Consider the following 144,179-nt stretch of genomic DNA (forward strand, 5'->3'; position numbering starts at 1 on the left):
CATTGTGGATCTGAGGAGGGAGAAAACAGCAGCTGTGACCCCTGTTTCCATACAGGGGGTCCCAGTGGACACTGTTGAGGAGTACAAGTACCTGGGGGTGTACTTTAATAACAAGTTGGACTGGTCTAGAAATGCAGAGGCTGTCTACAAAAAAGGCCAAAGCCGACTCTTTTGCCTCAGGAGGCTGAGGTCCTTTAACATCTGCCGGACGATGCTGAGGATGTTTTACGAGTCTGTTGTAGCCAGTGCAATCTTCTTCGCTGTCACATGCTGGGGCAGTGGGATGAGGGTTGCAGACACCAACAGACTTGAAAGACTGATTAGGAGGGCCGGTGATGTTGTGGGGGAGGAACTGGACACCCTGACGACCGTGGCAGAGAGGAGGATGCTGTCCAGGTTTCAGTCCATCTTGGACAATGTCTCACACCCTCTCTATGACACACTGGCCCTGCAGAGGAGCACCTTCAGCAGGAGATTCCTCTCACCCAGATGCACCACAGAGCGCCACAGGAAATCTTTCCTGCCTGTGGCCATTAAAATTTACAACGCCTCCCTTAGAATGTCAGACACCGTCCCTCTCTGTAATCTCTGACCTCAAACAAGGACTATAATTCTTGCACCTTTTGCACAATACTGTACAATTCTTTTTGTACAGTGCTGTCTTTTGTGTATGTATGTATGTATGTATGTATGTATGTATGTATGTATGTATGTATATATATATATATATATATATATATGTGTATATGTATGTATATGTGTATGTGTATGTATGTATGTATGTATATGTGTGTATATGTGTATATGTATATGTATATATATATATATATGTATGTGTATATATGGTGTTGTATATATATTTATATTGTCCTTAAATTTTTTATTTGTATATTTTGTTTTTCTTAGGTTGTATCTTTTATCTTTTGTGTATGTATGTGTATTTATGTTGTATGTATGTGTATGTGTATATGTATGTATGTATATATATATATATATATATGTGTATATATGTATGTATGTATGTATGTATGTATGTATGTATATATGTATATGTATATATATATATATGTGTGTGTGTATGTATATGTATATGTATATATATGGATATGGATATATATGTTATATTTTATATTTTATTCTTAATATTTATTTATTTATTTATTTGTGTATGTATATCTGGAGTTCGTGACAAATATAATTTCCCTCTGGGATTATTAAAGTATTTATCTATCTATCTATCTATCTATCTATCTATCTATCTATCTATCTGCTCAAGTCCTGCCTCCCCGTTCTCTGCCCTTACCTCACTAAGCTCTTCAACTCCTCACTGTCACATGGAACTGCCACCTCTGCCTTCAAATCTGCTGCTGTCACCCCCACCCTCAAGAAACCTGGTCTCGACCCCTCCTCCCTCAGTAACTACCGCCCAATCTCCAACCTCTCTTTCCTCTCCAAAACCCTTGAACGCATCGTCACCACACAACTCCAATCCCATCTCCACGCCAATAACCTTTTTGAATCCCTCCAATCTGGCTTCCGCCCCCTCCACAGCACAGAAACCGCTCTCCTCAAAGTCCTCAATGACCTCATCTCTGCCGACTCTGGTTCCCTCAACTTCCTCATCCTCCTTGACCTGAGTGCAGCCTTCGATACTGTAAACCACACCATCCTGCTCACCAGACTCAGCAACCTCGGAATCGAAGGAACTGCACTTAGCTGGCTTCACTCCTACCTCTCCGACAGATCTCACTTCATCTCCCTCCACAACCACACATCTGCCACAGCCACCGTCACACAAGGTGTTCCCCAAGGTTCTGTACTTGGCCCCCTCCTCTTCATCATCTACCTCCTCCCCCTTGGTCAATTACTCCGCCATTTCTCCATGGACTTCCATTGCTACGCCGACGACACCCAGATTTACCTCAGCACCAAATCCCCCCACAACCCCCCCCTCTCCCACATTGAAACCTGCCTGTCTTCACTCACTCTCTGGATGCAAAATAACTTCCTGAAACTTAACAGCAACAAAACTGAACTCCTCCTCATTGGCTCCAAATCCACCCTCAGTAAACTCGCAAACCCCCCCACACTCACTATCGACGGCACCTTGGTCTCCCCCTCCCCCAAGGCCCGCAACCTTGGCGTAATCTTTGATTCCACCCTCTCCCTTGAACCCCACATCCGCCACACTGTCAAAACCTCCTTCTATCACCTCCGTAATATTGCAAAGATCAGATCCTCCCTCACACCTCACGCTGCAGAAAGACTCATCCATGCCTTCATCTCCTCCCGCCTTGATTATTGCAATTCACTCCTCGCCGGCATCTCCACCACCTCCATCAACAGACTCCAACTGGTCCAGAATGCAGCAGCCCGTCTCCTCACTCATACTAAAGCGTGGCACCACATCACCCCAGTCCTCAAGAATCTCCACTGGCTCCCCATCTCACATCGGATCCACTACAAACTCCTGGTCCTCACCTACAAAGCTCTCCACCATATGGCCCCCCCATATCTCTCTGATCTTCTCTCCCTCTACCAACCCCCCCGGGCCCTCAGATCCTCCTCAGCTGGTCTCCTCTCCACCCACACATCAAAACGCCACAGCCTAGGTGACAGAGCCTTCTCCAGGACATCTCCCAGGCTCTGGAACTCCCTCCCCCAACATATTCGTGACTCTGAGTCCCTCGCCATCTTCCAGTCCCGCCTCAAGACTCATCTCTTCTCCTCTGCCTACCCCTAGATCACTCACTATCTCTAGCCCCATCAATTTTTTATTTATTTTTTTCTCTTGTTTATCTATTTTTGTGCCCCTATGTAAAGCGCTTTGAGTACGTGAAAAGCGCTATATAAATTGAATCTATTATTATTATTATTATGGTCCTTAGATTATTATTATTTATTTTATTGTGTTATTGCCCTTCGTGTTTTGTTGTAGCACTTTGAGATTATTTTTATGAAAAGTGATTTACAAATAAAATGTATTATTATTATTATTGTAGTAGGCTATATTTGAATGCCCTTTCACATATATGAAACCACCACCACACACCATGGTTGGTTTGACGTAGCAGCTAACTTAATCATCCAAGAGAATCTGGTGTTTTGGTGTTGAATAAAGATCTATCAGCACTATATTTTAATAATCTGTTGTGACTAAATTGACATTCAGTAGGCCCTGCTTGCACTTGTATGTTTAAAATCAATATTATCTATACAATATAGCCATTTGCAATTATACCTGGATGCATATCTTAAATACATTGAATGGATTAAATACTCAATTAATTGCTGCTACTACTCTATTACCTAGAGACCCTTCAGCCCACAACTTTTGAGTTACTTGAACTTTACCCACCATGTACTGCCTACAGACTGGAATTCATATTTATATTAACTGTTGTGTCCATATATATATATATATATATATATATATATATATGTGTGTGTGTGTGTCATTAAGCTCTTAAGGTGCGGCCACACCAGACGCGTATCTCGCGTACCTCGCGTATAAAATCGCCATTTTTTCCATAGGGAACCATTGGTTTACGCGCGTAAGAGACGCGTACATGCGTATAAGCAACATTTTACTCGTGTTAGGGGCGTATGAGGCGCGTATATATACGCGCGTACATGTACGCGCGTATATGTACGCGCGTATATGTACGCGAGGAGTTCAAAAAATTGAACTTTTTACGCTCATACGCGCCACAATAGCCAATCAGCGTTGAGCTTGACCCGACGTCACTGGCAGAGAGTAGTGAGCTTGGACAGAAGCATACGGCCGACATCTTTCTTTATTCTGTGTGGAAATAGTAACATAGTTACGCCATTAAATGCTTTTATGGAAACATTTTTAGCGAGAAATGTGCATTTTACTTTCATAATGTTCGCTCGGTGAATGTGAAGGATGTTTGGTTTGATAGTTATGACGAAGAGGGAACGCTCCGTTCACTTGCATGGACAGAGTCTCTGGTTACTAAGCAACCTCAACGTCTTGGCGGACTATATATCTGCTGATCAACACTACGAATGCTGGAAACACACCAGACACACCATGTGAAGTTATTTAACCCGATTATTGTTATTTATATCCGAGATTATTTAATTTAACCCGATCTAAACTCTATCACCCAAACACGGCGGCGTTTGGGTTTCCTACCTAGGACTCCAGCGCAGCCATGTCCATGGCAGCCACGGCCGGCAACTTTCTTTATTCTGGGTGGAAATAGTAACATAGTTACGCCATTAAATGCGTTTATGGAAACATTTATAGCGAGAAATGTGCATTTTACTTTCATAATGTTCGCTCGGTGAATGTGAAGGATGTTTGGTTTGATAGTTATGACGAAGAGTGAACGCTCCGTTCACTTGCATGGACAGAGTCTCTGATTGCTAAGCAACCTCAACGTCTTGGCGGACTATTTCTCTGCTGATCAACACTACGAATGCTGGAAACACACCAGACACACCATGTGAAGTTATTTAACCCGATTATTGTTATTTATATCCGAGATTATTTAATCTAACCCGATCCAAGCTCTATCATCCACCCAAACACGGCGGCGTTTGGGTTTCCTTCCTCGGACTCCTAAATCCAGCGCAGCCACAGGCTGGGGGGGGGAAGTTTTGGGCGGTCTCATCTACGCGCGTATGCGTACGCGCGTATCTGACCATTTTTTACACAAAATGGTCAAGCAACATTTTAGCTGCGTTACGCACTGTGGTATCCGGGAATGAAGAATGCGCCGGGATTCAGTGAAACACGTGGCAACGGATGGTTTAAGCCGACTTTCGGCGTTTATTTCAATAAGCAAAGAGGATAAGGGTGCGCTTGGGTCTCCGTGAGCCTCAAGCCTCTGCAGTCCATGCGTCTCTCTGCCTCTCCCGTCCATGCTTGTCTCTGCCTCTCTTGTAGTGGCTCCGGGCCTTTCTCCTCCCCGCCGCCAGGTGTCCCCCATCCCGCTGATTGGGGGGAAGGACCCGGTGCTCTCCGTCGCCGGCTGGTGGGTGGGGGTGGTACACCCCGTCCTTCACGGTTCCGCGGGCCCGTTCAGGCCGAGGCTTCAGGGGCGGGATGCCACACTCCCCCCCCGTTTGCTCAAGCCCCTGGTCTCCGGGGAACCCGCCCAGACAGGCATCCCGACGTGACAGGGCGTCGGCGTTGGCATGCTCCCGGCCCGGTCGGTGGTCCACCCGGAACCGGAAATCCTGGAGAGCCAGGAACCACCGTGTTACCCGGGCGTTTGTGTTCTTGGCCCCCGCCATCCACTTCAGGGGGGCGTGGTCGGTGACCAAGGTGAACTCCCTAGTAGCGCAACTTCTCCAGGCACCATTTAATGGCCAGGGCCTCCTTCTCTACGGTGGAGTAATCGCGCTCGTTGGGGAGGAGCTTCCGGCTGACGTAGGTTATCGGGTGCTCCTCTCCGGCCCGGACCTGGGACAAGACCCCCCCAAGTCCCACCTCCGAGGCGTCTGTGTGAACAATCACAGGGAGGTTAAAGTCAGGTGTGATTAGTACCGGTTCTGAGCACAGAGCCTCCCGGAGCGTCTTGAACGCCCGGTCCGCCGCCTCTGACCAGGTAACCCGGTCTGGTAAGGCCTTACGGGTTAGGTCGTTCATGGGGCTGGCCAGCGTGGCGTACCCGGGAATGAAGCGCTGATAGTAGCCCACCAGCCCCAAGAACGCCTTTACCTGCTTCTTAGTCCTGGGTTGCGGCCAGGCCCGTATGGCGGCTACCTTGCCTTCCTGCGGCCGCACTGTCCCTCTCCCGACCCGGTACCCCAGGTACGTCGTCTCCTCTCTCCCGAGGCGACATTTGGCCGGGTTAGCGGTGAGGCCCGCCCTCCGCAGCTCTCCCAGCACGGCCCTTAGCTGGCGGACGTGGATATCCCAGCTGGGCTGTAGATGATGATGTCATCGATGTATGCCGCCGCGTAATCCTGGTGGGGCCTCAGGAGCTGGTCCATCATCCGCTGGAATGTGGCTGGGGCGCCGTGTACCCCGAAGGGGAGGACGGTGTACTGGTACAGTCCCCCCGGGGTGGAGAACGCCGTCTTTTCCCGGGCCGCCCGGGTCAACGGCACCTGCCAGTACCCCTTGGTCAGGTCCAGGGTCGACAGGTACCGTGCCGGACCCAGGCGCTCGATAAGTTCGTCTACCCGGGGCATGGGGTAGGCGTCGAACTCCGATGCCTCGTTCAGCCGCCTGAAGTCATTACAGAACCTAAAGGTTCCATCCGGCTTGGGCACCAGGACCACCGGGCTGCACCAGGCGCTGCGTGACTCCTCTATCACGCCGAGCTGCAGCATTCGGCGCACCTCGGCCCGTATGGCCTCCCTCCGGGCCTCTGGGATCCTGTAGGGCGGAACCCTTACCCTTATGCCTGGTGCCGTCCGGATGTCGTGGTGGGTGGCGGCAGTCCTCCCCGGCAGGTCGGAGAACACGTCCCGATGCTGGAGGACGATCTCGTCCAGGTCGTGTCTCTGGGCCGGGCTGAGGTCCTCCCCCACCGGGACCTCCGGGATCTCCTGCCGGGCCGCCAGGGACAAGGGAGCGGGGTCGGCGGGTGTCGGCTCCCCCCCCCTCCACTGCTTCAGGAGATTGATATGATATAGCTGCGTCGGCTTCCGCCTCCCTGGCTGGCGGACCCGGTAGTTCACCTCGCCCACGCGTTCCACCACCTCGTAGGGTCCCTGCCACTTTGCCAGGAACCGGCACTCCGCCGTGGGGACCAGGACCAGGACCAGTTCCCCTGGCTGAAAGGTCCTCAGCTGGGCTCCTCGATTATAGACCCTCGCCTGGGCCTGCTGCGCTTGCTGGAGGTGCCTCCGGACGATGGGCCACACCCGGGCCATGCGGTCACGCACCTGCTCCACGTGGTCCACGGTGGTGCGGTGGGGGGACGGCTGGCTCTCCCAGGCCTCCTTGGCGATGTCCAGGATCCCGCGGGGCCTCCGCCCGTACAGCAGCTCGAAGGGGGAGAACCCGGTGGACGCCTGGGGGACCTCCCGTACCGCGAACAGTACGTGGGGTAGTAGTTGGTCCCAATTCTTCCCGTCGGCCTGCATGGTCTTCTTAAGCATCTGCTTAAGGGTCTTGTTGAACCGCTCGACCAGGCCGTCCGTCTGGGGGTGGTACACCGAGGTCCGGAGCTGCTTCACCTGCAGGAGCCTGAGGACCTCCTTCATCACCCGTGACATGAAGCACGACCCCTGATCGGTGAGCACCTCCTTTGCTATCCCCACCCGGCTGAAGAGGAGCATAAGTTCACGGGCGACCGCCTTGGTGGTGGCGGCGCGCAGGGGAAGGGCCTCGGGGTACCGGGTGGCGTAGTCAACTAGCACCAGGATATAGCGGTGGCCCCGGCTGGTCTTGGGAAGGGGGCCCACGATGTCTAAGGCCAAACGCTCGAAGGGGGTCTCGATGATGGGCATGGGAATGAGGGGGTGTCTAGCGATGGCCCGGGGGGCTACCCGCTGGCACTCGGGGCATCCCTGGCAGTGGCGCTCAACATCCCGCTTAACCCCCGGCCAATAGAACCTGGCTAGGACCCGCTCCCGGGTCTTGTCCATGCCCAGGTGGGCCCCCAGGAGGTGGGTGTGGGCCATAAAAAGCACTTTACTGACGTAGGAACGGGGCACCACTAGCTGTTCCCTCACTCCCCCCTCCCCGGAGGCTACTCGATACAACAGACCCCCCCTGGTGCTGAAGTGCGGGTGTGGTGTGTGACTCACCGAGTCTCGGGCCTGCCCGTCATGAACCAGGACGTGGCTCCAGGCGTGCTTGAGGGCCTCATCCTGGAGCTGTGCGGTGGCGAACTGGCCGGGTCGGGACGAGCCTTCCCCCCCCTCTGGTAAGAAGTCCGAGAACTCAGTAAGGGGGGAGCTCTCCGGGTCTTCCGGTGGGTCTGGTTGCTCGGAGGCTGTGAGGGTCTCCGGGGTGTCGGGGGTAGGTTCCGGTGTCTCGCTCCGGACGGGTCCTCTCGCCGTGCGCGCCGGGGTCCCCGGTGGGGAAGGTCCGTTCCCCTCCGATCCCTCGTCCTCCGCCGTCAGCTCCCCCGGGGACGATGGGCGCCGGGTGGCCCGGTAGGCCTGCCGAACCCCCCGCGCCCCTCTGCGGGGAGGGCCTCTCCAGCTCCGTAGCTCCCGCGTCGGGTCCCACAGCCGGTGGAAAATCGGGCAGTCCCTTCCGATTAACACGGGGACCGGTAGGTGGGGGACAATCCCCGCCCGGATCGTGAATACCCCATGGGTGGTGCGGACTACCACGTGGCATGTGGGGTATGTCCGGGTGTCCCCGTGGACGCAGGCCACCTCCATCGGATCCCCGGCCTTCCCGCCCGCCAGGTCGGGGCGAAGGAGGGTAACCGCACTGCCGGTGTCCAAGAGGGCCTGCGTGTCCTGGTTCATTACCCGCGCCGGGATGGTCGGACTCCCAGATGTTCCCTGCGTCCAGCAGGTCGCCAACATGCACGTGTGGTCCGCCCCCGGGTCCGCGTACGCTGACGGCATCGACACATCCCGTCCCCTCGGGCAGTAGCGAGCGATGTGGCCGTACTGGCCGCACCCGAAGCAGCGCCGCACCTCCCGGTTCTCCGGTACTCCGCTCAGTGGGGTGACGCCGGGAGCCGGGTTGCCGCTGGGGGGTCCCCTCGGGGCTTGGCCGGTCACGGCGCGCCGTGGGGCTGGGGCGGACCCGGCGTTCAGGAGCTGGGCCACCTGCCAGTTCTCCAGCTGGAGGACCAGGTTGTCCACGGTGGCAGGGTGATGGTGGGCCAGCACGCGGCGGGCGTCCGGCGGGAGTCGCCGCAGGGTGTGGTCAATGATCACCCGGTCGATCGGGCTGGGGCCCTCTCCCGCTGTCAGCCACCGCTTCACCAGCCGGCTGTGCTGGGCGATCTGGGTGCGCACAGCTCCCTGCGCGTCAAACCGCCAATCCTGCGCGCGTTGTGCGCGCGCCGCGAGGTTGTGGCCGTAGTAGGCCAGTATGGCCTGTTTGAGCGCCGGGTACTGGCGGGCGACGTCCGCCGGCAGGTCCTGGCTCGCCTGCTGGGCGGGTCCGGTGAGGAACGGCGCCACAATGTGCGCCCACTGCTCCTCTGGCCAGCCTTCCCTCTGTGCGGTCCGCTCGAAGACCTCGAGGTAAGCCTCCACGTCGTCTTCCGGTCCCAGCTTCGTGAGGCGGCTGGTCGGGGCGGCGGTCGGCGCATCACGGACGGCGTGCTGAGTCAGCCGCAGAACAGCTTCGCGGAGCAGGGCGAGGCTCTCGGTGGTCTCCCGCTGGTGTTGCTGGGCAGCCAGCGCCGCGGCTCCGTCCGGGTTCTGCATGGTGGGGTAGTAGTAGTGGGAACGCTCAAGATGCCTGCATTCTCCACCATATGTGGTATCCGGGAATGAAGAATGCGCCGGGATTCAGTGAAACACGTGGCAACGGATGGTTTAAGCCGACTTTCGGCGTTTATTTCAATAAGCAAAGAGGATAAGGGTGCGCTTGGGTCTCCGTGAGCCTCAAGCCTCTGCAGTCCATGCGTCTCTCTGCCTCTCCCGTCCATGCTTGTCTCTGCCTCTCTTGTAGTGGCTCCGGGCCTTTCTCCTCCCCGCCGCCAGGTGTCCCCCATCCCGCTGATTGGGGGGAAGGACCCGGTGCTCTCCGTCGCCGGCTGGTGGGTGGGGGTGGTACACCCCGTCCTTCACGGTTCCGCGGGCCCGTTCAGGCCGAGGCTTCAGGGGCGGGATGCCACAGCACGTACATGGTACGCGAGGTACGCGCTTGGTGTGTTCGCACCTTTAGGCTACTCACCGCTATGTCACTACCAGATTGACACACACTGCTTTCATCCTTTCATCCACCAAAGTGGACATGCCACAGGGAAGAAATATTATCAGATAACAAGTACTGTTCCTTTTTCAGATAGTCAACAAACCACTTTTGATCTGAATGACAATAATTCTATGGCTAGTTTTTTGTAGTCTATTAACTCTAATACCTGTTAATATTCTTTGACAACGGCAATATAATTATTTGCACTATCAACTCCATAATCTTAGTATTTCAAGCATTCAACCGTTTTTAAATAGCAGTCAATTACCTAGTTGTACTTACGTCACACAAACCAGCACCGCAAATTTTCGGTCACTCCAGAGTTGACGTCTTTCTTTATAGGTTCATGGCAGTGTTCCAATACCCGTACTGTCCGTACTTACTAGCCACATTTTAGATTCCAATTCAGATCTGGCGAAAATAAGTATACTTCAAGATCCCGGATGTCGTACTCAAAACGGGCTAATCGTGAAGTGTGGATCGAAGGACACTTTCCGTACTCAACGGCAGCCATCTTAGCTACGTAGGGGAAGAGTCGGAGCCAGGCTGAGCCAAAGTCGGCGCATTTTCCACATAGCCTGCATCAATAGAGTCATTTTTTAGTTTTTATAGTTTTTTATAGCTGCTAGGCGTAAAGAGTTCACCTTTCAAAGCGGGATGTTTATTGCGGGGGAGGAGCCACGGCGGCAGTCGTGATCGTAATTTCCGGTTAGTGCACCACGGAGTACTCGATTTGGAACAGCACTCACATCTGAAAAATTAACGTAGTAGATAGTACGGATAGTATACTTCCTTTAAGTATACTCATGGAAGTACAGGTATTGGAACACGGCAGCCTTAACAGCATAGCCTATTTGTATAATAAGGGAAATAATTACTTTTCCAAAGCCAAAACTTACCTTATTTTTCAAGTTTTACAAAGAAGAAATCTAAAAATCATTGTACAAGATACACATTTGTGTGTGTGTGTGTGTGTGTGTGTGTGTGTGTGTGTGTGTGTGTGTGTGTGTGTGTGTGTGTGTGTGTGTGTGTGTGTGTGTGTGTGTATAGAGAGAGAGAGAGAGAGAGAGAGAGAGAGAGAGAGAGAGAGAGAGAGAGAGAGAGAGAGAGAGAGAGAGAGAGAGAGAGAGAGAGCAACAACAACGTTACGACCTCGAGTGTGATATTGCTTTTATACAACAGTTATACTATTAAAATGTACTGTAAGCGTCTTAGAGTACCATATTAAGCGCTATATAAATTGTATTTATTATTATTATTATTACTGTTAACAATAATAATTGCTCATGCGCACGAACGTTAATCTATTGAGCGTGTTCCAGAGTACGATAGTCCGACTTTTTGCGTGCTACACAGAACGAAATGTAAACCAATGCTTTCTGAATGGGAGTGTTGTCAGACAATGAAGGTGCTCCACAAAACGGTACGAGAGGGAGAGAAAGAGAGAGAGGGAGGGACAGAGAGAGAGAGAGAGAGCGCGCTGATATAGAGCAACAACGTTATGACCTCGAGTGTGATATTGCTTTTATACAACAGTTATACAATTAAAATGTACTGTAAGCGTCTTAGAGTACCATATTAAGCGCTATATAAATTGTATTTATTATTATTATTATTACTGTTTACAATAATAATTGCTCATGCGCACGAACGTTAATCTATTGAAGCGTGTTCCAGAGTACGATAGTCCGACTTTTTGCGTGCTACACAGAACGAAATGTAAACCAATGCTTTCTGAATGTGAGTGTTGTCAGACAATGAAGGTGCTCCACAAAACGGTACGAGAGGGAGAGAAAGAGAGAGAGGGAGGGACAGAGAGAGAGAGAGAGCGCGCTGATATAGAGCAACAACGTTATGACCTCGAGTGTGATATTGCTTTTATACAACAGTTATACTATTAAAATGTACTGTAAGCGTAAGAGTACCATATTAAGCGCTATATACATTTTATTTATTATTATTATTATTACTGTTAACAATAATAATTGACAATAGATTGTGATTTGTTTTTTATTTTTCGGGGGGGGATGCCTGAGGACAGTAGGGGTGTACACTAGACATAAATAGGATGCAAACTCAGGAGAAGGAAATTGTTTTAAATAACCCTGCCTCGTTAAATCAATGAGCTTGGTGTTTTGCTTTAAAAAATAGGTTATAGAAGAGGTCTAAACTGCAGAAAATAAAAACATCCAAGCTGCCTTTTAAGGATACCTTGGAATATCTGTCTATTTTTTAACCATCGGACCCTAGTTTACCAAAAAAACAAGACAATTGACTGCAATAATCCAAAATCCCATGGAAAACCCCGTTGTCTTTTTTTTCCCAGGGAATCCGGGGCGACGCTCACTTCCGGGTTGGCCAACATACGTCATCCCTCCACCACGCAACTGTAAAAACACATGTTCAAGTTGAATGAGAATAATAATAATACTTCTGCCATAGTATTTATTTAAGGGGGGGGGGGGGGGGGGGGCATACAAGTCTTTTGGTAATTTGTAGTGTTGATCAGCAGAGAAATAAATTGTCCGCAAAGACGGTGACGTCGCTTAGCAACGGAAGACGCTGGGGTAGACAAGTCACCGGACTACTACCCATGCAAGTGAACGGAGCGTTCCACGGCATTGAGAAGACCCGTGTAATAAAGCCCTATAATATTTCTGTTTATGGCATAGATTTCTCCTCAGATTAGGCCAATAAACCAATGATAATATAAAAATAAAAACGCTCGATAAAAGGACCGGCCCGAGGATAGTGGTGGGAAATATCGACCCGACCCGGCCCGCGTCGGGCTCGGGCTCGGGCAGAGAATCTAAATACTGACTGGAACTACTTAGCAGGTGTCTGTAGGCCTATATCAGGAGTTAATGCACGCCCTGCAGCCAATCAGAATCAGAGTATTCCCCCAGACCGTGGTCTAAACAATATTATTCACGAGTTATAAACAACCCCCTACACATTAATATTAATGATAACCCTGTGGAAATTGCCATAAGTGAGAGATACAATTTCGCACATTGAGCACACAGTTGTGTGACTCGTTTATTTAGTAAGAGAGAAACAGGAAATCAAAACGCGAAAGGTAAACAAATCCCGCATGGGCTCTGACGTCATGAGACGCTCGTAATCCTTAAAAGGGACAGCGATCCCTGAACCACCAAGATAGTAAACGACATGCCTAACACAATTGAAAGAACAACACATAACAAAATACTGTAGGTGAATTATGTTACACTCACTACAACCCATTAAATACGGTATGATTTCTAGATGTCATGGCAGCGTCCGCTTGCGACACTGGACTTGCGAGGCATCGACGCGGACTTTCATTCACATAGCCAAAAACAAGAGAATAGATGGCTAGATAAAATAAACATCACTACATACAATTCTTAAAAGAACAGATGAAGCAGCTACCCTTTTTTCCTTCGCGGTTTGCCTACAGAGCAGCGCACCTGCATTTAATATATCCATGAATTGTCACAATTTCTCAGAATCAAAGGTGAAAGTAGAAACGGGCGGCCAAAAGCTGTCATATTGTTAGTTATCACAGACAATTTTAAGTAGAAACGGGTGGCCAAAAGCTGTCATTTGTTAGTTATCACAGACAATTTTCAACAATGAATGATCTGTACGGAGCTCCTTAAGGGACATTAGGGAGAACGCTCCCGGACGGAACCTTAGTTTGGAAGTCGTTCTTAGTTTCACGACAAATACTTCCAATTGAAATACAACATTTAGAAAATACGTGTCCCTGATCACGTTTCAATAGATTAAATAACGTGACAGTGTCACGTATTTTTTCGTGAGACCAGTGTGCATGGATTGAATTGCGTGTGTCTCACGCCGAATGCATGAGACTTGAGAGACCTGTACTTACGTGACACAAACCAGCACCGCAAACGTTCTCACCCGCTTGAGATGACGTCTTTCTTTATAGGTTCATGGGTCTGATGCGCCGATTTCCCATGCTGATATTTCCGGAGATTCTCGGGCATCTTCGACAATTTGGCTATAGATTGTCTCATTACACGCTAAATAATAGAATTATAGCCTAATTATATATATAGCCTATATATATATATAGGCAATATATATAATTAGGCAATATATATATATAGCATTTGTGGTTTTGGCATAAACATAACTAGGGTTCACTGTACTATCTGCGCACACCCTTTCTGAAGCCTCTCTCTCGCTTTCTCTCTCTCTCTGTCCCTCCCTCTCTCTCTTTCTCTCCCTCTCGTCCCGTTTTGTGGAGCACCTTCATTGTCTGACAACACTCCCATTCAGAAAGCATTGGTTTACATTTCGTTCTGTGTAGCACGCAAAAAGTCGGACTATCGTACTCTGGAACACGCTTCAATAGATTAACGTTCGTGCGCATGAGCACGCAATCGCGTGATACTGGGTTGGTCGCACACACGCATTTGTGTATGTCACCATGGGTAAATCTTTCACATGCACTGTAGGCCTACGAAATGCACAACCATTCTCAGCACTCCATTTTAGGAACTATCAATGTTGTACATTGTAACAACAAGCCTGCGTGAAGTTTTAACTTGTCTCTCATGATGTTAGTGCTGCTTGTGTTATTTAACAGTCGTCATGAGCAAGAGGAAGCAAGAGGGTTGCAGAGACATTCGGCAATGTTTTGCCTCGTCTCAGAAAATAAGCAAAGTAAGTAAAGAGGGGTGAGAAAATGATAAGTGTTAACCTATCAGTTGTACCATTACAGTACAGTAGAGTTAATAGACTACAAAAAACTAGCCATAGAATTATTGTCATTCAGATCAAAAGTGGTTTGTTGACTATCTGAAAAAGGAACAGTACTTGTTATCTGATAATATTTCTTCCCTGTGGCATGTCCACTTTGGTGGATGAAAGGATGAAAGCAGTGTGTGTCAATCTGGTAGTGACATAGAGGTGAGTAGCCTAAAGGTGCGAACACACCAAGCGCGTACCTCGCGTACCATGTACGCGCGTAACGCAGCTAAAATGTTGCTTGACCATTTTGCGTCAAAAATGGTCAGATACGCGCGTACGCATACGCGCGTAGATGAGACCACCCAAAACTCCCCCCCCCTCAGCCTGTGGCTGCGCTGGATTTAGGAGTCCGAGGAAGGAAACCCAAACGCCGCCGTGTTTGGGTGGATGATAGAGCTTGGATCGGGTTAGATTAAATAATCTCGGATATAAATAACAATAATCGGGTTAAATAACTTCACATGGTGTGTCTGGTGTGTTTCCAGCATTCGTAGTGTTGATCAGCAGAGAAATAGTCCGCCAAGACGTTGAGGTTGCTTAGCAATCAGAGACTCTTTCCATGCAAGTGAACGGAGCGTTCACTCTTCTTCATAACTATCAAACCAAACATCCTTCACATTCACCGAGCGAACATTATGAAAGTAAAATGCACATTTCTCGCTAAAAATGTTTCCATAAAAGCATTTAATGGCGTAACTATGTTACTATTTCCACACAGAATAAAGAAAGATGTCGGCCGTATGCTTCTGTCCAAGCTCACTACTCTCTGCCAGTGACGTCGGGTCAAGCTCAACGCTGATTGGCTATTGCGGCGCGTATGAGCGTAAAAAGTTAAATTTTTTGAACACCTCGCGTACGCGCGTATATGTACGCACGTATATGTACGCGCGTATATGTACGCGCGTATATGTACACGCGTATATGTACGCGTGAATATATACGCGCCTCATACGCCCCTAACGCGAGTAAAATGTCTCTTATACGCATGTAACACGTGTACGCGTCTCATGCATGTAACGCGTAAACCAATGGTTCCCTATGGAAAAAATGGCGATTTTATACGCGAGGTACGCGAGATACGCGTCTGGTGTGGCCGCACCTTTAGAGAGGAGTTCTGCAAACTAATAGAGCCTTGGCTTTTCCTATGTTCAATGCAATTTGTAAGTTACTTTGGATAAAAGTGTCTGCAAAATGATTGTCAAAGAGCAAATTTTAATGGTTTAAACCGAATTGTGACATTAGAGCAGAATCCTGTTGGCAGTGGCACTGATGTCTATAGTGTGTTTCAATAGTCTACTGGTAAATAGTTTGCTGATATCTGTGATATTATTCCTTCCATGTTTCCTCTGTTGTGTTCAGAGTAGAGCTAGTGAGCCAGCGGGAGAGACAGAAAGTTTGGAGGATGAGAGTTTGTCAATCTAGTGGTGGCATAGAGGTGAGTCGCCTAAGAGAGGAGTAAATATGAAAGGTTAAGACCGAATCATGACATTCAAGCAGAATCCTCTTAACACGCATGTATATAGTGTAGGGTTGTCAAAAAAATGTATACTCAGATACTAATCGATCAAAATTAGAAAAAATAATATCGGATTAGATACTTATGTGCAACAATATCGATACTAAAATCGCTATCTTCATCTCTTTTTTTTCTCGCCTCCTTCAGTTGACACACAACTCTACACAGCAGCGTTGCAGTTGCTAATATAGCAATATAATCATTATTAAGTCAAGTTTCAAGTATAATGTATGTATTCATAGATTAATCCATAACTAATCAGAAAACATTTAGGTTATGTCCTTGACATGTCTAATTCTTTAACAGTGCATCATTCAATACGGCTAATGGTTTCACCATGAGATTAGCTCAGTGCGCTCTCTCTTGAAACTCATCTATGTACTTATTAAACAAGTGGATGAAAATATCAGAAAATCTATGTTTTCTGAGGGGTAACAAAATTTTGGGGTGACTTCTATTTAGGTCCATGAGATAGATGCACCTGGGTGGGTTTTACTCAACATTGGCAAATGTGATGGTTATGCAATAAAAAATGTAATGGAAGTAAGAACTGGCTGGATTTTGTGTCCTTGTTGTGGTGGTGCAGGTGTTTGTTTGTGTGTGTTTTTTAAAAAAGACAAAACATCAATGAATGTAATGTGGAAAAAAAAAAGGACTGGATTGGTTGAAATATTGAGGAGCACAAAATGTTAGATTTAATTTAAAAAGTAAAGGAAAACAGAGCTCTGAAGTATACGTATGTGTGTCAACCTTTTCCTAATTTCAAGTCTTCCACACTCCCAGGCTGCTTGGTCACATCCAGTATTAAAGTGTTTTAAACATCCATCCCTAAAAAGGTCTTCAAAATTAGGTGCAAGGTATTGAGATTTTGCTCTCAGAGTGCACCAGATTAATGCATGTTCAAAATCTTTGCCTGGGGGGGGGGGGCCGGACCTCGCCCCCAGGCATTTGTCCCCCCCAATGTTGAAACCATGGCTACACCTCTGGCTTGAGCCTTGGCCAGTTCAAGTCTTCTCTTCCATGAATTAGAGAGGGCACTCACCACCTTCTTGCAGACGCCAACTGCTCGTTCCACTTGGGGTAGTTTCACACTTCGCTCTGTGTAAATTTAGGAGAAGATAAAAATATAGATTTATATATTACACTTTACAGGACAGGTAACACTTATTATATTTTCGATCAATTTTTATTGATAAATTATATTTTATTGTTAATTTATTTTATAGAGGTGCCCCATGGGGTTGGGAAAAATCATGACTGGATTGTTTTCAAAGTCAGGGGGAGCATTCTGGATTTTAAGCTTTTAAACTGGCTTTTAAATGCTCAGAAACTCAATTGCAGACATATTTTGTCATGTATGGCTGATACTAAAAAAAAATCTTATTCTTACTGAAATATATTTTTACATTGTTTTAGACACTCACCAATGGCTAGATGAAGACGGTGACCAAAACATTGTAAGCGTGTCCAGTCATTCAGCCGAAGTGCAAGGATGTTGTTTGTGGCGTTATCCGTGGTGACACAGACTAGGTGATCCTCACGCAGTCCCCACGACTCAAGAGCTTCCCTGAGATCTCTGGCTATAATTTCTCCCGTGTGGTCATCTGGGAAATAGCTTGCCTGTAAACACCGACTGCAGAGTGTCCAGTCTCAAATAAAGTGTATCGTCAGGCTAATATAGGGATGTGTTGTTCGGCTCGACCACATATCTGTTGTTACAGCATAGTGCAATACCTTGTGGATTTCCTCCTCTACTTTGGCCCGACACTCTTGATATAAATGAGGCAACTGGATTCGAGTGAAGTATTTTCGGCTTTGCATTGTGTACCTTGGGTCGAGTGATCGCACCAACTCACGAAACCCCTGTTTCTCGACCGTGTAAATTGGGGCCATGTCTTTACAGGTGTAAATTGCAATGGCAGCCGTTATCTCCTTCCATCGCCGTGAATCTTTGTCATATGGTGTGCCGCGGGCAAAAGCTTCTTGCAAGGTCTGGGGTTTGTTTTGAGCACTCGACGACTGTGCTTTTATGGATTTCATCCGTAGACTGTCTCCGTACTGTTTTTCGTGATTCTTATGTAGGTGATAAAATAGATTGGTGGTGTTTGAGTCTGGTGAGGGGACCAGTTTGCGGCATACTTTACAGCAGGGGTTTTCAAAGTGGTAGAGAGTGAGCCCCCCCTCAGAGAACAAAATTCAGCTGAGCCCCCCCCCCCCAAGAAGAAATGTTCTAAAGACCTGTGTTTTGAAAGCTATCTTAATTATTTTACACATTTTAAACATCTCTGATCATAATTTTAAAACATTTGAAACATATTTTTTAAACATATTTTTTAAACATTTTAAACATATTTCTGAAACATTATAACATCTTTGTGCGTTTTTAAACACATTAAACACAATTTAACAACTTTATCTAAGCATGTTTTAGCTTAACCTTTTTTTAAATACATTTGAACATCCTAATCTGTGTAAACTGCCAGTTTACACAGATTCATTCAGGGTCCCCGACTCTGAATTTTCAGAGTCGTATCAGATCTGCTTTTTCAGTCCAGAGATTCGACTATTCGGCGGGGTTTGTTTACCGGCGTTGCTATGGTGACCTACATTATATAGACCAATTTTCACCTTACGTCAGAACGACGTCACACAGGTTCAATCGCGCATGACGGTGGCAAAAGACAAACAGAAAAATGTCGTGTTGTGCCGTGGGATGCCAGAATCGTAATTATGTAAACAGTGACCTGAAGTTTTACAGAATACCAGCAGATAACAACTCGTTTAATGCAAACCGCAGACGTCGTTGGTTACAAGCTATCAGAAGATCCGATTGGAACAAAGACCTTATTAAAAATGCCAGACTTTGCAGTTCACACTTCATATCAGGTAAGTTAACCTAAGAACTTCACTCAATCAGACACATCACTCGGTTTGGCTTACAACAACAAAATAATGGTAAAGTAGTACGCTTATCTAACGCTAGAACACAGAATAATGTAGTTTTAGTCGTTTTAGCTAACTTACCTTAAATTGTGTTACGTTGTCTTGACGACTAGCTAGTCTCGTATGCTTGGCAAACTCAGGCTAAATTTACCTGTTACACTATCGTACTGTCAATAACTAGAATATTGTTTTTTGGACAGGAGAGGTCTCCATGGACTTCAATAGTCCCGACTTTGTACCTTCTGTCTTTTCCTTCGCAACCCAGTGTGAAATAGACAAAGGAGATACAAAACTTGAGAGGTAAATATTGTCACTTTAGCCTTATTTAGTTGCTAACTGGAATCACATTGCATGCATCAAAATGCAGAGAATGTATGGCAAGTAAGGTCAGATAGTTTTTAGATAATTTGTCAGACCAGATTTTTGTAATGTCTACATTGTCTTGTGAAGCCCTGTTAAGCTATGCTATGTAATTTACACTTGACTTGGTTTTGGTACCTGATAACCTCCTATGATCTACCAAGCAACTAAACTGTTTTGGACTGACTGTTTGACCTCATCTCTGTGTATCAGATTTAAGAGGAAAAGAAAAAGGGAAGAAACCATCCACAGACCACCAGATGATGTACAGCGGTCCAAAGAAGCTAGTGATGAGGCTTCTGGAGCTTGCCTGTCCTCAGATGACTGCAGAATGGAGCCTGGTGCTGATCAATGCACTGGTAAGAGCTTATAATACCTTAACTAATGTAGGGCAGTCATTATTAGGATCAGGTTTTGTTTATATATTGTTTAATACAGCATAACTGTGTTGTTAATGACATTGATCATTATTCTGTTTAGCACATGCTGTTTGAAAACATCCTTAAAAAATATTGAGAAAAGCTCAACTTAAACAAGTGACAGTGCTTATTTTATTAAGTCTTAAGTCTATTAATATCTATTTCAGAAGCCACAGTCCCAAAGGTTCTCCATGATGATCTGAAACACAAGTACAGCCAACTTTCTACAGAGTGTGTCAACCTGCGTTTGGAGATCGACAAACTGAAAACTGAGAATGAGGAACTAAAGGCAACACTCATGAATACACAATTTTCCTTTAGCTCTATCAAGAGTAAAGCAGTGCAGGTTCTGTTTTTCACAGGGCTGACCAGTGTCTTATTTGAGTGGTTGAGTCACAAACTTAAAGACAGTGTAGAGGTTGTGCGTGGCTCTATGAACCTGAAGGATCATCTATTGATCGTCCTAATGAAACTTAGACTAGGGCTCTGCAACAAGGATATTGCTTTCAGATTTAATGTCACAGAAAGTGACATTTCAAACATTTTGAGAAGTTGGCTCCCTGTTATGTCTGCGACTTTAAAGCCTCTCATAAAGTGGCCAAGCAAGCATGCAGTATTAAAGAATATGCCAAAATGTTTTAAACCTAAATATAAACATTGCAGGTGCATTATTGACTGTACAGAAATTTTTATCAATAGACCCACAAATTTAACCTCCAGAGCCCAGACGTACTCGAATTATAAAAGCCACAACACTATTAAATATTTGATTGGCATGTCACCTTCAGGAGCCATTTCTTTTCTGTCGGCAGGTTGGGGTGGGCGAGTTTCAGACAAACAAATTACAGCTGAGTCTGGATTTTATGACCTTCTAGAGCATAATGATGAGATACTAGCAGATCGGGGTTTTACCATCAGAGATGAGCTTGCCACACGTGGTGCCACACTTAGGATCCCTCACTTTACCAAAGGTAAAAAGCAGCTCTCTGCTCAAGAAGTGGACATATCAAGGCGTTTGTCTAATGTGAGAATACACATTGAACGAATAATAGGTAGATGGAAAAATTTTAAAATTCTGACAACTATTATTCCACTCACACAGGTTGACCTGTTAGACGATATAGTGATTGTTTGTGGAGCACTAACAAACCTTTGTAAATGTATAGTCCCAAGATAGCTTAATTTAGATTTATTCTGTAAGTAACTGTTTATTGTCATCAACACAATTAATTGCACATTCAAGTGTTAAAATGTAAAATATTAGTACTGTATTAAATCATTTGCTTCGAAGAACATTTCATTCATCATTTTTGCACTGTTCACAACACCAATCCACAACCTTTCTTCTTACTCTAGCACATGTGTAGTGGAAATGGTTCTTGCACTTTGCACAGTCAATCATCATTCCAAAGTCTGGCCTTTGACAGTGTGAGCAGACTCTAGGTGACTGCATCAGTGGATCCATGCTGCGTGTTAACAGCTCAGGCAAAATACTCTGTTTGAAGAACTTTTCAGCTTTAGGCAGGACTGCTTGTAGCATTTCTTCATCTCTGGTGATGCGGTTGATAGCAACAACTTGCTTTGTCCAAACCACAAAGTCGCAGTACTGGGTGTTGCATACAAACATGTGTAGCTGAACTTGATGGTAGTATTCATGATTCTTCTTTAATTGTAGTGCTTTGTCTAAGCAGAACTGTGTGTCCTCGCTACTCCCTGTAAGACCATCACGGTATTTGTATGGACACTTAATCTCTAGGGTTGCTTTCCCACAGCAGGTACAGTTTGCTATTCCATCCGGCGATGCCCCAAGATGTGGTTTGTCTGGCCGCACAACAAGACCGCAAAGCTCCACTTCAAAGTTGGAATGTTGTGCTTTCATTATTTCTGTGTATTGTCTTCTGGCTGTGTCCTCCATATCTCTTCCCCAAAGTACTGCTGGCACATGGGACAAGTCTTGTTTATTGTAGTGCATTACCTGTTTTACAAGGTTTAGTTTAGCTGTTTCGGTTACTACAGTGTATACACGATGTAGGGTTGTGCTTGTTATCCTTCCATTTCTGTGTGTGTGCCAGGCCTGAGACTGTGCCTGATTTTTAGTTGTAAGCTCAAGGTTTACACACTGCTCATTAGTTAACCCCTTCCTCAGTTTTTCAAAAGTCTCTTCACTCCTCTCTTGTAGTTGATTTTTGCAGAGGCATCTCAGATTGGCATCATACAGAGCGACTAGTGGCTCTGGGAGGTCTTCGGCCTCTGTGTCAGATTCTGTTGCGGAATCTGTGTCACTGAGTTCCATGGTAGTGAGTACAGCTGCGTTAGGTGCCAGTAGTTTCAATTCCGCAATGTCTTCATCTGTCAGTTCTGAATACACAAAATAAATATTAGATAACTTATTTTCATACATCTGCCATTAATAGTTACATGACCCTGATTATAACGTATGTATTTACATTAATTATAAAATATAATGAATACCTTATTGCTATATGTACATGACCTGATCTTGCCTACATTCAGATTGTGCCTACCGTTTACATTATTCTGTCCACGCTTTACTCTGACTGGCTTCAGTTGGGTGTCTGTCCTTTTAGCCTTTCTGAAGCAGATCTCGCTTAGTCTGGCTGGTTTCACCTCTCTCTTGGATGTGTGGATCCACATATTTGTCCCTGAAGTACAACACCTCTCCGTCTTTCCCATCCTGACCCACACCTCAACTTTGAACATTAGTGCAGCTGCATGGCTGCAGCATGACCCTAACCTGAACAAAACATTTTTTGTACGTTAGGCTTTACATATACGTAAGGGCAGGCTAACAACGGTTTTAGCTATGATTTCCAGCAAATAAGCAGTTACATTTTGTTACAGTGTTACAGCTAGGCTACAGTGTTACAGTTACAGATTAAATTGCTGACACTGACAATTGGGTAAATAATGAACATTTACAATAGTAAACTTATGTTGGTTTACATACCCAGCCATACGGGTGCAGTTCGCAGTAAGAATACAGTTGTTGGTCTTGTTGACGATAACCCAGGCCTTGTACAATTCTGTCTTCTTTCCCTGTCTTTGGCCAGGCAGAACCTCCGTCTTCATCACAACGAAGTTTTGAACATTGTAATCATGCCATAGTATGTCTTGGACATGACCACACAGAACAAAATTGTAAGCATCCAGAGACTTGTACGCTTTTAGCTTCTCCCGGGTATATACACTTGGAGTTTCGATTAGGTCAGGGGTTTTCAAAGTGTGAGAGAGTGAGCCCCCCCTCAGAGAAAAAAATTCAGCTGAGCCCCCCCCCCCCCAATTTTTTTTTCTAAATACCTGTGTTTTGAAAGCTATTTTAAATATTTTACGCATTTCAAACATCTCCGATCATAATTTTAAAACATTTGGAACATATTTTTGAAACATTTGAAACAAATTTTTTAACATATTTTTTAAACATATTTCTGAAACATTACATATTTTTGCGTTTTAAACAACAAAATGTAACAACTTTATCTAAGCATGTTTTAGCTTAACCTTTTTTAAATACATTTGAACATCTTAATCTGTGTAAACTGCCAGTTTACAGATTCATTCAGGGTCCCCGATTCTGAATTTTCTGAGTCGAATCAGATCTGCCTTTTCAGTCCAGAGATTCGACCATTCGGCGGGGTTTGTTTACCGGCGTTGCTATGGTGACCTCAATTATTATAACCAACTGAAAACGACGCCGGTTTGAAACTAAAACTGTGATTCTGAAAAAAGTATAAATGCTATCAAAATTCCGTTTAGATAGTATTGAAGATACAAGTGTGTAGTTTTGTTTAATGGTTTGAACGATGGTAAACGGTTAAAAAGGAATGAGTTACGATGTCTAGAAGTAGGTGTATCAGAATGGGCTGACGTCTTCAATGAAAACAGCTGAAAACGAAGCAGTATGAAACTAAAACTGTGATTCTGGAGACATTTTAAATGATATCGAAATTCTGTTTCGATATTATTGAAGATACAAGTGTGTAGATTTGTTAAATGGTTTGCACGAAGATAAACGGTGGAAAATTGATTTAGTTATGTTACTTCTACAGTTGAAGTACGACTGATGATTTGAATCATCGTCTTTCAGGGTTTTCTTCGGGTTTATTTTTTTCTCACGTCGCGCCCCCCCTGAAGAACTCTGGCGCCCCACAGTTTGAAAACCACTGGATTAGGTAATTATAAATCTCTGGCCACTGGATGCTAGGCCATTTCGTTTCATCATTTAACCATTGACAAGGTGCTATTGCAAACGGATCTGGAAGACGTATCCCACTGCCCACTAACGTCAATTTGGCTAAATAACAGTGTTTATCACTCGGTGACAGGCTATTGAAATATGTCGAAAACATTTTACTAATCAGATCTAATCATTATTAACTATAATATTTTAAAAATCTATCTAGGCTACTTGTATTATTATCCGAGTGGTCCTTTTGCCGTTATAAATAACTACCCTTTCGCTGTTTTCTGCCACCACCCTGCGCGCGCATCCGAATGTTTACAAATAAAAAATTGGTCTATAAGCAACTGAAAACGATGCCGGTTTGAAACTAAAACTGTGATTCTGAAAAAAGTATAAATGCTATCAAAATTCCGTTTGGATAGTATTGAAAATACAAGTGTGTAGATTTGTTCAATGGTTTGAACGATGGTAAACGGTTGAAAAATGAATGAGTTACGATGTCTAGAAGTAGGTGTATCAGAATGGGCTGACGTCTTCAATGAAAACAGCTGAAAACAAAGCGTAATGAAACTAAAACTGTGATTCTGAAGACATTTTAAATGATATCGAAATTCTGTTTAGATATTATTGAAGATACAAGTGTGTAGATTTGTTAAATGGTTTGCACGAAGATAAACGGTTGAAAATTGATTTAGTTAGGTTACTTCTACAGTTGAAGTACGATTGATGATTTGAATCATCGATTTTCAGGTTTTTTCGGGTTTATATTTTTCTCACATCGCGCCCCCCCCCTGAAGAACCCTGGCGCGCCCCACAGTTTGAAAACCACTGCTTTACAGAATACGTTTTTTTGGTCCGTGTCCGACTTTTCAAAACCAAACCACGTCCATGCGATTGAAGTAGCCCCTCTTTTAGGTACGAGCTCACTTCTTGGCTGGTCGTCAGAGTCCTTCTCCTGTTCAGACGTTTCACGTTCACTCTCCTCCATGTTTGTTCGTGTTGCATTCATGTGCCGTGTGGAACGTAAAGCGTCGTCCAAATGCCGAAAAATATTAGCGTAGAGAGTGTGATTTGCGACAAGACGATATAAACGATGGAGCATAATATGAAACGACATTTTTATATCTTCACACGATGTATATCGTCATATCGCACAGCCCTAAACATACTACCGTATTGGTCCGAACATAAGACAGCCTTTTTTCCCCTCGAAATAGGTCCGAAAAAGTCGGGTCGTCTTATATTCGGGGTCTGGTCATGGACGGGTCGAGTATTCAGAGCGCAGTTTCTCTTCTTCGCCTCTCCATTTAAATGTCAATACACATTCGCGGCCGCAGGTGGTGCCAGGAATTGGTTCCGGGAAGAAGTAGTCCAGCGTCCTTAACAACCAGACCGTTACCGGTGTTTAAAGACAGGCATTTAGAGACAAGTGGCTCAAAAGTGTGTCAGGTCAATCAACAACAGCGGAGGAGCTATGATGCCAATTTTTTAATAATGGTCGTTAATAAGGCAGAGTCAACTAACAACTGCCAAGCTGCCAAGAAGTTCGGGTTCACGGAGTGTAACGTAAGAAGATGGCTAGCACCAAAACAACGTCTCAAAGATGACAACAGTCAGCGCAAATCCTACCGTGGTCCTCAAAGTGGTCGTTTCATTGAGGTTGACCGGAGAGTTTTTGAATACGTCAGAGAAAACGCGCTCTGGGAGGAGCCGGTGGAAGCGGAGCAGCTGGGAAGCGATGACAGCGGGGCAGAGGACGTGTGTGAGAGATAGAGAGTCATCGGAGGAGAAGTTTGGCGAATTTTAGTTACGTTTAGTTAAATATGTGGCCTGTATTTTCTCTGTTATTTAAAATGTTCACAATGTTGCTTGATTATTGCTTGACATTCATTTTGAATCATACTGTACATATTTTGCCTTGAAAGTGCCGTGGCCTTTACTGGCATTATTATTATTGTCATTAATATAACAAGTGTTCAATTCACTGTGTTTTTAATATTGTTATTTTCAAATAAAATGAAGTTCTTTGTTCTGCAAATCTTTTTTTATAAATGTGTGTTGAAAAACGGGGGGTCGTCTTATAATCAGGGTCGTCTTATATTCGGACCAATACGGTACATTTAATAGAGAAACAGGCAATCTGTCCATTTTATTTGAGCAAGTACAGAGAAGGGTTACTATCTGAGCATATGCGTTTATCGAGTTAAGACGATGAGGTGGTGCACATGATAACGAGAGAACATGGGTTGTGTGTATACTTGTTTCGATAGACTAGCCGAATGCGTGGCATTGAATTGTGTGAAGACAATGTTGTGTGTATATGCTAATTTCCTTGTCCCTGAGCGAAGATTTGGGGGCCCACCGATACTTCTATGGACTATTCACACTTCAATTATCAGGGTTTTGAATAATGTTTTTGCACTTTGGACTTTGGCGGCATCAAGTGGCCCTGCATGTGTTATTTAAGTATTTTCTGTTCCCTTGCTTTGCCAATTAGCCCTGTCACCTGTGTCTTGTTGCTCCGGTCACATGACCAATCAAGCCATGTATTTAAGCCCTGCTTTTGCCTATGTTCAGTGCTTAGTCTGTGATGTGCCACGTTCGTACTCTGACCGAAGCTAAAGTCTTGAATTGGAAATTATTATTGATCCCCTGTGTTTTGACCGCTTGCCTGCCCTCTGGATTACCCACTTGGATTTGCCCCTTTGGTATGTGTCACGCAGCGTCCTGCTACGCGGTCCACTACCTCCACCTAGTGGCCACTTGGCGCCGGTGGTTCTTCTCCTTCCACACCTGTGTGCTGTCAGCTCATCACCAGTTCCTTCTTCAGTCGGAGATCTCCTGCCAGTCGGCGCCAGTTCGTCGTTACTCCTGCACAGTCAGTATCGGTCCAACTAGTATTCTCGAGCTTTCCTACAGTCTGTCCCCGTGGTAACACTCTCCTTCCTTTCTCAGTACTCTCCGGTCGCCGAACACCTGCTTGCCTGACTACCCGCCTGCCTACGCCCTGCTTGCCCGTTATCGAACCCCTGCCTGTCGGACTCTCCTCCCGGTTCCTGATCCCCCGCCTGTTCTGACGCTCCTCCTGGTTCACGACTCTCCGCCTGTTCCGACGCTCCTTCTGGTTCCTGACTCCCCGCCTGTCTGACGCTTCTACATTCCAATAAACCCCGTTCCCTTTACCTTGTCTCTGCCTGTGTCTGCGCTTGGGTCTCCACGTTCCGTACCCCCTAACAGTACGAACTGGCCTAAACAAGGACCCAGCGGACGCAGAGTCACTCCGCCAGAGGATCTCCCATCAAGGAACTCTCCTGGGTCAGCACGAACAAACCCTGCAGGAGATTACCTCCAACCTTCGTGAGCTGGCCGTGGCTGTACAGTCACTGCACGCCGTCTCGCCGGATCCATCCGTCGCTGTTCCGGGTCCATTGGCTTCGTCCCGGGAGCCGTACATTCCTGCTCCAGAACGCTATGAGGGGGACCTGGGATCCTGCCGGTCCTTCCTTCTCCAGTGTTCGTTGGTCTTCGAACTACAGCCTCTGACCTACCCCACCGACGGGTCACGGATCGCCTACCTCATCGGTTCCCGGCGAGGCGCTCGCTTGGGCTACTGCCGTGTGGGAACGTGGTTCCGCGGTTTGTAGAGACTATTCCGCCTTTACCGCGGAGATGCGGATGGTTTTCGATCACCCGGGTCCGGGGAAGGGAGGCGTCTCAGCGCCTTCTACATCTCCGTCAGGGATCCCGCAGCGTCGCCTCCTTCGCTGTGGAGTTCCGCACCCTGGCGGCTGAGAGCGGCTGGAACGGGGAGGCCCTGCAGGGGGTTTTCCTAAACGCTCTATCCGATGACATCAAGGACCAGCTTACTTCCCGGGAGGAATCCACGGATCTGGACGAGCTGATCGCCCTCTCTATTCGGCTCGACAATCGGTTGAGCGAACGCCGCAGGGAGAGAGGTTCACGCCGCACGCAACACCTCGGCCTTCCGCTTCGTTCTCCGCTCCACCTCGCCGCGAGCGGGGACATTCCCCGAGCCTATGCAGATCGGACGCACGAATCTCTCCCCCCGCGGAGAGGGAACGCCGTATGCGCTCGGTTCCTGCCTCTACTGTGGTCTTTCGGGCCACCTCCGGTCTGGCTGTCCCTCGCTTTCGGGAAAAGATTGGGCTTGGCAGTAAGCCGAGGGATCCTGGCGAGCCGCTCCCGTAACCCCTCGGTCTCCCGTCCCCTCCTGGAGGCTGTCCTCCTGTGGCAGGATCAGGTCCTCCCGCTCTCTATCCTCCTGGACTCTGGGGCCGACGAGAGTTTCATTGATCGGGAGTTGGTCCTGCGATGGAAGATCGACACGGTTCCGCTGGATTCTCCCATCGAGACCCAGGCACTAGACGGGAGGACACTCACGCGGGTGGAGCACCGTACCGTTCCGGTAGACCTACTCGTTTCCGGGAATCACCACGAGTCCATTTCCTTTATGGTGATTACCAGCCCCTTCTCCCCGGTCGTTTTGGGTTACCCCTGGCTGAAGACTCACAACCCCGGATCGATTGGGGAACCGGTCGCGTGATGTCCTGGAGTACCCACTGCCTGTCCCAGTGTTTACGGTCCGCTAAGTCACCTCGAGCACCAGAGCTCGAGCCAGCCCCCACGCCTCCTAACCTATTCCCTGTTCCGGAGGAATACCACGACCTCGGGGAGGTGTTTAGCAAGTCCCACGCCTTGTCCCTGCCCCCCCACCGCCCTTATGACTGCTCCATCGACCTCCTTTCGGGGCTCCCCTCCCAGGGAGTCGTCTGTTCAATCTCTCTCGGCCCGAGCGTGAGTCGATGGAGAAGTACATTGGGGAATCTCTTTCTGCTGGGATCATCCGCCCATCCTCTTCACCGGTTGGAGCAGGGTTCTTCTTTGTGGGGAAGAAGGATGGCACACTTCGTCCCTGCATCGACTACCGGGGGTTGAATAACATCACGGTGAAGAACAAGTATCCCTTGCCCCTCATTAGTTCCGCCTTCGTCCCCCTCCACGGGGCCATGGTCTTCACTAAACTAGATCTTCGCAACGCTTACCATTTGGTTCGCATCCGGGAGGGAGATGAATGGAAGACCGCGTTCAACACTCCTTTGGGTCACTTTGAGTACCTGGTCATGCCCTTCGGTCTTTCCAACGCCCCCGCTGTTTTTCAGTCCCTAGTCAACGATGTCCTCCGGGACATGCTGAACCACTCCGTGTTCGTGTACATAGACGACATCTTGATCTTCTCGAGATCTGTGGAGGAGCACCGGGTCCACGTCCGGCAGGTCCTACAGCGACTGCTGGAGAACCGTCTATATGTCAAGGCGGAGAAGTGCGTCTTCCACGTGCCATCCGTCGCCTTCCTGGGATATATAATCGGTCAGGGCCGAATCAGCATGGACCCCTCCAAGGGTCTCTGCGGTGGCCGAGTGGCCCTCCCCCCCCAACCCCGCAAGAGATTGCAGCAGTTCTTGGGATTCGCCAACTTTTATCGTCGGTTCATACGAGGCTATAGTCAAGTCGCGGCACCACTCACTCTGACCCCGAGAACATCCTGCCCCCCGCTTGCTTGATCGCTACTCTTACCTGGGAGATTGAGTCCGCGGTGCGCCGGGCACAGAGTCAGCAGCCAGACCCCGGTACCCGGTCCTCCGAATCGCTTGTTCGTTCCAGACGCCGTACGGTCCAGGGTTCTGCTCTGGGCTCACTCCTCCAGGCTTACCTGTCACCCAGGAATCACCCGCACACTGGACTTCATACGCCGGCGTTTTTGGTGGTCGTCCATGGATGCGGACGTCCGCGCGTTCATTGCAGCATGCGCAACCTGCGCCCGGAATAAGACGTCTACTCGTTCCCGCTCCGGTCTGCTGCGACCTCTACCCATTCCTAGTCGACCGTGGTCTCACATCGCCCTGGACTTCGTCACCGGTCTGCCCACGTCCGAGGGTAACACCACCATCCTCACCGTGATAGACCGCTTCTCCAAGGGCGCACACTTCATCGCGCTCCCCAAGCTCCCCTCTTCAAGGGAGACCGCGGACCTCCTGGTCCAATGCCTTCACGGCATTCCGGTGGACATCGTCTCGGACAGGGGTCCTCAGTTCACCTCTCAGGTGTGGCGCGCGTTTTGCGCTGCGCTAGGGGCCACACCCAGCCTTTCCTCCGGATTCCACCCCCAGTCCAACGGACAGTCAGAGCGGGTCAACCAGGAGATGGAGGCAGCTCTCTGCTGTATCTCTCACGCCAACCCCTCATCCTGGAACTCTCAGCTCCCCTGGGTCGAGTACGCCCACAACACGCTGGTCAACGCGTCCTCCGGTTTATCCCCGTTCATGGCCTCGCTTGGTTATCAACCAACCCTGTTCCCCGAGCTGGAGGAGGAGATTTCAGTCCCGTCTGTCCAGGCCCACATGCGCTGGTGCCGGCGTACTTGGAAGCGTACACGCGCTGCGCTGGTCCGCGCATCCTCCCGCTCCCAACTACAGGCCAATAGGCGCCGCTACCTGCACCCCTGTACGTCCCCGGCCAGAGGGTTTGGCTTCGGGCGAAGGATCTTCCCTTGAAGGGAATCTCTCCTAAAATCTCCCCCCGGTTCATTGGACCTTTTGAGATTGAGGCTATCATCAACCCCTGTGCCGTTCGTCTCCGGCTTCCCCCATCCCTCCGTATACATCCGACCTTCCATGTGTCCCAGGTCAAGCCCGTCTCCTCCAGCCCGTTGTCTCCTCCTGCCCCGCCCCCACCTCCACCCTGGGTTATTGACAACCATCCGGCGTGGACGGTCCGTCGCCTCCTGGAGGTTCGGCGCCGCGGGCGGGGGCATCAGTACCTCGTCGACTAGGAGGGGTACGGTCCCGAGGAGCGCTCTTGGGTTCCCCGGAAGAATATCCTGGATGCATCCGTAGAGGGGGGGGTACTGTGACGCAGCGTCCTGCTACGCGGTCCACTACCTCCACCTAGTGGCCACTTGGCGCCGGTGGTTCTTCTCCTTCCACCCCTGTGTGCTGTCAGCTCATCACCAGTTCCTTCTTCAGTCGGAGATCTCCTGCCAGTTCGTCGTTACTCCTGCACAGTCAGTATCGGTCCAACTAGTATTCTCGAGCTTTCCTACAGTCTGTCCCCGTGGTAACACTCTCCTTCCTTTCTCAGTACTCCCCGGTTGCCGAACACCTGCTTGCCTGACTACCCGCCTGCCTACGCCCTGCTTGCCCGTTATCGAACCCGTGCCTGTCGGACTCTCCTCCCGGTTCCTGATCCCCCGCCTGTTCTGACGCTCCTCCTGGTTCCTGATCCCTCGCCTGTTCTGACGCTCCTCCTGGTTCCCGACGCTCCTTCTGGTTCCTGACTCCCCGCCTGTCTGACACTTCTACATTCCAATAAACCCCGTTCCCTTTACCTCGTCTCTGCTTGTGTCTGCGCTTGGGTCTCCACGTTCCGTACCCCCTAACAGTACCCCCTAACAGACTTTGTCTTTTGATGAGAATCTACCTGTTTTTGAGTTTTCCTTTTGCCTTCTCTGTTGGACTTTTTGCCCTTTTTGGATCTTGCCCTCGTTTTGGAATTTGTGATCTTCTGTGTTTTTGCCCAAAGACTTTGTTGTAATAAACAACCTTTCAGTTAAACCCTCTCTGCACTTGAGTCTATACCCTTCCCTTTTTGTTAACTGGGTTCAGAGTAGAACTGTGGATTCGCAAATCCGGGCTCGATCCCCAATTCTGACATCAATACTGATGGACTTGGACACTTGAGTCGTGTATTTTTTGCCATTGCTGTTAATGGGATGAGAACTGAGATCCTAAAGAGAGATCGTACAGCACGCGCACGCACACACACACACACACACGCACACGCAGCAGCAGCAGGGCAATACATTGATCTTTCAGATTCTTCAGTTCAATTCATTTTACATTTCTGCAATTTTAACAATGCCTTGTGCTTATCATTCAGTTGTCCCTTTATTTGTTTACAACCATTTACATTTCTTAAATGGTGTGAATGTTTACATTGTTTACTCCATTTAGACTTTTGTTCAAATCCCTTCACTTGATTTAAGCCATTTAACGTTTCTTTATGTCTTAATCTATGTGGCTTTATTAAAAAAATATTTTCAACCTCACTTTGCACAACGGCACTCACCGCATTTTCTGCAGGAAATGCATTTTCTAGTTGTTAATTAATAGCCTTACTGCATTAAAGCGTTACTTAAAACACTGTCGACCGGTCCCACCAGTCTCACGGCACTGTCCAAAATCCATACTGTAGCGCAAATTCACACCAGTGTATTTTCTATACAGTTTATACGTACACCCCTAACCTGAACAACCAAAACTGTTCCATTCTTGGAAAAACTGAACCTGAATCATCAAAAACACTGACTTTTACTCTGATTCGGATGCATTTCCCATGCAAAAACACTGTCAACCAATTTGAATACAGACGTCGCAAAACCTCTACAACATCCAGCTCTCCAACAAGAAGTTGACAACGAAGACCTTACGGATGGCACAAGCATGTGTTACAGATATACGAATGAAGCTTGGCTCTTTCTTCTGCAACACATTTATTTCCTGTTGGAAATATAAACAGTTTACATTAGAGATGCGCTCTCTTTAGCGTAGCATACATTCATTAGCGATACTTCGTGTACTGTCCCACTTCGGCACTATATTCGGCCCATATAATCTAATCTAATACGTCTCCAAAACACATGCTCTCAATAACAATACCCTATATAATACACAGTAATCTTATACACTTGCAATAGACCTGCTACTCTTAGCACAATACTCAGTATCTCTTCTACAGTTACTAGTCTAATTAACCATGCTGGGCATCTAAATACATGTTCCCTTTACTATTACAGGGCCCACAGGTAAGTATTAGCATGTACCCTCAGCTATGAAAATACTGTCTGTTTTAAGTGTAGAATTACCTCTTTAAACATACTGCAAGTAAAGGTAAACATAAATGCATAAACTCAAATTACCTAGAACATTAAAATAACATTACTCCAGACTGAATCACTGTATAACCTGGTCTTATTACTCTGATTAATCACTATTTATCATTATTTCCTTCTTGTTGTTAAACCTTTATGAACTACACCTATGCACAGCCCTTAGCCTAATATAACTCTTCTTTAACCCACAGTCAGCACCTGTTTTATTCTAACAATACTATCAAACACACCAAAACAAAAGCACAATAGACCCTATTACACTCTTATCCAAACACCGAACTGTCCCTTTAACTGTCGTGACCGGGAGGAAATACGGCTATTAGCCTTAGCATTAGCATGCTAGTGGGGATTAGCTCGGTCCGGTTCATCAAAAACCATGGCTTATTCCGTCTCCCGACACATTCACTCGGTTCATCATGCATCAAACAGTCTGTCATCACTCCCGGCCCCCACCCACACATAGCCACAAACAGTTATTACACTAACCATAACCCCACCCAGGATGTGACTAGCTTATTTATTTAGCCGGCGGCATCGTCGTCGGTGTTTAAGATCGCTACCGGCGGCAGCGATCTTAAACACCGGCTCGTCCAAATACAAAATCATGAACACCCTTAGCCAAGGTCAACTTCAATGTTCCCCATTAATTAGGGCTGCAGTTATCTAATATTTTAGTAATCGATTATTCTACCGATTATTCCATCGATTAATCGAGTAATCGGATAAAACATACATTGCTTAATTGAAAAGTAATTATAAATAAACATGAGAAAAGAACACATGTCAATTAATAATGAACAAGTAGCAAACCATATTTTCTACCAAAAGTACCAATTTAGTTACTTTCCCATTGTTTATTAGTCTGTACTTGTACCATGAGAAATAACAATGTTGACAGATAAGTTAAGTGCATTTATGTGCCATACATTCTTGGGTTTAAGTAAGCATTTACTTCACTTTCACTGCAGCATGGAAGTCGTGCTGCTGCGGTACGCCAGCTCGTCTTGCAGTGGACACACACCACGGTCTTCTCATTAATGTTTAACGTGTTAATGATCCCAAACCTTGGACATTCGCTGTCACTTTCTCCTGCCCGTTTGGCTCTCCTCACTATTTTCGCTCATGTCTTCCATTTAGCAAGTGCTAATGTTAGCCCCTAAACAAGTCAAAACATGCCGCGTTTGTTTGTTCTGTGGGTGGCGTATGCGCCGGTTGTGTCACACTAAAAATGGTCCGTGCGTAAAACTGTGACCTCAGCTGTAAAATTAAATAAACGATGACTCGAGGCAAGAAAATTCATCTATCCTTTTTTGTAATCGAATTATTTGAATCAATCGATGAATCGTTTCAGCTCTACTATTAATGTAACAGGGCAAATTCTACGCTCTACTAAACATTTCGCTAGTGTGTATTACACCATACCTGTTGGAAATATAAACAGTTTACATTAGAGATGCGCTCTCTTTAGCGTAGCATACATTCATTAGCGATACTTTGTGTACTGTCCTACTTCGGCGCTACAGTGGTGTCAGTCACCGATGCCCAGCCACCTGTAAGGCCTAGAGCGCCCTCTGCTGGTGAATACGAGTTCGTCCAGCCAATAATGTAACCCTTTCCAAATACCTTGTGATAATACAGAACCTATGTTTAGCTTGTTGGCTTTGGCATAAATATTGAAGGGGGGGGGGGGGGGGGGGGAATAATCCTATGTATTTTAATACACAGTGCCACACTCTCCCCCACTAAATTAAATGTCACCTGACATTTCTGTGAGCCTTAAGGCATTATCAATATCACACCTCACATACCCAAGGCCTCCAAAAGGTACTAGCAAGTGTAACCTGAGTCTCTGTCACCTTACAGCTTTGCACTAGGGACGGCTGGCCTAATCGTCTAAGCCTCTGGGGTTGTTGTCTTGCCCTCTGTACCTCCCCATTGTTCAGGGCTGGAGACTCTGCCCCTGACTGAACATGCTCAGACCTTTCAGGACTCGGGTCAGATCTCTGAGATTGTAGTGGCAAATCCTCTTCGCTCTGTAGGGGCAAATCCTCTTCGCTCTGTAGTGGCACATCCTCTTCTTGGTGCTGAGGCTGGAAGGGCTCTGCCAGAGGATCCAGGTGCCTTCGACGCCTCCCTCTGCCGGGTATGAGATGCCAGTGGAGGTTTGCTAGTGTAGTCGTCGTCGTCGGTGGTGTTATCTGGCTCGGCTGCTGCGGTGGTTGATGCCTTGGTTGTGTCCCTTTCTTTGCAGGTCTCTGGGAGTCTTTCTTGGGCTGTAGAGTCGTTGCTGATGGCTGGTCAATAGGTAGGTAGTCGCAGGGCAGCAGCAGGTTTCTGTGGACGACTCTGTCCCGTCCTTTCCCATTTTCTGGGCTGATCTGGTAGACTGGGCTGTCATCCGCTTTCCTCTCTTTGACCTTGTATACTTGGTCCTCCCAGTAGGACTGAATCTTGCCAGGCCCGCCTCTGGGGGTTAGGTTTGGAGGAGAACTCTGTCGCCTGGCTAAAGGTCTCTTCCCTGCACTTTCCTGTCATAGTGGGTCTTTCCACAAACTGCTCCCTTGTCAGCTGTTTTGGCGGCAATCTGGTATGCATCTTGCATAGTCATCGTACGTATTACACCATACCTGTTGGAAATATAAACAGTTTACATTAGAGATGCGCTCTCTTTAGCGTAGCATACATTCATTAGCGATACTTTGTGTACTGTCCTACTTCGGCGCTACAGTGGTGTCAGTCACCGATGCCCAGCCACCTGTAAGGCCTAGAGCGCCCTCTGCTGGTGAATACGAGTTCGTCCAGCCAATAATGTAACCCTTTCCAAATACCTTGTGATAATACAGAACCTATGTTTAGCTTGTTGGCTTTGGCATAAATATTGAAGGGGGGGGGGGGGGGGGGAATAATCCTATGTCTTTTAAAACACAGTGCCACACTCTCCCCCACTAAATTAAATGTCACCTGACATTTCTGTGAGCCTTAAGGCATTATCAATATCACACCTCACATACCCAAGGCCTCCAAAAGGTACTAGCAAGTGTAACCTGAGTCTCTGTCACCTTACAGCTTTGCACTAGGGACGGCTGGCCTAATCGATCATAACTCAGTACCACAGGCCGCTGTCTAAGCCTCTGGGGTTGTTGTCTTGCCCTCTGTACCTCCCCATTGTTCAGGGCTGGAGACTCTGCCCCTGACTGAACATGCTCAGACCTTTCAGGACTCGGGTCAGATCTCTGAGATTGTAGTGGCAAATCCTCTTCGCTCTGTAGGGGCAAATCCTCTTCGCTCTGTAGTGGCACATCCTCTTCTTGGTGCTGAGGCTGGAAGGGCTCTGCCAGAGGATCCAGGTGCCTTCGACGCCTCCCTCTGCCAGGTATGAGATGCCAGTGGAGGTTGCTAGTGTAGTCGTCGTCGTCGGTGGTGTTATCTGGCTCCGGCTGCTGCGGTGGTTGATGCCTTGGTTGTGTCCCTTTCTTTGCAGGTCTCTGGGAGTCTTTCTTGGGCTGTAGAGTCGTTGCTGATGGCTGGTCAACAGGTAGGTAGTCGCAGGGCAGCAGCAGGTTTCTGTGGACGACTCTGTCCCGTCCTTTCCCATTTTCTGGGCTGATCTGGTAGACTGGGCTGTCATCCGCTTTCCTCTCTTTGACCTTGTATACTTGGTCCTCCCAGTAGGACTGAATCTTGCCAGGCCCGCCTCTGGGGGTTAGGTTTTGGAGGAGAACTCTGTCGCCTGGCTAAAGGTCTCTTCCCTGCACTTTCCTGTCATAGTGGGTCTTTCCACAAACTGCTCCCTTGTCAGCTGTTTTGGCGGCAATCTGGTATGCATCTTGCATAGTCATCGTACGTCTCATGGGCCTCATCTTGTTTAAGATTGAACAGCAGATCGATGGGCAGGCGAGGAGAGCGTCCAAAGATAAGGTGGTAAGGTGCGTAGCCTGTTGCCTCGCTCTTTGTGCAGTTGTACGCGTGGACCACTTTAGCCAGAGACTCCTTCCAATCTTCCTTCTCCTTCCTCCAGGGTGCGCAGCATTGACAACAGGGTATGGTTGAATCTCTCCACCTGTCCATTACCCTGTGGGTGGTAAGTTGTCGTGTGTGAGCTCTGGATGCCAGAGAGTTCTTTCAGCCTTGCCATCAATCTGTTGTCAAACTCTTTTCTCATGTCGTGATGTAATCTGCTTGGGAAGCCGAACTTGAGTGCGTAGTCATTGAAGATCTTGTCAGCAACAGTTTTAGCAGTTTTATTCTTTGTGGCGTAGGCTTGGGCAAACCTTGTAAAATGATCCATGACCCACTAATATATACTCGTAGCCGTGTTTGCATTTCTCCAGGTGAAGGATGTCAATGGAGACGAGCTGGAATGGATAGGTGGTCTGGATCGATGTCATAGGTGCACGCATCTGCTTACTTGGCTTCTTCTTTTTGAGACATTCATACACTTTCGTAACGAAATGTTTCACATCCTTGCTCATTTGAGGCCAGTAGAACCTTTCTCGAATGAGGTCAAGTGTCCATTCGAACCCTAGGTGACCCATGTCCTGATGTAGCTCTTTGAAAACCAGCGGGTGATAAGCCTTTGGGATCAGCAGCTGTTCTCGGCGGGAGGTTCTGCGGCGCAGGACACCATTTTGGTCTACGTAGATCTTTAGCCACTGTTTTAGCAGCATGGCTACAGCAGGGGGCTCTTCTTTCATTTCTATTTGGCCTGTTTTTCTGTGACTTGAACCAGAGGACTCTTGACAGGATCTCATCCTCTTCCTGAGCTTTGGTCTGGAGTGAGAGGTTCGCTGGTTTCACTGTCTTTCACCGAGCTTAGGGCACTGACACGGACCACCTGACTTCCCCGGCAAGGGTCTATCCTTTCGACTGTTAAGCTTTCCATAGCTGCACTTATTGCCTCTTGACCCGACTCTGCAGTACAGCTGTGAATGTAGTCCTCAAAGTCCAAGGGCATCCGCGACAGCACATCAGCATCTGAGTGGTTCTTGCCGGGACGATAGCGTATGGTGAAGTTATAGTCGGCCAGCTCTGCCACCCATCTGTATCCGGTGGTGTTAAGTTTGGCGGAAGTGAGTACATAGGTCAACGGGTTGTTGTCTGTGTACACCACAAATGATGTAGCATGGAACAGGTAATCGCGGAAACGTTCACAGATGGCCCACTTCAACGCCAAGAACACTAGTTTCCCGGAGTGCAGATGATACCTCTTTTCTGATGGACTTAAGGTGCGGGAGCCATACGCTATCACTCTCATCCTCCCTTCCTGTCGCTGATACAACACAGCCCCCAGGCTAGGGATGGACATTCGATTAAGTTGTCTTAGTCGATCGTCGGGAGAATTAACGATCAATTTGTCGATTAATCGTTAATATTTTACATTAAAATTAAAAATATATATATACATTCAAAATGAAATGAAAATACAAATGCAGCGTGTTTTCCTCATTGGGATCTTTATTATTAGATGAACAACTCAGTTAAACCAGATCCGTTCAATAGTTATGCGCTACTCTACTCTAAGCAACAGAGCATGCAGCTCGAAGCCGGTGCTCATAAACATAACTTAAAATAAACACAACCCTAGTTTCTTCCCAAAATAATAACGATAATAATATAAAAAAAACAATCATGTTATAACTTAACCAACCTACAGATTTTTGTTCAAAAAGATGAGCATGTTGACATGCTCTGGGGTCAGACGCGACCGCAGCCTGGTGACCGTCAGTCCAGCCTGTATTGGTGCGCTTGATGGAATGTGACCTTTCTTTTTCTCCAGGGCTTTCTTGTGTTTTTGGGCTGGTGGGTCTGGGGTGTGATTTTTAGGGTTTGGGACAGTAGGGACAGTAAGCAGGTTGTACAGTGGGTGGGCGATGCGGGTCTGTATTAGGAGAGAAAACCCGAGCATTTAGCGTCTATCCCCAACCGTGGCAGGTTTTTTTTTCCTTTAAGGCCCTCACCGGAGCCAACTCTGCGGGGTCCATGGTTTAACCCTGTCCTGTTACAACCTTGCCGAGAAACTTTACCCTGGCCTTGAACATTTCGCATTTCTTTGGGGTCAGCTTTACACCATGTTCTTTATAGCGCTGGAGGACAAGGCGAACATGCTCTAGGTGATCTTCGAAGCCGCTGCTGTGCACTAGGTTGTCGTCCAGGTAAGGGAGACATATTGTGTCTCTGAGGCCAGCCAAACAGTGCTCCATGCTCCTCTGGCATTCTGCTGGTGCAGAGCTTAGACCAAAGGGTATGCAAACCCATTCTTAGGGCCCCCAGGGTGTGATGAAGGCTGTCAAGGGGCGGCTTGCCTCATCCAGGTAGCCCTGGTGGTAGGCTTTACCCTGGTCCAAGACTGAGAACTATGAACTCCCGCCCAGGGCATCCAGCATGTCTTGAATCCTTGGTGTTGGATGGCGGTCTGGGACTGACTTGCGGTTGAGTTCTCTGAAGTCGCAACAGAGGCGCAGACTGCCGTCTTTCTTGCGGACACAGACCACTGGCGACGAATAAGGGGATTGTGATGGTATGATCCACCCTTTGTTCAACAGGTCCTGCAGGTACTCTTTTACTTCATTGTGAAGAGGCTTTGGGACAGACATGTACGTCTTTCGTACTGGATGGGTGTCGTTGAGGGTAATATGCATCTTGAGGGTTGGTATGGAGCCTACATCATCACTGTCGAATGCAAATGCCTCACATTCCTCTCTCAACACTCTCCTTACCGCTTCCTGTTGCCCCACTGGGAGTTGTTGGAGGTCCACAGGTGGGTCCCAGGCTGTTGGTCTCTTGACTTGCTTGTTGTCAGGCTTTGGTGTGTTGCTTGCCTTGCTGGACTTGAACTCTGTGTTGTCTTTACTTTCAGGTGTTGACTTGCTTTCTTCGGTCTGAACGGTTGCTTCATACACTGTCTTGACTGACTCCAGGTGTCCTACAACATTATGACGGTCCAGGTAGATGGTGTGGTCAGTGGTGTTGGTCACTGGTATGGGTATGTAGGGCACTTTGCGTTCTGGGATCCGCACGAGGACCTCGCTGTAAGCCACGCCTTCTGGTGGAGGGTTGAGTAAGTCAGGTGAAAAGAGCTTGTTTTGGCCCCTTGCTTGTGAACTCAGATGTGCCCGTATGTAGACCGTAGTGACTTGATTAGCGTGTAAAGGCACCATTTTTCCCCCTGTACGAGCCATACCAGTTTCTGGACCTGATCCACTTTTCTGCATCAGTCTGACCACATTATGAGCGATTCTCACTGTTATGGCGAAGGCTTTACTCACTTTGTGGGCCAGATACTTTCTTCCACCTTGAGTCTTCCCTTCGTTCCTGTTGATAATGGCCTCGATCACATTGTAGCCTATGATTGGGTCACTGGCAACAGCTGAGTCACTGGACACCAATATTGGCACCTGTAAGTCACTTGACATTGTGGGGTCACTGTCTAGTCGGAATCTTACTTCAATCCAGCCAATGTAGGGAATGGGCGTGTCATTGGCAGCAAGCACAGTCAAGCGTCTCATCCCCTAACAGCTCTCATAGAGGTCTAATGACCGCGTGGGGAAGGTGGTTTAGTCGCCAGGGCTCATTTACTATGCTGTACTGGGCCCCTGAGTCCCACAGTACTTAGACTGGGAGATTGTCCATGAAACAGTTCACCATGCATCGGTTTCCCACCAGGCTTACTAATAGTGACTGTTGTTGGGGGGGTTGATAGTGGACTTCACTTACTGCTGATGAGGCATCTACTGCTTTTCCTCTGGGGGCTGTCATCGGAATGGTTGTGGGGCTGCATGGTTGGTGTTTGTTCGGGAACGTGTTCTGTGTACGCGGCATCCACGAGAGAAGTGTCCCTCCTGCCCACATTTGAAGCAGTGTGGACAGTTTTTATCCATCTCCTCTTCCCGGCACTTTCTGCAGCCTCTCGCTCTCTGCATTGGTCCAAGGGGGCGGGGACTTGTCTCCATCACAGCCTGAAACATTTGTTTAATTTCTGCCCGAAGCTCCTCCACAATCTGCTGTGTATTGGTGTGTTCAGCCTTACTCTTTTTCCCCTTGAGTGTTTTCATCGCCACTGCTGAGTTTGAGTCCTTTGGTTTAATAGAGCTCTGAGCAGGTGTGTGGTCTGCCAGAAATCAACTTGGAGCTCCTGCACTCTAGGAGTTTTAACAGCAATGGACCTTTTCCTCTTCTCTTGTCTCTCACTTTCAACTTTTGCTGCTTCGTTTACTCTCTCCATCAGCTCTTCATCTGTGGTGCTCAAATCGCTGAGGTAGGGCAGGAGTTGTTTTACAGAGTCACTTAGCAGTCCAGTTTCGATTGAGCGGAGGAACTTTCACTGAATGGTGGCTCTGCCATACTGTTCATCGGTGTCGTCATTAGCTGCTTGCCATAACAGTTTCTCTTTCAGCTCAATTGCACGGAACACAAAAGTTCACTTGGTCTCTTGGGAGATGTTAAGGAGCTGGTGGTAGAGTTCGGTGGAGCTGTCTACTTTATAGTGGCCCTTTTAGAATGGTTAGAAGTGCACCGAGGGTCAGCCCACGCTTAATCTCCAACATGTCTCTCAAGGGCAGCCCTGGACTGACAGCTCTGATTACTGTTTCCACGATTTCAGTCTCTGTGTGTCCTTTTTCTATCCCCATCTCCATCTGGCGGACTAAGCTGGAGTAGGATAATTTTTCGTTCTGCCCGCTCTCTCCAACTTGCCCACAGATTTTAAATTCTCTTCGTAACATTACCTCAGGCAGTGTGTAACCGGGCTCTGGTCGATTTTTGAGTGGATAATCTGTGGTCCTTAGAACAGGAGTGCGTGGCAGGAAGTATTTCTCCTCAAGTCCTCTCTTTGGAGCTGTCTCCCCTGATGGTTGCTATTTGCTTGGCTGAATACCTTCTTTGTTTTGTCTCTCGATGAATTTTAGGTCAGGGACGAACTGACTGACTTCATCCTCCTCTCGCTTTTCCTCAATCTCATCCAACACACTCTCTGCCATTTTGATGAGTGCCCTTCGTGGCTTGCTGCGAGGCTCTCCACTGTCCAGGCCGTCACATTTCAGATACTTGCAGGCTTCCCTGAGAGACTCTTACTCCAGCTGCCATAAGACTGTACTCACTCTGTCACGCAGGAGCTGGCTGGCATCCATCTTCCTGAAGTTTGATGAAGGCTCGACTCTTTGGGAAGAAGGGGGTTGATAGTGATGGTCACTCTCTCGCCTCTTCTCCTGGCTAGCTCGCCAAATATGTTACAGATATACGAATGAAGCTTGGCTCTTTCTTCTGCGACACATTTATTTCCTGTTGGAAATATAAACAGTTTACATTAGAGATGCGCTCTCTTTAGCGTAGCATACATTCATTAGCGATACTTCGTGTACTGTCCCACTTCGGCGCCGCAGGCCCATATAATATAATCTAATACATCTCCAAAACACATGCTCTCAATAACAATACCCTATATAATACAAAGTAATCTTATACACTTGCAATAGACCTGCTACTCTTAGCACAATACTCAGTATCTCTTCTACAGTTACTAGTCTAACTAACCATGCTGGGCACCTGAATACATGTTCACTTTACTATTACAGGGCCCACAGGTAAGTATTAGCATGTACCCTCAGCTATGAAAATACTGTCTCTCTTAAGTGTAGAATTACCTCTTTAAACATACTGTAAGTAAAGGTAAACATAAATGCATAAACTCAAATTACCTAGAACAGGGGTTTTCAAAGTGTGAGAGAGTGAGCCCCCCCTCAGAGAAAAAATTCAGCTGAGCCCCCCCCCCAATTTTTATTTCTAAATACCTGTGTTTTGAAAGCTATTTTAATTATTTTACACATTTCAAACATCTCCGATCATAATTTTAAAACATTTGGAACATATTTTTGAAACATTTGAAACAAATTTTTGAAACATTTGAAACAAATTTTTGAAACATTACAACATCTTTTTGCGTTTTTAAACAACACAATTTAACAACTTTATCTGAGCATGTTTTAGCTGAACCTTTTTTAAATACATTTGAACATCTTAATCTGTGTAAACTGCCAGTTTACAGATTCATTCAGGGTCCCAGACTCTGAATTTTCTGAGTCGAATCAGATCTGCCTTTTCAGTCCAGAGATTCGACTATTCGGCGGGGTTTGTTTACCGGCGTTGCTATGGTGACCTCAATTATTATAAGCAACTGAAAACGACGCCAGTTTGAAACTAAAACTGTGATTCTGAAAAAAGTATAAATGCTATCAAAATTCCGTTTAGATAGTATTGAAGATACAAGTGTGTAGATTTGTTTAATGGTTTGAACGATGGTAAACGGTTGAAAAAGGAATGAGTTACGATGTCTAGAAGTAGGTGTATCAGAATGGGCTGACGTCTTCAATGAAAACAGCTGAAAACGAAGCGGTATGAAACTAAAACTGTGATTCTGAAGACATTTTAAATGATATCAAAATTCTGTTTAGATATTATTGAAGATACAAGTGTGCAGATTTGTTAAATGGTTTGCACGAAGATAAACGGTTGAAAATTGATTTAGTTATGTTACTTCTACAGTTGAAGTACGACTGATGATTTGAATCATCGTCTTTCAGGGTTTTTTTTCGGGTTAATTTTTTTCTCACGTCGCGCCCCCCCTGAAGAACTCTGGCGCCCCCCAGGGGGGGCGCGCCCCACAGTGAAAACCACTGACCTAGAACATTAAAATAACATTACTCCAGACTGAATCACTGTATAACCTGGTCTTATTACTCTGATTAATCACTAGTTATCATTATTGTCTTCTTGTTGTTAAACCTTTATGAACTACACCTATGCACAGCCTTAGTCTAATATAACTCTTCTTTAACCCACAGTCAGCACCTGTTTTATTCTAACAATACTCTCAAACACACCAAAACAAAAGCATTTCAACACAGACCCTATTACACTCTTATCCAAACACCGAACTGTCGTGACCGGGAGGAAATACCCAACGGCTATTAGCCTTAGCATTAGCATGCCAGCGGGGATTAGCTCGGCCCCCGTTCATCAATAACCATGGCTTATTCTGTCTCCCGACACATTCACTCGGTTCATCATGCATCAAACAGTCTGTCATCACTCCCGGCCCCCACCCACACATAGCCACAAACAGTTATTACACTAACCATAACCCCACACAGGATGTGACTAGCTTATTTATTTAGCCGCGTCATCGCTACCGGCGCCCGCGATCTTAAACACCGGCTCGTCCACATACAGAATCATCAACAACCTTAGCCAAGGTCAACTTCAATGTTCCCTATTAGTGTCACAGGGCAAAGTCTACGTTCTACTAAACATTTTGCTAGTGTGTATTACAACATAACTGTTGGAAATATAACAGTATAACAGTTTATATTAGAGATGCGCTCTCTTTAGCGTAGCATACATTCATTAGCGATACTTCGTGTACTTTCCTACTTCGGCGCTGCAGTGGTGTCAGTCACCGATGCCCAGCCACCTGTAAGGCCTAGAGCGCCCTCTGCTGGTGAATACGAGTTTGTCCAGCCAATAATGTAACCCTTTCAAAATACCTTGTGATAAGACAGAACCTGTGTTTAGCTTGTTGACTTTGGCATAAATATTGAAGGGGGGGGGGGGGGGGGAAATAATCCTATGTCTTTTAATACACAGTGCCACACATGCGATTTGTTCACTCTGATGCATTTCCAATGCAAAAACCCTGACAACTAATTGGAATACAGACGCTGCAAACCCTCTCCATCCAGCTCTCCCAGAAGCAGTTGACAACAACGGAGACCCTACAGATAACGCAAGCCTGTTCACTCACTCCAAATGAAACGGTAAGGGACCTCACATCAGACAAAGCATCTTTGCACTTTTTGTTTTTTGAAATGCATCTGATGCGTTTGCACAAATAGGAAGTAGGCTAATTGAATTTGATCTTACAATTGCACAACATTGTATGGGTTATTGTTGGTGGCGTCATGGTTGTAGCTCTTTTACAAACTACAAGCAGTCGCAGTTGAAAGAACTTTTAAAAGATAACTGACTGGGTATAAAAAACTGCAGCTTACTGATGTTTCATGAATGGTCTTAGTGAGTTAATGTTCCTTTTTATGGAGTTTCTACTGAATTTGCCTGTTAAGAGTAACCTTTGTCCTTAAGAATTCAATACACATCAACACAAAATAACCTTGTTGTCCTGGAGATGTTAAAGGGATGTTTTGAACAGGCATGCCAGTTTCAAGGCCCTCGGTCAAGAGTGTGAGACACTGCTTCAGAGACTGAAAGGGAAAGTTACACCAGTAACCAGTTACACCAAATATGTCAAACCACTTGGGGTCTTGACCACAATACACATGATCATGTCTTTTTTCTCTCTCTTACAACAGGCTTTTTACAATGTATAATGTACTGCACAACTAAATTGCCCAAACGAGTTTCAGCTTTGGTGAGGGACAATAACCTTGAAATGACGGGTACATGAATTGATCCTGGCAAAAATATCAAAATAATAATAATAATAATAAATGAAATTTATATAGCGCTTAATATGGTACTCTAAGACGCTTATGGCACCCAGGCAAAATTTACAAATAAGGTAAAACAACATGAAAATTGACGTTCCAGTTTCTGGGGAGGCTCGTGCGCCAGGTTCAGGAGCAGTTGACTGCTTGAGCAGTACACTGCTCCTGAACCAGGCGCACGAGCCTCCCCAGGGAAGATGCTCATCTTCCGTTAATGTAGTTGGCAACTACGGTCGTACTGATATTTACAGTAATAAGCTAATAATTATTTCTTATTACATAGAACTCTTGGTAAGTAAACTAACACGAAATAGCGATCACGTTTGACTGTCAAACAGGCAATATCAAAGTCAGTTAGCAACTGTAGTTAGACCATATTCGTTCATAGATGACTATAACTAGTTACATTAACCAACGTTCAGCTAAAGCCAAATTGCTTATGCCTACCGCTATTCCAGGATTAGTTATTATGGTTAGCACAGCTGTGTATATTTACGTTCACATTTATGAAGTCTATGTTTATATTAGGCTACTTAAAGGTTGGGTATGGAATTCGCTTTTTTGGCCATTTTTGCAAGATTACTTGAAATCCTTATCATAACCCACTTACAGCCACTGAGTTAGAAGTACTGACATGAAAATTAAACAAGTCAATCATCTGTTGAACGGGCAGGGCTCGAAAAACTCCAGCCAAGGATTTCCAGAGCCACCGAGTTGCATTGGATAGTAAGTACGTCAATAAAACGGTCGTACTGCAGTCCCCCTCCCCCGCGCCCCGCGCGCGACCCCTTCGTGCACGTACTCAAACCTCGTGACCCAGAGCAAGCTTCTGTTTGTTGTTATCCTGCGCGGTAGCTACTGGAGCTAGCTAACTAGCAAATGACTCGCTCTCGCGCATCTGTGTTCGCTCGTGCATGATTGCGCGTCCATGTACTTGGAATGGGTGGAGTCAGAGTCAGCGTTGAAGGAGAGGGGGTAGGACCATTTGAGTTGTGTGTTTTCAAAATCTGCTGGCATTTCGCAAATCCCATACCCAACCTTTAAGTTCATATTTGGGTAACATTAAGAAAAAACATTGCTCATGTGGCCAACTTAAAATGTCAAATTGCCAAAGAATAGCAGCTTAATGTCCGTTATATCAGAGAGATCTATTGCGCTCGAGAAATCGTTTGATTTCAAAGTATCAAAGTTCATGACAGGTTCTAGAAGGACATTGATAAAATATGAACAACTTTTTGTTTCCAAAATTGTTCGTATGTTGTACTACAATAATTAATGGTAATTCTATACCAATAATACTATGAATGTGATCCATTATATTATTTTGAGTCCCATTTCCCAAGAAATAACGTTATCATGGTGACGCGCTGCGTCCCTGACTAGCAGCTAAATCCCCGCAAAACTGTCCCTGGGAAATCCAAATCATTAAAAGGATCGATTTCCTACGGGAAATCGACCCGTGGACCTGTCGGTCCATCTACATATTGTACCATAATACTATTCAATTAAAAAAATCGTATATGCATAGCCATTACAGTCCCAAAGGGCTTAACAGGTCAAATATTTATGACCCCCTTGACCAAAGCCCCGACAAGGGCAAGAAAAAAAACTAATATATTAAGTAACGCGCTCACACTAACTAGACTTCATTTTTACTGTGTGCTGAATCATTTTACATTTACATTTAGGGCATTTAGCAGACGCTTTTATCCAAAGCGACTTACAATAAGTACATTTGTCATAAGAAGTGCATCAATATATCGCTGTCGGTACAGAAAGGATGTTCATAGAACCAAGTGCAAGTACAACAATCGCTAGGATAACCATTTCCCCGTGTTACAGCCATGATAGCAGCTACTGCAGTTGCTACACAGTTAAGTACTATAATACAATACAATACAGCATAATACAATACAGTGTACAATGGTGGCCAGAAGGGGGAGGGTGGCTATGCAGTGTCGAGGTGGACTCTGAACAGGTGAATCCCACGTGTTGTAATATTATTTCATGAAAGAAGGGACAGCACTCTGTTGCATTCAAAACTTTTAATCACCAACAACAGACGTTTCCCTTTTTCAGCGTAGAATGGCCGTGAAGAAGCCATTACACGCTGAAGGGCGCGCGGCCCGAAACGTCCTACAAGTTTTGAGAGCAACCGAGTGTGTTGAAGATTAATCGAGATATAAAACACTTAGACTAATTCAAGAGAGAGAGAGTAAAATAAAACGAGGGGTCCGGAGCAAGAATTGACAAACAACGATAACAGCCGAGTAGGTCTTAAGAGTCACTGCCCGAACATCGGTTCTAGCTCCTCCTTTATACACGCATACATACAAGAATTTCTTTGTCCCAATGGGGGTTTCCGCCCACGTCAATCTTCATCAATCATCAGTCTCAGAATATTATCAACAAAAGTGATTTTGGACACCAGTCTGAGGCCAGCATGCATTAACTCTGTAGTCAAAATAATCATAGGGCTGAAGGCTTAGGTCAACCTGCTCATGTGTCCCACCATCTGTTCTGAATCCAGGCTCTGTAGGTATCATGTGTCTTTCCACTATTAGATATACAGACCTCATAATAATCATGGTTTACCATAGAATATACTCCTTAATTTCTACCACACATCCCCCCTTTTTTGTAAGATAAGATCACAACAAAAACATAACAGTCGTTTAGGCTATATTTTGCACTACATTTGATCATCATTAAAAACCTTTAACAATGTTCAGGAATCTCAACCTGTATAATTCTCAGGATTTTAAACCTGTTTAAGGCAAAAAGATCTATCAAATGTTTAACTAGAACATAGTATTTTCAGCATGCATTGAAAATTAGCATTTCAGAATATATGACATAAAAATATGAAACTCAAAATGATATTTCATAAAATAAGTAAACAATATAAATTAAAAACTAAGATTATCAACAAGCTTGCATAGATTTGAATAGCTCTGATTATCGTCATGTACCGGTATACCATATAACGTGGGGGGTTTGGGCATCGTAGTTGCTGCCGTTCGCAGCCACCATGCCCTGGAACCCATTAGTCCAATGTCCATTTGTTTTCACTGTCTGCAATGGTTGTGTTTCACAAGGAGAGGTCTGATTCTCACATTCCGGTCTCCTCTCTAGTTTCACTCCAATCTATCTCCCCATAGAGCATCCTCTCCCAGTCACCCGACTCCTCTATGCCAGTCACCATGAGGGCCATCTCCTTAGAAAGCCTGGATGCTATTACGGATCTGACTATGGGAATGCAGCAGCAGAAGATCAGACCCATTATTGTTAGTACTATTAGGAGCACTGCACCTATCTTTGCGAACATCATTCCCCACATACCAAACCTTGTTTCAAGCCATCCAAACATTCCCTGATCATGGCCTGCATTATCCTTTAACTCCTTTCTTAAACGTTTTAGATTCTTCATCGTAAGTGTGAATGATCCATCTGGGGCAGTATTATTTGGAATGAAAGTACAACACATTTCACCTATATGAGCACAAACTCCCTCCTTTTCTGCTAAAAGCCAATCTAAGGCCTGTCTGTTCTGCCAAGCCACAGCTTTAAGAAGTATATATTCTCTCATATTTAATTTATACTTTTTGTTATAGCCCCATGTATTCCTGACGTTACTGTTAAACACCATTTCATTGGATTTAATTGGATATTTACTTCACACCGATTTTTCCTATGCACATGTTCATAATTCTGGCGGAAGGTTAATGCACATAACGGTTGGTTATCCGACATAACAGTAAACACAAATTCATTAACTCGGTTCTGCGGTGGTATCTGAGCATATAAGACAATTTTCCCTTTCTTGTTGACTATTCCTGAGTGAGCTGGGGCCGGGTTGTCCTGTGTTTTTCTCTGGCTTCCTTCAGTACCAGCCCCTAATTCCTGGCCCTTCCAGGTTTGTGTTGTCTCCGTGGTTTCACCCTTCCTCGGGGTCTGTGCTTGTGCCAGCGAAATCTGGCACAACCCGTAAAGGATCAGAAACAGGCTCCCCATTTTCAGCAACATCATGTTGCTGAATCTCTTGGCTCGACTGGATCTGGTCCTGGGGCAGCTGGTCAGCCCCAGGTGTGTCTGCGTCTGGCTCCTCCTCCTCACACTCATCCCTGGCTTTAGGTTGAGCGGCTTTTGTGCAGTGGTTGAGATGATACCACATGGCACTTCCTTCCACTTGGATGGCTGTTGGTGTTGCGTTGGTGACTTTGTATGGTCCTTCTCTCCTGGGCCCGTTCCACTTTCTCCTGAACACCCTGAGATACACTTGGTCACCTGGCTCCACCCCCCTTGGTGGCTCCTTCTCCAACTCTGGAACTCTGTCTTTCTCTTGTTGAAAAATAAGCCTGTGTATGCCAGTTAGTTGTCCCATATAACGTCTTAATTCAGTTTCCAATTGTTCTAATGGAGGTCCTTTATGAGGCCCTCGAATGACAGGTGAAGGCATGGGTCGACCCGTAAGCATTTCATGCAGGGTTAGATGCATCGTTCTGTTAGTTTTCATGCGATAACTCATTGGTGTCAGTCGTAGTGCATTAGTCCTTTAATTTAGTACTCTAATTTAATTTTGTTAATCTTTGTCTTAAGCGTCCCATTCCTCTCTCCACCATACCTTGTGGTTTGAGGAATGTAGACACGGACTAGTCTTTATTTGACATGCAGATGTTAAATCACTTGTTTGAGTGTTTTCTGAATAAACGCTGCCCTAACACCTGAGCTAATTTGTGACGGAGTTCCAAACCTTGGCATGACTTCTCTAGTCAGAAACTTGATTACCGTAGCCGCACTTTGGTCTTCTGATGGGACTGCTTCTACCCATCTGTTGAACACTGTTTCTTCAAATATGTCACACTCATTTAGCTGGATGTCAATCATTGTTTGCAAGTATGGTGAAGAAAAACCTTGTTTTCAAAAAAATTCCTAATTCTCCTCAATACCTCCCCCCTTGCGCAATGGTCAAAACCATGTGCATTAAACGATAAGCAAATCTAAGAACGCCATTGGTGCAACCAACGTCGAAACGTCTAACCTTAAGCATCAGCAAACTGAAACCAATCTTTTGGGAAGGGAAATCGAAACCAGTATGTCCAAATCCAAAGCCCAATATGGGTGGGTTTACCATCAGCCGCCTGAAACCACGCTGTTCCAAAGTCATGCACTAAACCGAAAAAAAAACAAACGTACATGCGTTAGTGGGCTTCTATACCACAAAGGTAAAATAAAATAAAATAAAACGCGACATGCCCCGTTCCAAGACCACTTCTGCTGCCATAGCTGACATATCTGACTCCTGTTCCCCCTCCACCTTTCATCAGCCGGCTTTTCCTATGATGGTTGCAGTCCGTCACTCCATGATCAAGTGAGCCAGTGCTCACAGTGACTCTGCCAAGTAATCGTGACTGTGCCTGCTTTAGGTTGTCCCGGGCTTCAAGGTGGGATCTTACCCGTCGTTGGCTAACCAGCCTTCCATACTGGCTTATTGCAGGATGCCGTACCTGGGATACGATCAATCCCCACCTATATGGTGGTATAGATCGCAAAGTGGAGGGATGGAGACAGAGTCTCCAGCCGCATCTGCCTTATGCAGCCATGTGTGTGCGTAATGAATACACATCAGGGCGACTATAAAACAAAAGATAATTTATCAGAGTTAAAATTATTAAAGTGTTGCAACAGCATTAGTGGCATTTTAAGGTAAACCCACTACTTCCGAATCCAATTTGACAACATAGCATGTATGACTCCTTCCCAGCAGATGTGGCGTCAATCCACCTATTGTCCTTAACTAGGGAGATGTGAAAGAAAACAAAAATCACAATATTAAAACTTGCATTTTCAATATTGGGCGACTCACTTCTGTCTTAACCGTTACTCAAAATCACAATTCTCTTCATAATCCTACCCGCCTTTCACTATCTATTTAAATTGGACGACCTAATTAAACCTTTTATTCTACCTATTGATTGCATTTAGTGTTTTCCACATTTTGATTCACTACTATACCAAACCCAAACCATCTATGTTGATCTTAACTAATTTATTCAACACTGAATTGATACATTGTTTCTATTTACTAATTAACCATATTGTTTTATCTGAAGCATGCTTTCAGTATCCCCTTGTGTATTCCATCACTCTGAGTAGGGGAGGGTTCTCCCCTACCTCGGCCGTCCTGACACACACACACGAGAACAGGCTCACACACACATCCTTTCTTATTCTATTTTACTTATTTATTTGAAATGACATTTGTCATTGTGGATAACCTGAATTAGAAATTTGGATAACGTTTTATCATACTTATTTGGTCTAATTTTTAAGTATTGCCGATTGTTTTCTAAATTATAAGATCACTTTTAATAAATTGTCTATTACTTATCATAATCTCGAAGGAAATATTTTATTTGTGTTGTTATCTTGGCACCTAGACCTCGTCAGGTCCAAGCACCAAAATAACATCCACCTATCCACGCAGAGTCCATGGATTGGGTCCGCTCCTCTTTTGATGAGTCACTTTACCCTGGCGCCATTGAACCCATTGACTCCTGTGGAGTGCAGACAATTTTTAATGCTAATTGCTCATGTTTTGGAGTCTAGATAATTATTCCTAAATCCTGTGATCACCATGTAACTTACTCAGGGACACATCAACACTCTAGCTAGGAGGAGATGGAGATCGAACTAGCAACCTTTCGGTTACAAGACACCCTCTACTTCCTGAGCTAAATCGACCCCCAGCCTCCTCTCTGCTGATTTATTACCTCTGCGTCGGTCCGCGTCCGCCCTTTTTGCTTTCTTTACATTCCTCTCCCTTCTCCAAACACCTTCTCCCTCTGATCCAACCCGTTGTCTCACCAGTGCTCTGTGTACCAAGATGTAATGATCTATACCACATGGTGTTCCGACGCGATGCAGAGTCTCCAAGAGCCACAGAATCACCAATCCCAGTGGTGGTTCTATGTTTTCTCTAAAACAGTGGACTGTGTTGCAGTGCTCAAGGATTTTTAGGGGTCCAAGCCAACAGGTTGGATCCCTATTGTTTTTGTAAAGATTTTTAGGGGTCCAAGCCAACAGGTTGGATCCCTATTGTTTTTGTAAGGATTTTTTTTATTAGGGGTCCAAGCCAACAGGTTGGATCCCTATTGTTTTTGTAATTAGGGGTCCAAGCCAACAGGTTGGATCCCTATTGTTTTTGTAAGGATTTTTCTTATTATTATTCTTACCCCCCTAAAAGTGGGCCCACACCCCAAACCGTAAAAGGTGCCGACACGCGAATTGCATGACTAGATCCAGATCTCTTCGGACTACGCAGACGACCAAATCCAGACACGCCGGCCACTAGGTGGCGCTATACCAAGGAATACGCGTTTGGGGCTATAACTCCCACACCGAACCACCCAGAGTCCAATAACTTGTACACACAGATGCACTGGAGTCTGCTGCATCTTTTGGCCTAGGCCACGCCCATTTGCGTCTATGAATATTTTTCGCAAAATCGCGAAAACTGCAAAACTGTTTTTTCGCTACTCCTCCCACATTTCTTTACCAATCAACACCAAACTTTGCACACGGCATCTTCAGACGCACATGCAAAGAAATTATAGACAGTTTTTTGATCCGACCTTCGACGACGAAACGGTAGAGTTTTGAATATTTGTTTATTAGCTAAATTAGACGTGGAAAATTAAAAATCCAAAAAAATCCAAAATTAGACATCGGATCGAGTCCAAAATCTACACACATGTTTATGCTAACCTAAATGTTGTTGGATAAAAATTTCGGAAAATTTCGCCATTAGGGGGCGCAATAAACGAGGAAATTGTATATCTTCTACAAAATTTCGCCGCGAAAACGCTACACTGACTTCTCGCTACTCCTACCACAGTCAAATACTTTGTATCCACAGGTTCAGGGTAGCGTTTTAAACACATGCTTTGCGTTGTGCCGGCGAAACGCACATTTCTTGTCGCGTTGTGCCGGCGAAATGCACACTTCTTGGACCCCTGCATAACTGCTTGCAGTTCTAGTGATTTTTCTTTTTAGGGGTCCAAGCCAACAGGTTGGATCCCTATTGTTTTTGTAAGGATTTTTAGGGGTCCAAGCCAACAGGTTGGATCCCTATTGTTTTTGTAAGGATTATTCCTATTATTATTATTCCAGCAATAAAAGTGTGCCCACAGCCCAAACCGTAAATGGTGCCGACACGCCAATTGCATGACTAGATCCAGGTCCGTGAGGTGACGGCAGACGACAAAATCCAGACATGCCGGCCACTAGGTGGCGCTATACCAAGGAATACGCGTTTGGGGCTATAACTCCCACACCGAACCTCACAGAGTCCAAAAACTTGTACCCACAGATGCACTGGAGTCTGTTGCATCTTTTGGCCTAGGCCACGCCCATTTGCGTCCATGAATATTTTTCGCTAAATCGCGAAAACCGCAAAACTGTTTTTTCCCTACTCCTCCCACATTTCTTGACCAATCAACACAAAACTTTGCACACGACATCTTCAGACGCACACGCAAATAATCCATGGAACACATTTTTGATCCGACCTTCGACGACGAAACGGTAGCGTTTTGAATATTGGTTTATTAGCTAAATTAGACGTGGTATATCAAAAATCCAAAGAAATCCAAAATTAGACATCGGAACGAGTCCAAATTGTACACACATGTTGGTGCTAACCTTTATGTCGTACGATAAAAAATTCGGAAAATTTCGCCATTAGGGGGCGCAATAAACGAGGAAATTGTATATCTTCTACAAAATTTCGCCGTGAAAACGCTACACTGACTTCTCGCTACTCCTACCACAGTCAAATCCTTTGTATCCACAGGTTCAGGGTAGCGTTTTGAACACATGCTTCGCGTTGTGCCGGCGAAACGCACATTTCTTGTCGCGTTGTGCCGGCGAAATGCACACTTCTTGGACCCCTGCATAACTGCTTGCAGTTCTAGTTTTTAGGGGTCCAAGCCAACAGGTTGGATCCCTATTGTTTTTGTAAGGATTTTTTTTATTATTATTATTATTATTATTCCCCCCTAGAAGTGGGTCCACAGCCCAAACCGTAAATGGTGCCGACACGCCAATTGCATGACTAGATCCAGGGCCCTGAGTTCTAAGCAGACGACCAAATCCAGACACGCCGGCCACTAGGTGGCGCTATACCAAGGAAAGACGCGTTTGGGGCTATAACTCCCACACCGAACCTCCCACATTCAAAACCTTGTACACACAGATTCACTGGAGTCTGCTGCATCTTTTGGTATAGGCCACGCCCATTTGCGTCTGTGAATATTTTTCGCTAAATCGCGAAAACCGCAAAACTGTTTTTTCGCTACTCCTCGCACATTTCTTGACCAATCAACACCAAACTTTGCACACGGCATCTTCAGACGCACACGCAAAGAAATCATATACAGCTTTTTGATCCGACCTTCGACGACGAAACGGTAGAGTTTTGAATATTCTTTTATTAGCTAAATTAGACGTGGAAAATTAAAAAACCAAAAAATTCCAAAATTAGACATCGGATCGAGTCCAAATTTTAGACACATGTTGGTGCTAACCTTATTGACCTTCGATAAAAAATTCGGAAAATTTCGCCATTAGGGGGCGCAATAAACGAGGAAATTGTATATCTTCTACAAAAATTTCGCCGCGAAAACGCTACACTGACTTCTCGCTACTCCACAGGTTCAGGGTAGCGTTTTGAACACATGCTTCACGTTTTTCCGGCGAAATGCACATTTCTTGTCGCGTTGTGCCGGCGAAATGCACACTTCTTGGACCCCTGCATAACTGCTTGCAGTTCTAGTTAGGGGTCCAAGCCAACAGGTTGGATCCCTATTGTTTTTGTAAGGATTTTTTTTATTATTAGGGGTCCAAGCCAACAGGTTGGATCCCTATTGTTTTTGTAAGGATTATTATTATTATTATTATTATTTCGTACGCCTTAGAAGTGGTACCACAGCCCAAACCGTAAATGGTGCACACGCGCCAATTGCATGACTAGATCCAGAATCGGCACCGCTACTCAGATAACAAAATCCAGACACGCCGGTCCCTAGGTGGCGCTATACCAAGGAATACGCGTTTGGGGCTATAACTTCCACACCGAACCTCCCAGAGTCCAAAAACTTGTACACACAGACGCACTGGAGTCTGCTGCATCTTTTGGCCTAGGCCACGCCCATTTGCGTCTATGAATATTTTTCGCTAAATTGCGAAAACCGCAAAACTGTTTTTTCGCTACTCCTCCCACATTTCTCGCCCGATCAACACCAAACTTTGCACACGACATCTTCAGACGCACACGCAAAGAAATCCTAGACACTTTTTTGATCCGACCTTCGACGACGAAACGGTAGCGTTTTGAATATTGGTTTATTAGCTAAATTAGACGTGGAATATCAAAAATCCAAAGAAATCCAAAATTAGACATCAGATCGAGTCCAAATTTTACACACATGTTGGTGCTAACCTTAATGTCGTTCGATAAAAATCTCGGAAAATTTCGCCATTAGGGGGCGCAATAAACGAGGAAATTGTATATCTTCTACAAAATTTCGCCGCGAAAAGGCTAAACTGACATCTCGCTACTCCTACCACAGTCAAATCCTTTGTATCCACAGGTTCAGGGTAGCGTTTTGAACACATGCTTCGCGTTGTGCCGGCGAAACGCACATTTCTTGTCGCGTTGTGCCGGCGAAATGCACACTTCTTGGACCCCTGCATAACTGCTTGCAGTTCTAGTTAGGGGTCCAAGCCAACAGGTTGGATCCCTATTGTTTTTGTAAGGATTTTTTTTATTATTAGGGGTCCAAGCCAACAGGTTGGATCCCTATTGTTTTTGTAAGGATTTTTCTTTTTATTATTATTTTTATACTTACCCCCCTAAAAGTGGTACCACAGCCCAAACCGTAAATGCTGCACACACGCCAATTACATGACTAGATCCAGATCTCTTCGGACTACGCAGACGACAAAATCCAGACATGCCGGCCACTAGGTGGCGCTATACCAAGGAATACGCGTTTGGGGCTATAACTCCCACACCGAACCTCCCACAGTCCAAAGACTTGTACACACAGATGCACTGGAGTCTGCTGCATCTTTTGGCCTAGGCCACGCCCATTTGCGTCTATGAATATTTTTCGCTAAATCGCGAAAACCGCAAAACTGTTTTTTCGCTACTCCTCGCACATTTCTTGACCAATCAACACCAAACTTTGCACACGGCATCTTCAGACGCACACGCAAAGAAATCATATACAGTTTTTTGATCCGACCTTCGACGACGAAACGGTAGAGTTTTGAATATTATTTTATTAGCTAAATTAGACGTGGAAAATTAAAAAAACAAAAAATTCCAAAATTAGACATCGGATCGAGTCCAAATTTTAGATACATGTTGGTGCTAACCTTAATGACCTTGGATAAAAAATTCGGAAAATTTCGCCATTAGGGGGCGCAATAAACGAGGAAATTGTATATCTTCTACAAAAATTTCGCCGCGAAAACGCTACACTGACTTCTCGCTACTCCACAGGTTCAGGGTAGCGTTTTGAACACATGCTTCGCGTTTTTCCGGCGAAATGCACATTTCTTGTCGCGTTGTGCCGGCGAAATGCACACTTCTTGGACCCCTGCATAACTGCTTGCAGTTCTAGTTATTATACTACCTCCCCGTGAAAGTGGAACCACAGCCCAAACCGTAAATGGTGCACACGCGCCAATTGCATGGCTAGATCCAGAATCGGCACCGCTACTCAGATAACAAAATCCAGACACGCCGGCCACTAGGTGGCGCTATACCAAGGAAAGACGCGTTTGGGGCTATAACTCCCACACCGAACCTCCCACATTCAAAACCTCGTACACACAGATTCACTGGAGTCTGCTGCATCTTTCGGCATAGGCCACGCCCATTTGCGTCTATAATTTTTTTTCGCAAAATCGCGAAAACCGCAAAACTGTTTTTTCGCTACTCCTCCCACATTTCTTGACCAATCGACACAAAACTTTGCACACGACATCTTCAGACGCACACGCAAAGGAATCATATACAGTTTTTTGATCCGACCTTCGACGACGAAACGATAGCATTTTGAATATTGGTATATTAGCTAAATTAGACGTGGAAAATCAAAAATACAAAAAAATCCAAAATTAGACATCGGATCGAGTCCAAATTCTACACACATGTTGGTGCTAACCTTAATGACGTTCGATAAAAATTTCGGAAAATTCCGCAATTAGGGGGCGCAATAAACGAGGAAATTGTATATCTTCTACAAAATTTCGCCGCAAAAACGCTACACTGACTTCTCGCTACTCCTACCACAGTCAAATCCTTTGTATCCACAGGTTCAGGGTAGCGTTTTCAACACATGCTTCGCGATGTGCCGGCGAAAAGCACATTTCTTGTCGCGTTGTGCCGGCGAAATGCACACTTCTTGGACCCCTGCATAACTGCTTGCAGTTCTAGTTAGGGGTCCAAGCCAACAGGTTGGATCCCTATTGTTTTTGTAAGGATTTTTTTTATTTTTATTATTTGTACCTCCCTAAAAGTGGTACCACAGCCCAAACCGTAAATGGTGCCGACACGCCAATTGCATGACTAGATCCAGATCTCTTCGGACTACGCAGACGACCAAATCCAGACATGCCGGCCACTAGGTGGCGCTATACCAAGGAATACGCGTTTGGGGCTATAACTCCCACACCGAACCTCCCAGAGTCCAACAACTAGTACACACAGATGCACTGGAGTCTGCTGCATCTTTTGGCCTAGGCCACGCCCATTTGCGTCTATGAATATTTTTCGCAAAATCGCGAAAACCGCAAAACTGTTTTTTCGCTACTCCTCCCACATTTCTTTACCAATTGACACAAAACTTTGCACACGGCATCTTCAGACGCACACGCAAAGAAATCATCAACAATTTTTTGATCCGACCTTCGACGACGAAACGGTAGCGTTTGGAATATTGGTATATTAGCTAAATTAGACGTGGAAAATCAAAAATACCAAAAAATCCAAAAGTAGACATCGGATCGAGTCTTAATTCTACACACATGTTGGTGCTAACCTTAATGTCGTTCGATAAAAAATTCGGAAAATTTCGCCATTAGGGGGCGCAATAAACGAGGAAATTGTATATCTTCTACAAAATCTAGCCGCGAAAACGCTACACTGACTTCTCGCTACTCCTACCACAGTCAAATCCTTTGTATCCACAGGTTCAGGGTAGCGTTTTGAACACATGCTTCGCGTTGTGCCGGCGAAATGCACATTTCTTGTCGCGTTGTGCCGGCGAAATGCACACTTCTTGGACCCCTGCATAACTGCTTGCAGTTCTAGTTAGGGGTCCAAGCCAACAGGTTGGATCCCTATTGTTTTTGTAAGGATTATTATTATTATTATTTCGTACGCCTTAGAAGTGGTACCACAGCCCAAACCGTAAATGGTGCACACGCGCCAATTGCATGACTAGATCCAGAATCGGCACCGCTACTCAGATAACAAAATCCAGACACGCCGGTCCCTAGGTGGCGCTATACCAAGGAGAAACACGTTTGGGGCTATAACTCCCACACCGAACCTCCCAGAGTCCAAAAACTTGTACACACAGATGCACTGGAGTCTGCTGCATCTTTTGGCCTAGGCCACGCCCATTTGCGTCTATGAATATTTTTCGCTAAATCGCGAAAACCGCAAAACTGTTTTTTCCCTACTCCTCCCACATTTCTTGACCAATCAACACCAAACTTTGCACACGACATCTTCAGACGCACACGCAAAGGAATCATCAACAGTTTTTTGATCCGACCTTCGACGACGAAACGGTAGCGTTTTGAATATTGGTATATTAGCTAAATTAGACGTGGAAAATTAAAAATCCAAAGAAATTCAAAATTAGACATCGGCTCGAGTCCAAATTCTACACACATGTTGGTGCTAACCTTAATGACGTTCGAGAAAAATTTCGGACAATTTCGCCGTTAGGGGGCGCAATAAACGAGGAAATTGTATATCTTCTACAAAATTTCGCCGCGAAAACGCTACACTGACTTCTCGCTACTCCAACCACAGTCAAATCCTTTGTATCCACAGGTTCAGGGTAGCGTTTTGAACACATGCTTCGCGTTGTGCCGGCGAAACGCACATTTCTTGTCGGGTTGTGCCGGCGAAATGCACACTTCTTGGACCCCTGCATAACTGCTTGCAGTTCTAGTTATTATACTTCCCGCGCTAAAAGTGGGTCCACAGCCCAAACCGTAAATGGTGCCGACACGCCAATTGCATGACTAGATCCAGGTCCGGCACCGCTACTCAGATAACAAAATCCAGACACGCCGGCCACTAGGTGGCGCTATACCAAGGGAAAATGCGTTTGGGGCTATAACTCCCACACCGAACCTCCCACATTCAAAACCTCGTACACACAGATTCACTGGAGTCTGCTGCATCTTTTGGCATAGGCCACGCCCATTTGCGTCCATGAATATTTTTCGCTAAATCGCGAAAACCGCAAAACTGTTTTTTCGCTACTCCTCGCACATTTCTTGACCAATCAACACCAAACTTTGCACACGGCATCTTCAGACGCACACGCAAAGAAATCATATACAGTTTTTTGATCCGACCTTCGACGACGAAACGGTAGAGTTTTGAATATTCTTTTATTAGCTAAATTAGACGTGGAAAATTAAAAAAACAAAAAATTCCAAAATTAGACATCGGATCGAGTCCAAATTTTAGACACATGTTGGTGCTAACCTTAATGACCTTCGATAAAAATTTCGGAAAATTTCGCCATTAGGGGGCGCAATAAACGAGGAAATTGTATATCTTCTACAAAAATTTCGCCGCGAAAACGCTACACTGACTTCTCGCTACTCCACAGGTTCAGGGTAGCGTTTTGAACACATGCTTCGCGTTTTTCCGGCGAAATGCACATTTCTTGTCGCGTTGTGCCGGCGAAATGCACACTTCTTGGACCCCTGCATAACTGCTTGCAGTTCTAGTTAGGGGTCCAAGCCAACAGGTTGGATCCCTATTGTTTTTGTAAGGATTTTTCTTCCTATTATTATTATTATTAGGGGTCCAAGCCAACAGGTTGGATCCCTATTGTTTTTGTAAGGATTTTTTTTATTTTTATTATTTGTACCTCCCTAAAAGTGGTACCACAGCCCAAACCGTAAATGGTGCCGACACGCCTTAGGGGTCCAAGCCAACAGGTTGGATCCCTATTGTTTTTGTAAGGATTTTTTTTATTTTTATTATTTGTACCTCCCTAAAAGTGGTACCACAGCCCAAACCGTAAATGGTGCCGACACGCCAATTGCATGACTAGATCCAGATCTCTTCGGACTACGCAGACGACCAAATCCAGACATGCCGGCCACTAGGTGGCGCTATACCAAGGAATACGCGTTTGGGGCTATAACTCCCACACCGAACCTCCCAGAGTCCAACAACTAGTACAAACAGATGCACTGGAGTCTGCTGCATCTTTTGGCCTAGGCCACGCCCATTTGCGTCCATGAATATTTTTCGCAAAATCGCGAAAACCGCAAAACTGTTTTTTCGCTACTCCTCCCACATTTCTTTACCAATTGACACAAAACTTTGCACACGGCATCTTCAGACGCACACGCAAAGAAATCATCAACAATTTTTTGATCCGACCTTCGACGACGAAACGGGAGCGTTTGGAATATTGGTATATTAGCTAAATTAGACGTGGAAAATCAAAAATACCAAAAAATCCAAAAGTAGACATCGGATCGAGTCTTAATTCTACACACATGTTGGTGCTAACCTTAATGTCGTTCGATAAAAAAATCGGAAAATTTCGCCATTAGGGGGCGCAATAAACGAGGAAATTGTATATCTTCTACAAAATCTAGCCGCGAAAACGCTACACTGACTTCTCGCTACTCCTACCACAGTCAAATCCTTTGTATCCACAGGTTCAGGGTAGCGTTTTGAACACATGCTTCGCGTTGTGCCGGCGAAATGCACATTTCTTGTCGCGTTGTGCCGGCGAAATGCACACTTCTTGGACCCCTGCATAACTGCTTGCAGTTCTAGTTTTTATACTTACCCCCCTAAAAGTGGTACCACAGCCCAAACCGTAAATGGTGCACACACGCCAATTAAATGACTAGATCCAGATCTCTTCGGACTACGCAGACGACAAAATCCAGACATGCCGGCCACTAGGTGGCGCTATACCAAGGAATACGCGTTTGGGGCTATAACTCCCACACCGAACCTCCCACAGTCCAAAAACTTGTACACACAGATGCACTGGAGTCTGCTGCATCTTTTGGCCTAGGCCACGCCCATTTGCGTCTATGAATATTTTTCGCTAAATCGCGAAAACCGCAAAACTGTTTTTTCGCTACTCCTCGCACATTTCTTGACCAATCAACACCAAACTTTGCACACGGCATCTTCAGACGCACACGCAAAGAAATCATATACAGTTTTTTGATCCGACCTTCGACGACGAAACGGTAGAGTTTTGAATATTCTTTTATTAGCTAAATTAGACGTGGAAAATTAAAAAAACAAAAAATTCCAAAATTAGACATCGGATCGAGTCCAAATTTTAGACACATGTTGGTGCTAACCTTAATGACCTTAGATAAAAATTTCGGAAAATTTCGCCATTAGGGGGCGCAATAAACGAGGAAATTGTATATCTTCTACAAAAATTTCGCCGCGAAAACGCTACACTGACTTCTCGCTACTCCACAGGTTCAGGGTAGCGTTTTGAACACATGCTTCGCGTTTTTCCGGCGAAATGCACATTTCTTGTCGCGTTGTGCCGGCGAAATGCACACTTCTTGGACCCCTGCATAACTGCTTGCAGTTCTAGTTAGGGGTCCAAGCCAACAGGTTGGATCCCTATTGTTTTTGTAAGGATTATTATTAGGGGTCCAAGCCAACAGGTTGGAACCCTATTGTTTTTGTAAGGATTTTTCTTTTTATTAGGGGTCCAAGCCAACAGGTTGGATCCCTATTGTTTTTGTAAGGATTATTATTATTATTCTTACCTCCCTAAAAGTGGGACCACAGCCCAAACCGTAAATGGTGCCGACACGCGAATTGCATGACTAGATCCAGATCTCTTCGGACTACGCAGACGACAAAATCCAGACACGCCGAACACTAGGTGGCGCTATACCAAGGGAAAACGCGTTTGGGGCTATAACTCCCACACCGAACCTCCCAGAGTCCAAAAACTTGTACACACAGATGCACTGGAGTCTGCTGCATCTTTTGGCCTAGGCCACGCCCATTTGCGTCTATGAATATTTTTCGCAAAATCGCGAAAACCGCAAAACTGTTTTTTCGCTACTCCTCCCACATTTCTTGACCAATCAACACCAAACTTTGCACACGACATCGTCAGACGCACAAGCAAAGAAATCATCAACAGTTTTTTGATCCGACCTTCGACAACGAAACGGTAGAGTTTTGAATATTTGTTTATTAGCTAAATTAGACGTGGAAAATTAAAAATCCAAAAAAATCCAAAATTAGACATCGGATCGAGTCCAAATTCTACAAACATGTTGGTGCTAACCTTAATGATGTTCGATAAAAATGTCGGACAATTTCGCCGTTAGGGGGCGCAATAAACGAGGAAATTGTATATCTTCTACAAAATTTCGCCGCGAAAACGCCACACTGACTCCTCGCTACTCCTACCACAGTCAAATCCTTTGTATCCACAGGTTCAGGGTAGCGTTTTGAACACATGCTTCGCGTTGTGCCGGCGAAATGCACATTTCTTGTCGCGTTGTGCCGGCGAAATGCACACTTCTTGGACCCCTGCATAACTGCTTGCAGTTCTAGTTATACTTACCCCCCTAAAAGTGGGCCCACAGCCCAAACCGTAAATGGTGCCGACACGCCAATTGCATGACTAGATCCAGATCTCTTCGGACTACGCAGACGACCAAATCCAGACATGCCGGCCACTAGGTGGCGCTATACCAAGGAATACGCGTTTGGGGCTATAACTCCCACACCGAACCTCCCACAGTCAAAAACGTTATACCCACAGATGCACTGGAGTCTGCTGCATCTTTTGGGCTAGGCCACGCCCATTTGCGTCTATGAATATTTTTCGCTAAATCGCGAAAACCGCAAAACAGTTTTTTCCCTACTCCTCCCACATTTCTTGACTAATCAACACCAAACTTCGCACACGACATCTTCAAACGCACACGCAAAGGAATCATCAACAGTTTTTTGATCCGACCTTCGACGACGAAACGGTAGCGTTTTGAATATTTGTTTATTGGCTACATTTTAAGTCAAAACGCAAAAATTCAAAGAATACCAAAAGTAGACGTCGGATCAAGTCCAAATTTTAGACACATGTCGGTGCTACCCTTAATGGCGTTCAATAAAGAATTCGGAATATTTCGCCATTAGGGGGCGCAATAAACGAGGAAATTGTATATCTTCTAATTGGCCAAAGGAATGTTCTTCAAACTATAAGGGAACCATCAAGGGGCAAACCCGAGTCTATATAAAAAATATGGCCAAGAATTAATAATGTAGGCGGGAGTTATTTGGCAAAGGAAAATTGTCTTTGGAAAATTTCGCCAACAGGGCGGCGCCAAAAAACGACGAAATAATATATCTCCTATTTGGCCAATGGAATGTTCTGAAAACGCGTTTTAGGCTATAACTCCCACACCAAAGCTCCCACAGTCAAAAACGTTATACGCACAGATTCACTGGAGTCAGCTGCATCTTTTGGCATAGGTCAGGCCCATTTGCGTCAGTATTTTCTTTATGCAAAATCGCAAAAACAGCTAAACTGCCTTTTCGCTACTCCTCCCACATTTCTTGCCCAATTGACACCAAACTTTGCACACGACATCTTCAGACGCACACTACAAGAAATCAGCAAAACTATTTTGATCCGACCATCGTTGACGAAACGGTAGCGTTTTGAATATATGTTTTGCGTTGCAAATCAGTAAAAACTATTTTGATCCAACCGTCGACGACTAAACGGTAGCGGAAAATGCGTTTGGGGCCGAAACTCCCACACTGAACCTCTCACAGTCAAAACCTTTATATCCACAGGTTGTTCACGGTAGCGTTTTGAATACCTGCTTCGCGTTGTGCCGGCGAAATGCACATTTCTTGTCGCGTTGTGCCGGCGAAATGCACACTTCTTGGACCCCTGCATAACTGCTTGCAGTTCTAGTTAGGGGTCCAAGCCAACAGGTTGGATCCCTATTGTTTTTGTAAGGATTTTTCTTATTATTCTTACCCCCCTAAAAGTGGGCCCACACCCCAAACCGTAAAAGGTGCCGACACGCGAATTGCATGACTAGATCCAGATCTCTTCGGACTACGCAGACGACCAAATCCAGACACGCCGGCCACTAGGTGGCGCTATACCAAGGAATACGCGTTTGGGGCTATAACTCCCACACCGAACCACCCAGAGTCCAATAACTTGTACACACAGATGCACTGGAGTCTGCTGCATCTTTTGGCCTAGGCCACGCCCATTTGCGTCTATGAATATTTTTCGCTAAATCGCGAAAACCGCAAAACTGTATTTTCGCTACTCCTCCCACATTTCTTGACCAATCAACACCAAACTTTGCACACGGCATCTTCAGACGCACACGCAAAGAAATCTTAGACAGTTTTTTGATCCGACCTTCGACGACGAAACGGTAGCGTTTTGAATATTTATTTATTGGCTACGTTTTACGTCGAAACGCAAAAATTCAAAGAATACCAAAATTAGACATCGGATCAAGTCCAAATTTTAGACACATGTCGGTGCTACCCTTAATGGCGTTCATTAAAAAATTCGGAATATTTCGCCATTAGGGGGCGCAATAAACGAGGAAATTGTATATCTTCTAATTGGCCTGAGGAATGTTCTTCAAACTCGAGGGAAAACATCAAGGGGCAATCCCGAGTCTATCTAGGAAATATGGCCAAGAATTATTAATGTGGGCGGGAGTTATTTGGAAAAGGAAAATTGTCTTCGTAAAATTTCGCCAACAGGGCGGCGCCAAAAAACGACAACATTATCTATCTCCCATTTGGCCAATGGAATGTTCTGAAAACGCGTTTTAGGCTATAACTCCCACACCGAAGCTCCCACAGTCAAAACCTTTATATCCACAGATTCACTGGAGTCAGTTGCATCTTTTGGCATAGGCCAAGCCAATTTGTTTTGAACACATGCTTCGCGTTGTGCCGGCGAAATGCACACTTCTTGGACCCCTGCATAATTATACTTCCTACCAAGAAAGTGGGAATACAGCCCATACCGTAAATGTTGCACACACGCCAATTGCATGACTAGATCCAGGTCAGTGAAGACTATGCAGACGACAAAATCCAGACACGCCGGCCACTAGGTGGCGCTATACCAAGGAATACGCGTTTGGGGCTATAACTCCCACACCGAACCTCCCACAGTCCAAAAACTTGTACACACAGATGCACTGGAGTCTGCTGCATCTTTTGGCCTAGGCCACGCCCATTTGCGTCTATGAATATTTTTCGCTAAATCGCGAAAACCGCAAAACTGTTTTTTCCCTACTCCTCCCACATTTCTTGACCAATCGACACCAAACTTTGCACACGACATCTTTAGACGCACACGCATAGAAATCTTAGACAGTTTTTTGATCCGACCTTCGACGACGAAACGGTAGAGTTTTGAATATTGGTTTATTAGCTAAATTAGACGTGGAAAATTAAAAATCCAAAAAAATCCAAAATTAGACATCGGATCGAGTCCAAATTCTACACACATGTTGGTGCTAACCTTAATGACGTTCGATAAAAATTTCGGAAAATTCCGCCATTAGGGGGCGCAATAAACGAGGAAATTGTATATCTTCTACAAAATTTTGCCGCGAAAACGCTACACTGACTTCTCGCTACTCCTACCACAGTCAAATCCTTTGTATCCACAGGTTCAGGGTAGCGTTTTCAACACATGCTTCGCGTTGTGCCGGCGAAATGCACATTTCTTGTCGCGTTGTGCCGGCGAAATGCACACTTCTTGGACCCCTGCATAACTGCTTGCAGTTCTAGTTATTATTCTTACCCCCCTAAAAGTGGGACCACAGCCCAAACCGTAAATGGTGCCGACACGCGAATTGCATGACTAGATCCAGATCTGTTCGGACTAAGCAGACGACAAAATCCAGACGCGCCGGTCACTAGGTGGCGCTATTCCAAGGAATACGCGTTTGGGGCTATAACTCCCACACCGAACCTCCCAGAGTCCAAAAACTTGTACACACAGATGCACTGGAGTCTGCTGCATCTTTTGGCCTAGGCCACGCCCATTTGCGTCCATGAATATTTTTCGCAAAATCACGAAAACCGCAAAACTGTTTTTTCGCTACTCCTCCCACATTTCTTGACCAATTGATACAAAACTTTGCACACGGTATCTTCAGACGCACACGCAAACAAATCTTAGACAGTTTTTTGATCCGACCTTCGACGACGAAACGGTAGAGTTTTGAATATTTGTTTATTAGCTAAATTAGACGTGGAAAATCAAAAATCCAAAAAAATCAAAAATTAGACATCGGATCGAGTCCAAATTCTACACACATGTTGGTGCTAACCTTAATGTCGTTCGATAAAAAATTCGGAAAATTTCGCCATTAGGGGGCGCAATAAACGAGGAAATTGTATATCTTCTACAAAATTTCGCCTCGAAAACGCTACACTGACTTCTCGCTACTCCTACCACAGTCAAATCCTTTGTATCCACAGGTTCAGGGTAGCGTTTTGAACACATGCTTCGCGTTGTGCCGGCGAAATGCACATTTCTTGTTGCGTTGTGCCGGCGAAATGCACACTTCTTGGACCCCTGCATAACTGCTTGCAGTTCTAGTTATTATTATTATTTCGTACGCCTTAGAAGTGGTACCACAGCCCAAACCGTAAATGTTGCACACGCGCCAATTACATGACTAGATCCAGAATCGGCACCGCTACTCAGATAACAAAATCCAGACACGCCGGTCCCTAGGTGGCGCTATACCAAGGGATACGCGTTTGGGGCTATAACTCCCACACCGAACCTCCCAGAGTCCAAAAACTTGTACACACAGATGCACTGGAGTCTGCTGCATCTTTTGGCCTAGGCCACGCCCATTTGCGTCTATGAATATTTTTCGCTAAATCGCGAAAACCGCAAAACTGTTTTTTCCCTACTCTTCCCACATTTCTTGACCAATCGACACCAAACTTTGCACACGACATCTTCAGACGCACACGCATAGAAATCTTAGACAGTTTTTTGATCCGACCTTCGACGACGAAACGGTAGAGTTTTGAATATTGGTTTATTAGCTAAATTAGACGTGGAAAAATTAAAAATCCAAAAAAATTCAAAATTAGACATCGGATCGAGTCCAAATTCTACACACATGTTGGTGCTAACCTTAATGACGTTCGATAAAAATTTCGGAAAATTCCGCCATTAGGGGGCGCAATAAACGAGGAAATTGTATATCTTCTACAAAATTTCGCCGCGAAAACGCTACACTGACTTCTCGCTACTCCTACCACAGTCAAATCCTTTGTATCCACAGGTTCAGGGTAGCGTTTTGAACACTTGCTTCGCGTTGTGCCGGCGAAACGCACATTTCTTGTCGCGTTGTGCCGGCGAAATGCACACTTCTTGGACCCCTGCATAACTGCTTGCAGTTCTAGTTAGGGGTCCAAGCCAACAGGTTGGATCCCTATTGTTTTTGTAAGGATTTTTCTTATTATTCTTACCCCCCTAAAAGTGGGCCCACACCCCAAACCGTAAAAGGTGCCGACACGCGAATTGCATGACTAGATCCAGATCTCTTCGGACTACGCAGACGACCAAATCCAGACACGCCGGCCACTAGGTGGCGCTATACCAAGGAATACGCGTTTGGGGCTATAACTCCCACACCGAACCACCCAGAGTCCAATAACTTGTACACACAGATGCACTGGAGTCTGCTGCATCTTTTGGCCTAGGCCACGCCCATTTGCGTCTATGAATATTTTTCGCTAAATCGCGAAAACCGCAAAACTGTATTTTCGCTACTCCTCCCACATTTCTTGACCAATCAACACCAAACTTTGCACACGGCATCTTCAGACGCACACGCAAAGAAATCTTAGACAGTTTTTTGATCCGACCTTCGACGACGAAACGGTAGCGTTTTGAATATTTATTTATTGGCTACGTTTTACGTCGAAACGCAAAAATTCAAAGAATACCAAAATTAGACATCGGATCAAGTCCAAATTTTAGACACATGTCGGTGCTACCCTTAATGGCGTTCATTAAAAAATTCGGAATATTTCGCCATTAGGGGGCGCAATAAACGAGGAAATTGTATATCTTCTAATTGGCCTGAGGAATGTTCTTCAAACTCGAGGGAAAACATCAAGGGGCAATCCCGAGTCTATCTAGGAAATATGGCCAAGAATTATTAATGTGGGCGGGAGTTATTTGGAAAAGGAAAATTGTCTTCGTAAAATTTCGCCAACAGGGCGGCGCCAAAAAACGACAACATTATCTATCTCCCATTTGGCCAATGGAATGTTCTGAAAACGCGTTTTAGGCTATAACTCCCACACCGAAGCTCCCACAGTCAAAACCTTTATATCCACAGATTCACTGGAGTCAGTTGCATCTTTTGGCATAGGCCAAGCCAATTTGTTTTGAACACATGCTTCGCGTTGTGCCGGCGAAATGCACACTTCTTGGACCCCTGCATAATTATACTTCCTACCAAGAAAGTGGGAATACAGCCCATACCGTAAATGTTGCACACACGCCAATTGCATGACTAGATCCAGGTCAGTGAAGACTATGCAGACGACAAAATCCAGACACGCCGGCCACTAGGTGGCGCTATACCAAGGAATACGCGTTTGGGGCTATAACTCCCACACCGAACCTCCCACAGTCCAAAAACTTGTACACACAGATGCACTGGAGTCTGCTGCATCTTTTGGCCTAGGCCACGCCCATTTGCGTCTATGAATATTTTTCGCTAAATCGCGAAAACCGCAAAACTGTTTTTTCCCTACTCCTCCCACATTTCTTGACCAATCGACACCAAACTTTGCACACGACATCTTTAGACGCACACGCATAGAAATCTTAGACAGTTTTTTGATCCGACCTTCGACGACGAAACGGTAGAGTTTTGAATATTGGTTTATTAGCTAAATTAGACGTGGAAAATTAAAAATCCAAAAAAATCCAAAATTAGACATCGGATCGAGTCCAAATTCTACACACATGTTGGTGCTAACCTTAATGACGTTCGATAAAAATTTCGGAAAATTCCGCCATTAGGGGGCGCAATAAACGAGGAAATTGTATATCTTCTACAAAATTTTGCCGCGAAAACGCTACACTGACTTCTCGCTACTCCTACCACAGTCAAATCCTTTGTATCCACAGGTTCAGGGTAGCGTTTTCAACACATGCTTCGCGTTGTGCCGGCGAAATGCACATTTCTTGTCGCGTTGTGCCGGCGAAATGCACACTTCTTGGACCCCTGCATAACTGCTTGCAGTTCTAGTTATTATTCTTACCCCCCTAAAAGTGGGACCACAGCCCAAACCGTAAATGGTGCCGACACGCGAATTGCATGACTAGATCCAGATCTGTTCGGACTAAGCAGACGACAAAATCCAGACGCGCCGGTCACTAGGTGGCGCTATTCCAAGGAATACGCGTTTGGGGCTATAACTCCCACACCGAACCTCCCAGAGTCCAAAAACTTGTACACACAGATGCACTGGAGTCTGCTGCATCTTTTGGCCTAGGCCACGCCCATTTGCGTCCATGAATATTTTTCGCAAAATCACGAAAACCGCAAAACTGTTTTTTCGCTACTCCTCCCACATTTCTTGACCAATTGATACAAAACTTTGCACACGGTATCTTCAGACGCACACGCAAACAAATCTTAGACAGTTTTTTGATCCGACCTTCGACGACGAAACGGTAGAGTTTTGAATATTTGTTTATTAGCTAAATTAGACGTGGAAAATCAAAAATCCAAAAAAATCAAAAATTAGACATCGGATCGAGTCCAAATTCTACACACATGTTGGTGCTAACCTTAATGTCGTTCGATAAAAAATTCGGAAAATTTCGCCATTAGGGGGCGCAATAAACGAGGAAATTGTATATCTTCTACAAAATTTCGCCTCGAAAACGCTACACTGACTTCTCGCTACTCCTACCACAGTCAAATCCTTTGTATCCACAGGTTCAGGGTAGCGTTTTGAACACATGCTTCGCGTTGTGCCGGCGAAATGCACATTTCTTGTTGCGTTGTGCCGGCGAAATGCACACTTCTTGGACCCCTGCATAACTGCTTGCAGTTCTAGTTAGGGGTCCAAGCCAACAGGTTGGATCCCTATTGTTTTTGTAAGGATTATTAGGGGTCCAAGCCAACAGGTTGGATCCCTATTGTTTTTGTAAGGATTATTATTATACTTACAGGCTTGAAAGTGGGACTACAGCCCAAACCGTAAATGGTGCACACGCGCCAATTACATGACTAGATCCAGAATCGGCACCGCTACTCAGATAACAAAATCCAGACACGCCGGCCCCTAGGTGGCGCTATACCAGGGAATACGCGTTTGGGGCTATAACTCCGACACCGAACCTCCCAGAGTCCAAAAACTTGTACACACAGATGCACTGGAGTCTGCTGCATCTTTTGGCCTAGGCCACGCCCATTTGCGTCTATGAATATTTTTCGCTAAATCGCGAAAACCGCAAAACTGTTTTTTCCCTACTCCTCCCACATTTCTTGACCAATCGACACCAAACTTTGCACACGACATCTTCAGACGCACACGCAAAGGAATCGTATACAGTTTTTTGATCCGACCTTCGACGACGAAACGGTAGCATTTTGAATATTGGTATATTAGCTAAATTAGACGTGGAAAATCCAAAATACAAAAAAATCCAAAATTAGAAATCGGATCGAGTCCAAATTCTACACACATGTTGGTGCTAACCTTAATGACGTTCGATAAAAATTTCGGACAATTTCGCCATTAGAGGGCGCAATAAACGAGGAAATTGTATATCGTCTACAAAATTTTGCCGCGAAAACGCTACACTGACTTCTCGCTACTCCTACCACAGTCGAATCCTTTGTATCCACAAGTTCAGGGTAGCGTTTTGAACACATGCTTCGCGTTGTGCCGGCGAAATTCACATTTCTTGTCGCGTTGTGCCGGCGAAATGCACACTTCTTGTTAGGGGTCCAAGCCAACAGGTTGGATCCCTATTGTTTTTGTAAGGATTTTTAGGGGTCCAAGCCAACAGGTTGGATCCCTATTGTTTTTGTAAGGATTATTATTAGGGGTCCAAGCCAACAGGTTGGAACCCTATTGTTTTTGTAAGGATTATTAGGGGTCCAAGCCAACAGGTTGGATCCCTATTGTTTTTGTAAGGATTTTTTTTATTATTAGGGGTCCAAGCCAACAGGTTGGATCCCTATTGTTTTTGTAGCGATTCTTCTTATTCTTCCCGCGGTGAAAGTGGAACTGCAGCCCAAACCGTAAATGGTGCACACGCGCCAATTACATGACTAGATCCAGAATCGGCACCGCTACTCAGATAACAAAATCCAGACACGCCGGTCCCTAGGTGGCGCTATACCAAGGAATACGCGTTTGGGGCTATAACTCCCACACCGAACCTCCCACAGTCCAAAAACTTGTACACACAGATGCACTGGAGTCTGCTGCATCTTTTGGCCTAGGCCACGCCCATTTGCGTCTATGAATATTTTTCGCAAAATCGCGAAAACCGCTAAACTATTTTTTCGCTACTCCTCCCACATTTCTCGCCCAATCGACACCAAACTTTGCACACGGCATCTTCAGACGCACACGCAAAGAAATCATATACAGTTTTTTGATCCGACCTTCGACGACGAAACTGTATCGTTTTGAATATTGGTTTATGAGCTAAATTAGACGTGGAATATCAAAAATCCAAAGAAATCCAAAATTAGACATCGGATCGAGTCCAAATTGTACACACATGTTGGTGCTAACCTTTATGTCGTTCGATAAAAATTTCGGAAAATATCGCCATTAGGGGGCGCAATAAACGAGGAAATTGTATATCTTCTACAAAATTTCGCCGCGAAAACGCTACACTGACTTCTCGCTACTCCTACCACAGTCAAATACTTTGTATCCACAGGTTCAGGGTAGCGTTTTAAACACATGCTTTGCGTTGTGCCGGCGAAACGCACATTTCTTGTCGCGTTGTGCCGGCGAAATGCACACTTCTTGGACCCCTGCATAACTGCTTGCAGTTCTAGTTATTATTATTAGGGGTCCAAGCCAACAGGTTGGATCCCTATTGTTTTTGTAAGGATTTTTTTTATTAGGGGTCCAAGCCAACAGGTTGGATCCCTATTGTTTTTGTAAGGATTTTTCTTCCTATTATTATTATTTTTATACTTACCCCCCTAAAAGTGGTACCACAGCCCAAACCGTAAATGGTGCACACACGCCAATTACATGACTAGATCCAGATCTCTTCGGACTACGCAGACGACAAAATCCAGACATGCCGGCCACTAGGTGGCGCTATACCAAGGAATACGCGTTTGGGGCTATAACTCCCACACCGAACCTCCCACAGTCCAAAAACTTGTACACACAGATGCACTGGAGTCTGCTGCATCTTTTGGTCTAGGCCACGCCCATTTGCGTCTATGAATATTTTTCGCTAAATTGCGAAAACCGCAAAACTGTTTTTTCGCTACTCCTCGCACATTTCTTGACCAATCAACACCAACCTTTGCACACGGCATCTTCAGACGCACACGCAAAGAAATCATATACAGTTTTTTGATCCGACCTTCGACGACGAAACGGTAGAGTTTTGAATATTCTTTTATTAGCTAAATTAGACGTGGAAAATTAAAAAAACAAAAAAATCCAAAATTAGACATCGGATCGAGTCCAAATGTTAGACACATGTTGGTGCTAACCTTAATGACCTTCGATAAAAATTTCGGAAAATTTCGCCATTAGGGGGCGCAATAAACGAGGAAATTGTATATCTTCTACAAAAATTTCGCCGCGAAAACGCTACACTGACTTCTCGCTACTCCACAGGTTCAGGGTAGCGTTTTGAACACATGCTTCGCGTTTTTCCGGCGAAATGCACATTTCTTGTCGCGTTGTGCCGGCGAAATGCACACTTCTTGGACCCCTGCATAACTGCTTGCAGTTCTAGTTATTAAAGCCAACAGGTTGGATCCCTATTGTTTTTGTAAGGATTTTTCTTCCTATTATTATTATTTTTATACTTACCCCCCTAAAAGTGGTACCACAGCCCAAACCGTAAATGGTGCACACACGCCAATTACATGACTAGATCCAGATCTCTTCGGACTACGCAGACGACAAAATCCAGACATGCCGGCCACTAGGTGGCGCTATACCAAGGAATACGCGTTTGGGGCTATAACTCCCACACCGAACCTCCCACAGTCCAAAAACTTGTACACACAGATGCACTGGAGTCTGCTGCATCTTTTGGTCTAGGCCACGCCCATTTGCGTCTATGAATATTTTTCGCTAAATTGCGAAAACCGCAAAACTGTTTTTTCGCTACTCCTCGCACATTTCTTGACCAATCAACACCAACCTTTGCACACGGCATCTTCAGACGCACACGCAAAGAAATCATATACAGTTTTTTGATCCGACCTTCGACGACGAAACGGTAGAGTTTTGAATATTCTTTTATTAGCTAAATTAGACGTGGAAAATTAAAAAAACAAAAAAATCCAAAATTAGACATCGGATCGAGTCCAAATGTTAGACACATGTTGGTGCTAACCTTAATGACCTTCGATAAAAATTTCGGAAAATTTCGCCATTAGGGGGCGCAATAAACGAGGAAATTGTATATCTTCTACAAAAATTTCGCCGCGAAAACGCTACACTGACTTCTCGCTACTCCACAGGTTCAGGGTAGCGTTTTGAACACATGCTTCGCGTTTTTCCGGCGAAATGCACATTTCTTGTCGCGTTGTGCCGGCGAAATGCACACTTCTTGGACCCCTGCATAACTGCTTGCAGTTCTAGTTATTATTATTATTCCCCCCTAGAAGTGGGTCCACAGCCCAAACCGTAAAAGGTGCCGACACGCCAATTGCATGACTAGATCCAGGGCCCTGAGTTCTAAGCAGACGACAAAATCCAGACACGCCGGCCACTAGGTGGCGCTATACCAAGGAATACGCGTTTGGGGCTATAACTCCCACACCGAACCTCCCAGAGTCCAAAAACTTGTACACACAGATGCACTGGAGTCTGCTGCATCTTTTGGGCTAGGCCACGCCCATTTGCGTCTATGAATATTTTTCGCTAATTCGCGAAAACCGCAAAACAGTTTTTTCCCTACTCCTCCCACATTTCTTGACCAATCAACACCAAACTTTGCACCCGACATCTTCAGACGCACACGCAAAGGAATCATCAACAGCTTTTTTATCCGACCTTCGACGACGAAACGGTAGCGTTTTGAATATTTGTTTATTGGCTACGTTTTACGTCGAAACGCAAAAATTCAAAGAATACCAAAAGTAGACGTCGGATCAAGTCCAAATTTTAGACTCATGTCGGTGCTACCCTTAATGGCGTTCAATAAAGAATTCGGAATATTTCGCCATTAGGGGGCGCAATAAACGAGGAAATTGTATATCTTCTAATTGGCCAAAGGAATGTTCTTCAAACTATAAGGGAACCATCAAGGGGCAAACCCGAGTCTATATAAAAAATATGGCCAAGAATTAATAATGTAGGCGGGAGTTATTTGGCAAAGGAAAATTGTCTTTGGAAAATTTCGCCAACAGGGCGGCGCCAAAAAACGACGAAATAATATATCTCCTATTTGGCCAATGGAATGTTCTGAAAACGCGTTTTAGGCTATAACTCCCACACCGAAGCTCCCACAGTCAAAAACGTTATACGCAAAGATTCACTGGAGTCAGCTGCATCTTTTGGCATAGGCCAGGCCCATTTGCGTCAGTATTTTCTTTATGCAAAATCGCAAAAACAGCTAAACTGCCTTTTCGCTACTCCTCCCACATTTCTTGCCCAATTGACACCAAACTTTGCACACGACATCTTCAGACGCACACTACAAGAAATCAGCAAAACTATTTTGATCCGACCATCGTTGACGAAACGGTAGCGTTTTGAATATATGTTTTGCGTTGCAAATCAGTAAAAACTATTTTGATCCAACCGTCGACGACTAAACGGTAGCGGAAAATGCGTTTGGGGCCGAAACTCCCACACTGAACCTCTCACAGTCAAAACCTTTATATCCACAGGTTGTTCACGGTAGCGTTTTGAATACTTGGTTCGCGTTGTGCCGGCGAAATGCACATTTCTTGTCGCGTTGTGCCGGCGAAATGCACACTTCTTGGACCCCTGCATAACTGCTTGCAGTTCTAGTTATACTTACCCCCCTAAAAGTGGTACCACAGCCCAAACCGTAAATGCTGCACACACGCCAATTACATGACTAGATCCAGATCTCTTCGGACTACGCAGACGACAAAATCCAGACATGCCGGCCACTAGGTGGCGCTATACCAAGGAATACGCGTTTGGGGCTATAACTCCCACACCGAACCTCCCACAGTCCAACAACTTGTACACACAGATGCACTGGAGTCTGCTGCATCTTTTGGTCTAGGCCACGCCCATTTGCGTCTATGAATATTTTTCGCTAAATCGCAAAAACCGCAAAACTGTTTTTTCGCTACTCCTCGCACATTTCTTGACCAATCAACACCAAACTTTGCACACGGCATCTTCAGACGCACACGCAAAGAAATCATATACAGCTTTTTGATCCGACCTTCGACGACGAAACGGTAGAGTTTTGAATATTCTTTTATTAGCTAAATTAGACGTGGAAAATTAAAAAACCAAAAAATTCCAAAATTAGACATCGGATCGAGTCCAAATTTTAGACACATGTTGGTGCTAACCTTATTGACCTTCGATAAAAATTTCGGAAAATTCCGCCATTAGGGGGCGCAATAAACGAGGAAATTGTATATCTTCTACAAAAACTTCGCCGCGAAAACGCTACACTGACTTCTCGCTACTCCACAGGTTCAGGGTAGCGTTTTGAACACATGCTTCACGTTTTTCCGGCGAAATGCACATTTCTTGTCGCGTTGTGCCGGCGAAATGCACACTTCTTGGACCCCTGCATAACTGCTTGCAGTTCTAGTTATTATTATTCCCCCCTAGAAGTGGGTCCACAGCCCAAACCGTAAATGGTGCCGACACGCCAATTGCATGACTAGATCCAGGGCCCTGAGTTCTAAGCAGACGACCAAATCCAGACACGCCGGCCACTAGGTGGCGCTATACCAAGGAAAGACGCGTTTGGGGCTATAACTCCCACACCGAACCTCCCACATTCAAAACCTTGTACACACAGATTCACTGGAGTCTGCTGCATCTTTTGGCATAGGCCACGCCCATTTGCGTCTATAATTTTTTTCCGCAAAATCGCGAAAACCGCAAAACTGTTTTTTCGCTACTCCTCCCACATTTCTTGACCAATCGACACAAAACTTTGCACACGACATCTTCAGACGCACACGCAAAGGAATCATATACAGTTTTTTGATCCGACCTTCGACGACGAAACGATAGCATTTTGAATATTGGTTTATTAGCTAAATTAGACGTTGAATAACAAAAATCCCAGAAAATCCAAAATTAGACATCGGATCGAGTCCAAATTTTACACACTTGTTGGTGCCAACCTTAACGTCGTCCGTAAAAAAATTCGGAAGATTCCGCCTTTAGGGGGCGCAATAAACGAGGAAATTGTATATCTTCTAATTGGCCAAAGGAATGTTCTTCAAACTCAAGTGAAACCATCAAGGGGCAAACCCGAGTCTATACAGAAAATATGGCTTATAATTATTAATGTGGGCGGGAGTTATTTGGCAAAGGAAAATTGTCTTTGGAAAATTTCACCTACAGGGCGGCTCCAAAAAACGACGACATTGTCTATCTCCTATTTGGCCAATGGAATGTTCTGAAAACGCGTTTTAGGCTATAACTCCCACACCGAAGCTCCCACAGTCAAAAACTTTAGACGCACAGATTCACTGGAGTCAGCTGCATCTTTTGGCATAGGCCAGGCCCATTTGCGTCAGTATTTTCTTTATGCAAAATCGCAAAAACAGCTAAACTGCCTTTTCGCTACTTCTCCCACATTTCTTGCCCAATTGACACCAAACTTTGCACACGACATCTTCAGACGCACACTACAAGAAATCAGCAAAACTATTTTGATCCGACCATCGTTGACGAAACGGTAGCGTTTTGAATATATGTTTTGCGTTGCAAATCAGTAAAAACTATTTTGATCCAACCGTCGACGACTAAACGGTAGCGGAAAATGCGTTTGGGGCCGAAACTCCCACACTGAACCTCTCACAGTCAAAACCTTTATATCCACAGGTTGTTCACGGTAGCGTTTTGAATACTTGGTTTGCGTTGTGCCGGCGAAATGCACACTTCTTGGACCCCTGCATAACTGCTTGCAGTTCTAGTTATTATTAGGGGTCCAAGCCAACAGGTTGGATCCCTATTGTTTTTGTAAGGATTATTGGGTGTCAAGCAACTATGTTGCGAGACAACCTATTGTTATTGTACGAATTCTTATTATTATTATTATTATTATGCTGCCATTGGAGTCAATGGCAGCCCATAGAACCGCTTGGCGAAAAGTTGTGAAATTTGGCACACTTGTTCAGGACTGCCCCATTAGCCCATTAAGCCAATCTAAGGTCGCTAGCCCAACAGCTCTAGCGCCACCAACAGGTCAAAGTTGGGCATGCATTCATGTTCATAACTTTTGACCTATTCGACCAATTTTCACAAACCAGGTATCATTGGATTCCTTGAACCAAGCCCAGTTCAACAAACCCTATGACGTCATTGCGCCATGACGTATATGTCCGCCATCTTGGTTTATGTCAAAAACCTTCAAAATGCTACTCCTATCACAAATCTTGTCCAATCATCTTGAAACTTGGCACACATGATCTTCTGGCCATCCTTGATGAAAAACATCGAATAGATTTGTCAAATTCAAAACCGTTTGCCCGCTAAAGCCAATCAAATTTGGCGGCGAAGCCGCCAAACAGGAAGTGAGCCGATTTCTCAGCATCCCTTTGACATATCATAACCAGACTTGGTATATAGACCCATGGCCTCATAAAGGTGACACTGATTTAATTTGGTGACCTTTGACCGGTAGGGGGCGCTGTTATTAATGTCCATGTGTTTTGACCTCTTTCCCTTCACATGAGTACATTTACAACTTATTTTCAATGTCTGGTGATACTATCAGACCTCCCCGTATAGCTAGTATATTATAACTTGCACAAATATCCGCGACAGCCAATGATATTCAACCGCGAAGCCGCCAAACTGGAAAAACGCCAATATCTCAGTATCCCTTGGACAAATCATAACCAAACTTGATACCTAGACCCATAACATCATTATGGGGACACTCAATGAATTTGGTGACCATTGACCTCTAGGGGGCGCTATAATTAATGAAGACGTGTTTTAACTCCTCTCTCTTCACATGAGTACATTTCAAACTTATTATCAATGTTTAATGATACTGTCAGACCTCCCCATATATCTTGTAAATTATTTTGTTGATATTGTTCCGAATACCCCTATGTATTTGTGACATTTGTTCTGTCAGGCAGACTGCATTGCCCCCTTACCTCTAGGTGGGGTCCTTTTCCCATTTACTCATCCCACCGGCTGTCGGTATTGCCGATTTCCGAGGCGGTCGTCATGTAGCCCCCTGGCCGATTGCGTCCATCCGGCAGAATAAGCCTACCGAGTCCGATTATGCTTGACACCCACATTGCTGCTCGCAGCTATATTTATTATTATTAGGGGTCCAAGCCAACAGGTTGGATCCCTATTGTTTTTGTAAGGATTATTATTATTATTATTCCCCCCCTAGAAGTGGGCCCACAGCACAAACCGTAAATGGTGCAGACATGCCAAATGCATGACTAGATCAAGATCCGTGGCGACTACGCAGACGACAAAATCCAGACATGCCGGCCACTAGGTGGCGCTATACCAAGGAATACGCGTTTGGGGCTATAACTCCCACACCGAACCTCCCACAGTCAAAAACGTTATACCCACAGATGCACTGGAGTCTGCTGCATCTTTTGGGCTAGGCCACGCCCATTTGCGTCTATGAATATTTTTCGCTAAATCGCGAAAACCGCAAAACAGTTTTTTCCCTACTCCTCCCACATTTCTTGACCAATCAACACCAACCTTTGCACACGACATCTTCAGACGCACACGCAAAGGAATCATCAACAGTTTTTTGATCCGACCTTCGACGACGAAACGGTAGCGTTTTGAATATTTGTTTATTGGCTACGTTTTACGTCGAAACGCAAAAATTCAAAGAATACCAAAAGTAGACGTCGGATCAAGTCCAAATTTTAGACACATGTCGGTGCTACCCTTAGTGGCGTTCAATAAAGAATTCGGAATATTTCGCCATTAGGGGGCGCAATAAACGAGGAAATTGTATATCTTCTAATTGGCCAAAGGAATGTTCTTCAAACTATAAGGGAACCATCAAGGGGCAAACCCGAGTCTATATAAAAAATATGGCCAAGAATTAATGATGTAGGCGGGAGTTATTTGGCAAAGGAAAATTGTCTTTGGAAAATTTCGCCACAAGGGGGCGCAAATAAACGGCAAAATAATATATCTCCTAACTGGCCAATGGAATGTTCTGAAAACGCGTTTTAGGCTATAACTCCCACACCGAAGCTCCCACAATCAAAAACGTTATATCTACAGATTCACTGGAGTCAGCTGCATCTTTTGGCATACGCCGTTCCTCAATTTCGAACACATGCTTCGCGTTGTGCCGGCGAAATGCACACTTCTTGGACCCCTGCATAACTGCTTGCAGTTCTAGTTATTATTATTATTATTATTATTATTATTCCCCCCCTAGAAGTGGGCCCACAGCCCAAACCGTAAATGGTGCAGACATGCCAAATGCATGACTAGATCAAGATCCGTGGCGACTACGCAGACGACAAAATCCAGACATGCCGGCCACTAGGTGGCGCTATACCAAGGAATACGCGTTTGGGGCTATAACTCCCACACCGAACCTCCCACAGTCAAAAACGTTATACCCACAGATGCACTGGAGTCTGCTGCATCTTTTGGGCTAGGCCACGCCCATTTGCGTCTATGAATATTTTTCGCTAAATCGCGAAAACCGCAAAACAGTTTTTTTCCCTACTCCTCCCACATTTCTTGACCAATCAACACCAAACTTTGCACACGACATCGTCAGACGCACACGCAAAGGAATCATCAACAGTTTTTTGATCCGACCTTCGACGACGAAACGGTAGCGTTTTGAATATTTGTTTATTGGCTACGTTTTACGTCGAAACGCAAAAATTCAAAGAATACCAAAAGTAGACATCGGATCAAGTCCAAATTTTAGACACATGTCGGTGCTACCCTTAATGGCGTTCACTAAAGAATTCGGAATATTTCGCCATTAGGGGGCGCAATAAACGAGGAAATTGTATATCTTCTAATTGGCCAAAGGAATGTTCTTCAAACTATAAGGGAACCATCAAGGGGCAAACCCGAGTCTATATAAAAAATATGGTCAAGAATTAATAATGTAGGCGGGAGTTATTTGGCAAAGGAAAATTGTCTTTGGAAAATTTCGCCAACAGGGCGGCGCCAAAAAACGACGAAATAATATATCTCCTATTTGGCCAATGGAATGTTCTGAAAACGCGTTTTAGGCTATAACTCCCACACCAAAGCTCCCACAGTCAAAAACGTTATACGCACAGATTCACTGGAGTCAGCTGCATCTTTTGGCATAGGCCAGGCCCATTTGCGTCAGTATTTTCTTTATGCAAAATCGCAAAAACAGCTAAACTGCCTTTTCGCTACTCCTCCCACATTTCTTGGCCAATTGACACCAAACTTTGCACACGACATCTTCAGACGCACACTACAAGAAATCAGCAAAACTATTTTGATCCGACCATCGTTGACGAAACGGTAGCGTTTTGAATATATGTTTTGCGTTGCAAATCAGTAAAAACTATTTTGATCCAACCGTCGACGACTAAACGGTAGCGGAAAATGGGTTTGGGGCCGAAACTCCCACACTGAACCTCTCACAGTCAAAACCTTTATATCCACAGGTTGTTCACGGTAGCGTTTTGAATACTTGTTTCGCGTTGTGCCGGCGAAATGCACATTTCTTGTCGCGTTGTGCCGGCGAAATGCACACTTCTTGGACCCCTGCATAACTGCTTGCAGTTCTAGTTAGGGGTCCAAGCCAACAGGTTGGATCCCTATTGTTTTTGTAAGGATTATTATTAGGGGTCCAAGCCAACAGGTTGGATCCCTATTGTTTTTGTAGGGATTTTTCTTATTATTATTATTATACTTCCTACCAAGAAAGTGGGAATACAGCCCATACCGTAAATGTTGCACACACGCCAATTGCATGACTAGATCCAGGTCAGTGAAGACTATGCAGACGACAAAATCCAGACACGCCGGCCACTAGGTGGCGCTATACCAAGGAATACGCGTTTGGGGCTATAACTCCCACACCGAACCTCCCACAGTCCAAAAACTTGTACACACAGATGCACTGGAGTCTGCTGCATCTTTTGGCCTAGGCCACGCCCATTTGCGTCTATGAATATTTTTCGCTAAATCGCGAAAACCGCAAAACTGTTTTTTCCCTACTCCTCCCACATTTCTTGACCAATCGACACCAAACTTTGCACACGACATCTTCAGACGCACACGCATAGAAATCTTAGACAGTTTTTTGATCCGACCTTCGACGACGAAACGGTAGAGTTTTGAATATTGGTTTATTAGCTAAATTAGACGTGGAAAATTAAAAATCCAAAAAAATCAAAAATTAGACATCGGATCGAGTCCAAATTTTACACACATGTTTGTGCTAACCTTAATGTCGTTCGATAAAAATTTCGGAAAATTCCGCCATTAGGGGGCGCAATAAACGAGGAAATTGTATATCTTCTACAAAATTTCGCCGCGAAAACGCCACACTGACTTCTCGCTACTCCTACCACAGTCAAATCCTTTGTATCCACAGGTTCAGGGTAGCGTTTTCAACACATGCTTCGCGTTGTGCCGGCGAAATGCACATTTCTTGTCGCGTTGTGCCGGCGAAATGCACACTTCTTGGACCCCTGCATAACTGCTTGCAGTTCTAGTTATTATTCTTACCTCCCTAAAAGTGGGACCACAGCCCAAACCGTAAATGGTGCCGACACGCGAATTGCATGACTAGATCCAGATCTCTTCGGACTACGCAGACGACAAAATCCAGACACGCCGAACACTAGGTGGCGCTATACCAAGGGAAAACGCGTTTGGGGCTATAACTCCCACACCGAACCTCCCACAGTCAAAAACTTGTACCCACATATCCACTGGAGTCTGCTGCATCTTTTGGCATAGGCCACGCCCATTTGCGTCTATAATTTTTTTTCGCAAAATCGCGAAAACCGTAAAACTGTTTTTTCGCTACTCCTCCCACATTTCTTGACCAATCAACACCAAACTTTGCACACGACATCTTCAGACAGACACGCAAAGACATTTTTGAACACTTTTTTGATTTGCCCTTTGACGACGAAACGGTAGCGTTTTGAATATCTGTTTATTAGCTACGTTTTACGTCGAAACGCAAAAAAATTAAAAAATACCAAAATTAAACATCGGATCAAGTCCACATTTTTGACACATGTCGATGCTACCCCTACTGGCGTTCAGTAAAATAATCGGAATATTTCGCCATAAGGGGGCGCAATAAACGAGGAAATTGTATATCTTCTAATTGGCCAAAGGAATGTTCTTCAAACTATAAGGGAACCATCAAGGGGCAAATCCGAGTCTATATAAAAAATATGGCCAAGAATTATTAATGTGGGCGGGAGTTATTTGGCAAAGGAAAATTGTCTTTGGAAAATTTCGCCACAAGGGGTCGCAAAAAAACGACGAAATAATATATCTCCTAACTGGCCAATGGAATGTTCTCAAAATGCGTTTTGGGCTATAACTCCCACAACGAACCTCCCACAGTCAAAACCTTTATATCCACAGATTCACTGGAGTCAGTTGCATCTTTTGGCATAGGCCAAGCCCATTTGTTTTGAACACATACTCCGCGTTGTGCCGGCGAAATGCACACTTCTTGGACCCCTGCATAACTGCTTGCAGTTCTAGTTATACTTACCCCCCTAAAAGTGGGACCACAGCCCAAACCGTAAATGGTGCCGACACGCGAATTGCATGACTAGATCCAGATCTGTTCGGACTAAGCAGACGACAAAATCCAGACGCGCCGGTCACTAGGTGGCGCTATACCAAGGAATACGCGTTTGGGGCTATAACTCCCACACCGAACCTCCCACAGTCAAAAACTTGTACCCACATATTCACTGGAGTCTGCTGCATCTTTTGGCCTAGGCCACGCCCATTTGCGTCCATGAATATTTTTCGCTAAATCGCGAAAACCGCAAAAATGTTTTTTCGCTACTCCTCCCACAATTCTCGACCAATCAACACCAAACTTTGCACACAGCATCTTCAGACGCACACGCAAAGGAATCATCAACAGTTTTTTGATCCGACCTTCGACGACGAAACGGTAGCGTTTTGAATATTTATTTATTGGCTACGTTTTACGTCGAAACGCAAAAATTCAAAGAATACCAAAATTAGACATCGGATCAAGTCCAAATTTTAGACACATGTCGGTGCTACCCTTAATGGCGTTCATTAAAAGATTCGGAATATTTCGCCATTAGGGGGCGCAATAAACGAGGAAATTGTATATCTTCTAATTGGCCTGAGGAATGTTCTTCAAACTCGAGGGAAAACATCAAGGGGCAATCCCGAGTCTATCTAGGAAATATGGCCAAGAATTATTAATGTGGGCGGGAGTTATTTGGAAAAGGAAAATTGTCTTCGTAAAATTTCGCCAACAGGGCGGCGCCAAAAAACGACAACATTATCTATCTCCCATTTGGCCAATGGAATGTTCTGAAAACGCGTTTTAGGCTATAACTCCCACACCGAAGCTCCCACAGTCAAAACCTTTATATCCACAGATTCACTGGAGTCAGTTGCATCTTTTGGCATAGGCCAAGCCAATTTGTTTTGAACACATGCTTCGCGTTGTGCCGGCGAAATGCACACTTCTTGGACCCCTGCATAACTGCTTGCAGTTCTAGTCAGGGGTCCAAGCCAACAGGTTGGATCCCTATTGTTTTTGTAAGGATTATTATTATTAGGGGTCCAAGCCAACAGGTTGGATCCCTATTGTTTTTGTAAGGATTATTATTATTATTATTTCGTACGCCTTAGAAGTGGTACCACAGCCCAAACCGTAAATGGTGCACACGCGCCAATTGCATGACTAGATCCAGAATCGGCACCGCTACTCAGATAACAAAATCCAGACACGCCGGTCCCTAGGTGGCGCTATACCAAGGAATACGCGTTTGGGGCTATAACTTCCACACCGAACCTCCCAGAGTCCAAAAACTTGTACACACAGATGCACTGGAGTCTGCTGCATCTTTTGGCCTAGGCCACGCCCATTTGCGTCTATGAATATTTTTCGCTAAATCGCGAAAACCGCAAAACTGTTTTTTCGCTACTCCTCCCACATTTCTCGCCCAATCAACACCAAACTTTGCACACGACATCTTCAGACGCACACGCAAAGAAATCCTAGACACTTTTTTGATCCGACCTTCGACGACGAAACGGTAGCGTTTTGAATATTTGTTTATTAGCTAAATTAGACGTGAAAAGTCAAGAATCCGAAGAAATCCAGAATTATACATCGGATCGAGCCCAAATTTTACAGACATGTTGGTGCTAACCTTAATGACGTTCGATAAAAATTTCGGAAAATTTCGCCATTAGGGGGTTCAATAAACAAGGAAATTGTGTATCTTCTACAAAATTTCGCCGCAAAAACGCTACACTGACTTCTCGCTACTCCTACCACAGTCAAATCCTTTGTATCCACAGGTTCAGGGTAGCGTTTTCAACACATGCTTCGCGATGTGCCGGCGAAATGCACATTTCTTGTCGCGTTGTGCCAGCGAAATGCACACTTCTTGGACCCCTGCATAACTGCTTGCAGTTCTAGTTATTATTCTTACCTCCCTAAAAGTGGGACCACAGCCCAAACCGTAAATGGTGCCGACACGCGAATTGCATGACTAGATCCAGATCTCTTCGGACTACGCAGACGACAAAATCCAGACACGCCGAACACTAGGTGGCGCTATACCAAGGGAAAACGCGTTTGGGGCTATAACTCCCACACCAAACCTCCCACAGTCAAAAACTTGTACCCACATATCCACTGGAGTCTGCTGCATCTTTTGGCATAGGCCACGCCCATTTGCGTCTGTAATTTTTTTTCGCAAAACCGCGAAAACCGTAAAACTGTTTTTTCGCTACTCCTCCCACATTTCTTGACCAATCAACACCAAACTTTGCACACGACATCTTCAGACAGACACGCAAAGAAATTTTAAAACACTTTTTTGATTTGCCCTTTGACGACGAAACGGTAGCGTTTTGAATATTTGTTTATTAGCTACGTTTTACGTCGAAACGCAAAAAAATTAAAGAATACCAAAATTAAACATCGGATCAAGTCCAAATTTTTGACACATGTCGATGCTACCCCTACTGGCGTTCAGTAAAATAATCGGAATATTTCGCTGTAAGGGGGCGCAATAAACGAGGAAATTGTATATCTTCTAATTGGCCAAAGGAATGTTCTTCAAACTATAAGGGAACCATCAAGGGGCAAACCCGAGTCTATATAAAAAATATGGCCAAGAATTATTAATGTGGGCGGGAGTTATTTGGCAAAGGAAAATTGTCTTTGGAAAATTTCGCCACAAGGGGGCGCAAATAAACGACGAAATAATACATCTCCTAACTGGCCAATGGAATGTTCTGAAAACGCGTTTTGGGCTATAACTCCCACACCGAAGCTCCCACAGTCAAAACCTTTATATCCACAGATTCACTGGAGTCAGCTGCATCTTTTGGCACACGCTGTTTCTCAATTTTTGAACACATGCTTCGCGTTGTGCCGGCGAAATGCACACTTCTTGGACCCCTGCATAACTGCTTGCAGTTCTAGTTATTATTATTATTCCCCCCTAGAAGTGGGTCCACAGCCCAAACCGTAAATGGTGCCGACACGCCAATTGCATTACTAGATCCAGGGCCCTGAGTTCTAAGCAGACGACCAAATCCAGACACGCCGGCCACTAGGTGGCGCTATACCAAGGAAAGACGCGTTTGGGGCTATAACTCCCACACCGAACCTCCCACATTCAAAACCTTGTACACACAGATTCACTGGAGTCCGCTGCATCTTTTGGCATAGGCCACGCCCATTTGCGTCTATAATTTTTTTTCGCAAAATCGCGAAAACCGCAAAACTGTTTTTTCGCTACTCCTCCCACATTTCTTGACCAATTGACACAAAACTTTGCACACGGCATCTTCAGACGCACACGCAAAGAAATCATCAACAGTTTTTTGATCCGACCTTCGACGACGAAACGGTCGCATTTTGAATATTGGAATATTAGCTAAATTAGACGTGGAAAATCAAAAATCCAAAAAAATCCAAAATCAGACATCGGATCGAGTCCAAATTGTACAGACATGTTGGTGCTAACCTTATTGTCGTTCGATAAAAATTCCGGAATTTTTCGCCATTAGGGGGCGCAATAAACGAGGAAATTGTATATCTTCTAATTGGCCCAAGGAATGTTCTTCAAACTATACGGAAACCATCAAGGGGGAAACCCGAGTCTATATAAAAAATATGGCCAAGAATTATTAATGTGGGCGGGAGTTATTTGGAAAAGGAAAATTGTCTTTGGAAAATTTCGCCAACAGGGCGGCGCCAAAAAACGACGACATTGTATATCTCCTATTTGGCCAATGGAATGTTCTGTAAACGCGTTTTGGGCTATAACTTCCACACCGAAGCTCCCACAGTCAAAACCTTTATATCCACAGATTCACTGGAGTCAGCTGCATCTTTTGTCATACGCCGTTCCTCAACTTCGAACACATGCTTCGCGTTGTGCCGGCGAAATGCACACTTCTTGGACCCCTGCATAACTGCTTGCAGTTCTAGTTATTAGGGGTCCAAGCCAACAGGTTGGATCCCTATTGTTTTTGTAAGGATTTTTTTTATTAGGGGTCCAAGCCAACAGGTTGGATCCCTATTGTTTTTGTAAGGATTATTATTATTATTATTATTATTAGGGGTCCAAGCCAACAGGTTGGATCCCTATTGTTTTTGTAAGGATTTTTTTAGGGGTCCAAGCCAACAGGTTGGATCCCTATTGTTTTTGTAGCGATTCTTCTTATTCTTCCCGCGGTGAAAGTGGAACTACAGCCCAAACCGTAAATGGTGCACATGCGCCAATTACATGACTAGATCCAGAATCGGCACCGCTACTCAGATAACAAAATCCAGACACGCCGGTCCCTAGGTGGCGCTATACCAAGGAATACGCGTTTGGGGCTATAACTCCCACACCGAACCTCCCACAGTCCAAAAACTTGTACACACAGATGCACTGGAGTCTGCTGCATCTTTTGGCATAGGCCACGCCCATTTGCGTCCATGAATATTTTTCGCTAAATCGCGAAAACCGCAAAAAAGATTTTTCCCTACTCCTCCCACATTTCTTGACCAATCGACACATAACTTTGCACACGACATCTTCAGACGCACACGCAAAGGAATCATATACAGTTTTTTGATCCGACCTTCGACGACGAAACGATAGCATTTTGAATATTGGTATATTAGCTAAATTTGACGTGGAAAATCAAAAATACAAAAAAATACAAAATTAGACATCGGTTCGAGTCCAAATTCTACACACATGTTGGTGCTAACCTTAATGACGTTCGATAAAAATTTCGGAAAATTCCGCCATTAGGGGGCGCAATAAACGAGGAAATTGTATATCTTCTACAAAATTTCGCCGCAAAAACGCTACACTGACTTCTCGCTACTCCTACCACAGTCAAATCCTTTGTATCCACAGGTTCAGGGTAGCGTTATGAACACATGCTTCGTGTTGTGCCGGCGAAACGCACATTTCTTGTCGCGTTGTGCCGGCGAAATGCACACTTCTTGGACCCCTGCATAACTGCTTGCAGTTCTAGTTTATTATTATTATTATACTACCTCCCCGTGAAAGTGGAACCACAGCCCAAACCGTAAATGGTGCACACGCGCCAATTACATGACTAGAACCAGTACCGGCACCGCTACTCAGATAACCAAATCCAGACATGCCGGCCACTAGGTGGCGCTATACCAAGGAGAAACACGTTTGGGGCTATAACTCCCACACCGAACCTCCCACAGTCCAAAAACTTGTACACACAGATGCACTGGAGTCTGCTGCATCTTTTGGCCTAGGCCACGCCCATTTGCGTCTATGAATATTTTTCGCTAAATCGCGAAAACCGCAAAACTGTTTTTTCCCTACTCCTCCCACATTTCTTGACCAATCGACACCAAACTTTGCACACGACATCTTCAGACGCACACGCAAAGGAATCGTATACAGTTTTTTGATCCGACCTTCGACGACGAAACGGTAGCGTTTTGAATATTGGTTTATTAGCTAAATTACACGTGGAAAATTAAAAAACCAGAAAATTCAAAAATTAGACATCGGATCGAGTCCAAATTTTAGACACATGTTGGTGGTAACCTTAATGACGTTCGATAAAAATTTTGGAAAATTTCGCCATTAGGGGGCGCAATAAACGAGGAAATTGTATATCTTCTACAAAATTTCGCCGCGAAAACGCTACACTGACTTCTCGCTACTCCTACCACAGTCAAATCCTTTGTATCCACAGGTTCAGGGTAGCGTTTTGAACATATGCTCCGCGTTGTGCCGGCGAAATGCACATTTCTTGTCGCGTTGTGCCGGCGAAATGCACACTTCTTGGACCCCTGCATAACTGCTTGCAGTTCTAGTTATTATTATTATTATTATTCCCCCCCTAGAAGTGGGCCCACAGCCCAAACCGTAAATGGTGCAGACATGCCAAATGCATGACTAGATCCAGGTCCGTGAGGTGACGGCAGACGACAAAATCCAGACATGCCGGCCACTAGGTGGCGCTATACCAAGGAATACGCGTTTGGGGCTATAACTCCCACACCGAACCTCCCACATTCAAAACTTTATACACACAGATGCACTGGAGTCTGCTGCATCTTTTGGGCTAGGCCACGCCCATTTGCGTCTATGAATATTTTTCGCTAAATCGCGAAAACCGCAAAACAGTTTTTTTCCCTACTCCTCCCACATTTCTTGACCAATCAACACCAAACTTTGCACACGACATCTTCAGACGCACACGCAAAGGAATCATCAACAGTTTTTTGATCCGACCTTCGACGACGAAACGGTAGCGTTTTGAATATTTGTTTATTGGCTACGTTTTACGTCAAAACGCAAAAATTCAAAGAATACCAAAAGTAGACGTCGGATCAAGTCCAAATTTTAGACACATGTCGGTGCTACCCTTAATGGCGTTCAATAAAGAATTCGGAATATTTCGCCATTAGGGGGCGCAATAAACGAGGAAATTGTATATATTCTAATTGGCCAAAGGAATGTTCTTCAAACTATAAGGGAACCATCAAGGGGCAAACCCGAGTCTATATAAAAAATATGGCCAAGAATTAATAATGTAGGCGGGAGTTATTTGGCAAAGGAAAATTGTCTTTGGAAAATTTCGCCAACAGGGCGGCGCCAAAAAACGACGAAATAATATATCTCCTATTTGGCCAATGGAATGTTCTGAAAACGCGTTTTAGGCTATAACTCCCACACCGAAGCTCCCACAGTCAAAAACGTTATACGCACAGATTCACTGGAGTCAGCTGCATCCTTTGGCATAGGCCAGGCCCATTTGCGTCAGTATTCTCTTTATGCAAAATCGCAAAAACAGCTAAACTGCCTTTTCGCTACTCCTCCCACATTTCTTGCCCAATTGACACCAAACTTTGCACACGACATCTTCAGACGCACACTACAAGAAATCAGCAAAACTATTTTGATCCGACCATCGTTGACGAAACGGTAGCGTTTTGAATATATGTTTTGCGTTGCAAATCAGTAAAAACTATTTTGATCCAACGACGACTAAACGGTAGCGGAAAATGCGTTTGGGGCCGAAACTCCCACACTGAACCTCTCACAGTCAAAACCTTTATATCCACAGGTTGTTCACGGTAGCGTTTTGAATACTTGGTTCGCGTTGTGCCGGCGAAATGCACACTTCTTGGACCCCTGCATAATTATTATTAGGGGTCCAAGCCAACAGGTTGGATCCCTATTGTTTTTGTAAGGATTTTTTTTATTATTATTATTATTATTATTATTATTATTATTATTCCCCCCTAGAAGTGGGTCCACAGCCCAAACCGTAAATGGTGCCGACACGCCAATTGCATGACTAGATCCAGGGCCCTGAGTTCTAAGCAGACGACCAAATCCAGACACGCCGGCCACTAGGTGGCGCTATACCAAGGAAAGACGCGTTTGGGGCTATAACTCCCACACCGAACCTCCCACATTCAAAACCTTGTACAAACAGATTCACTGGAGTCTGCTGCATCTTTTGGTATAGGCCACGCCCATTTGCGTCTATGAATATTTTTCGCTAAATCGCGAAAACCGCAAAACTGTTTTTTCGCTACTCCTCGCACATTTCTTGACCAATCAACACCAAACTTTGCACACGGCATCTTCAGACGCACACGCAAAGAAATCATATACAGTTTTTTGATCCGACCTTCGACGACGAAACGGTAGAGTTTTGAATATTCTTTTATTAGCTAAATTAGACGTGGAAAATTAAAAAACCAAAAAATTCCAAAATTAGACATCGGATCGAGTCCAAATTTTAGACACATGTTGGTGCTAACATTATTGACCTTCGATAAAAATTTCGGAAAATTTCGCCATTAGGGGGCGCAATAAACGAGGAAATTGTATATCTTCTACAAAAATTTCGCCGCGAAAACGCTACACTGACTTCTCGCTACTCCACAGGTTCAGGGTAGCGTTTTGAACACATGCTTCGCGTTTTTCCGGCGAAATGCACATTTCTTGTCGCGTTGTGCCGGCGAAATGCACACTTCTTGTTATTATTATTCCCCCCTAGAAGTGGGTCCACAGCCCAAACCGTAAATGGTGCCGACACGCCAATTGCATGACTAGATCCAGGGCCCTGAGTTCTAAGCAGACGACAAAATCCAGACACGCCGGCCACTAGGTGGCGCTATACCAAGGAAAGACGCGTTTGGGGCTACAAATCCCACACCGAACCTCCCACATTCAAAACCTCGTACACACAGATTCACTGGAGTCTGCTGCATCTTTTGGCATAGGCCACGCCCATTTGCGTCTATAATTTTTTTTCGCAAAATCGCGAAAACCGCAAAACTGTTTTTTCGCTACTCCTCCCACATTTCTTGACCAATCGACACAAAACTTTGCACACGACATCTTCAGACGCACACGCAAAGGAATCATATACAGTTTTTTGATCCGACCTTCGACGACGAAACGATAGCATTTTGAATATTGGTATATTAGCTAAATTAGACGTGGAAAATCGAAAATCCAAAATTAGACATCGGATCGAGTCCAAATTCTACACACATGTTGGTGCTAACCTTAATGACGTTCGATAAAAATTTCGGACAATTTCGCCGTTAGGGGGCGCAATAAACGAGGAAATTGTATATCTTCTACAAAATTTCGCCGCGATAACGCTACACTGACTTCTCGCTACTCCTACCACAGTCAAATCCTTTGTATCCACAGGTTCAGGGTAGCGTTTTGAACACATGCTTCGCGTTGTACCGGCGAAATGCACATTTCTTGTCGCGTTGTGCCGGCGAAATGCACACTTCTTGGACCCCTGCATAACTGCTTGCAGTTCTAGTTAGGGGTCCAAGCCAACAGGTTGGATCCCTATTGTTTTTGTAAGGATTTTTCTTTTTAGGGGTCCAAGCCAACAGGTTGGATCCCTATTGTTTTTGTAAGGATTTTTTTATTATTATTATTATTATTATTATTATTCCCCCCTAGAAGTGGGTCCACAGCCCAAACCGTAAATGGTGCCGACACGCCAATTGCATGACTAGATCCAGGGCCCTGAGTTCTAAGCAGACGACCAAATCCAGACACGCCGGCCACTAGGTGGCGCTATACCAAGGAAAGACGCGTTTGGGGCTATAACTCCCACACCGAACCTCCCACATTCAAAACCTTGTACACACAGATTCACTGGAGTCTGCTGCATCTTTTGGCATAGGCCACGCCCATTTGCGTCTATAATTTTTTTTCGCAAAATCGCGAAAACCGCAAAACTGTTTTATCCCTACTCCTCCCACATTTCTTGACCAATCAACACCAAACTTTGCACACGGCATCTTCAGACGCACACGCAAAGAAATCGTATACAGTTTTTTGATCCGACCTTCGACGACGAAACGGTAGAGTTTTGAATATTTGTTTATTAGCTAAATTAGACGTGGAAAATTAAAAATCCCAAAAAATCCAAAATTAGACATCGGATCGAGTCCAAATTCTACACACATGTTGGAGCTAACCTTAATGACGTTCGATAAAAATTTCGGAAAATTCCGCCATTAGGGGGCGCAATAAACAAGGAAATTGTATATCTTCTAATTGGCCAAAGGAATGTTCTTCAAACTATAAGGGAACCATCAAGGGGCAAACCCGAGTCTATATAAAAAATATGGCCAAGAATTATTAATGTGGGCGGGAGTTATTTGGCAAAGGAAAATTGTCTTTGGAAAATTTCGCCACAAGGGGGCGCAAATAAACGACGAAATAATACATCTCCTAACTGGCCAATGGAATGTTCTGAAAACGCGTTTTGGGCTATAACTCCCACACCGAAGCTCCCACAGTCAAAACCTTTATATCCACAGATTCACTGGAATCAGCTGCATCTTTTGGCACACGCTGTTTCTCAATTTTTGAACACATGCTTCGCGTTGTGCCGGCGAAATGCACACTTCTTGGACCCCTGCATAACTGCTTGCAGTTCTAGTTATTATTATTATTTCGTACGCCTTAGAAGTGGTACCACAGCCCAAACCGTAAATGGTGCACACGCGCCAATTGCATGACTAGATCCAGAATCGGCACCGCTACTCAGATAACAAAATCCAGACACGCCGGTCCCTAGGTGGCGCTATACCAAGGAATATGCGTTTGGGGCTATAACTTCCACACCGAACCTCCCAGAGTCCAAAAACTTGTACACACAGATGCACTGGAGTCTGCTGCATCTTTTGGCCTAGGCCACGCCCATTTGCGTCTATGAATATTTTTCGCTAAATCGCGAAAACCGCAAAACTGTTTTTTCGCTACTCCTCCCACATTTCTCGCCCGATCAACACCAAACTTTGCACACGACATCTTCAGACGCACACGCAAAGAAATCCTAGACACTTTTTTGATCCGACCTTCGACGACGAAACGGTAGCGTTTTGAATATTTGTTTATTAGCTAAATTAGACGTGAAAAGTCAAAAATCCGAAGAAATCCAGAATTATACATCGGATCGAGCCCAAATTTTACAGACTTGTTGGTGCTAACCTTAATGACGTTCGATAAAAATATCGGAAAATTTCGCCATTAGGGGGCGCAATAAACAAGGAAATTGTATATCTTCTACAAAATTTCGCCGCGAAAACGCTACACTGACTTCTCGCTACTCGTACCACAGTCAAATCCTTTGTATCCACAGGTACAGGGTAGCGTTTTGAACACATGCTTCGCGTTGTGCCGGCGAAATGCACATTTCTTGTCGCGTTGTGCCGGCGAAATGCACACTTCTTGGACCCCTGCATAACTGCTTGCAGTTCTAGTTATTATTATTATTAGGGGTCCAAGCCAACAGGTTGGATCCCTATTGTTTTTGTAAGGATTTTTTTTATTAGGGGTCCAAGCCAACAGGTTGGATCCCTATTGTTTTTGTAAGGATTATTATTCTTTTTATTATACTTCCTACCAAGAAAGTGGTACCACAGCCCAAACCGTAAATGGTGCCGACACGCCAATTGCATGACTAGATCCAGGTCAGTGAAGACTATGCAGACGACAAAATCCGGACACACCGGTCACTAGGTGGCGCTATACCAAGGAATACGCGTTTGGGGCTATAACTCCCACACCGAACCTCCCAGAGTCCAAAAACTTGTACACACAGATGCACTGGAGTCTGCTGCATCTTTTGGCCTAGGCCACGCCCATTTGCGTCCATGAATATTTTTCGCTAAATTGCGAAAACCGCAAAACTGTTTTTTCGCTACTCCTCCCACATTTCTTGACCAATCGACACCAAACTTTGCACACGACATCTTCAGACGCACACGCAAAGGAATCGTCGGACAGTTTTTTGATCCGACCTTCGACGACGAAACGGTAGCGTTTTGAATATTTGTTAATTAGCTAAATTTGACGTGGAAAATCAAAAATCCAAAAAAATCAAGAATTAGAAATCGGATCAAGTCCAAATTTTTGACACATGTCGGTGCTACCCTTAATGGCGTTGAATAAAAAAATCGGAATATTTCGCCATTAGGGGGCGCAATTAACGAGGAAATTGTTTATCTTCTACAAAATTTCGCCGCGAAAACGCCACACTGACTTCTCGCTACTCCTACCACAGTCAAATCCTTTGTATCCACAGGTTCAGGGTAGCGTTTTGAACACATGCTTCGCGTTTTGCCGGCTAAATGCACATTTCTTGTCGCGTTGTGCCGGCGAAATGCACACTTCTTGGACCCCTGCATAACTGCTTGCAGTTCTAGTTATTATTATTATACTACCTCCCCGTGAAAGTGGAACCACAGCCCAAACCGTAAATGGTGCACACGCGCCAATTACATGACTAGAACCAGTACCGGCACCGCTACTCAGATAACCAAATCCAGACATGCCGGCCACTAGGTGGCGCTATACCAAGGAGAAACACGTTTGGGGCTATAACTCCCACACCGAACCTCCCACAGTCCAAAAACTTGTACACACAGATGCACTGGAGTCTGCTGCATCTTTTGGCCTAGGCCACGCCCATTTGCGTCTATGAATATTTTTCGCTAAATCGCGAAAACCGCAAAACTGTTTTTTCCCTACTCCTCCCACATTTCTTGACCAATCGACACCAAACTTTGCACACGACATCTTCAGACGCACACGCAAAGGAATCGTATACAGTTTTTTGATCCGACCTTCGACGACGAAACGGTAGCGTTTTGAATATTGGTTTATTAGCTAAATTACACGTGGAAAATTAAAAAACCAGAAAATTCAAAAATTAGACATCGGATCGAGTCCAAATTTTAGACACATGTTGGTGGTAACCTTAATGACGTTCGATAAAAATTTTGGAAAATTTCGCCATTAGGGGGCGCAATAAACGAGGAAATTGTATATCTTCTACAAAATTTCGCCGCGAAAACGCTACACTGACTTCTCGCTACTCCTACCACAGTCAAATCCTTTGTATCCACAGGTTCAGGGTAGCGTTTTGAACATATGCTCCGCGTTGTGCCGGCGAAATGCACATTTCTTGTCGCGTTGTGCCGGCGAAATGCACACTTCTTGGACCCCTGCATAACTGCTTGCAGTTCTAGTTAGGGGTCCAAGCCAACAGGTTGGATCCCTATTGTTTTTGTAAGGATTATTATTATTATTATTATTATTATTATTATTCCCCCCCTAGAAGTGGGCCCACAGCACAAACCGTAAATGGTGCAGACATGCCAAATGCATGACTAGATCAAGATCCGTGGCGACTACGCAGACGACAAAATCCAGACATGCCGGCCACTAGGTGGCGCTATACCAAGGAATACGCGTTTGGGGCTATAACTCCCACACCGAACCTCCCACAGTCAAAAACGTTATACCCACAGATGCACTGGAGTCTGCTGCATCTTTTGGGCTAGGCCACGCCCATTTGCGTCTATGAATATTTTTCGCTAAATCGCGAAAACCGCAAAACTGTTTTTTCCCTACTCCTCCCACATTTCTTGACCAATCAACACCAAACTTTCCACCCCACATCTTCCGACGCACACGCAAAGGAATCATCAACAGTTTTTTTATCCGACCTTCGACGACGAAACGGTAGCGTTTTGAATATTTGTTTATTGGCTACGTTTTACGTCGAAACGCAAAAATTCAAAGAATACCAAAAGTAGACGTCAGATCAAGTCCAAATTTTAGACACATGTCGGTGCTACCCTTAGTGGCGTTCAATAAAGAATTCGGAATATTTCGCCATTAGGGGGCGCAATAAACGAGGAAATTTTATATCTTCTAATTGGCCAAAGGAATGTTCTTCAAACTATAAGGGAACCATCAAGGGGCAAACCCGAGTCTATATAAAAAATATGGCCAAGAATTAATAATGTAGGCGGGAGTTATTTGGCAAAGGAAAATTGTCTTTGGAAAATTTCGCCAACAGGGCGGCGCCAAAAAACGATGAAATAATATATCTCCTATTTGGCCAATGGAATGTTCTGAAAACGCGTTTTAGGCTATAACTCCCACACCGAAGCTCCCACAGTCAAAAACGTTATACGCAAAGATTCACTGGAGTCAGCTGCATCTTTTGGCATAGGCCAGGCCCATTTGCGTCAGTATTTTCTTTATGCAAAATCGCAAAAACAGCTAAACTGCCTTTTCGCTACTCCTCCCACATTTCTTGCCCAATTGACACCAAACTTTGCACACGACATCTTCAGACGCACACTACAAGAAATCAGCAAAACTATTTTGATCCGACCATCGTTGACGAAACGGTAGCGTTTTGAATATATGTTTTGCGTTGCAAATCAGTAAAAACTATTTTGATCCAACCGTCGAACACTAAACGGTAGCGGAAAATGCGTTTGGGGCCGAAACTCCCACACTGAACCTCTCACAGTCAAAACCTTTATATCCACAGGTTGTTCACGGTAGCGTTTTGAATACTTGGTTCGCGTTGTGCCGGCGAAATGCACATTTCTTGTCGCGTTGTGCCGGCGAAATGCACACTTCTTGGACCCCTGCATAACTGCTTGCAGTTCTAGTTATTAGGGGTCCAAGCCAACAGGTTGGATCCCTATTGTTTTTGTAAGGATTTTTATTATTATTATACTTCCTTCCCTAAAAGTGGGCCCACACCCCAAACCGTAAATGGTGCGGACACGCCAATTGCATGACTAGATCCAGGTCTGTGATGTGTACGCAGACGACAAAATCCAGACATGCCGGCCACTAGGTGGCGCTATACCAAGGAATACGCGTTTGGGGCTATAACTCCCACACCGAACCTCCCACAGTCAAAAACGTTATACCCACAGATGCACAGGAGTCTGCTGCATCTTTTGGGCTAGGCCACGCCCATTTGCGTCTATGAATATTTTTCGCTAAATCGCGAAAACCGCAAAACAGTTTTTTCCCTACTCCTCCCACATTTCTTGACCAATCAACACCAAACTTTGCACACGACATCTTCAGACGCACACGCAAAGGAATCATCAACAGTTTTTTGATCCGACCTTCGACGACGAAACGGTAGCGTTTTGAATATTTGTTTATTGGCTACGTTTTACGTCAAAACGCAAAAATTCAAAGAATACCAAAAGTGAACGTCGGATCAAGTCCAAATTTTAGACACATGTCGGTGCTACCCTTAATGGCGTTCAATAAAGAATTCGGAATATTTCGCCATTAGGGGGCGCAATAAACGAGGAAATTGTATATCTTCTAATTGGCCAAAGGAATGTTCTTCAAACTATAAGGGAACCATCAAGGGGCAAACCCGAGTCTATATAAAAAATATGGCCAAGAATTAATAATATAGGCGGGAGTTATTTGGCAAAGGAAAATTGTCTTTGGAAAATTTCGCCAACAGGGCGGCGCCAAAAAACGACGAAATAATATATCTCCTATTTGGCCAATGGAATGTTCTGAAAACGCGTTTTAGGCTATAACTCCCACACCAAAGCTCCCACAGTCAAAAACGTTACACGCACAGATTCACTGGAGTCAGCTGCATCTTTTGGCATAGGCCAGGCCCATTTGCGTCAGTATTTTCTTTATGCAAAATCGCAAAAACAGCTAAACTGCCTTTTCGCTACTCCTCCCACATTTCTTGCCCAATTGACACCAAACTTTGCACACGACATCTTCAGACGCACACTACAAGAAATCAGCAAAACTATTTTGATCCGACCATCGTTGACGAAACGGTAGCGTTTTGAATATATGTTTTGCGTTGCAAATCAGTAAAAACTATTTTGATCCAACCGTCGACGACTAAACGGTAGCGGAAAATGCGTTTGGGGCCGAAACTCCCACACTGAACCTCTCACAGTCAAAACCTTTATATCCACAGGTTGTTCACGGTAGCGTTTTGAATACTTGGTTCGCTTTGTGCCGGCGAAATGCACATTTCTTGTCGCGTTGTGCCGGCGAAATGCACACTTCTTGGACCCCTGCATAACTGCTTGCAGTTCTAGTTATTATTATTCCCCCCTAGAAGTGGGTCCACAGCCCAAACCGTAAATGGTGCCGACACGCCAATTGCATGACTAGATCCAGGTCCCTGAGTTCTAGGCAGACGACAAAATCCAGACACGCCGGCCACTAGGTGGCGCTATACCAAGGAAAGACGCGTTTGCGGCTATAACTCCCACACCGAACCTCCCACATTCAAAACCTTGTACACACAGATTCACTGGAGTCTGCTGCACCTTTTGGCATAGGCCACGCCCATTTGCGTCCATGAATATTTTTCGCTAAATCGCGAAAACCGCAAAACAGTTTTTTCCCTACTCCTCCCACATTTCTTGACCAATCAACACCAAACTTTGCACACGACATCTTCAGACGCACACGCAAAGGAATCATCAACAGTTTTTTTATCCGACCTTCGACGAAGAAACGGAAGCGTTTTGAATATTTGTTTATTGGCTACGTTTTACGTCGAAACGCAAAAATTCAAAGAATACCAAAAGTAGACGTCGGATCAAGTCCAAATTTTAGACACATGTCGGTGCTACCCTTAATGGCGTTCAATAAAGAATTCGGAATATTTCGCCATTAGGGGGCGCAATAAACGAGGAAATTGTATATTTTCTAATTGGCCAAAGGAATGTTCTTCAAACTATAAGGGAACCATCAAAGGGCAAACCCGAGTCTATATAAAAAATATGGCCAAGAATTAATAATGTAGGCGGGAGTTATTTGGCAAAGGAAAATTGTCTTTGGAAAATTTCGCCAACAGGGCGGCGCCAAAAAACGACGAAATAATATATCTCCTATTTGGCCAATGGAATGTTCTGAAAACGCGTTTTAGGCTATAACTCCCACACCGAAGCTCCCACAGTCAAAAACGTTATACGCACAGATTCACTGGAGTCAGTTGCATCTTTTGGCATAGGCCAGGCCCATTTGCGTCAGTATTTTCTTTATGCAAAATCGCAAAAAACAGCTAAACTGCCTTTTCGCTACTCCTCCCACATTTCTTGCCCAATTGACACCAAACTTTGCACACGACATCTTCAGACGCACACTACAAGAAATCAGCAAAACTATTTTGATCCGACCATCGTTGACGAAACGGTAGCGTTTTGAATATATGTTTTGCGTTGCAAATCAGTAAAAACTATTTTGATCCAACCGTCGACGACTAAACGGTAGCGGAAAATGCGTTTGGGGCCGAAACTCCCACACTGAACCTCTCACAGTCAAAACCTTTATATCCACAGGTTGTTCACGGTAGCGTTTTGAATACTTGGTTCGCGTTGTGCCGGCGAAATGCACATTTCTTGTCGCGTTGTGCCGGCGAAATGCACACTTCTTGGACCCCTGCATAACTGCTTGCAGTTCTAGTTATTATTCCCCCCCTAGAAGTGGGCCCACAGCACAAACCGTAAATGGTGCAGACATGCCAAATGCATGACTAGATCAAGATCCGTGGCGACTACGCAGACGACAAAATCCAGACATGCCGGCCACTAGGTGGCGCTATACCAAGGAATACGCGTTTGGGGCTATAACTCCCACACCGAACCTCCCACAGTCAAAAACGTTATACCCACAGATGCACTGGAGTCTGCTGCATCTTTTGGGCTAGGCCACGCCCATTTGCGTCTATGAATATTTTTCGCTAAATCGCGAAAACCGCAAAACAGTTTTTTCCCTACTCCTCCCACATTTCTTGACCAATCAACACCAAACTTTGCACACGACATCTTCAGACGCACACGCAAAGGAATCATCAACAGTTTTTTGATCCGACCTTCGACGACGAAACGGTAGCGTTTTGAATATTTGTTTATTGGCTACGTTTTACGTCAAAACGCAAAAATTCAAAGAATACCAAAAGTAGACGTCGGATCAAGTCCAAATTTTAGACACATGTCGGTGCTACCCTTAATGGCGTTCAATAAAGAATTCGGAATATTTCGCCATTAGGGGGCGCAATAAACGAGGAAATTGTATATCTTCTAATTGGCCAAAGGAATGTTCTTCAAACTATAAGGGAACCATCAAGGGGCAAACCCGAGTCTATATAAAAAATATGGCCAAGAATTAATAATGTAGGCGGGAGTTATTTGGCAAAGGAAAATTGTCTTTGGAAAATTTCGCCAACAGGGCGGCGCCAAAAAACGACGAAATAATACATCTCCTATTTGGCCAATGGAATGTTCTGAAAACGCGTTTTAGGCTATAACTCCCACACCAAAGCTCCCACAGTCAAAAACGTTATACGCACAGATTCACTGGAGTCAGTTGCATCTTTTGGCATAGGCCAGGCCCATTTGCGTCAGTATTTTCTTTATGCAAAATCGCAAAAACAGCTAAACTGCCTTTTTGCTACTCCTCCCACATTTCTTGCCCAATTGACACCAAACTTTGCACACGACATCTTCAGACGCACACTACAAGAAATCAGCAAAACTATTTTGATCCGACCATCGTTGACGAAACGGTAGCGTTTTGAATATATGTTTTGCGTTGCAAATCAGTAAAAACTATTTTGATCCAACCGTCGACGACTAAACGGTAGCGGAAAATGCGTTTGGGGCCGAAACTCCCACACTGAACCTCTCACAGTCAAAACCTTTATATCCACAGGTTGTTCACGGTAGCGTTTTGAATACTTGCTTCGCGTTGTGCCGGCGAAATGCACATTTCTTGTCGCGTTGTGCCGGCGAAATGCACACTTCTTGGACCCCTGCATAACTGCTTGCAGTTCTAGTTATACTTACAGGCTTGAAAGTGGGACTACAGCCCAAACCGTAAATGGTGCACACGCGCCAATTACATGACTAGATCCAGAATCGGCACCGCTACTCAGATAACAAAATCCAGACACGCCGGCCCCTAGGTGGCGCTATACCAGGGAATACGCGTTTGGGGCTATAACTCCGACACCGAACCTCCCAGAGTCCAAAAACGTGTACACACAGATGCACTGGAGTCTGCTGCATCTTTTGGCCTAGGCCACGCCCATTTGCGTCTATGAATATTTTTCGTTAAATCGCGAAAACCGCAAAACTGTTTTTTCCCTACTCCTCCCACATTTCTTGACCAATCGACACCAAACTTTGCACACGACATCTTCAGACGCACACGCAAAGGAATCGTATACAGTTTTTTGATCCGACCTTCGACGACGAAACGGTAGCATTTTGAATATTGGTATATTAGCTAAATTAGACGTGGAAAATCCAAAATACAAAAAAATCCAAAATTAGAAATCGGATCGAGTCCAAATTCTACACACATGTTGGTGCTAACCTTAATGACGTTCGATAAAAATTTCGGACAATTTCGCCATTAGAGGGCGCAATAAACGAGGAAATTGTATATCTTCTACAAAATTTTGCCGCGAAAACGCTACACTGACTTCTCGCTACTCCTACCACAGTCGAATCCTTTGTATCCACAAGTTCAGGGTAGCGTTTTGAACACATGCTTCGCGTTGTGCCGGCGAAATTCACATTTCTTGTCGCGTTGTGCCGGCGAAATGCACACTTCTTGTTATACTTACCCCCCTAAAAGTGGTACCACAGCCCAAACCGTAAATGGTGCACACACGCCAATGACATGACTAGATCCAGATCTCTTCGGACTACGCAGACGACAAAATCCAGACACGCCGGCCACTAGGTGGCGCCATACCAAGGAATACGCGTTTGGGGCTATAACTCCCACACCGAACCTCCCAGAGTTCAAAAACTTGTACACTCAGATGCACTGGAGTCTGCTGCATCTTTTGGCATAGGCCACGCCCATTTGCGTCACTAATCTTTTTGCGCAAAATCGCGAAAACCGCAAAACTGTTTTTTCGCTACTCCTCCCACATTTATTGACCAATCGACACAAACCTTGGCACACAGCATCTTCAGACGCACACGCAAAAAAATCATATACACTTTTTTGATCCGACCTTCGACGACGAAACGGTAGCGTTTTGAATATTTGTTTATTAGCTAAATTAGACGTGAAAAATCAAAAATCCAAAGAAATCCAGAATTATACATCGGATCAAGTCCAAATTTACAGACATGTCGGTGCTAACCTTAGTGACGTTCGATAAAAATTTCGGAAGATTTCGCCATTAGGGGGCGCAATAAACAAGGAAATTGTATATCTTCTACAGAATTTCGCCGCGAAAACGCTACACTGACTTCTCGCTACTCCTACCACAGTCAAATCCTTTGTATCCACAGGTTCAGGGTAGCGTTTTAAACACATGCTTCGCGTTGTGCCGGCGAAACGCACATTTCTTGTCGCGTTGTGCCGGCGAAATGCACACTTCTTGGACCCCTGCATAACTGCTTGCAGTTCGTTATACTTACCTCCCTAAAAGTGTGCCCACAGCCCAAACCGTAAATGGTGCAGACATGCCAAATGCATGACTAGATCAAGATCCGTGGCGACTACGCAGACGACAAAATCCAGACATGCCGGCCACTAGGTGGCGCTATACCAAGGAATACGCGTTTGGGGCTATAACTCCCACACCGAACCTCCCACAGTCAAAAACGTTATACCCACAGATGCACTGGAGTCTGCTGCATCTTTTGGGCTAGGCCACGCCCATTTGCGTCTATGAATATTTTTCGCTAAATCGCGAAAACCGCAAAACAGTTTTTTCCCTACTCCTCCCACATTTCTTGACCAATCAACACCAAACTGTGCACACGACATCTTCCGACGCACACGCAAAGGAATCATCAACAGTTTTTTGATCCGACCTTCGACGACGAAACGGTAGCGTTTTGAATATTTGTTTATTGGCTACGTTTTACGTCGAAACGCAAAAATTCAAAGAATACCAAAAGTAGACGTCGGATCAAGTCCAGATTTTAGACACATGTCGGTGCAACCCTTAATGGCGTTCAATAAAGAATTCGGAATATTTCGCCATTAGGGGGCGCAATAAACGAGGGAATTGTATATCTTCTAATTGGCCAAAGGAATGTTCTTCAAACTATAAGGGAACCATCAAAGGGCAAACCCGAGTCTATATAAAAAATATGGCCGAGAATTAATAATGTAGGCGGGAGTTATTTGGCAAAGGAAAATTGTCTTTGGAAAATTTCGCCAACAGGGCGGCGCCAAAAAACGACGAAATAATATATCTCCTATTTGGCCAATGGAATGTTCTGAAAACGCGTTTTAGGCTATAACTCCCACACCGAAGCTCCCACAGTCAAAAACGTTATACGCACAGATTCAATGGAGTCAGCTGCATCTTTTGGCATAGGCCAGGCCCATTTGCGTCAGTATTTTCTTTATGCAAAATCGCAAAAACAGCTAAACTGCCTTTTCGCTACTCCTCCCACATTTCTTGACCAATTGACACAAAACTTTGCACACGGTATCTTCAGACGCACACGCAAAGAAATCATCAACAGTTTTTTGATCCGACCTTCGACGACGAAACGGTAGAGTTTTGAATATTTGTTTATTAGCTAAATTAGACGTGGAAAATTAAAAATCCAAAATATCCAAAATTAGACATCGGATCGAGTCCAAATTCTATACACATGTTAATGCTAACCTTAATGACGTTCGATAAAAATTTCGGAAAATTTCGCCATTAGGGGGCGTCATAAACGAGGAAATTGTATATCTTCTAAAAAAAATTGCCGCGAACTGACTTCTCGCTACTCCTACCACAGTCAAATCCTTTGTATCCACAGGTTCAGGGTAGCGTTTTGAACACATGCTTCGCGTTGTGCCGGCGAAACGCACATTTCTTGTCGCGTTGTGCCGGCGAAATGCACACTTCTTGGACCCCTGCATAACTGCTTGCAGTTCTAGTTAGGGGTCCAAGCCAACAGGTTGGATCCCTATTGTTTTTGTAAGGATTTTTTTTATTATTATTAGGGGTCCAAGCCAACAGGTTGGATCCCTATTGTTTTTGTAAGGATTATTATTATTAGGGGTCCAAGCCAACAGGTTGGATCCCTATTGTTTTTGTAAGGATTATTATTATTATTATTTCGTACGCCTTAGAAGTGGTACCACAGCCCAAACCGTAAATGGTGCACACGCGCCAATTGCATGACTAGATCCAGAATCGGCACCGCTACTCAGATAACAAAATCCAGACACGCCGGTCCCTAGGTGGCGCTATACTAAGGAATACGCGTTTGGGGCTATAACTTCCACACCGAACCTCCCAGAGTCCAAAAACGTGTACACACAGATGCACTGGAGTCTGCTGCATCTTTTGGCCTAGGCCACGCCCATTTGCGTCTATGAATATTTTTCGCTAAATCGCGAAAACCGCAAAACTGTTTTTTCGCTACTCCTCCCACATTTCTCGCCCGATCAACACCAAACTTTGCACACGACATCTTCAGACGCACACGCAAATAAATCCTAGACACTTTTTTGATCCGACCTTCGACGACGAAACGGTAGCGTTTTGAATATTTGTTTATTAGCTAAATTAGACGTGAAAAGTCAAAAATCCGAAGAAATCCAGAATTATACATCGGATCGAGCCCAAATTTTACAGACATGTTGGTGCTAACCTTAATGACGTTCAATAAAAAATTCGGACAATTTCGCCGTTAGGGGGCGCAATAAACGAGGAAATTGTATATCTTCTACAAAATGTTGCCGCGAAAACGCTACACTGACTTCTCGCTACTCCTACCACAGTCAAATCCTTTGTATCCACAGGTTCAGGGTAGCGTTTTGAACACATGCTTCGCGTTGTGCCGGCGAAATTCACATTTCTTGTCGCGTTGTGCCGGCGAAATGCACACTTCTTGGACCCCTGCATAACTGCTTGCAGTTCTAGTTATTATTATTATTATACTTACCCCCCTAAAAGTGGTACCACAGCCCAAACCGTAAATGGTGCACACACGCCAATTACATGACTAGATCCAGATCTCTTCGGACTACGCAGACGACAAAATCCAGACATGCCGGCCACTAGGTGGCGCTATACCAAGGAATACGCGTTTGGGGCTATAACTCCCACACCGAACCTCCCACAGTCCAAAAACTTGTACACACAGATGCACTGGAGTCTGCTGCATCTTTTGGCCTAGGCCACGCCCATTTGCGTCTATGAATATTTTTCGCTAAATCGCGAAAACCGCAAAACTGTTTTTTCGCTACTCCTCGCACATTTCTTGACCAATCAACACCAAACTTTGCACACGGCATCTTCAGACGCACGCGCAAAGAAATCATATACAGTTTTTTGATCCGACCTTCGACGACGAAACGGTAGAGTTTTGAATATTCTTTTATTAGCTAAATTAGACGTGGAAAATTAAAAAAACAAAAAATTCCAAAATTAGACATCGGATCGAGTCCAAATTTTAGACACATGTTGGTGCTAACCCTAATGACCTTCGATAAAAATTTCGGAAAATTTCGCAATTAGGGGGCGCAATAAACGAGGAAATTGTATATCTTCTACAAAAATTTCGCCGCGAAAACGCTACACTGACTTCTCGCTACTCCACAGGTTCAGGGTAGCGTTTTGAAAACATGCTTCGCGTTTTTCCGGCGAAATGCACATTTCTTGTCGCGTTGTGCCGGCGAAATGCACACTTCTTGGACCCCTGCATAACTGCTTGCAGTTCTAGTTATTATACTTCCCGCGCTAAAAGTGGGCCCACAGCCCAAACCGTAAATGGTGCCGACACGCCAATTGCATGACTAGATCCAGGTCCGGCACCGCTACTCAGATAACAAAATCCAGACACGCCGGCCACTAGGTGGCGCTATACCAAGGAAAGACGCGTTTGGGGCTATAACTCCCACACCGAACCTCCCACATTCAAAACCTCGTACACACAGATTCACTGGAGTCTGCTGCATCTTTTGGCATAGGCCACGCCCATTTGCGTCCATAATTTTTTTTCGCAAAATCGCGAAAACCGCAAAACTGTTTTTTCGCTACTCCTCCCACATTTCTTGACCAATCGACACAAAACTTTGCACACGACATCTTCAGACGCACACGCAAAGGAATCATATACAGTTTTTTGATCCGACCTTCGACGACGAAACGATAGCATTTTGAATATTGGTATATTAGCTAAATTAGACGTGGAAAATCAAAAATACAAAAAAATACAAAATTAGACATCGGATCGAGTCCAAATTCTACACACATGTTGGTGCTAACCTTAATGACGTTCGATAAAAAATTCGGAAAATTCCGCCATTAGGGGGCGCAATAAACGAGGAAATTGTATATCTTCTACAAAATTTCGCCGCGAAAACGCTACACTGACTTCTCGCTACTCCTACCACAGTCAAATCCTTTGTATCCACAGGTTCAGGGTAGCGTTTTGAACACATGCTTCGCGTTGTGCCGGCGAAACGCACATTTCTTGTCGCGTTGTGCCGGCGAAATGCACACTTCTTGGACCCCTGCATAACTGCTTGCAGTTCTAGTTATTATACTACCTCCCCGTGAAAGTGGAACCACAGCCCAAACCGTAAATGGTGCACACGCGCCAATTGCATGGCTAGATCCAGAATCGGCACCGCTACTCAGATAACAAAATCCAGACACGCCGGCCACTAGGTGGCGCTATACCAACGAATACGCGTTTGGGGCTATAACTCCCACACCGAACCTCCCAGAGTCCAAAAACTTGTACACACAGATGCACTGGAGTCTGCTGCATCTTTTGGCCTAGGCCACGCCCATTTGCGTCTATGAATATTTTTCGCTAAATCGCGAAAACCGCAAAACTGTTTTTTCCCTACTCCTCCCACATTTCTTGACCAATCAACACCAAACTTTGCACACGGCATCTGCAGACGCACCCGCAAAGAAATCATCAACAGTTTTTTGATCCGACCTTCGACGACGAAACGGTAGAGTTTTGAATATTTGTTTATTAGCTAAATTAGACGTGGAAAATCAAAAATCAAAAAGAATCAGAAATTAGACATCGGATCAAGTCCAAACTTTAGACACATGTCGGTGCTAACCTTAATGGCGTTCAATAAAAAAATCGGAATATTTCGCCATCAGGGGGCGCAATAAACGAGGAAATTGTATATCTTCGACAAAATTTCGCCACAAAAACGCTACACTGACTTCTCGCTACTCCTACCACAGTCAAATCCTTTGTATCCACAGGTTCAGGGTAGCGTTTTCAACACATGCTCCGCGTTGTGCCGGCGAAAAGCACATTTCTTGTCGCGTTGTGCCGGCGAAATGCACACTTCTTGGACCCCTGCATAACTGCTTGCAGTTCTAGTTAGGGGTCCAAGCCAACAGGTTGGATCCCTATTGTTTTTGTAAGGATTATTATTAGGGGTCCAAGCCAACAGGTTGGATCCCTATTGTTTTTGTAAGGATTTTTCTTATTAGGGGTCCAAGCCAACAGGTTGGATCCCTATTGTTTTTGTAAGGATTATTATTATTATTATACTTCCCGCGCTAAAAGTGGGCCCACAGCCCAAACCGTAAATGGTGCCGACACGCCAATTGCATGACTAGATCCAGGTCCGGCACCGCTACTCAGATAACAAAATCCAGACACGCCGGCCACTAGGTGGCGCTATACCAAGGAAAGACGCGTTTGGGGCTATAACTCCCACACCGAACCTCCCACATTCAAAACCTCGTACACACAGATTCACTGGAGTCTGCTGCATCTTTTGGCATAGGCCACGCCCATTTGCGTCCATAATTTTTTTTCGCAAAATCGCGAAAACCGCAAAACTGTTTTTTCGCTACTCCTCCCACATTTCTTGACCAATCGACACAAAACTTTGCACACGACATCTTCAGACGCACACGCAAAGGAATCATATACAGTTTTTTGATCCGACCTTCGACGACGAAACGATAGCATTTTGAATATTGGTATATTAGCTAAATTAGACGTGGAAAATCAAAAATACAAAAAAATACAAAATTAGACATCGGATCGAGTCCAAATTCTACACACATGTTGGTGCTAACCTTAATGACGTTCGATAAAAAATTCGGAAAATTCCGCCATTAGGGGGCGCAATAAACGAGGAAATTGTATATCTTCTACAAAATTTCGCCGCGAAAACGCTACACTGACTTCTCGCTACTCCTACCACAGTCAAATCCTTTGTATCCACAGGTTCAGGGTAGCGTTTTGAACACATGCTTCGCGTTGTGCCGGCGAAACGCACATTTCTTGTCGCGTTGTGCCGGCGAAATGCACACTTCTTGGACCCCTGCATAACTGCTTGCAGTTCTAGTTATTCTTACCCCCCTAAAAGTGGGCCCACACCCCAAACCGTAAAAGGTGCCGACACGCGAATTGCATGACTAGATCCAGATCTCTTCGGACTACGCAGACGACCAAATCCAGACACGCCGGCCACTAGGTGGCGCTATACCAAGGAATACGCGTTTGGGGCTATAACTCCCACACCGAACCACCCAGAGTCCAATAACTTGTACACACAGATGCACTGGAGTCTACTGCATCTTTTGGCCTAGGCCACGCCCATTTGCGTCTATGAATATTTTTCGCTAAATCGCGAAAACCGCAAAACTGTATTTTCGCTACTCCTCCCACATTTCTTGCCCAATCAACACCAAACTTTGCACACGGCATCTTCAGACGCACACGCAAAGAAATCTTAGACAGTTTTTTGATCCGACCTTCGACGACGAAACGATAGAGTTTTGAATATTTGTTTATTAGCAAAATTAGACGTGGAAAATTAAAAATCCCAAAAAATCCAAAATTAGACATCGGAACGAGTCCAAATTTTACAGACATGTTGGTTCTAACCTTAATGTCGTTCGATAAAAATTTCGGAAGATTTCGCCGTTAGGGGGCGCCATAAACAAGGAAATTGCATATCTTCTACAAAAATTCCCCGCGAAAACGCTACACTGACTTCTCGCTACTCCTACCACAGTCAAATCCTTTGTATCCACAGGTTCAGGGTAGCGTTTTGAACACATGCTCCGCGTTGTGCCGGCGAAACGCACATTTCTTGTCGCGTTGTGCCGGCGAAATGCACACTTCTTGGACCCCTGCATAACTGCTTGCAGTTCTAGTTATTATTCTTACCTCCCTAAAAGTGGGACCACAGCCCAAACCGTAAATGGTGCCGACACGCGAATTGCATGACTAGATCCAGATCTCTTCGGACTACGCAGACGACAAAATCCAGACACGCCGAACACTAGGTGGCGCTATACCAAGGGAAAACGCGTTTGGGGCTATAACTCCCACACCGAACCTCCCACAGTCAAAAACTTGTACCCACATATCCACTGGAGTCTGTTGCATCTTTTGGCATAGGCCACGCCCATTTGCGTCTATAATTTTTTTTCTCAAAATCGCGAAAACCGTAAAACTGTTTTTTCGCTACTCCTCCCACATTTCTTGACCAATCAACACCAAACTTTGCACACGACATCTTCAGACAGACACGCAAAGAAATTTTTGAACACTTTTTTGATTTGCCCTTTGACGACGAAACGGTAGCGTTTTGAATATTTGTTTATTAGCTACGTTTTACGTCGAAACGCAAAAAAATTAAAAAATACCAAAATTAAACATCGGATCAAGTCCAAATTTTTGACACATGTCGATGCTACCCCTACTGGCGTTCAGTAAAATAATCGGAATATTTCGCCATAAGGGGGCGCAATAAACGAGGAAATTGTATATCTTCTAATTGGCCAAAGGAATGTTCTTCAAACTATAAGGGAACCATCAAGGGGCAAACCCGAGTCTATATAAAAAATATGGCCAAGAATTATTAATGTGGGCGGGAGTTATTTGGCAAAGGAAAATTGTCTTTGGAAAATTTCGCCACAAGGGGGCGCAAATAAACGACGAAATAATACATCTCCTAACTGGCCAATGGAATGTTCTGAAAACGCGTTTTGGGCTATAACTCCCACACCGAAGCTCCCACAGTCAAAACCTTTATATCCACAGATTCACTGGAGTCAGCTGCATCTTTTGGCACACTGTTTCTCAATTTTTGAACACATGCTTCGCGTTGTGCCGGCGAAATGCACACTTCTTGGACCCCTGCATAACTGCTTGCAGTTCTAGTTAGGGGTCCAAGCCAACAGGTTGGATCCCTATTGTTTTTGTAAGGATTTTTTTTATTATTATTATTATTATTATTATTATTATTCCCCCCTAGAAGTGGGTCCACAGCCCAAACCGTAAATGGTGCCGACACGCCAATTGCATGACTAGATCCAGGGCCCTGAGTTCTAAGCAGACGACCAAATCCAGACACGCCGGCCACTAGGTGGCGCTATACCAAGGAAAGACGCGTTTGGGGCTATAACTCCCACACCGAACCTCCCACATTCAAAACCTTGTACACACATATTCACTGGAGTCTGCTGCATCTTTTGGCATAGGCCACGCCCATTTGCGTCTATGAATATTTTTCGCAAAATCGCGAAAACCGCAAAACAGTTTTTTCCCTACTCCTCCCACATTTTTTGACCAATCAACACCAACCTTTGCACACGACATCTTCAGACGCACACGCAAAGAAATTATCGGACAGTTTTTTGATCCGACCGTCGACGACGAAACGGTAGCGTTTTGAATATTGGTATATTAGCTAAATTAGACGTGGAAAATCAAAAATCCAGAAAGATCCAAAAGTAGACATCGGAACGAGTCCAGATTTTACATACATGTTGGTGCTAACCTTAATGTCGTTCAATAAAATTTTCGGAATATTTCGCCATTAGGGGGCGCAATAAACGAGGAAATTGTATATCTTCTAATTGGCCCAAGGAATGTTCTTCAAACTATAAGGGAACCATCAAGGGGCAAACCCGAGTCTATATAAAAAATATGGCCAAGAATTATTAATGTGGGCGGGAGTTATTTGGCAAAGGAAAATTGTCTTTGGAAAATTTCGCCACAAGGGGTCGCAAATAAACGACGAAATAATATATCTCCTAACTGGCCAATGGAATGTTCTGAAAACGCGTTTCGGGCTATAACTCCCACACCGAAGCTCCCACAGTCAAAACCTTTATATCCACAGATTCACTGGAGTCAGCTGCATCTTTTGGCATACGCTGTTTCTCAATTTTTGAACACATGCTTTGCGTTGTGCCGGCGAAATGCACACTTCTTGGACCCCTGCATAACTGCTTGCAGTTCTAGTTATTATTATTCCCCCCTAGAAGTGGGTCCACAGCCCAAACCGTAAAAGGTGCCGACACGCCAATTGCATGACTAGATCCAGGGCCCTGAGTTCTAAGCAGACGACAAAATCCAGACACGCCGGCCACTAGGTGGCGCTATACCAAGGAATACGCGTTTGGGGCTATAACTCCCACACCGAACCTCCCAGAGTCCAAAAACTTGTACACACAGATGCACTGGAGTCTGCTGCATCTTTTGGGCTAGGCCACGCCCATTTGCGTCTATGAATATTTTTCGCTAATTCGCGAAAACCGCAAAACAGTTTTTTCCCTACTCCTCCCACATTTCTTGACCAATCAACACCAAACTTTGCACCCGACATCTTCAGACGCACACGCAAAGGAATCATCAACAGCTTTTTTATCCGACCTTCGACGACGAAACGGTAGCGTTTTGAATATTTGTTTATTGGCTACGTTTTACGTCGAAACGCAAAAATTCAAAGAATACCAAAAGTAGACGTCGGATCAAGTCCAAATTTTAGACTCATGTCGGTGCTACCCTTAATGGCGTTCAATAAAGAATTCGGAATATTTCGCCATTAGGGGGCGCAATAAACGAGGAAATTGTATATCTTCTAATTGGCCAAAGGAATGTTCTTCAAACTATAAGGGAACCATCAAGGGGCAAACCCGAGTCTATATAAAAAATATGGCCAAGAATTAATAATGTAGGCGGGAGTTATTTGGCAAAGGAAAATTGTCTTTGGAAAATTTCGCCAACAGGGCGGCGCCAAAAAACGACGAAATAATATATCTCCTATTTGGCCAATGGAATGTTCTGAAAACGCGTTTTAGGCTACAACTCCCACACCAAAGCTCCCACAGTCAAAAACGTTATACGCACAGATTCACTGGAGTCAGCTGCATCTTTTGGCATAGGCCAGGCCCATTTGCGTCAGTATTTTCTTTATGCAAAATCGCAAAAACAGCTAAACTGCCTTTTCGCTACTCCTCCCACATTTCTTGCCCAATTGACACCAAACTTTGCACACGACATCTTCAGACGCACACTACAAGAAATCAGCAAAACTATTTTGATCCGACCATCGTTGACGAAACGGTAGCGTTTTGAATATATGTTTTGCGTTGCAAATCAGTAAAAACTATTTTGATCCAACCGTCGACGACTAAACGGTAGCGGAAAATGCGTTTGGGGCCGAAACTCCCACACTGAACCTCTCACAGTCAAAACCTTTATATCCACAGGTTGTTCACGGTAGCGTTTTGAATACTTGCTTCGCGTTGTGCCGGCGAAATGCACATTTCTTGTCGCGTTGTGCCGGCGAAATGCACACTTCTTGGACCCCTGCATAACTGCTTGCAGTTCTAGTTAGGGGTCCAAGCCAACAGGTTGGATCCCTATTGTTTTTGTAAGGATTTTTCTTATTATTATTCCTGCGCTAAAAGTGGTACCACAGCCCAAACCGTAAATGGTGCACACGCGCCAATTCCATGACTAGAACCAGTACCGGCACCGCTACTCAGATAACGAAATCCAGACATGCCGGCCACTAGGTGGCGCTATACCAAGGAGAAACACGTTTGGGGCTATAGCTCCAACACCGAACCTCCCACAGTCCAAAAACTTGTACACACAGATGCACTGGAGTCTGCTGCATCTTTTGGCCTAGGCCACGCCCATTTGCGTCTATGAATATTTTTCGCTAAATCGCGAAAACCGCAAAACTGTTTTTTTCGCTACTCCTCCCACATTTCTCGCCCGATCACCACCAAACTTTGCACATGGCATCTTCAGACGCACACGCAAAGAAATCATAGACAGTTTTTTGATCCGACCTTCGACGACGAAACGGTAGAGTTTTGAATATTTGTTTATTAGCAAAATTAGACGTGGAAAATTAAAAATCCAAACAAATCCAAAATTAGACATCGGATCGAGTCCAAACTCTACACACATGTTGGTGCTAACCTTAATGACGTTCGATAAAAATTTCGGAAAATTTCGCCAATGGGGGCGCAATAAACGAGGATATTGTATATCTTCTACAAAATTTCGCCGCGAAAACGCTACACTGACTTCTCGCTACTCATACCACAGTCAAATCCTTTGTATCCACAGGTTCAGGGTAGCGTTTTGAACACATGCTTCGCGTTGTGCCGGCGAAATGCACACTTCTTGGACCCCTGCATAACTGCTTGCAGTTCTAGTTATTATTAGGGGTCCAAGCCAACAGGTTGGATCCCTATTGTTTTTGTAAGGATTTTTTTTATTATTATTATTATTCCCCCCTAGAAGTGGGTCCACAGCCCAAACCGTAAAAGGTGCCGACACGCCAATTGCATGACTAGATCCAGGGCCCTGAGTTCTAAGCAGACGACAAAATCCAGACACGCCGGCCACTAGGTGGCGCTATACCAAGGAATACGCGTTTGGGGCTATAACTCCCACACCGAACCTCCCAGAGTCCAAAAACTTGTACACACAGATGCACTGGAGTCTGCTGCATCTTTTGGGCTAGGCCACGCCCATTTGCGTCTATGAATATTTTTCGCTAATTCGCGAAAACCGCAAAACAGTTTTTTCCCTACTCCTCCCACATTTCTTGACCAATCAACACCAAACTTTGCACCCGACATCTTCAGACGCACACGCAAAGGAATCATCAACAGCTTTTTTATCCGACCTTCGACGACGAAACGGTAGCGTTTTGAATATTTGTTTATTGGCTACGTTTTACGTCGAAACGCAAAAATTCAAAGAATACCAAAAGTAGACGTCGGATCAAGTCCAAATTTTAGACTCATGTCGGTGCTACCCTTAATGGCGTTCAATAAAGAATTCGGAATATTTCGCCATTAGGGGGCGCAATAAACGAGGAAATTGTATATCTTCTAATTGGCCAAAGGAATGTTCTTCAAACTATAAGGGAACCATCAAGGGGCAAACCCGAGTCTATATAAAAAATATGGCCAAGAATTAATAATGTAGGCGGGAGTTATTTGGCAAAGGAAAATTGTCTTTGGAAAATTTCGCCAACAGGGCGGCGCCAAAAAACGACGAAATAATATATCTCCTATTTGGCCAATGGAATGTTCTGAAAACGCGTTTTAGGCTACAACTCCCACACCAAAGCTCCCACAGTCAAAAACGTTAGACGCACAGATTCACTGGAGTCAGCTGCATCTTTTGGCATAGGCCAGGCCCATTTGCGTCAGTATTTTCTTTATGCAAAATCGCAAAAACAGCTAAACTGCCTTTTCGCTACTCCTCCCACATTTCTTGCCCAATTGACACCAAACTTTGCACACGACATCTTCAGACGCACACTACAAGAAATCAGCAAAACTATTTTGATCCGACCATCGTTGACGAAACGGTAGCGTTTTGAATATATGTTTTGCGTTGCAAATCAGTAAAAACTATTTTGATCCAACCGTCGACGACTAAACGGTAGCGGAAAATGCGTTTGGGGCCGAAACTCCCACACTGAACCTCTCACAGTCAAAACCTTTATATCCACAGGTTGTTCACGGTAGCGTTTTGAATACTTGCTTCGCGTTGTGCCGGCGAAATGCACATTTCTTGTCGCGTTGTGCCGGCGAAATGCACACTTCTTGGACCCCTGCATAACTGCTTGCAGTTCTAGTTATTATTAGGGGTCCAAGCCAACAGGTTGGATCCCTATTGTTTTTGTAAGGATTTTTCTTCCTATTATTATTAGGGGTCCAAGCCAACAGGTTGGATCCCTATTGTTTTTGTAAGGATTATTATTATTATACTTCCCGCGCTAAAAGTGGGTCCACAGCCCAAACCGTAAATGGTGCCGACACGCCAATTGCATGACTAGATCCAGGTCCGGCACCGCTACTCAGATAACAAAATCCAGACACGCCGGCCACTAGGTGGCGCTATACCAAGGGAAAATGCGTTTGGGGCTATAACTCCCACACCGAACCTCCCACATTCAAAACCTCGTACACACAGATTCACTGGAGTCTGCTGCATCTTTTGGCATAGGCCACGCCCATTTGCGTCTATAATTTTTTTTCGCAAAATCGCGAAAACCGCAAAACTGTTTTTTCGCTACTCCTCCCACATTTCTTGACCAATCGACACAAAACTTTGCACACGACATCATCAGACGCACACGCAAAGGAATCATATACAGTTTTTTGATCCGACCTTCGACGACGAAACGATAGCATTTTGAATATTGGTATATTAGCTAAATTAGACGTGGAAAATCAAAAATACAAAAAAATCCAAAATTAGACATCGGATCGAGTCCAAATTCTACACACATGTTGGTGCTAACCTTAGTGACGTTCGATAAAAATTTCGGAAAATTCCGCCATTAGGGGGCGCAATAAACGAGGAAATTGTATATCTTCTACAAAATTTCGCCGCAAAAAACGCTACACTGACTTCTCGCTACTCCTACCACAGTCAAATCCTTTGTATCCACAGGTTCAGGGTAGCATTTTCAACACATGCTTCGCGATGTGCCGGCGAAATGCACATTTCTTGTCGCGTTGTGCCGGCGAAATGCACACTTCTTGGACCCCTGCATAACTGCTTGCAGTTCTAGTTATTTTTATACTTACCCCCCTAAAAGTGGTACCACAGCCCAAACCGTAAATGGTGCACACACGCCAATTACATGACTAGATCCAGATCTCTTCGGACTACGCAGACGACAAAATCCAGACATGCCGGCCACTAGGTGGCGCTATACCAAGGAATACGCGTTAGGGGCTATAACTCCCACACCGAACCTCCCACAGTCCAAAAACTTGTACACACAGATGCACTGGAGTCTGCTGCATCTTTTGGTCTAGGCCACGCCCATTTGCGTCTATGAATATTTTTCGCTAAATCGCGAAAACCGCAAAACTGTTTTTTCGCTACTCCTCGCACATTTCTTAACCAATCAACACCAAACTTTGCACACGGCATCTTCAGACGCACACGCAAAGAAATCATATACAGTTTTTTGATCCGACCTTCGACGACGAAACGGTAGAGTTTTGAATATTCTTTTATTAGCTAAATTAGACGTGGAAAATAAAAAAAACAAAAAATTCCAAAATTAGACATCGGATCGAGTCCAAATTTTAGACACATGTTGGTGCTAACCTTAATGACCTTCGATAAAAATTTCGGAAAATTCCGCCATTAGGGGGCGCAATAAACGAGGAAATTGTATATCTTCTACAAAAATTTCGCCGCGAAAACGCTACACTGACTTCTCGCTACTCCACAGGTTCAGGGTAGCGTTTTGAACACATGCTTCGCGTTGTGCCGGCGAAATTCACATTTCTTGTCGCGTTGTGCCGGCGAAATGCACACTTCTTGTTATACTTCCTACCAAGAAAGTGGGCCCACAGCCCAAACCGTAAATGGTGCGGACACGCCAATTGCATGACTAGATCCAGGTCAGTGAAGACTATGCAGACGACAAAATCCAGACACGCCGGTCACTAGGTGGCGCTATACCAAGGAATACGCGTTTGGGGCTATAACTCCCACACCGAACCTCCCACATTCAAAAACTGCATCTTTTGGCCTAGGCCACGCCCATTTGCGTCCATAATTTTTTTTCGCAAAATCGCGAAAACCGCAAAACTGTTTTTTCCCTACTCCTCCCACATTTCTTGACTGATCAACACCAAACTTTGCACACGGCATCTTCAGATGCACACGCAAAGAAATCATATACAGTTTTTTGATCCGACCTTCGACGACGAAACGGTAGAGTTTTGAATATTCTTTTATTAGCTAAATTAGACGTGGAAAATTAAAAAACCAAAAAATTCCAAAATTAGACATCGGATCGAGTCCAAATTTTAGACACATGTTGGTGCTAACCTTAATGACGTTCGATAACAATATCGGAAAATTTCGCCATTAGGGGGCGCAATAAACGAGGAAATTGTATATCTTCTACAGAATTTCGCTGCGAAAACGCTACACTGACTTCTCGCAACTCCTACCACAGTCAAATCCTTTGTATCCACAGGTTTAGGGTAGCGTTTTAAACACATGCTTCGCGTTGTGCCGGCGAAACGCACATTTCTTGGACCCCTGCATAACTGCTTGCAGTTCTAGTTATTATTATACTTCCTACCAAGAAAGTGGGAATACAGCCCATACCGTAAATGTTGCACACACGCCAATTGCATGACTAGATCCAGGTCAGTGAAGACTATGCAGACGACAAAATCCAGACACGCCGGCCACTAGGTGGCGCTATACCAAGGAATACGCGTTTGGGGCTATAACTCCCACACCGAACCTCCCACAGTCCAAAAACTTGTACACACAGATGCACTGGAGTCTGCTGCATCTTTTGGCCGAGGCCACGCCCATTTGCGTCTATGAATATTTTTCGCTAAATCGCGAAAACCGCAAAACTGTTTTTTCCCTACTCCTCCCACATTTCTTGACCAATCGACACCAAACTTTGCACACGACATCTTCAGACGCACACGCAAAGGAATCGTATACAGTTTTTTGATCCGACCTTCGACGACGAAACGGTAGCATTTTGAATATTGGTATATTAGCTAAATTAGACGTGGAAAATCCAAAATCCAAAAAAATCCAAAATTAGAAATCGGATCGAGTCCAAATTCTACACACATGTTGGTGCTAACCTTAATGACGTTCGATAAAAATTTCGGACAATTTCGCCATTAGAGGGCGCAATAAACGAGGAAATTGTATATCTTCTACAAAATTTTGCCGCGAAAACGCTACACTGACTTCTCGCTACTCCTACCACAGTCGAATCCTTTGTATCCACAAGTTCAGGGTAGCGTTTTGAACACATGCTTCGCGTTGTGCCGGCGAAATTCACATTTCTTGTCGCGTTGTGCCGGCGAAATGCACACTTCTTGGACCCCTGCATAACTGCTTGCAGTTCTAGTTATTATTATTATTATACTTCCTACCAAGAAAGTGGGAATACAGCCCATACCGTAAATGTTGCACACACGCCAATTGCATGACTAGATCCAGGTCAGTGAAGACTATGCAGACGACAAAATCCAGACACGCCGGCCACTAGGTGGCGCTATACCAAGGAATACGCGTTTGGGGCTATAACTCCCACACCGAACCTCCCACAGTCCAAAAACTTGTACACACAGATGCACTGGAGTCTGCTGCATCTTTTGGCCTAGGCCACGCCCATTTGCGTCTATGAATATTTTTCGCTAAATCGCGAAAACCGCAAAACTGTTTTTTCCCTACTCCTCCCACATTTCTTGACCAATCGACACCAAACTTTGCACACGACATCTTCAGACGCACACGCAAAGGAATCGTATACAGTTTTTTGATCCGACCTTCGACGACGAAACGGTAGCATTTTGAATATTGGTATATTAGCTAAATTAGACGTGGAAAATCCAAAATACAAAAAAATCCAAAATTAGACATCGGATCGAGTCCAAATTCTACACACATGTTGGTGCTAACCTTAATGACGTTCAATAAAAATTTCGGACAATTTCGCCATTAGAGGGCGCAATAAACGAGGAAATTGTATATCTTCTACAAAATTTTGCCGCGAAAACGCCACACTGACTTCTCGCTACTCCTACCACAGTCGAATCCTTTGTATCCACAAGTTCAGGGTAGCGTTTTGAACACATGCTTCGCGTTGTGCCGGCGAAATTCACATTTCTTGTCGCGTTGTGCCGGCGAAATGCACACTTCTTGGACCCCTGCATAACTGCTTGCAGTTCTAGTTATTATTATACTTCCCGCGCTAAAAGTGGGTCCACAGCCCAAACCGTAAATGGTGCCGACACGCCAATTGCTTGACTAGATCCAGGTCCGGCACCGCTACTCAGATAACAAAATCCAGACACGCCGGCCACTAGGTGGCGCTATACCAAGGGAAAATGCGTTTGGGGCTATAACTCCCACACCGAACCTCCCACATTCAAAACCTCGTACACACAGATTCACTGGAGTCTGCTGCATCTTTTGGCATAGGCCACGCCCATTTGCGTCTATAATTTTTTTCCGCAAAATCGCGAAAACCGCAAAACTGTTTTTTCGCTACTCCTCCCACATTTCTTGACCAATCGACACAAAACTTTGCACACGACATCTTCAGACGCACACGCAAAGGAATCATATACAGTTTTTTGATCCGACCTTCGACGACGAAACGATAGCATTTTGAATATTGGTATATTAGCTAAATTAGACGTGGAAAATCAAAAATACAAAAAAATCCAAAATTAGACATCGGATCGAGTCCAAATTCTACACACATGTTGGTGCTAACCTTAATGATGTTCGATAAAAAATTCGGAAAATTCCGCCATTAGGGGGCGCAATAAACGAGGAAATTGTATATCTTCTACAAAATTTCGCCGCAAAAACGCTACACTGACTTCTCGCTACTCCTACCACAGTCAAATCCTTTGTATCCACAGGTTCAGGGTAGCGTTTTGAACACATGCTTCGCGATGTACCGGCGAAATGCACATTTCTTGTCGCGTTGTGCCGGCGAAATGCACACTTCTTGGACCCCTGCATAACTGCTTGCAGTTCTAGTTAGGGGTCCAAGCCAACAGGTTGGATCCCTATTGTTTTTGTAAGGATTTTTATTAGGGGTCCAAGCCAACAGGTTGGATCCCTATTGTTTTTGTAAGGATTATTATTCCTATTATTCTTACCCCCCTAAAAGTGGGACCACAGCCCAAACCGTAAATGGTGCCGACACGCGAATTGCATGACTAGATCCAGATCTGTTCGGACTAAGCAGACGACAAAATCCAGACACGCCGGTCACTAGGTGGCGCTATACCAAGGAATACGCGTTTGGGGCTATAACTCCCACACCGAACCTCCCACAGTCAAAAAACTTGTACACACATATTCACTGGAGTCTGCTGCATCTTTTGGCATAGGCCACGCCCATTTGCGTCTATGAATATTTTTCGCAAAATCGCGAAAACCGCAAAACAGTTTTTTCCCTACTCCTCCCACATTTTTTGACCAATCAACACCAAACTTTGCACACGACATCTTCAGACGCACACGCAAAGAAATTATCGGACAGTTTTTTGATCCGACCGTCGACGACGAAACGGTAGCGTTTTGAATATTGGTATATTAGCTAAATTAGACGTGGAAAATCAAAAATCCAGAAAAATCCAAAGGTAGACATCGGAACGAGTCCAAATTTTACAGACATGTTGGTGCTAACCTTAATGTCGTTCAATAAAATTTTCGGAATATTTCGCCATTAGGGGGCGCAATAAACGAGGAAATTGTATATCTTCTTATTGGCCAAAGGAATGTTCTTCAAACTCAAAGGAAACCATCAAGGGGCAAACCCGAGTCTATATAAAAAATATGGCCAAGAATTATTAATGTGGGCGGGAGTTATTTGGCAAAGGAAAATTGTCTTTTGAAAATTTCGCCACAAGGGGTCGCAAATAAACGACGAAATAATATATCTCCTAACTTGCCAATGGAATGTTCTGAAAACGCGTTTTGGGCTATAACTCCCACACCGAAGCTCCCACAGTCAAAACCTTTATATCCACAGATTCACTGGAGTCAGCTGCATCTTTTGGCACACGCTGTTTCTCAATTTTTGAACACATGCTTCGCGTTGTGCCGGCGAAATGCACACTTCTTGGACCCCTGCATAACTGCTTGCAGTTCTAGTTATTATTATTCCCCCCTAGAAGTGGGTCCACAGCCCAAACCGTAAATGGTGCCGACACGCCAATTGCATGACTAGATCCAGGGCCCTGAGTTCTAAGCAGACGACCAAATCCAGACACGCCGGCCACTAGGTGGCGCTATACCAAGGAAAGACGCGTTTGGGGCTATAACTCCCACACCGAACCTCCCACATTCAAAACCTTGTACACACAGATTCACTGGAGTCTGCTGCATCTTTTGGTATAGGCCACGCCCATTTGCGTCTATGAATATTTTTCGCTAAATCGCGAAAACCGCAAAACTGTTTTTTCGCTACTCCTCGCACATTTCTTGACCAATCAACACCAAACTTTGCACACGGCATCTTCAGACGCACACGCAAAGAAATCATATACACTTTTTTGATCCGACCTTCGACGACGAAACGGTAGAGTTTTGAATATTCTTTTATTAGCGAAATTAGACGTGGAAAAGCAAAAAATTAAAAAAATACCAAATTTAGACTTCGGATCAAGTCCAAATTTTAGACACATGTCGGTGCTGGCCTTAATGGCGTTCAATAAAGAATTCGGAATATTTCGCCATTAGGGGGCGCAATAAACGAGGAAATTGTATATCTTCTAATTGGCAAAAAGAATGTTCTTCAAACTATAAGGGAACCATCAAGGGGCAAACCCGAGTCTATATAAAAAATATGGCCAAGAATTATTAATGTGGGCGGGAGTTATTTGGCAAAGGAAAATTGTCTTTGGAAAATTTCGCCACAAGGGGGCGCAAATAAACGACGAAATAATATATCTCCTAACTGGCCAATGGAATGTTCTGAAAACGCGTTTTAGGCTATAACTCCCACACCGAAGCTCCCACAGTCAAAAACGTTATATCCACAGATTCACTGGAGTCAGCTGCATCTTTTGGCATACGCCGTTCCTCAATTTCGAACACATGCTTCGTGTTGTGCCGGCGAAATGCACACTTCTTGGACCCCTGCATAACTGCTTGCAGTTCTAGTTATTTTTATTATTATACTTCCTACCAAGAAAGTGGGAATACAGCCCATACCGTAAATGTTGCACACACGCCAATTGCATGACTAGATCCAGGTCAGTGAAGACTATGCAGACGACAAAATCCAGACACGCCGGCCACTAGGTGGCGCTATACCAAGGAATACGCGTTTGGGGCTATAACTCCCACACCGAACCTCCCACAGTCCAAAAACTTGTACACACAGATGCACTGGAGTCTGCTGCATCTTTTGGCCTAGGCCACGCCCATTTGCGTCTATGAATATTTTTCGCTAAATCGCGAAAACCGCAAAACTGTTTTTTCCCTACTCCTCCCACATTTCTTGACCAATCGACACCAAACTTTGCACACGACATCTTCAGACGCACACGCATAGAAATCGTAGACAGTTTTTTGATCCGACCTTCGACGACGAAACGGTAGAGTTTTGAATATTGGTTTATTAGCTAAATTAGACGTGGAAAATTAAAAATCCAAAAAAATCCAAAATTAGACATCGGATCGAGTCCAAATTCTACACACATGTTGGTGCTAACCTTAATGACGTTCGATAAAAATTTCGGAAAATTCCGCCATTAGGGGGCGCAATAAACGAGGAAATTGTATATCTTCTACAAAATTTCGCCGCGAAAACGCCACACTGACTTCTCGCTACTCCTACCACAGTCAAATCCTTTGTATCCACAGGTTCAGGGTAGCGTTTTCAACACATGCTTCGCGTTGTGCCGGCGAAATGCACATTTCTTGTCGCGTTGTGCCGGCGAAATGCACACTTCTTGGACCCCTGCATAACTGCTTGCAGTTCTAGTTATTATACTTCCTACCAAGAAAGTGGGAATTCAGCCCATACCGTAAATGTTGCACACACGCCAATTGCATGACTAGATCCAGGTCAGTGAAGACTATGCAGACGACAAAATCCAGACACGCCGGCCACTAGGTGGCGCTATACCAAGGGAAAATGCGTTTGGGGCTATAACTCCCACAACGAACCTCCCACAGTCAAAAACTTGTACCCACATATTCACTGGAGTCTGCTGCATCTTTTGGCCTAGGCCACGCCCATTTGCGTCTATGAATATTTTTCGCAAAATCGCGAAAACCGCAAAACTGTTTTTTCGCTACTCCTCCCACATTTCTTGACCATCTGACACAAAACTTTGCACACGGCATCTTCAGACGCACACGCAAAGAAATCTTAGACAGTTTTTTGATCCGACCTTCGACGACGAAACGGTAGAGTTTTCAATATTTGTTTATTAGCTAAATTAGACGTGGAAAATCAAAAATACAAAAAAATCCAAAAGTAGACATCGGATCGAGTCCTAATTCTACACACATGTTGGTGCTAACCTTAATGTCGTTCGATAAAAAATTCGGAAGATTTCGCCATTAGGGGGCGCAATAAACGAGGAAATTGTATATCTTCTACAAAATTTCGCCCCGAAAACGCTACACTGACTTCTCGCTACTCCTACCACAGTCAAATCCTTTGTATCCACAGGTTCAGGGTAGCGTTTTGAACACATGCTTCGCGTCGTGCCGGCGAAATGCACATTTCTTGTCGCGTTGTGCCGGCGAAATGCACACTTCTTGGACCCCTGCATAACTGCTTGCAGTTCTAGTTAGGGGTCCAAGCCAACAGGTTGGATCCCTATTGTTTTTGTAAGGATTTTTCTTATTATTATTATTAGGGGTCCAAGCCAACAGGTTGGATCCCTATTGTTTTTGTAAGGATTTTTATTATTATTATTATACTTCCTTCCCTAAAAGTGGGCCCACACCCCAAACCGTAAATGGTGCGGACACGCCAATTGCATGACTAGATCCATGTCTGTGATGTGTACGCAGACGACAAAATCCGGACACGCCGGTCACTAGGTGGCGCTATACCAAGGAATACGCGTTTGGGGCTATAACTCCCACACCGAACCTCACAGAGTCCAAAAACTTGTACCCACATATTCACTGGAGTCTGCTGCATCTTTTGGTCTAGGCCACGCCCATTTGCGTCTATGAATATTTTTCGCTAAATCGCGAAAACCGCAAAACTGTTTTTTCCCTACTTCTCCCACATGTCTTGACCAATCAACACCAAACTTTGCACACGGCATCTTCAGACGCACACGCAAAGAAATCATCAACACTTTTTTGATCCGACCTTCGACAACGAAACGGTAGCATTTTGAATATTTGTTTATTAGCTAAATTAGACGTGGAAAAGCAAAAAATTAAAAAAATACAAAAATTAGACTTCAGATCAAGTCCAAATTTTAGACACATGTCGGTGCTGGCCTTAATGGCGTTCAATAAAGAATTCGGAATATTTCGCCATTAGGGGGCGCAATAAACGAGGAAATTGTATATCTTCTACAAAATTTCGCCGCGAAAACGCTACACTGACTTCTCGCTACTCCTACCACAGTCAAATCCTTTTGTATCCACAGGTTCAGGGTAGCGTTTTCAACACATGCTTCGCGTTGTGCCGGCGAAATGCACATTTCTTGTCGCGTTGTGCCGGCGAAATGCACACTTCTTGTTAGGGGTCCAAGCCAACAGGTTGGATCCCTATTGTTTTTGTAAGGATTTTTCCTATTATTATTCTTCCCCCCGTACTTGTTGGACTACAGCCCAAACCGTAAATGGTGCACACGCGCCAATTGCATGACTAGAACCAGTACCGGCACCGCTACTCAGATAACCAAATCCAGACATGCCGGCCACTAGGTGGCGCTATACCAAGGAGAAACACGTTTGGGACTATAACTCCCACACCGAACCTCCCAGAGTCCAAAAACTTGTACACACAGATGCACTGGAGTCTGCTGCATCTTTTGGCCTAGGCCACGCCCATTTGCGTCTATGAATATTTTTCGCTAAATCGCGAAAACCGCAAAACTGTTTTTTCCCTACTCCTCCCACATTTCTTGACCAATCGACACCAAACTTTGCACACGACATCTTCAGACGCACACGCAAAGAAATGATAGACAGTTTTTTGATCCGACATTCGACGACGAAACGGTAGCGTTTTGAATATTGGTTTATGAGCTAAATTAGACGTGGAAATTCCAAAATCCCAAAAAATCCAAAATTACACATCGGATCGAGTCCAAGTTTTACACACATGTCGGTGCTACCCTTAATGTCGTTCGATAAAAAATTCGGACAATTTCGCCATTAGGGGGCGCAATAAACGAGGAAATTGTATATCTTCTACAAAATTTCGCCACGAAAACGCTACACTGACTTCTCGCTACTCCTACCACAGTCAAATCCTTTGTATCCACAGATTCAGGGTAGCTTTTTGAACACATGCTTCGCTTTGTGCCGGCGAAACGCACATTTCTTGTCGCGTTGTGCCGGCGAAATGCACACTTCTTGGACCCCTGCATAACTGCTTGCAGTTCTAGTTAGGGGTCCAAGCCAACAGGTTGGATCCCTATTGTTTTTGTAAGGATTTTTTTTATTATTATTATTATACTACCTCCCCGTGAAAGTGGAACCACAGCCCAAACCGTAAATGGTGCACACGCGCCAATTACATGACTAGAACCAGTACCGGCACCGCTACTCAGATAACCAAATCCAGACATGCCGGCCACTAGGTGGCGCTATACCAAGGAGAAACACGTTTGGGGCTATAACTCCCACACCGAACCTCCCACAGTCCAAAAACTTGTACACACAGATGCACTGGAGTCTGCTGCATCTTTTGGCCTAGGCCACGCCCATTTGCGTCTATGAATATTTTTCGCTAAATCGCGAAAACCGCAAAACTGTTTTTTCCCTACTCCTCCCACATTTCTTGACCAATCGACACCAAACTTTGCACACGACATCTTCAGACGCACACGCAAAGGAATCGTATACAGTTTTTTGATCCGACCTTCGACGACGAAACGGTAGCGTTTTGAATATTGGTTTATTAGCTAAATTACACGTGGAAAATTAAAAAACCAGAAAATTCAAAAATTAGACATCGGATCGAGTCCAAATTTTAGACACATGTTGGTGGTAACCTTAATGACGTTCGATAAAAATTTTGGAAAATTTCGCCATTAGGGGGCGCAATAAACGAGGAAATTGTATATCTTCTACAAAATTTCGCCGCGAAAACGCTACACTGACTTCTCGCTACTCCTACCACAGTCAAATCCTTTGTATCCACAGGTTCAGGGTAGCGTTTTGAACATATGCTCCGCGTTGTGCCGGCGAAATGCACATTTCTTGTCGCGTTGTGCCGGCGAAATGCACACTTCTTGGACCCCTGCATAACTGCTTGCAGTTCTAGTTATACTTACCCCCCTAAAAGTGGTACCACAGCCCAAACCGTAAATGGTGCACACACGCCAATTACATGACTAGATCCAGATCTCTTCGGACTACGCAGACGACCAAACCCAGACACGCCGGCCACTAGGTGGCGCTATACCAAGGAAAGACACGTTTGGGGCTATAACTCCCACACCGAACCTCCCACATTCAAAACCTTGTACACACAGATTCACTGGAGTCTGCTGCATCTTTTGGTATAGGCCACGCCCATTTGCGTCTATGAATATTTTTCGCTAAATCGCGAAAACCGCAAAACTGTTTTTTCGCTACTCCTCGCACATTTCTTGACCAATCGACACCAAACTTTGCACACGGCATCTTCAGACGCACACGCAAAGAAATCATATACAGTTTTTTGATCCGACCTTCGACGACGAAACGGTAGAGTTTTGAATATTCTTTTATTAGCTAAATTAGACGTGGAAAATTAAAAAACCAAAAAATTCCAAAATTAGACATCGGATCGAGTCCAAATTTTAGACACATGTTGGTGCTAACCTTATTGACCTTCGATAAAAATTTCGGAAAATTTCGCCATTAGGGGGCGCAATAAACGAGGAAATTGTATATCTTCTACAAAAATTTCGCCGCGAAAACGCTACACTGACTTCTCGCTACTCCACAGGTTCAGGGTAGCGTTTTGAACACATGCTTCGCGTTTTTCCGGCGAAATGCACATTTCTTGTCGCGTTGTGCCGGCGAAATGCACACTTCTTGGACCCCTGCATAACTGCTTGCAGTTCTAGTTATTTTTATACTTACCCCCCTAAAAGTGGTACCACAGCCCAAACCGTAAATGGTGCACACACGCCAATTACATGACTAGATCCAGATCTCTTCGGACTACGCAGACGACAAAATCCAGACACGCCGGCCACTAGGTGGCGCTATACCAGGGAATACGCGTTTGGGGCTATAACTCCGACACCGAACCTCCCAGAGTCCAAAAACTTGTACACACAGATGCACTGGAGTCTGCTGCATCTTTGGGCCTAGGCCACGCCCATTTGCGTCAATGAATATTTTTCGCTAATTCGCGAAAACCGCAAAACAGTTTTTTCCCTACTCCTCCCACATTTCTTGACCAATCAACACCAAACTTTGCACCCGACATCTTCAGACGCACACGCAAAGGAATCATCAACAGTTTTTTTATCCGACCTTCGACGACGAAACGGTAGCGTTTTGAATATTTGTTTATTGGCTACGTTTTACGTCGAAACGCAAAAATTCAAAGAATACCAAAAGTAGACGTCGGATCAAGTCCAAATTTTAGACACATGTCGGTGCTACCCTTAGTGGCGTTCAATAAAGAATTCGGAATATTTCGCCATTAGGGGGCGCAATAAACGAGGAAATTGTATATCTTCTAATTGGCCAAAGGAATGTTCTTCAAACTATAAGGGAACCATCAAGGGGCAAACCCGAGTCTATATAAAAAATATGGCCAAGAATTAATAATGTTGGCGGGAGTTATTTGGCAAAGGAAAATTGTCTTTGGAAAATTTCGCCAACAGGGCGGCGCCAAAAAACGACGAAATAATATATCTCCTATTAAGCTCCCACAGTCAAAAACGTTATACGCACAGATTCACTGGAGTCAGCTGCATCTTTTGGCATAGGCCAGGCCCATTTGCGTCAGTATTTTCTTTATGCAAAATCGCAAAAACAGCTAAACTGCCTTTTCGCTACTCCTCCCACATTTCTTGCCCAATTGACACCAAACTTTGCACACGACATCTTCAGACGCACACTACAAGAAATCAGCAAAACTATTTTGATCCGACCATCGTTGACGAAACGGTAGCGTTTTGAATATATGTTTTGCGTTGCAAATCAGTAAAAACTATTTTGATCCAACCGTCGACGACTAAACGGTAGCGGAAAATGCGTTTGGGGCCGAAACTCCCACACTGAACCTCTCACAGTCAAAACCTTTATATCCACAGGTTGTTCACGGTAGCGTTTTGAATACTTGCTTCGTGTTGTGCCGGCGAAATGCACATTTCTTGTCGCGTTGTGCCGGCGAAATGCACACTTCTTGGACCCCTGCATAACTGCTTGCAGTTCTAGTTATTATTAGGGGTCCAAGCCAACAGGTTGGATCCCTATTGTTTTTGTAAGGATTATTATTATTAGGGGTCCAAGCCAACAGGTTGGATCCCTATTGTTTTTGTAAGGATTTTTATTATTATTATTATTATTATTATACTTCCTACCAAGAAAGTGCTACTACAGCCCAAACCGTAAATGGTGCACACACGCCAATTACATGAGTAGATCCAGGTACGTGAAGACTATGAAGACGACAAAATCCAGACACGCCGGCCACTAGGTGGCGCTATACCAAGGAAAGACGCGTTTGGGGCTATAACTCCCACACCAAACCTCCCACAGTCAACAACTTCTACCCACATATTCACTGGAGTCTGTTGCATCTTTTGGCATAGGCCACGCCCATTTGCGTCCATAATTTTTTTTCGCAAAATCGCGAAAACCGCGAAACTGTATTTTCGCTACTCCTCCCACATTTCTTGACCAATCGACACCAAACCTTGCACACGACATCATCAGACGCACACGAAAATAAATAATTTAACACTTTTTTGATCCGACCATCGATGACGAATCGGTAGCATTTTGAATATTTGTTTATTAGCTATGTTTCAAGTCGAAAATCAAAAATCCAGAAAAAAAACAAAATTAGACATCGGATCGAGTCCAAATTTTACACACATGTTGGTGCTAACCTTTACGGCGTTCGATAGAAAATTCGGAAAATTATGCCCTCAGGGGGCGCAATAAACGAGGAAATTGTATATCTTCTAATTGGCCAAAGGAATGTTCTTCAAACTCAAGGGAAACCATCAAGGGGCAAACCCGAGTCTATATAGAAAATATGGCCAAGAATTATTAATGTGGGCGGGAGTTATTTGGCAAAGGAAAATTGTCTTTGGAAAATTTCGCCAACAGGGCGGCGCCAAAAAACGACAACATTGTCTTTCTCCTATTTGGCCAATGGAATGTTCTGAAAACGCGTTTTAGGCTATAACTCCCACACCGAAGCTCCCACAGTCAAAAACGTTATACGCACAGATTCACTGGAGTCAGCTACATCCTTTGGCATAGGCCAGGCCCATTTGCGTCAGTATTTTCTTTATGCAAAATCGCAAAAACAGCTAAACTGCCTTTTCGCTACTCCTCCCACATTTCTTGCCCAATTGACACCAAACTTTGCACACGACATCTTCAGACGCACACTACAAGAAATCAGCAAAACTATTTTGATCCGACCATCGTTGACGAAACGGTAGCGTTTTGAATATATGTTTTGCGTTGCAAATCAGTAAAAACTAAAAGCGAAATGCACATTTATTGTCGCGTTGTGCCGGCGAAATGCACACTTCTTGGACCCCTGCATAACTGCTTGCAGTTCTAGTTATACTTACCCCCCTAAAAGTGGTACCACAGCCCAAACCGTAAATGCTGCACACACGCCAATTACATGACTAGATCCAGATCTCTTCGGACTACGCAGACGACAAAATCCAGACATGCCGGCCACTAGGTGGCGCTATACCAAGGAATACGCGTTTGGGGCTATAACTCCCACACCGAACCTCCCACAGTCAAAAACGTTATACCCACAGATGCACTGGAGTCTGCTGCATCTTTTGGGCTAGGCCACGCCCATTTGCGTCTATGAATATTTTTCGCTAAATCGCGAAAACCGCAAAACAGTTTTTTCCCTACTCCTCCCACATTTCTTGACCAATCAACACCAAACTTTGCACACGACATCTTCAGACGCACACGCAGAGGAATCATCAACAGTTTTTTGATCCGACCTTCGACGACGAAACGGTAGCGTTTTGAATATTTGTTTATTGGCTACGTTTTACGTCAAAACGCAAAAATTCAAAGAATACCAAAAGTAGAAGTCGGATCAAGTCCAAATTTTAGACACATGTCAGTGCTACCCTTAATGGCGTTCAATAAAGAATTCGGAATATTTCGCCATTAGGGGGCGCAATAAACGAGGAAATTGTATATCTTCTAATTGGCCAAAGGAATGTTCTTCAAACTATAAGGGAACCATCAAGGGGCAAACCCGAGTCTATATAAAAAATATGGCCAAGAATTAATAATGTAGGCGGGAGTTATTTGGCAAAGGAAAATTGTCTTTGGAAAATTTCGCCAACAGGGCGGCGCCAAAAAACGACGAAATAATATATCTCCTATTTGGCCAATGGAATGTTCTGAAAACGCGTTTTAGGCTATAACTCCCACACCGAAGCTCCCACAGTCAAAAACGTTATACGCACAGATTCACTGGAGTCAGCTGCATCTTTTGGCATAGGCCAGGCCCATTTGCGTCAGTATTTTCTTTATGCAAAATCGCAAAAACAGCTAAACTGCCTTTTCGCTACTCCTCCCACATTTCTTGCCCAATTGACACCAAACTTTGCACACGACATCTTCAGACGCACACTACAAGAAATCAGCAAAACTATTTTGATCCGACCATCGTTGACGAAACGGTAGCGTTTTGAATATATGTTTTGCGTTGCAAATCAGTAAAAACTATTTTGATCCAACCGTCGACGACTAAACGGTAGCGGAAAATGCGTTTGGGGCCGAAACTCCCACACTGAACCTCTCACAGTCAAAACCTTTATATCCACAGGTTGTTCACGGTAGCGTTTTGAATACTTGCTTCGCGTTGTGCCGGCGAAATGCACATTTCTTGTCGCGTTGTGCCGGCGAAATGCACACTTCTTGGACCCCTGCATAACTGCTTGCAGTTCTAGTTATACTTACCCCCCTAAAAGTGGGCCCACAGCCCAAACCGTAAATGGTGCCGACACGCCAATTGCATGACTAGATCCAGATCTCTTCGGACTACGCAGACGACCAAATCCAGACATGCCGGCCACTAGGTGGCGCTATACCAAGGAATACGCGTTTGGGGCTATAACTCCCACACCGAACCTCCCACAGTCAAAAACGTTATACCCACAGATGCACTGGAGTCTGCTGCATCTTTTGGGCTAGGCCACGCCCATTTGCGTCTATGAATATTTTTCGCTAAATCGCGAAAACCGCAAAACAGTTTTTTCCCTACTCCTCCCACATTTCTTGACTAATCAACACCAAACTTCGCACACGACATCTTCAAACGCACACGCAAAGGAATCATCAACAGTTTTTTGATCCGACCTTCGACGACGAAACGGTAGCGTTTTGAATATTTGTTTATTGGCTACATTTTAAGTCAAAACGCAAAAATTCAAAGAATACCAAAAGTAGACGTCGGATCAAGTCCAAATTTTAGACACATGTCGGTGCTACCCTTAATGGCGTTCAATAAAGAATTCGGAATATTTCGCCATTAGGGGGCGCAATAAACGAGGAAATTGTATATCTTCTAATTGGCCAAAGGAATGTTCTTCAAACTATAAGGGAACCATCAAGGGGCAAACCCGAGTCTATATAAAAAATATGGCCAAGAATTAATAATGTAGGCGGGAGTTATTTGGCAAAGGAAAATTGTCTTTGGAAAATTTCGCCAACAGGGCGGCGCCAAAAAACGACGAAATAATATATCTCCTATTTGGCCAATGGAATGTTCTGAAAACGCGTTTTAGGCTATAACTCCCACACCAAAGCTCCCACAGTCAAAAACGTTATACGCACAGATTCACTGGAGTCAGCTGCATCTTTTGGCATAGGTCAGGCCCATTTGCGTCAGTATTTTCTTTATGCAAAATCGCAAAAACAGCTAAACTGCCTTTTCGCTACTCCTCCCACATTTCTTGCCCAATTGACACCAAACTTTGCACACGACATCTTCAGACGCACACTACAAGAAATCAGCAAAACTATTTTGATCCGACCATCGTTGACGAAACGGTAGCGTTTTGAATATATGTTTTGCGTTGCAAATCAGTAAAAACTATTTTGATCCAACCGTCGACGACTAAACGGTAGCGGAAAATGCGTTTGGGGCCGAAACTCCCACACTGAACCTCTCACAGTCAAAACCTTTATATCCACAGGTTGTTCACGGTAGCGTTTTGAATACCTGCTTCGCGTTGTGCCGGCGAAATGCACATTTCTTGTCGCGTTGTGCCGGCGAAATGCACACTTCTTGGACCCCTGCATAACTGCTTGCAGTTCTAGTTAGGGGTCCAAGCCAACAGGTTGGATCCCTATTGTTTTTGTAAGGATTTTTAGGGGTCCAAGCCAACAGGTTGGATCCCTATTGTTTTTGTAAGGATTATTATTATTATTATTATTATTAGGGGTCCAAGCCAACAGGTTGGATCCCTATTGTTTTTGTAAGGATTATTATTATTATTATTATTAGGGGTCCAAGCCAACAGGTTGGATCCCTATTGTTTTTGTAAGGATTATTATTATACTTCCCGCGCTAAAAGTGGGTCCACAGCCCAAACCGTAAATGGTGCCGACACGCCAATTGCATGACTAGATCCAGGTCCGGCACCGCTACTCAGATAACAAAATCCAGACACGCCGGCCACTAGGTGGCGCTATACCAAGGGAAAATGCGTTTGGGGCTATAACTCCCACACCGAACCTCCCATATTCAAAACCTCATACACACAGATTCACTGGAGTCTGCTGCATCTTTTGGCATAGGCCACGCCCATTTGCGTCCATAATTTTTTTTCGCAAAATCGCGAAAACCGCAAAACTGTTTTTTCGCTACTCCTCCCACATTTCTTGACCAATCGACACAAAACTTTGCACACGACATCTTCAGACGCACACGCAAAGGAATCATATACAGTTTTTTGATCCGACCTTCGACGACGAAACGATAGCATTTTGAATATTGGTATATTAGCTAAATTAGACGTGGAAAATCAAAAATACAAAAAAATCCAAAATTAGACATCGGATCGAGTCCAAATTCTACACACATGTTGGTGCTAACCTTAATGACGTTCGATAAAAATTTCGGAAAATTCCGCCATTAGGGGGCGCAATAAACGAGGAAATTGTATATATTCTACAAAATTTCGCCGCAAAAACGCTACACTGACTTCTCGCTACTCCTACCACAGTCAAATCCTTTGTATCCACAGGTTCAGGGCAGCGTTTTCAACACATGCTTCGCGATGTGCCGGCGAAATGCACATTTCTTGTCGCGTTGTGCCGGCGAAATGCACACTTCTTGGACCCCTGCATAACTGCTTGCAGTTCTAGTTATTATTCCCCCCCTAGAAGTGGGCCCACAGCACAAACCGTAAATGGTGCAGACATGCCAAATGCATGACTAGATCAAGATCCGTGGCGACTACGCAGACGACAAAATCCAGACACGCCGGCCACTAGGTGGCGCTATACCAAGGAAAGACGCGTTTGGGGCTATAACTCCCACACCGAACCTCCCACAGTCAAAAACGTTATACCCACAGATGCACTGGAGTCTGCTGCATCTTTTGGGCTAGGCCACGCCCATTTGCGTCATTGAATATTTTTCGCTAAATCGCCAAAACCGCAAAACAGTTTTTTCCCTACTCCTCCCACATTTCTTGACCAATCAACACCAAACTTTGCACACGACATCTTCAGACGCACACGCAAAGGAATCATCAACAGTTTTTTTATCCGACCTTCGACGACGAAACGGAAGCGTTTTGAATATTTGTTTATTGGCTACGTTTTACGTCGAAACGCAAAAATTCAAAGAATACCAAAAGTAGACGTCGGATCAAGTCTAAATTTTAGACACATGTCGGTGCTACCCTTAATGGCGTTCAATAAAGAATTCGGAATATTTCGCCATTAGGGGGCGCAATAAACGAGGAAATTGTATATTTTCTAATTGGCCAAAGGAATGTTCTTCAAACTATAAGGGAACCATCAAGGGGCAAACCCGAGTCTATATAAAAAATATGGCCAAGAATTAATAATGTAGGCGGGAGTTATTTGGCAAAGGAAAATTGTCTTTGGAAAATTTCGCCAACAGGGCGGCGCCAAAAAACGACGAAATAATATATCTCCTATTTGGCCAATGGAATGTTCTGAAAACGCGTTTTAGGCTATAACTCCCACACCGAAGCTCCCACAGTCAAAAACGTTATACGCACAGATTCACTGGAGTCAGCTGCATCTTTTGGCATAGGCCAGGCCCATTTGCGTCAGTATTTTCTTTATGCAAAATCGCAAAAACAGCTAAACTGCCTTTTCGCTACTCCTCCCACATTTCTTGCCCAATTGACACCAAACTTTGCACACGACATCTTCAGACGCACACTACAAGAAATCAGCAAAACTATTTTGATCCGACCATCGTTGACGACTAAATGGTAGCGGAAAATGCGTTTGGGGCCGAAACTCCCACACCAAACCTCTCAGTGAAAACCTTTATATCCACAGGTTGTTCACGGTAGCGTTTTGAATACTTGGTTCGCGTTGTGCCGGCGAAATGCACATTTCTTGTCGCGTTGTGCCGGCGAAATGCACACTTCTTGGACCCCTGCATAACTGCTTGCAGTTCTAGTTATTATTCCCCCCCTAGAAGTGGGCCCACAGCACAAACCGTAAATGGTGCAGACATGCCAAATGCATGACTAGATCAAGATCCGTGGCGACTACGCAGACGACAAAATCCAGACATGCCGGCCACTAGGTGGCGCTATACCAAGGAATACGCGTTTGGGGCTATAACTCCCACACCGAACCTCCCACAGTCAAAAACATTATACCCACAGATGCACTGGAGTCTGCTGCATCTTTTGGGCTAGGCCACGCCCATTTGCGTCTATGAATATTTTTTGCTAATTCGCGAAAACCGCAAAACAGTTTTTTCCCTACTCCTCCCACATTTCTTGACCAATCAACACCAAACTTTGCACCCGACATCTTCAGACGCACACGCAAAGGAATCATCAACAGTTTTTTTATCCGACCTTCGACGACGAAACGGTAGCGTTTTGAATATTTGTTTATTGGCTACGTTTTACGTCGAAACGCAAAAATTCAAAGAATACCAAAAGTAGACGTCGGATCAAGTCCAAATTTTAGACACATGTCGGTGCTACCCTTAGTGGCGTTCACTAAAGAATTCGGAATATTTCGCCATTAGGGGGCGCAATAAACGAGGAAATTGTATATCTTCTAATTGGCCAAAGGAATGTTCTTCAAACTATAAGGGAACCATCAAGGGGCAAACCCGAGTCTATATAAAAAATATGGCCAAGAATTAATAATGTAGGCGGGAGTTATTTGGCAAAGGAAAATTGTCTTTGGAAAATTTCGCCAACAGGGCGGCGCCAAAAAACGACGAAATAATATATCTCCTATTTGGCCAATGGAATGTTCTGAAAACGCGTTTTAGGCTATAACTCCCACACCGAAGCTCCCACAGTCAAAAACGTTATACGCACAGATTCACTGGAGTCAGCTACATCCTTTGGCATAGGCCAGGCCCATTTGCGTCAGTATTTTCTTTATGCAAAATCGCAAAAACAGCTAAACTGCCTTTTCGCTACTCCTCCCACATTTCTTGCCCAATTGACACCAAACTTTGCACACGACATCTTCAGACGCACACTACAAGAAATCAGCAAAACTATTTTGATCCGACCATCGTTGACGAAACGGTAGCGTTTTGAATATATGTTTTGCGTTGCAAATCAGTAAAAACTAAAAGCGAAATGCACATTTATTGTCGCGTTGTGCCGGCGAAATGCACACTTCTTGGACCCCTGCATAACTGCTTGCAGTTCTAGTTATACTTACCCCCCTAAAAGTGGTACCACAGCCCAAACCGTAAATGCTGCACACACGCCAATTACATGACTAGATCCAGATCTCTTCGGACTACGCAGACGACAAAATCCAGACATGCCGGCCACTAGGTGGCGCTATACCAAGGAATACGCGTTTGGGGCTATAACTCCCACACCGAACCTCCCACAGTCAAAAACGTTATACCCACAGATGCACTGGAGTCTGCTGCATCTTTTGGGCTAGGCCACGCCCATTTGCGTCTATGAATATTTTTCGCTAAATCGCGAAAACCGCAAAACAGTTTTTTCCCTACTCCTCCCACATTTCTTGACCAATCAACACCAAACTTTGCACACGACATCTTCAGACGCACACGCAGAGGAATCATCAACAGTTTTTTGATCCGACCTTCGACGACGAAACGGTAGCGTTTTGAATATTTGTTTATTGGCTACGTTTTACGTCAAAACGCAAAAATTCAAAGAATACCAAAAGTAGAAGTCGGATCAAGTCCAAATTTTAGACACATGTCAGTGCTACCCTTAATGGCGTTCAATAAAGAATTCGGAATATTTCGCCATTAGGGGGCGCAATAAACGAGGAAATTGTATATCTTCTAATTGGCCAAAGGAATGTTCTTCAAACTATAAGGGAACCATCAAGGGGCAAACCCGAGTCTATATAAAAAATATGGCCAAGAATTAATAATGTAGGCGGGAGTTATTTGGCAAAGGAAAATTGTCTTTGGAAAATTTCGCCAACAGGGCGGCGCCAAAAAACGACGAAATAATATATCTCCTATTTGGCCAATGGAATGTTCTGAAAACGCGTTTTAGGCTATAACTCCCACACCGAAGCTCCCACAGTCAAAAACGTTATACGCACAGATTCACTGGAGTCAGCTGCATCTTTTGGCATAGGCCAGGCCCATTTGCGTCAGTATTTTCTTTATGCAAAATCGCAAAAACAGCTAAACTGCCTTTTCGCTACTCCTCCCACATTTCTTGCCCAATTGACACCAAACTTTGCACACGACATCTTCAGACGCACACTACAAGAAATCAGCAAAACTATTTTGATCCGACCATCGTTGACGAAACGGTAGCGTTTTGAATATATGTTTTGCGTTGCAAATCAGTAAAAACTATTTTGATCCAACCGTCGACGACTAAACGGTAGCGGAAAATGCGTTTGGGGCCGAAACTCCCACACTGAACCTCTCACAGTCAAAACCTTTATATCCACAGGTTGTTCACGGTAGCGTTTTGAATACTTGCTTCGCGTTGTGCCGGCGAAATGCACATTTCTTGTCGCGTTGTGCCGGCGAAATGCACACTTCTTGGACCCCTGCATAACTGCTTGCAGTTCTAGTTATTATTCCCCCCCTAGAAGTGGGCCCACAGCACAAACCGTAAATGGTGCAGACATGCCAAATGCATGACTAGATCAAGATCCGTGGCGACTACGCAGACGACAAAATCCAGACATGCCGGCCACTAGGTGGCGCTATACCAAGGAATACGCGTTTGGGGCTATAACTCCCACACCGAACCTCCCACAGTCAAAAACGTTATACCCACAGATGCACTGGAGTCTGCTGCATCTTTTGGGCTAGGCCACGCCCATTTGCGTCTATGAATATTTTTCGCTAAATCGCGAAAACCGCAAAACAGTTTTTTCCCTACTCCTCCCACATTTCTTGACCAATCAACACCAAACTTTGCACACGACATCTTCAGACGCACACGCAGAGGAATCATCAACAGTTTTTTGATCCGACCTTCGACGACGAAACGGTAGCGTTTTGAATATTTGTTTATTGGCTACGTTTTACGTCAAAACGCAAAAATTCAAAGAATACCAAAAGTAGAAGTCGGATCAAGTCCAAATTTTAGACACATGTCAGTGCTACCCTTAATGGCGTTCAATAAAGAATTCGGAATATTTCGCCATTAGGGGGCGCAATAAACGAGGAAATTGTATATCTTCTAATTGGCCAAAGGAATGTTCTTCAAACTATAAGGGAACCATCAAGGGGCAAACCCGAGTCTATATAAAAAATATGGCCAAGAATTAATAATGTAGGCGGGAGTTATTTGGCAAAGGAAAATTGTCTTTGGAAAATTTCGCCAACAGGGCGGCGCCAAAAAACGACGAAATAATATATCTCCTATTTGGCCAATGGAATGTTCTGAAAACGCGTTTTAGGCTATAACTCCCACACCGAAGCTCCCACAGTCAAAAACGTTATACGCACAGATTCACTGGAGTCAGCTGCATCTTTTGGCATAGGCCAGGCCCATTTGCGTCAGTATTTTCTTTATGCAAAATCGCAAAAACAGCTAAACTGCCTTTTCGCTACTCCTCCCACATTTCTTGCCCAATTGACACCAAACTTTGCACACGACATCTTCAGACGCACACTACAAGAAATCAGCAAAACTATTTTGATCCGACCATCGTTGACGAAACGGTAGCGTTTTGAATATATGTTTTGCGTTGCAAATCAGTAAAAACTATTTTGATCCAACCGTCGACGACTAAACGGTAGCGGAAAATGCGTTTGGGGCCGAAACTCCCACACTGAACCTCTCACAGTCAAAACCTTTATATCCACAGGTTGTTCACGGTAGCGTTTTGAATACTTGCTTCGCGTTGTGCCGGCGAAATGCACATTTCTTGTCGCGTTGTGCCGGCGAAATGCACACTTCTTGGACCCCTGCATAACTGCTTGCAGTTCTAGTTATTATTCCCCCCCTAGAAGTGGGCCCACAGCACAAACCGTAAATGGTGCAGACATGCCAAATGCATGACTAGATCAAGATCCGTGGCGACTACGCAGACGACAAAATCCAGACATGCCGGCCACTAGGTGGCGCTATACCAAGGAATACGCGTTTGGGGCTATAACTCCCACACCGAACCTCCCACAGTCAAAAACGTTATACCCACAGATGCACTGGAGTCTGCTGCATCTTTTGGGCTAGGCCACGCCCATTTGCGTCTATGAATATTTTTCGCTAAATCGCGAAAACCGCAAAACAGTTTTTTCCCTACTCCTCCCACATTTCTTGACCAATCAACACCAAACTTTGCACACGACATCTTCAGACGCACACGCAAAGGAATCATCAACAGCTTTTTTATCCGACCTTCGACGACGAAACGGTAGCGTTTTGAATATTTGTTTATTGGCTACGTTTTACGTCGAAACGCAAAAATTCAAAGAATACCAAAAGTAGACGTCGGATCAAGTCCAAATTTTAGACACATGTCGGTGCTACCCTTAATGGCGTTCAATAAAGAATTCGGAATATTTCGCCATTAGGGGGCGCAATAAACGAGGAAATTGTATATCTTCTAATTGGCCAAAGGAATGTTCTTCAAACTATAAGGGAACCATCAAGGGGCAAACACGAGTCTATATAAAAAATATGGCCAAGAATTAATAATGTAGGCGGGAGTTATTTGGCAAAGGAAAATTGTCTTTGGAAAATTTCGCCAACAGGGCGGCGCCAAAAAACGACGAAACAATATATCTCCTATTTGGCCAATGGAATGTTCTGAAAACGCGTTTTAGGCTATAACTCCCACACCGAAGCTCCCACAGTCAAAAACGTTATACGCACAGATTCACTGGAGTCAGCTGCATCCTTTGGCATAGGCCAGGCCCATTTGCGTCAGTATTTTCTTTATGCAAAATCGCAAAAACAGCTAAACTGCCTTTTCGCTACTCCTCCCACATTTCTTGCCCAATTGACACCAAACTTTGCACACGACATCTTCAGACGCACACTACAAGAAATCAGCAAAACTATTTTGATCCGACCATCGTTGACGAAACGGTAGCGTTTTGAATATATGTTTTGCGTTGCAAATCAGTAAAAACTATTTTGATCCAACGACGACTAAACGGTAGCGGAAAATGCGTTTGGGGCCAAAACTCCCACACTGAACCTCTCACAGTCAAAACCTTTATATCCACAGGTTGTTCACGGTAGCGTTTTGAATACTTGGTTCGCGTTGTGCCGGCGAAATGCACATTTCTTGTCGCGTTGTGCCGGCGAAATGCACACTTCTTGGACCCCTGCATAACTGCTTGCAGTTCTAGTTATTATTATACTTCCTTCCCTAAAAGTGGGCCCACACCCCAAACCGTAAATGGTGCGGACACGCCAATTGCATGACTAGATCCAGGTCTGTGATGTGTACGCAGACGACAAAATCCGGACACGCCGGTCACTAGGTGGCGCTATACCAAGGAATACGCGTTTGGGGCTATAACTCCCACACCGAACCTCCCACAGTCAAAAACCTTATACCCACAGATGCACTGGAGTGTGCTGCATCTTTTGGGCTAGGCCACGCCCATTTGCGTCTATGAATATTTTTCGCTAAATCGCGAAAACCGCAAAACAGTTTTTTCCCTACTCCTCCCACATTTCTTGACCAATCAACACCAAACTTTGCACACGACATCTTCCGACGCACACGCAAAGGAATCATCAACAGTTTTTTTATCCGACCTTCGACGACGAAACGGTAGCGTTTTGAATATTTGTTTATTGGCTACGTTTTACGTCGAAACGCAAAAATTCAAAGAATACCAAAAGTAGACGTCGGATCAAGTCCAGATTTTAGACACATGTCGGTGCTACCCTTAATGGCGTTCAGTAAAGAATTCGGAATATTTCGCCATTAGGGGGCGCAATAAACGAGGAAATTGTATATCTTCTAATTGGCCCAAGGAATGTTCTTCAACCTATAAGGGAACCATCAAGGGGCAAACCCGAGTCTATATAAAAAATATGGCCAAGAATTATTAATGTGGGCGGGAGTTATTTGGCAAAGGAAAATTGTCTTTGGAAAATTTCGCCACAAGGGGTCGCAAAAAAACGACGAAATAATATATCTCCTAACTGGCCAATGGAATGTTCTCAAAACGCGTTTTGGGCTATAACTCCCACAACGAACCTCCCACAGTCAAAACCTTTATATCCACAGATTCACTGGAGTCAGTTGCATCTTTTGGCATAGGCCAAGCCCATTTGTTTTGAACACATACTCCGCGTTGTGCCGGCGAAATGCACACTTCTTGGACCCCTGCATAACTGCTTGCAGTTCTAGTTATTATTGGGTGTCAAGCAACTATGTTGCGAGACAACCTATTGTTATTGTACGAATTCTTATTATTGGGTGTCAAGCAACTTTGTTGCGAGACAACCTATTGTTATTGTACGAATTCTTATTATTATTATTATTATTATTATTATTATGCTGCCATTGGAGTCAATGGTAGCCCATAGAACCGCTTGGCGAAAAGTTGTGAAATTTGGCACACTGGTTCAGGACTGCCCCATTAGCCCATTAAGCCAATCTCAGGTCGCTAGCCCAACAGCTCTAGCGCCACCAACAGGTCAAAGTTGGGCATGCATTCATGTTCATAACTTTCGACCTATTCGACCAATATTCACAAACCAGGTATCATTGGATTCCTTGAACCAAGCCCAGTTCAACACACCCTATGACGTCATTGTGCCATGACGTATATTTCCGCCATCTTGGTTTATGTCAAAAACCTTCAAAATGCTACTTCTATCACAAATCTTGTCCAATCATCTCGAAACTTGGCACACATGATCTTCTGGCCATGCTTGATAAAAAACATCGAATAGATTTGTCAAATTCAAAATCGTTTGTCCGCTAAAGCCAATCAAATTTGACCGCCAAGTTGCCAAACCGGAAGTAAGCCCATATCTCAGAAGCCCTTTGACCTATCATAACCAACCTTGGTAGAGAGACCCATGACCGCATTACGGTGACACTGAATGAATTTGGTGACCCTTGACCTCTAGGTGGCGCTGTTATTAATGTCGATGTGTTTTGACTCCTCTCTCTTCACATGAGTACATTTAAAACTTATTTTCAATGTCTGGTGATACTATCAGACCTCCCCATATAGCTCATATATTACGTCTTGCAGAAATATCCGCGACAGCCAATGATATTCGAGCGCGAAGCCGGAAAACCGGAAACACGCCAATATCTCTGCAGCCCTTTGACATATCATAACCAAACTTGATACATTGACCCATAACATAATCATGGGGACACTCAAAGAATTTGGTGACCATTGACCGCTAGGGGGCGCTATAATTAATGAAGACGTGTTTTAACTCCTCTCTCTTCACATGAGTACATTTCAAACTTATTTTCAATGTCTGATGATACTGTCAGACCTACTCATATAGCTTATAAATTATTTCTCATTGCAACATCAGAACTTGGCCGCCATGTTGAAAGTTGTCAAAATCAGTTGTAAATTCCCACAGGCCACAAATTATGTCCAATCTTCATGAAACTCTGCATATATGATCTTCAGACCAAGTTGAACTAATGAGTTAAACAGCTTTCTCAAATTCAAAACCGTTTGGCCGTGACAGGCAATCAAACTTGATGGCGCTCATTAATGGGTAGACACTGCACTCGTGTGGCGATAAGCGGTACTTAATGTATAATGCAACAATGACTATATTTACCATTCCGCCCACTTAAAATATAAAATGCAATTCCCACTGGATCAGATGCTTCACGAACCACCTCCAGAAGGGATGCTTGTTTACATGGTGTCTCTTTTAGGGATATTGTTCCGAATACCCCTATCTATTTGTGACATTCGTTCTGTCAGGCAGACTGCATTGCGCCCTTACCTCTCGGTGGGGTCCTTTTTCCCATTTACTCATCCCACCGGCTGTCGGTATTGCCGATTTCCGAGGCGGTCGTCATG

At 44.7% G+C, this 144,179-nt stretch overlaps 1 protein-coding gene across 1 annotated transcript; it reads left to right on the forward strand.

The window, feature by feature from the left end:
• Nucleotides 1–19,029: 19,029 nt before the first annotated feature.
• Nucleotides 19,030–21,300, forward strand: LOC130386971 (uncharacterized). The gene is made up of 2 exons (XM_056595892.1): nucleotides 19,030–19,765; nucleotides 19,993–21,300. The coding sequence occupies exons 1-2, from the start codon at nucleotides 19,558–19,560 to the stop codon at nucleotides 21,000–21,002; spliced, it is 1,218 nt and encodes a 405-aa protein (XP_056451867.1). The 5' UTR covers nucleotides 19,030–19,557; the 3' UTR covers nucleotides 21,003–21,300.
• The last annotated feature ends 122,879 nt before the right edge of the window (nucleotides 21,301–144,179 follow it).

The sequence above is a fragment of the Gadus chalcogrammus genome, chromosome 8, assembly GCF_026213295.1.
Source record: "Gadus chalcogrammus isolate NIFS_2021 chromosome 8, NIFS_Gcha_1.0, whole genome shotgun sequence".
Classification (NCBI taxonomy): Eukaryota; Metazoa; Chordata; class Actinopteri; order Gadiformes; family Gadidae; genus Gadus; species Gadus chalcogrammus.

Bases quoted from the DNA above. Each gene is read 5' to 3' on its own strand.
- LOC130386971 (XM_056595892.1), top strand. From the start codon at position 19,558: ATGATCTACCAAGCAACTAAACTGTTTTGGACTGACTGTTTGACCTCA. The intron at 19,766-19,992 runs GTAAGAGCTTAT...TATCTATTTCAG, and splicing joins TGGTGCTGATCAATGCACTG to AAGCCACAGTCCCAAAGGTT.